Genomic DNA, 141,262 nt, shown 5'->3' with positions numbered 1-141,262 from the left:
GCCCCAGTCACATCAGCCACTTCTCTGTTCTTCCACAGACCAAGTTTCCTCACACCCCAGGGCTTTTATATGTGCAGCTCTTTCAGAATGTTCTAAACTCACATCCTCCCCCCTCTCCCTTGCTCCTTCCAAACTTGGCTTAAATGGCTCTCCTTCAGGAACCCTGGACGGGGGTATTTCAGGTCTCCTTAGAGCAGCAACAGGAATGCATTCTTCACAGCCCTCACCACATCTGTAGTTAATTACTTACTTGTACAATTGTACAATACGCATTGCCCCAGCCCAGCTGCAGCTGTCATGACAACAGGGCCTACCAGGACACATTCGCCAGCAGCCCTGTTCCCAAAGCCCCAAGGATGAGGCAAAGTTAGGAGTTTTTCTCTTTAGCAAACTCTAAGCAGTAAACAACCAATATATGTTCAATGTCGGGAAAAGAAACCCTGGACAAAATAATGAACAAAAAGGAAAACAATACTAAAAATCACCTGTATTGCCACTGCACAGAGTAATCGTTGTTAGCATTTTGTCACATATCCTTCCCAACCATTTTTCATGCAATGTCTGTTTTTTAAATGCAGTTAGACTGTTTTGTACACTGCCCTTCTCCCTTAAGAAACATATAATAAGCATATTTAAGAGTCAATAATACAAAATTACATCATCATTTTTAGTGACTGCCTAACATTTTGCTGTAAGGTAAACCATAATTTATTTAATGAACCAGTCTCCAACTGTTGGGCGTTTAGATATTTTTTAGTTTTTCATTGGTGTAAGCAACACTGCTACAAACATCTGAAAACTGGGTATCTTTGTGCCCTTGTCTGATTCTTTCTTTTTTTGCTGGCCACTTGGCATTTATTTTTTACTTGGTGCAAAGCACACAGAAGGCTTGGGGGTGGCTTGCATAGTAAAGAGGGAGGCTCTTTCAATTTCCTTTTTGATGTTTTGCTGTTATGATATTAAAGAACCCAACTGTTTCTGCTTGCTGCAGCCTGCCTAGTCTATGAGGCGGCTGGCATGGGCACTCAGGATGATGTTGGCTTTGCCAGGCTGCCTCCAGGCTGCTTCCTCATGGCTTCCCAAGCCAGGCAGGTCACAGGTGATCATGCTACTTGAGACCTGGGAGAGCTTTTGAGTGTTCTGGGTACTCCAATATCATGGCCATGAATGGGAGAGTAGACCTCCCGAAAAAGAAGTTCGCCCACCAGTGACCAGGGTCGGCCTCGGGGAGACCTGGGTAGGAGGGATGGCTTCCCTGGGATACTTGGCACTTCCACAGGAGCTGTTTCTGGAAGTGGAACCCAGTTAGTAGTCATGCATGACCACAGGGGAGCTGCTGGAAGAGATGGCTTCCATGCTTTTGCTTGTGGGCTGGTGGGAGCCTCACGGGAAACCTCTCGCCAGCCTTGGGGCAAGATCACAGGGGGCGGGGACCAGGTCACAGAGTCCATTTGCAGAGGAGACCACGGGAGTGCACTCCACTAAGATGCACGTAGGGCGATTTCTTTAAGAAGGATTCCTAGAAGTGGATTGCTAGGCTCATGATTATGCGTGTTTTTAAAGACTTCTGCTGCATAGTGCCAACTTGGCCTATAAAATAGAGGATCTTCCTCCAGGAGAAGGGAGCAGGGAGTGAAGAACAAGTTTCCGAAGAAATGACAACCAGTATGGAACAGCAGAGCTGGCAGCCACGGTCCCACCCAGGGGAGTTGATGCTACACTGCTGGGCAGGACCCTGGAGGCCGGAGGCTGCTTGACACAGCTAGACCTTGGGGCAGGTGTGGAGCTGCCCACTCCTCCAGGACTCTCTGCTCAGGTCTTCCCTTGTGCAACCTTGACTTTCTTTGGTTTTGAAGCAGCTGAGACCTTGCCCACCTTAGCGGGCCTTTTCGGGAGCCAATTGTAGTGGAGAGAAAATGTAGGGAATTCCCTCCATTCTTAGGAAATGATTTTCAAAACCAAGAGAGTTTTCAGGAAGCCTTGCTGCTGCTGCTGGGTGGCCACTGGAATCTATGAAGGTGGTTTGCCTTCTTGTGTCTGGTTGTGAAGTGGGGAAGGGTCAAGGCAAGGACCCTCTGACCTGGGCAGGAATGAACTGCTGCTGCTTTGTGGGTGCCCCCCAATCCCACTCTCCATGCCTTCCCCATCCTCAAATTGAATCAGCTTCTCAAGTTGCCAGGGAGTGGCCAGAGACACTCCCCATTCCAGGAGAAATTGTAAACATGAAATCAGGTCCTGGCATCATCCACTCTTGCTTTGGAGCAACCCACTTGGCTTCAAGTCTCTCCTCCCTCATTTACTGGCTGTGGGACCTGGGGCAAGTTAATTCACCTTACCGAGCCTCAGATTGCCCATGTGTAAAGCGGGGATAGTATTATACCTATCTGACAGGGTAACTGAGAGGATTAAGTAAAATAATATGCATCACACTTAGCATAATGTCTGGAGCATGGTAAGCACTTTTTAAAAATTATTATTATTATTATTATTACCCATACGACTGCTTTTCTGGCTGGAACCACCAGATTCTCTCTGAGCAGTCAAAGTCAGGGTCACTTCCTGTGGAGAGCACAACCCCCACATTCTCCTGTGGGCTTCCTGCTCCTATCAAGCCCTTTACTCTAAAGGCTGCTACAGGAAATAACTATTCATTTCCCCGCCTCCCTCCTGACATCACAGTCTTCAGAAAAAGAGAATCTGAATGTGGAAATCAAAACAAGAACAATCAGGCAGGGCAGCATGATGTAGTGTGAGCTGCCTTAGGCTGGGTCCGTGGAGTCACACGTGGGTACCGGTAAGAGTGTGTTTAATTGTGGGGGTTTGAGCGGAAGCTGGTGTTCAGGTTGTGGTTCAGGGGCGTGTCAGGAAGTTTCTGAACACTCTTAGCTTTACACTTTAACTGTAGCAAATGGCAATGGACTGGGGGCCTTCACAAGCTCCCCCCCCACACATGGCCCGACTGGGGCGTGACTCACCAGGGCCTTGTGGGGAGGGCTCTTCTTCCCTCCAGAGGAGTGAGGAAATACCCACCTCCCCCTGCTCACTCTAAGCTGCAGTTTGATGAAATGCCAGGGCTGGAGTGTTGTGGAGAACGCTTTGATTGTTTTTAATTCCTCATTTTCAGGCTGCACCCAGAGAGGCTGCCTTTGGTCACTGGGAGTCATTGCGCCCTTCTCTTCCTGTCATCTTCCAGAAACAGCCTTCGGTCTGGGAGTAGAAGGTAGGATCGGGAGCAGCCCAGTCACAGTCTGAGGCTGAGGTCCTGGGGACCCAGAGGTGGGTGACAGACTTCTGGCTGCCCTGCTCCCACCCCTTGAACTGCGGTTTTCAGGTTTGCTGACTAAGATCCTTTCTGGGGCAGATTTTGGGGAGAGGGAAGCCCAGTCCCCAAGGGTCCCTCGATGAGTGGTACCTCATAGGACACTTTCAGGTCTGGGTCTGGGACAATCGCTGCCTTCTTTCTTCACCGCACCTGTGGCCTCCCTGGAGTTGGGTGGGGTGTATATTTTTATGTGTGGGTACATGCACTTTTCCACCTGCTCTGTTCTCCACAAATCTCTCCTGGACTGGAGCTCTGAGGTGCTGTATGCCCAGTCTGTCCCCCAAATGTCTCCAAGACCATCCTCTGGGTGTGGCTGGGCATCAGGGACAGGGACAGCTAGAGGGGAGGGGCCCAGCCAGGACCTCAGTCCTGGAGTGATAGGAGAATGATAGGAGCATGGCCATGGATTTCTTGGTACCTACAGATGCCCCACTCCAGCCTACATCCATCCATCCCGCGACCTAGGGGTCTCAGGGCCAAGAAGGCAGCCTTTGTCCTGCTGAGTACCTGCCTGGCAGCCCTGTGGGAGTTGGGGGAGCCGGCAGACCACATTCTCAGGTGGCTGGTGCTCCACCTGGCCTCCGAGCAGCTGGGACTGCTGTTCAAGGGGCTCTGCACTCTGGCTGAGGAAATGTGCCACGTCCACTCCAGGTGACTCCCTGCAGTACCCAGGGTGATTAGTCCCTCAGCATGTTTCACTCCCTTGACCCCCAGCCTTGCCCCTTCTTGAATGGCCCTGGTTGAGCTGAGCTGGGACCTGGGGCTCGGCTGTCACCTGCAGGTACCAGGGCAGATACTGGAGGGCTGTTCAGGCCTGCCTGGGCTGCCCCATCCGCTGCGGGGTTCTGCTGCTGCTGTCCTGCTATTGCTACACCTTCCTCCCAAACACAGCTGGCCTGCCCTTCGCCTGGATGGTTGCCCTCCTGGGCCTCTCCCAGGCACTGAACATCCTCCTGGACCTCCAGGTATGACGGAGGGAAGTGGAGGGTGTGGTCAAGTGGACACTGTGGCTAGTGTGACCTGCTCTGAGCTTGGTATTAGGAGTGGGACTAGATTAGAGGTTGGTTCTTGGAGTGGAGCCTATAATGTCCTGGAACAGTGGGGTCAGCAATGGCAGAGAAGGAAGCAAATCAGCATCAGGTTGGGAAATATTCTTGGAAGAGGTCTCTGGTCCTTCCTGGAGGCTCCCCAACTCCACTCTGCTGTCCACAGGGCCTGGCCCCAGCTGTGGTCTCTACAGTCTGTGAACAAGGGAACTTCAACGTGGCCCATGGGCTGGCATGGTCATATTATATTGGGTACCTGCGGCTGATCCTGCCAGGTAGGCCATCTTCTATGTCCCATTTCTAGATCTACAAGACAGACCATAAAACACACAGCCTCTTGTGTCTGCAGAATTCACTACTCATATTTTTCAATGTATTTTCATGTCTAACAAATCATTTGATTTCCAAAGCAATCCTGTAGGCATGAAGAATGTTACTATTATGCCTAGTTGACAGGAAGAAATATTAAGTGACTTGTCCAAGGTCACCCATGAATTCTTTCAGTAAATATTGACTGCATGTTGTGTGCCCTTCTTGTTCATTTTCTCTTTTAATTCACACCCTATGAGAAAAAGATAATCATCATCCCTGCTTATGAGATGAGAAAATGGTGGCTCTGAGAGGTAAAGTGACTTGTCCAAAGTACAGCTTAGTGAGAGGAAACAGGATTTGAACCCAGGTCCGTCCAGAGCCTGGGCCCTTGACCGCTCCATTGTGAACCATTGTGTTGTGTCTCATTCTTCCGACTTGTTGGCCAAGGCTGGGGTTCACCCATATCTCATTGCTGCCTTCCCTTGACACTGTGGCTTATGCTAGGAAACAGCTCGAGCGGGAGGCCTGGCTCAGTGACTAGGGAATGCTGGGAATGTCACCTTCCAGGGTTCTGCCTGCCTCTCAGAGCCCTGAAAGCTGTGGTGGGAAGGAGGAGAGCTGAAAGAAATCTGGACCAAGAACAAATGAGGGGAGAAAGGGATGGTAGAGTAGGTAGAGGGATGGGGAGGGTTCCTGAAGTTCTGCCCCTCCTGCTCTCCTAGACAATGCGAGGGGACTGGACGCTTGGTTCTCTTGTAGCTACACACTGCGGGGACCAATGACCCAGGTGGGAGACAGGGTTAGTGGGAATGACTTCTTGGGCCTCTCCACCCCAGGGCTCCAGGCCCGGATCCGCACTTATAATCAGCGCCATAACAACACGGTACGGGGCACAGGGAGCCATAAACTGTACATCCTCTTCCCCTTGGACTGTGGGGTGCCTGATGACCTGAGTGTCGCCGACCCCAACATCCGCTTCCTCCATGAGCTACCCCAGCAAAGCGCTGACCGTGCTGGCATCAAGGGCCGCGTGTACACCAACAGTATCTATGAGATTCTGGAGAACGGGAAGCCGGTGAGTGTGCAGGGAGGTGGGCCCTGCTGGGGAGGGTCAGGCCCAGAGCCCCAGAACTTCAAACTCTGGCCAAGCACTGGTAAAACTTTGCTGCTCTTCTCTGAGCCTCAGTTTCCCCACTGGGTCCCAGGGCTGGGCAAGATGCAGTACTAAATGAGGACAACAATCAGTAACATTTATTGAGCACTTGCACGTGCCAGATGCTATTCTAGGTGCTTCATTTGACCACATCCATGAATCCTCACCGCCACCTTGTGGGGTAGGGAGTGTTATGACCTCTACTTTACAGATGAAGAAACTGAGACTCAGAGAAACGGAACAGGGAGAAGAAAGTGGATGATTTCAACCTGAGTATACCAGGCTCTTAACCATAAAGCTGCCCTAGATGAAGGCTGTGAGAACATCTGACAGATTTCACATGGGTTGGTGGGGGGAACCAGACCAGGGTTGAACCCAAAGCCCAGACCCCAGATGTGGTTTCCAACTGGAGCAGTTGACAGCCTAGCTCGGTAGGCCTTGCCCTGGGATTTTAGGAGGAGGAGCTGTGAAAGGTAAATTCAGTGCAGCCCTGGCCGTTTTGAGGCGTGGGGTGTCAGAGGCAAAGGCCAACCAGACAGCACAGACCCCATCAGGGTGGCACCTCCTAGCACTCCATCTCTACAAATTGAGGGAATGGGACCCCATGTTGGCACAGGGGGCCAGAGCCTGTCCGCCTGACCCCTGGTTTAATCTGGTTTTCCTCTCACCTCCTCCAGGTGGGCACCTGTGTCCTGGAGTATGCCACCCCCTTGCAGACGCTGTTTGCCATGTCACAGGATAGCCGAGCTGGCTTTAGCCGGGAGGAGAGACTTGAGCAGGCCAAACTCTTCTGCAAGACACTCGGGGACATCCTGGCAGATGCCCCTGAGTCTCAGAACTGTCGCCTCATTGTCTACCTGGGTAAGGGGTTAATAGTCTGGAGGCAGGAGTAGTCAGGGGTCCCAATGGTCTCTCAGGGGGTCAATAGGAGATATGGCAGCACCATGCCCTGGGCCTTCCCAAGTGGTCAGCGCATTCAAGCCTTGCCCTTTCCTCTCCTGAGACAGGTCCCACTTCCTCACCTTGGGACACTTGATTGCTCTGAGGTCTTTGGCTATGGTCCTGGGTGGAGCATGACGAGGTGGACTCCAGGGGTCCCTCACTTCATCTAGGGATGCCAGAGAAAGCAGAAGAGTCCCAGACCAGGAACTAAAAGACCAGGGCTGCAGCCTCAGCTCTGCCACTCCCTCACTGTGTGACCTTGGGTCCCTTTCTGAGCATTATGTGTAAAAGTGAGACAGTGGAATTCCACTGTCTGTAAAACCACTTCTCGCTCCATGAAACTAACTTCAGTGGCTGGGATGAGGATGGCGCCCAGGTAGGTAGGAGGGAGAGTTGGAGGATCTGCCCAGCGTTGGAGTGGGAATGTGTACGGTCCTCACCTAACTCCCTCCCTACCTCTCCCCCCCATTCCAGAAGCTGCAGAGGGAAGCAGCTTCTCCCTGTCACAGGAGATTCTCAAGCACCTGAAGCAGGAGGAAAAGGAGGAGGTGACTGTGGGTACTATGGCGCCCTCGGGGGTGCCGGAACATTCCACGCTAGACGAAGAGCCCCAGCTCCTCATCAGTGGCATGGATCAGCCTCTCCCACTCCGCACAGATGTCTTCTGAAGCCCAGGGTCACCTTGTCTGAACCTCCAGTGATCCCCAAGACTCTGGATTGAGGGCTTTCTTTAGCAGCTGGATGCCTAGCAGAGCCATTTCTCCTATAGGAGGACTCTGGTCTTGACATTTCAAGATGAGTCCTGTGATCTTGGGCAAGTTGTTTCATTTCTCAGAGCCTCATTGTCCTCGCCTATGAAATGGAGTCATATCATTGCCTTACCTATCTCACAAGGTTGTTGTGAAGACTATGACTGTCTGGAAATTTCCTGTAAACTCAAAATGCCAGGTAAACTTAAGGGACGTGCCCGGTGTCTCCCATTGGACCCTCCAGACCTACTCTCCACCCCTCTCTGCCTCCTCTGCCCTGGATGGCATCAATAAGCTCCCTTGTTCACTGGCTTCTGGTCATGTTTGGTCAGTGGGGAGACCCAGAGGGAGGATAGAGGGAGGGAAGAGGGTGAGGTTGGAGTATTTATTCCCCCATTGCTTCCCTGTGGTGTCAAGGTCATTGTTGGCTTTCTGCATCTCTTAACCAAACTCTCTCAGGAAGCCTGTCTCTCTCTAGGTTCCCTGAACTGCTTCTTTCCCTTCCCCTTTCAGGCCCAGCCGTGGTATTGGCTACCCACCGATGCTCACCCTAGAGTAGTAATTCTCACTTGCAGCTTCCTTACACCTGCCCTTTCTAAATGGTCCCCCTTTTAAACGTGCCTCAGATTACACACTTGAGTGTGCCATCTTTTTCCACCCGGACTCTGATACAGCATTTGGCATTTATCATCTTCGATGTCCAAATCGGCTTGCATAGACGTACTTTCTTGCACCCCCTCCTCATCCTAATACAGGGCAGTGGATGGATATCATTTCAATGTGGGCTGATGGGGGCAGAGAGCTGGGCAGCACCCCTCACTTCACTTGCCCTTTCAGTGCCCTGTCTCCAGTGGGAGGATTGAGGGCTGGGGAGGGGGCAGGGGCTGCCTAAGGGAGCGCCCAGATGCCATGAGGGGTACACAGCTGCCGCCTTGGCAAGGAGCTGCTCAAAGGTCACTGAATAAATGTCCCTGGATGAGAGAGCCTGAAGAGGGATAAGGGGGGAAAAGGGTTTGTGTGAGGAAGTAGGACATACCCTGGGGAACCTTGGACAACACAAGCCAGCCGCCTACCATACCTCACACCATTACTGTTAGAACTGAGCCACTGAAACAGCACTGTGGTGGCAAAATTGCCCCCATCTGGGAGGAGAGGCAGCCATTTCTACCAGTTCCACCCAGGACTTGCTCCCTGCCTTCCATCTTTGTTATCACAAATGCTCAATATGCGTTTCTGAGTACAACATGACTGTACTCAGAAAGGCAGAGAAAAGCTCCACACACAGACACACATTTGCCGGAAGGAAACTAAGAATGATGGAGCCAACAGAGTGAAGGGGGAAACAGTGCCCTCCTCTCCCCAGCTGTCCCAGCTCTTCCGTCCCCAAGGCCTGAGGACCTTCCATCACACCAGTCACTCCTATATCTAGAAACCAGCCCAGAATAAAGGGTCTCCCCAACATGACTTTCCCCACCTAGCCAGCCCCCAACATGGTGCTCAGACTGTGGAGTCTGACGGCCCCGGTTCATATTCTGCTCCCCACTTAGTACATGTGTCCACCTGGGTGTCTTGATATCCCCAACTCTAAAATGGGGGTCACAGTGGCTCCTCTTCCCAAGGTCTTGTGAGGAGTGAATGGTATACTATCTGCAGACCCACAGATGAACCCCATCCCACCATGGGAAGGCAAGGCAGAGTGTTGCCCCCAAGATAGTGGGGACCATTCCAAACAATTGGGGGAGCTATAATTGGCTCTGACAACCAAAGGGATGTCTGCCAATCAGTGAAGGGCAACAGATTTTCCTTCCTTTCCTGAGTCCCAGGGAAGACAGAACCCTGAGTTTTTTGCCTTGGTTCTTCCTGGTTGGCCTCAGAGGACCTGGGGGCCGTGGGGCCGCAACAGGGAGCCTCTGACATTCCTGCACGAGGGTAGGGTGCACGGTGAAATTTCCGAGATGAACTTACCTTGGCACCCAAAGGAGAGGAGATTAGGGGTAGAAAGAGGGGTAGGGACTCCAATGACGTTGTGTCAGGGGTCTGGTGGTCCCTGAAGAAGAGCGAGTAGCTTTCCAAGGGCGGTCTTGGGCCCTGGGAATGCTCACAGCAGCGTGTGTCTGGGCAGGGCCCTCAAGTTTCTTTTATTTCTCCTGTCCACCACAGGGCTTTCTCTATATTCTGTTGAGAGAGCAGCTCCAGCTTAGTCCATGCGCGCACTTCCAAAGCTCTGATACCCAGGCCCCAGTTTGCTTTTGTCCTAATTCTCTGTCCAGTTTCTTGTTTTGAGCCAGCTCAGGCCAATTCTCCAGAGTCTCTCTCTTAGAGATATGTGACTTCATCAATGCTGAGCCCAGGTCCATCTGGCACAAGACAGGAGCCAGGGACGGGAGGGCCCTGCTGGGTGTCTTCCTGACTGTCCTGAGGGCCCAGCACTCGCCATTGGATGAGGTAGATGCCGCCCTCCAGCTTTGGGGCTGGAGACTCTGCGGAGAGAGTGGCATGTCCCCGGTGTAGCCTTGGTCCAAAGTGGACTACCAATACAATACATACTGCCAGCAGGACAAAGACAGCTACGATGACGGAGAGCAGGGGCAGCCCAACCCCTGGAGGTGGGTCCCAGGCCCTGCCCAGCACCCTCCGGGCCTCCTGCTCCACGGAGCCGTTCACAGCTGGAGAAAGCCAGGGATAGTGGCCAGCCTGAGAGGGGAGTGGCAGAGAGAGAAGGTGACATGAGCATTTACACAGAAAAAAGACCAAAATAGAGAGAGATAGACACCCAAAGGGAACTGAAAGAGAGACAGAGAGTCTCAGAGGCAGAGAGGAGCAGAGACAAAGATAAAGACAGAGTAATAACATGGAGAGAGAAAGATAAACCCAGATAGATACACATAGCAACAGAGAAAAAGAACAGAAAAAGACAGACAGGGGGATACAGAGACAAAGAGAAAGAGAAAAAGGGGAAGAAAAGAGATAATGAGAAAACAGTGAAGAGAGATATGGAGAGACAGAGACAGAGAAAAAAGAAAAAGAGATAGGGAGGCAAAGTTGTTCAGAAAGGGACTTCCTTACAGTCTGGCCTATAGAGTTTGGCCTTGCAAATCCCCTCCTACCGCCCTCTCTTTCTAGGTCTTCATCAAAATTCCTAAACAGATCCTGTGTCCTGCGTCGGGACTCTTAGCACACTATGGGCCGCTGTCCCACATCCTGGGCAGTGGGCCGTGAGCAAGCAGCTGCCTCTTCAAGTCCTGGGAAAAGGGACTCATTGTGTTCAGCATCCTAGGTTCCCACTACTCACATGGAAGGCGGAGGGGTGGTACCCTGGGGGAGGAAGAGGAGACAGGAATCCCAGAAGCTTGGAGTGAGACGAGGGGGATACCTTATCTGTAACATCTCCCCAGGTCTCAGGATTAGGCTTGGGGGCTCGGAAGGGAGGGGATGCCCACTGTGGATCCCTGGCTTTGCCCAGGATGAATTGAGGAGACGCCATGGCAGCCTCTACCTCTTTCAGGGTCGTCCCAGTGCTCTTCTGCCTAAAACTGGAGGTCAGGATCCCTACCTCTGTCTGTCTCCACCCTGCTAAGAAGTGTGGGGTTAGAGGGGTTGCTGTGAAGGTAGCAAACCTCCAAACAATAAACCTCAGAGCTGGCAAGGTCATCACAGGCTCAGGAAACTTTTTCTCCCTAGCCTCATTGCACCCAGATGGACCATCAGAAGCAGACCTTCTGGGGTGGAGCCCTTCCTCTAACTCTAAGCCCTCAGCTTGGCCCTGCCTATACCTAGGCATTTGGGGTAGGAAAGGTTGCTGAGAACAAATCGACTTCCTTTAGTCTCTCAGTCACACTGTCCACCCCATCCCATGCTCAACACGTGTCCTTTCACATGTGGAAAGCCCATTACCCCTGCCACCTGACAAGTCTGAGGCTCTCTGGGACCCAGACCACAGACCTCGGGGGCAGGGAGTGGAGAAGCAGCTCCGGATGTGGAAGGGAAAAGGGAAGCAGAAGGTGGTGAAAGGTCAGGGGCCCCTGCAGGGAGTCAGGCCAGCTTGGCAGGAGGGGGTGAGTGAGACTCTACCTGGTGCATTGTCCCACGGGTGGCAGCGCAAGACTCCCTCAGGACTGGTGGCCAGCAGGGGCAAGGGAGAGCCTGCCGGCCCAGCTCGGCCCCTACCCGGAGCTGCCACGTCTGTGGAGCTCACAGGCACACACCCTCTGAACACACACCCTCATTACTCTCTCCCGCGCTTTCACTTCCTTGAACATCCACACTACCCTGGGGCCAACTCTGATAATAACTTGATCTTACTCCTTGGTACTTCCTTTCAGGCCCCCTGCCATCTTCCGCAGCCTGGGTCTGCCTGTCCACCCCTCCTTCACCTGGTTCCAGACATTTGGTCATTGTCCCCACCCTGGCCTGCCCCCCACCAGGACATGCTGACTCCCCACCCCAACTGATTTCCTGAAGTACAGTCCTTTGATTTTTTTTTTTTAAATGCAGTATCTCAAACATACTGTAAAGTGTAGAGTGTATATAATATACTAAATCTCTCTGGCCCAACTACCAGCTCTGTCCATTTTAATAGTCTGTCACATTTATTTCAAAAAATTTTAAAAACTAAAATATTACAGGGGCCAGCCCGGTGGCTCAGGTGGTTGGAGCTCCGTGCTCCTAACTCCGAAGGCTGCCGGTTCGATTCCCACATGGGCCAGTGGGCTCTCAACCACAAGGTTGCCAGTTCGATTCCTCGAGTCCCGCAAGGGATGGTGGGCTCCGCCCCCTGCAACTAAGATTGAACACGGCACCTTGGGCTGAGCTGCCCCTGAGCTCCCGGATGGCTCAGTTGGTTGGAGCGTGTCCTCTCAACCACAAGGTTGCCGGTTCAACTCCCGCAAGGGATGGTGGGCTGTGCCCCCTGCAACTAGCTACAGCAACTGGACCTGGAGCTGAGCTGCGCCCTCCACAACTAAGACTGAAAGGACAACAACTTGAAGCTGAACGGCACCCTCCACAACTAAGATGGAAAGGACAACAACTTGACTTGGAAAAAAGGCCTGGAAGTACACACTGTTCCCCAATAAAGTCCTGTTCCCCTTCCCCAATAAAATCTTAAAAAAAATAATAATAAAATAAAAAATAAATAAAAACTAAAATATTACAAATAAGATAGAAGCCCCATTTCTGATCTCTTCCCTCCTTCCCAACTCAGGGATAACCATCTTGTTGAATTTGATGTTTACCATTCCCATGCAAGGCATTCTTTTCTCTTTGGGATTGTTGTTCTTTGATTTTTACAAAAATGAATTCTGTATGTCTCTTACATTTGTCTGAATATAACTTCATTTGAGAATGTGTGTACTTTAATGTGTCCAAGTCACAAAAAGTGCTCACCAGTCTCTCCTCTTCCTGGAGACAATGTATAAAGGACAATTTTTGGTCCCAACTGATTCCATGGGACCAGCCATTCCCTCATTCTGTCCCTTGTTGTGCATGCATTACCCTCCATTCCAGTCTGGAGACCAGGAGACCTCCAGCAACTCCCTCTCCCAGTCTTGATCCTGATTCTTTTGCTCTCAGCCAAGCTGTTCCACACCCTGACATTCAGGAACCCCATTCAGACCTCCAAGTTCACTTAAATTAAGCCCAGGTCACTGGAGTGAGATAGTAGCTGCTGGCCTAGAAGCCAGCTTGGAGGCTGGGCCCTCCCAACGTGATCAAAGTGTCCGGTCATTCTCCACCTCCCACCTTGGACCAGTTAGACCTCAGCCAGAGGGAATCTGGATTCTGCCATAGTCCAGAGCTTCAGCCACTACTGCTTGCCTCCTGCCTCTTCAAGACACATGTCCCATTGCTCTCACAGACACCACCACTCGGGCTCCAGTTCCCGAGTCCAAAAACCCAGTTTGTGATCTTTCTGATGGTTAGTTCTTCCTTTTGCCTCCCTCATCAATCCTGGATCTATCTCCCAAAGGGCTTCAGAAAGGATAAGGGGGCGGAATTTCTGGGACCACACTATTGTCAGCCTTCTCTCACTTTCCCATCTCCATGCTCACTGTTGTGAACTGCCCTTCCCCCATTCCCACAATCTAAACATTAACCATCTTTTATGGCATAGTTTAAGCATCACTTCCTCCAGGAATGTTATTCTTTAGCCCTGAAATAGATTTAACACTGAAATAGATTTCTCTTTTCCTTATACTCTGTAGCAGTATGTTTCTTACCTCGCTCCTGACATTCGTCACACTTTGTCTTAAGTTACAGGTGTGTAGGGGCTCATTTTTCTTCCTAGCCTGTGAACCCCATCAGGGCATTCCTGTGTGTGTCCCAGAGTCTATCACAGTGCCTGGTACTAAATGCAGATGCTGGACAAGAGTTTGCTGAATAGAACCGGAACCTGGACAAGCCCCACCCTACTCTATGCTGTCCTTAGTCCTGCGGCAGGTAAGGAGAATCCTTCACCTGTGGGGAGGACACTTCTGAGCCATGGAGAAGCAGCTCCGGATGTGTGGAGGACTCACTTCCTCTGTCTCTTTTTGGCTTTTTGTTGTCATGGAGCCTCTTAGATGAGTTTGGGGGCTAAAATGATTAAGAACATGCTTTTCTTTCACAGAGAAGAAAAGTCTTGGCTTTCAAGCTTTGAGCACTAGGACCAAAGATGAAAAGACTGAAGTCCTCCCTACCATCATCCCTCCGAGTGGGAATCCACTGACTCTATTCTATACACTGGAATCACTTCTCTTTTCCAACTCCCCAGGGGAGGTGGAAGTGGACCTGTCAGCCAAAGTAGGGCAAGGAGCAGCCCTTCTTCCCTCACTCTGTCCCCACTGAAGGCAGCCAGGCTTAGGAGTCTGTCAAGGGAGCTGAAGGAGAAGGAGTTGTGGGGACATTCTGAACAGGTCAGCGGGAAGTCGCCATGATAGGGGAAGTCTGAGAGCTGGCTGACTTCTGGGGCTCATCTTTGGGTCACTGGAGTAAGCCCAGAGCAAGGGCTGCCCATCTCAGCCACACCCTATTTCCAGCCTTCTTATTACAAGCTATAGGTCTGTATGGGGTGTGCGTTATGCTTGTGGGGTAAGAAAATGTCCTAAAATTATTGTGGTGATGACTACACAAGTCTCTGAATATACTAAAAGCCCTTGAATTGTACACTTTTTAAAAAGATTTTTCTTTTTTAATTAGGGAAGGGGAACAGGACTTCATTGGGGAACAGTGTGTACTACTAGAACGTTTTTCCAAGTTAAGTTGTTGTCCTTTCAATCTTAGTTGTGGAGGGCACAACTCCAGATCCAGTTGCCTTTTCTAGTTGCAGGGGACACAGCCCACCATTCCTTGCGGGAGTCGAGGAGTTGAACCAGCAACCTTGTGGTTGAGAACCCACTGGCCCATGTGGGAATCGAACTGGCAGCCTTTGGAGTTAGGAGCATGGAGCTCTAACCGCCTGAGCCACCAGGGTGGCCCCAAATTGTACACTTTGTGTCTTAAATTGTACAGTATGTGTCTTAGTCTACTTGGGTTGCTATATTACTACCATAAACTGGGTGGCTTATAAACAACAGAAATTCATTTCTCACAGTTCTGGAGGCTGGGAAGTCCAGCATGAAGACACCAGCAGATCTGGTGTCTGATGAGAGCTCACTTCCTGGTTCACAGATAGTACCTCACATGTCCTCACTCACATGTTTCACTGTGTCCTCACATGGCAGAACGGACTAGCTAGCTCTCTGGCACCTCTTTTATAAGGGCACTAATCCCAATCATGAGGGCTTTGTCTTCATCACCTAATCACCTCCCAAACGCTCCACTTCCTAATACCATCACCTTGGGAGTTAGGATTTCAACATGTGCATTTTGAGGGGACACAAACCGTCAGCCTATAGCAGAGTATGAATTATATGTCAATGAAGCTGTTAAAAACAGCACGGGGTGGCCGGGTTTCCCAGTGGTTAGAGCACGGCGCTCATGACACCAGGGTCCCCAATTCAATTCCCACATTGGTCAGTGAGCTGCGCCCTCCACCACTAGATTGAAAACAGTGACTTGACATGAGGCTGATGGGTCCTGGGAAAACACACTGTTCCCCAATATTCCCCAATAATAATAAAAAGAAAAGCCACACACCTATTAGAATGGCTAAAACTACAATGTGATAAGCCTATAGCTATTCACGGCAGAATCAGTCATAAAAGGAAAAACTGGAAGCAGCTTAAATGTTCAAAACAGAAAGATGATTAAATAGACTACAAAATAGTGCATGAGCTGCCATGAAAAATGATCACTGTGGATCTGTGAGCCACCAGAAAATGCTTATGATTTTAAAGTAAGGAGGAAGGTTTCTTCTTCTCCTCCCTTTCCCTTCTGGAATAATTCGGTCCTAAAAGTAAGGCAGAACAAGGTAAGCAATGTGCCTGCGGGGTTGGGGGGAGCCACAGTGGCCGAAATGCTGGGGGTCGGAGCCCAAGTGAGGAGGGAGGAAGGCATCCATATGTTGGAGGGTGGCCCAGCATGGAGGGCCAGAGCCTGAGTGGGGGGTGGAAGGCATCTGTGAGGCGAGGGTGGCAGCAGAGATGGGAACTTGGTTACAAGGGGAGTGATTAAATAAGGACAATAGGAGCCAGATTTCAGAGAAGGGCCTTGGAGCAGCCACCCCCTTGTAGCAAGGAGCACACCCACTACTTAGACCTCAGTTTCTAAGTACTATTTGCCACTAAAAGGAACTAGGGGTCCTTGGAAAAATAGCTGATTCCAGGGCTGGAGCAGGTAAAGCACAAGATGAACCTGGAACATCTCGTTATGCCAGAAAGTAAGGAAGTGCTCAAAGAATAATGGAGACATGTCAAATGGACACAGAAGCCAGCCTGAAGGGGCTCCCCGTGACCAAAATGGGGGTGACTTGAGCATCAAAATAAAATGATTGTTACATGTAATATTCACATAGTTTCACAGCATCTCCCCACAAAATACTTATTAATTACAAAGGGAAAAAGAGTAACTATAAAATGGAAAAGGCTGGTTATAGTGGCTGAATGGTGGTCTCCAAAAAGATAGGTCGACATCTTAATCCTGAGAACCCGTGTGAATGTTACCTTACTTGGAAAAAGAGTCTTTGCTGATGTAACTAAGTTAAGGATCTTGGGATGAGGAGATCATCCTGGGTTATCCACCTGGGCACTAGATTCAATGACAAATGTCCTTGGAAGAGACACTCAGAGGAGCAGGAGATATGAAGAGAGACAGAGATTGAAGTGACACGGCTACAAGCTAAGGAAGCCAAGAAAAGCCCAACAGCCACCAGTAGCTGGAAGACGCAAGGCATGGCGGTTCCCCTAGCGCCTTCAGAGGGAGCATGCAGTACCTTGATTTTGACTTCTGGCCTCTAGAACTGTGAGAGAATACACCTCTGTTGTTTTACATCACCAGTTGATGGTAATTTGTATGCAGCCACAGGAAACGAATACATTAGCGTTCGTTTAAGCACGTGATCGAGTGAACGTCCTCAGCAATGGAACAAATCAAAATCATGTGCCAGTTGACGGAATGCAAAGAAAGGGACAGAGCATTGCTTATGTGACATTCCTGGAAAAGATGCATGACCTAAATCTAATCATAAGGAAATGTCTGACAAACCCAAATGGGGGAGACGCTACAAAATAACTGGGCTGTAACCTTTACAAATGTCAAGGTCATGAAAGTCAAGGAAAGACTGAGGAACTGTCCCAGATTGAAGAAGACTAAAGACACACACAGTGAGTAATTCTAGACTGGACCCTTTTGCTATAAAGGACGTTACTGGGACAATTGTCAAAATTTGAATGGAATTAGATGGTATTACTATATTAATATTAATTTTCTAATTTTGATGGCTGTTTTGTGATTAGGTAGGAGACTGTCCTTATTTGTAGGAAATACACACTAAAGTATTTGGGGGTGATGGGGCATTCTGTTGGCAATTTACTCTCAAATCGTTCAAGGAAAGAAAGTTCTGTGTAATGTACTTCCAAATTTTCTGTATATTTGTGATTGCTTCAAAATAAAATATTTATTAAAAAATAAAATCCGAGAAAAGGATACCAATCATAAAATGATTGCATATATATGTATATGTATATATATGCATATTATTACAGGGTGGAAGGAAATCTACAAGAATGATAATAATTATATTAAAGAGGATTGTGCGTAATATTTCTCTGTTCTTAAATCTTTTGAGTTTAGTTCAGTAAATATGTGCCGAGGACCTGCTATATGTCAAGTATCCCTAGGACCTTCAGGTCCTAGGGATACTGAAAAAGTGACAGTGCTGACCTGTGTCTGCAGGAGAGCGTACTGTGGGATAGGTGCTGCTGGAGCGTAAAGACTGCCTGACTCCAATGTTGGGGGATGGGAGGGATGCTTGGAATGTGGTCCTTTTGTTTTTCTATTAAGAATAACAATAATGTAAGATGCTGGGAGTCCCATTTGCATTGGGAGCCCTGAGGAGGAAGAGGAATGTGGAGAATTCAGAGCCTACGGAGCATGGGCGGCTGGTGGGCTGAGCTTTAGGGCTCAATTATGGTCTAAAACAGTATGGGGAGGGACTAGAGTTACAGTCCAGGAAAATCTCTGGGTGATGTGTGGAGGGACCTGATGGACCCTTTGGAGGGGAAGGGGCAGGGGCGAGGTTGCCATCAATGGTCTTAGTGCATAGGCCCTTAGTGGCCCAGCCATGTGGAGCCCCACCCCCCAACCCCAGCCCTGGGAGCAGTCGCTGATGTTTCAGCCTTACATCCTCATCTGGGCTGTCCGGCTGAGCAGGGCCCCTGGAGCCAGTCCCAATCTGTTTCCTTCTATTCTTTGACAGGAAGCTCCTGGAGAGCTAGACCCCACCCCCTCCCCGCCCTAGCACTCCCTCTCTCTTCTCCACTATGGACAGAGCCTTCACGGAGCAGCTGTCTGCCCGTCACAGACCCAGCTGACATGGGGACTGTGGGAGCGACGCAGCTGTGCGGGGCGATTCTCAGTTTCCTCCTACTCCAAGGTAAGAGGCACTGGCTATTCTCCTTCAGCAGTTCCTCTCCCCGACTGGCAGTCCTGGGCCTGTCCCTTCGGGACACACACCACATACGCTCTCCATTCAGGGCTGCGTCCAAGGGAAATTCCAGAGCCTTTCCATGAAGGGGATCAGTTGGATTGGGAGGTGGTCATCACCAGGCCAGGGTAAAATAGACTAAACTTTTCTTGTGGGAAAATTTCCCGGCTGAACTGGGGCTCCCATAGAGGCTGGCCTCCGGAAATGTGGAAAGTGACTGTCTTGGTAATAAGATTGAGTCCCGGAAGCTCCTTCCAGGGTGTTCTAGCACAAAATTGTCTGCACCTTGGGCTTCACAGGTGATCGTTTTTTCTTCTTTCACATGGGAGTAACAACCTGGGAATTCCAAAGACTGACATGAGGCTCAAATCACAGCAAGAGGGATTCAGGTTAGATACAAAGAGGATGTACACAGCATCCTTACCCAAGGGCCTAGAAGAGACGACTTCCAGAGGAGACACATGGAAACCACACCTCTCCGACTGGGCTGTGCTAGCTGAGAAGTTGAGAAGCAGCTCATAAGGGGTCCTCTAATTAGGGAACAGTTGCTGGGAACCATGAGAAATCCAGGAGATTCTGACTCACAGGGCAGCAACTTCCCTTCGATCATCCTTGCCCTGCCCCCAACTCACCCTCCTGGAGTCCTCTGTGGAAGATTCATGAACCTGTGGCTCAAAGCAGCACGAGAGAGTGCAAGAGTGCTCAGATCGGGAGGGAGGATGGCCCATTTTTGGTAGTGGGTGAGAGCGCCTGATTACCAGAAGTCTGTCTCCTGGAGGAGTCGGACATTTCTATAAAAGCCCATCCCACCCCCACCTCCCCTTTCCTGAGGATAGAGTCACACATTTGATCTGGGGTTGGGGGACTAGGCTGTTGCAGAAACTGAAGAAATGGCCGAGATTAAAGGTAAGACTCATGAGGTCACATTTTCAGGCCTAGGCTTCTCCCAGCTTCTTTACCCACTGTCATGTTCCAGACAAGTGCCAGGGCTGGTGATGACCTGTGTAAATTCTACCTAAGCCATGCACACTGCTTGAATTTCCTAACCCCTCATTCCAATATCTCAGAGCACTTACTATCTCCTTAATTTTGGTGGACTGAGGAATCCTTTTAAGGATATTTGCACCCACAAAGGGACCTGACTGCAGATACACAAAATCAGGGCAGACTTGAGACTTGGAAGATTTGAGAGAATGGGGCAAAATTATATAGCATTTATTGAGCATGGACTGTCTATCAGGCACTGCGTTTTCTTTTCCTCACAACCACGTACGTGGTACTAAAATCACTTGCATTTTAAAGAAGAGAAAACTAAGGCCCAGGTCAGTAAGTGATAGCGTCAGGACTTGAACTCAAGCCTATCAGACTCCAAAACCCATGATTTTAATTACTAAACTATACTGCCGAGGAAAACAAAGTGGTAGTGGTGTAGGGGGAGGAGAAAGAGGCTAGACGGAGATGAAGCAGGTAGGGATTAGGGAATGGAGACAGGAAAATAAGACATCCCAGTGGCTGTGTTCTTTGAATGTCTGCGTGTCCAGTGGTCAGACGCACCTGGTCTGTAGAAAACACATGCTCCCTGCATCCCTCCTCTACTCACAGAGAAATAGACTGGTGACAAAAAGTTCCGGTGGGGGCAGGGGGCAGGAGACAAAGAGCAGGCTAGTAGGACTTGAGCTTGTCACTTTGGAACTCCTTTCAAGACACTAGTTTACTAGTTTGGTTTCTAGATAAATGAGGGAAGGCAGTGCTGTGCCTTCCCACTAAAAATTGAAGTTATATAACCGGATAGAGTTTGACGGTATGTGGGATGTCCTCCATCGATGACTGACAGAAGTTTTCAGGATATAGCTTGAATTGAAAGGATCATTCCCTAGCTGGAAAGAGTTCTCTCTAACCTGGGGCCCCCTATAAATTTTAACTCCCCTTAACTCCACCCAACCAGGGAATGGGATTTTCCTGGAAAATCATGGTCCAGGGTTTGGGCAAGCTTGGGCTTGGAAACGATTAATTCCGTACTATCCAAGTGATAGCCCCATGGAGGAAGGCAGTGGCTAAGGAAAACAAACAGACCAGTTGGCTGCCACAGGCTGGGCGGGTGCCTGGCCCCCAGCCGCCTCTGTTTACCCAGACCTGGGCTTGGTGCTTCCCTGATGATGAGGGGCCCAGGGAGCAGGAGGACCAGAGCAGTGGCTGCAGTCCCCGCTAGAGTGGAGGGACGGGAACCCAGCTGGGCGGCTCCACTTCCCCGCCTTGTTTTCCTTCCACATTGTTCACAGGTTTCAAGAATGATTTCATTGTGGAAAATGAGCAAACACAACCTGACCTTTGAGGTCCCACACACACAGGGGACACATACAGTATATGGGCATAGAAATACACACACACATTTGCGTAGAGGCTGGTACGCATACACATGTACTTACAAAAAATCTAATGAGGGCTCCTCACTGAGGTCTTCTAGTAACTGACTTCTCCCTGGGTTTGGCCAACAATGAGCATTTCTGAGTAGCCTCTGCCTGTGAGAATAAATTGGTCACTCGTTCTAGAGCTTCCCTGCCTCCTGTATGTACCTCAGAACTCACTTATTGTGTAGGCCCCTATCTCCAGCTGGAGGAGGACGAGAAATAGCCCAGATGCCAACCCTGACCCCTAACTCCATCTTATTCACCATATCTTTCTACCGCATTCCCTTGGGGCAGGACCAGGATGACAATATTCACAGGGAAAAATGGATGGCTCAATGGTAGTGTGGTGACAACGTTAGCCAAGAGACCTGGAGTCCTTGTGTAGACTTGACAGGTCACTTGACAAGTTCTGTCCTTGGACATATCACTAGTTTGAAAGAACCTTCCCCTGTCCTTGTATCAGGTTGCTATAAAAGCCATGTGGGATGGAAAAAATAGGAAAGGACTCTGGGACACTGAATCATGAGGTGGTGCTGATGGTGCTATTCAGTCACAGTCTGAGAGGAAGTCAGCCCCTTGAGTTCTTTGTCGGCACAGGAGGCTTGGAAAACCACAAGGCTCAGGTTCTTCTGTCGCCTCTGTGCTGGGCAGTAGACTCACCGAGCTAGTCTGAGTGTTTCGCCTTCTCTTGCAGGCCACAACTGCCAGCCCACACCCCAGACCCCCAGCCCTCAAGGTAAGACCAAACACACAGGGCCCCCTCCAGTGTTTAGGTCTGGGAGCTAAAGGAGGGTAAGAGGAGCTTAGACTTGTTTTGTGCTGATCTCAGGTGATTAGGGCTGGGGCAGAGCTCTCAGGACATCTAAGGCTGAGCTCATCTAAGGACCTTTTTCAGCTTGGCCCAGTCTATCATGCCTTGAAAGAGGAGAGAAATGAATGGTTGAGGGTGGGGGGTGGGGTAGGCAGAAAGACTAGAAAACATCAGCTATAGGGAAGGAGAGGGAGACAAAGCAATAGGAGGCAGCGGACCCTCAGCTTCAGATGATATGTTTCAGGATCCTTCAGTCTAAGTCTCACCACAGAGCCAACTTCTCCCAACACAGGTGAGTAAGTGTGGTTGCCAAGGGGCCAGTCTCTGCCCGCCACCCAGCCCCCTGACCAGCACTTCAGATTTGCTAAGAGCCCAAGGGTTCTCATATGTGTGGGAAGTGTGGTGTCACCAAACCTGCCCCACCTCTAACTCCCCCTCTGTCTCTGTCCTTGCAGGAGACAGCCCTTCCTCAGAGCCAAGTAGCCCAAGCCCTCCATGTAGCACCAGGACCCCAGGTACTCTGCCACTCAGACTACAAATGCCATCCAGGGAGGGCCCAGTGAGGAAGCAGACACAGTTTCTGCTCGAAAGGAGAATACCGACAAGTAAATAGGACCTCACCTTGACAATTACAAAGCAGGGTGAGAGGGCTGTGATAGGCAGAAGCGTAACGTGCTGTGGGAGCTCAGACAAATGTCAGCCACTTCAGACTTGGGGACCAGGGAGGACATCCCAGAGTGAGTGAGATCCAAAGCTGAGGCCCCCACAAGGAGTTAACCAGATGAAAACTGTGGGGTGGATGGTGGTAGGATGTATTCCAAGCAGAGAGAACTGCACAGGTAAAGGCCCAGAGGTGAAAGAGAGGATGGTTTCTTCTGGAATGAAAAGTAGTAATGAAAAGGACAATTTTGGACTAAAAGAGCCCTCCCTTGTACATGCTGGCCGAGGCCCTAAGCAGGCTGACACATGCTTCCTAATCCATAGCTGTTCCAGAGAAGGCCTCACAGGTCCCCACAGTAGCCAGTAAACCCATGTCACCGAGGTCACGCGCCATGCATGATCACACCCCGCCCATGTTGGACCTGACGCAGTTCCAGGCACAACAGCACAATTCGGGACCCGGTGAGTACCTGGGCTGGCAGTGAAATACACTGCCTCATGTCTGGCTGGGTTCCTTCTTCTCCTCTTCAGGGGACCCAGGTCCTGTCCTTCTGTCATGCAGGGTGTCATGCGGGGTCTCTGGTCCCACTTTCCACATAAGAACGCAGGACATGGTGAGGCCAAAAAGGAACACCCACGGAGCCATAGGTAGGGGAGTCATACCACTATATTCTCAATGGCGGCTGGTTTGGAGACACAGGAAGCAGGAGCCACACGATCCGCAGCCTGCCGTCTGCTACTCTGCCAACCAACCTCACTTGCTAGCTGCAATCCTCCTCTCTGCAATACGCGGTCCACACAATCCATGCTTGCTAGCTCAGCCACAGCAGTTATATCAGGGGCTAATGGCTAACCGGTAACAGCTGATGGCCAACTAGTCACAGCTGATGACCATCTACTACCCGAGCCAGCACATTTCTATGTGAGGCCGAGAGCCTGGGAACTGCTCTCTGGGACTCTGTCCCCACACCTACAATGAGGGGTCTTACGGCCAGGATCCACATCAGCGCACCCTGGTTTGGGAGAGAATAAGAGGTTTAGTAGAGAGCAGAGACAGGGATTTGGGCCTGGTCACAATGAAGGTAGAGTCTCGACTCGGGACTGACAAAGGCATCAAACAGGAAAGGCAGGTTTAAGTAGAACCCAAAATGATGGAAAGGAAGGCAGAAAAGGTGGCGAAAGGGCTACACACTTCTCAGGACAGGCTGGCCTTCACCCAGCATCATGGGAGGAGAGCTGGGCAGGGGTGGATACCCGCATCTTGGCCCTGCTATTTCATGACACGGGCACAGGTGTCCCAAGCAGTGGCAGCAGCAGTGGCAGTGGCAGCACAGGAGGGGGAATGTCCTATCTTTGCTCACAACGAAGAACAACCTGACCCTTTCTCTCATCTTACCCCTTGGCTCTGAGATTTTTTTTACACTCCCAGACTTATTTGGGAAGAGCAGGGCAGGGGGGCCGTGAGGACAACAAAATGGAACATCACGCAAGCCTGTAGTACGAGCTGAAAAGGGGAAGAGATCGGTGACCATACCACTTTTTAAGAGGGCCAGAAACTTGTGTCCTTTAGCTGGCAGCCGGGCTCGTTAGATCAGTGACTGGGGACAAATATCCGGTGTCCTTCCTTCTCTCATTTAGATCCTTGGCAAAACACAGATGGCTCTACCTTGCTTAGTCTGGCTCCCTATCTCTGTACCCTAAGTTCCTTTCCTCTGGGCTCCAAGGGTTTGGTGGGAAGAGCATAATGAGGGCAGCATCCTAAACTTTCTGGAAAACTCTGGAACTAGTAGTAACATGAGCAACCAGCAATGTTAGCCACGTGATCCCACATTACCCACTTCCAACACCCATCCTCATGGGATCTGGTAGGAGAGGCAGGGGAGAAGCCTTTTCTGTAGGGCATGAGCTCTGTCTGCTGTCCTTTACCTGGGGAAGAAGGAGGGGAACTAGCTGTCTCTGATAGGCTGTGTCGGTTCCTTCATTGATGCACCCATCTCCACTCCATTTTAGACACCTCTCAAAATGTTACTCCCACATCAACCACCATGAGCCTGAGGACAAGAGAAGACTCAACCATCCTGCCCAGCCCCACATCAGAGACGGTGCTCACTGTGGCTGCATTTGGTAAGAGGGTGGAGAAGGTAGGGTATGGCCGTGGACCCCACCCCTGAACTGACTTGGGCTCTGGGTCCAGGAAAACAAATTCAAATCTCATCCCTTTGTTCTAGGAGGGATTCGCTGATGAAGAACACTGGTGGGAAAGAACTGACTCTCCAGTCAGTTCTTCCGGGCTCTGCTGGGTTCCATGTTCTCGTGGGAGGACTGGGCAGGGCTGTGAAGCCTACTCCGGCCAGGGCAGCAGGCTGAGAGCTCATTCATTCAGCAGAGAAGGGGAATTCACTTTGCTCTGGAGCCTGGGGACACAGCACTTAGCTGGGAGTAGAATTGGAACACCTCTTAGCCCCTTTTGTCCCCTCCTCTACCTCCCCTTCACTCCATCCTTTTCCCTGTTCAGGTGTCATCAGCTTCATCGTCATCCTGGTGGTCGTGGTGATTATTCTAGTCAGCGTGGTCAGCCTAAGGTTCAAGTGTCAGAAGAACAAGGAATCTGAAGGTACAGGCCTGAGCCCCGGGGTTCCCCTTTGCCCCTCTTTGCTGAGGGACCCAGAGCTAGATTCTAGGACTGACACAGCCTGGAGTTGAGGGAAGGAATGGTACATCAGCACCGCTAGATGAAATGGGAGGGTCCACTTGGGTGGGCTTTGAGGGGCAAGTTGAGCTTCTGAGTTACACCATGTGACTCCCAATCTGTGCCTTTGGAATTTTACAGATCCCCAGAAACCTGGGAGTTCAGGACTATCTGAAAGGTAAGACTGTCAGAAGTGTAAGTAGAAATCATCTATCTAACCTCTCAGTCCCCCACTCCGAGAGGGAACCAACACTTCATGCCTTCTACACACACACACACACACACACACACACACACACACACACACACACACAGAATCCTGACAGCCTCCACTGAGGCCATGGTTGTGAGCGGGCAGGACAGGGGCGGGCCTGAAAGAAAGCAATCAGGTGACCGGAAATGGACTGGAACTCTTCAGTCCCAATCCCTCATGAAAAGTGTAGGAATTCAGATTCTAATACACCCCTTAAATAAGAAGATACTTATTTAAGGAACCACTTATTGAATACCTTCTATGTGTCAAGCCCTGTGGTAGATATTTTACAATGTTATTTCAAATTCTTAGAGCAATTCTTCAAGGCAGATATTACTACATTTTATACATTTAAAAATTGAGACTTAAGAGATGTTGTAACCTGGTCAAGATCACACAAGTAGTAGGTAGTAAAATGAAGATTTAAATATAAGTCTTTTGGACCTCAAAGCACACTCCCATTTCATGATGGTCCACCACCAAAATATAAGTTTATTGAAACAAAGGTCTAAATTTCAACAATCCCTCCCCACAGTTCTTTAATTCTCCCCCCAATTGCCCTCTCACGCCTCCTCTCCATAACCCATGTTCCCTTCCTACTCCTAGCTGCTCCACAGCCAATGGAGAGAAAGACAGCATCACCCTCATCTCCATGAAGAATATCAACATGAATAACAGCAAAGGATGCCCTGCAGCAGAGAAGGTACATTTTTCCTGGTTTCTTCTTCCCTTTCTCCCTCCTCCTCCTCCCTTCAGGCTCCTTTTTGTTCGTTAACCAGAAAGGAGATACTCTCAAAGACCCAGGCACTTCTCTTCCCTGTTCTATCTACCATTCCCAAGAAGTTCACCCTTCCTCATTAAGTATTTATTTTGCAGGTTCTTTAAAAGCAACCTTGGATGAGTCCGAGGATGACACAGCTGCTCTGTGACTGTAAGGAGGAAGGCGACGGGATCAGTAGAGGCGATGGACCACATATAAATTATTTTATTGTTTCACATCTACTCCCAGATCTAAAGGACACTAGCATCCCTCCAGATCTGGGAGCAAAGTACCAGTATGAGAGATTCTTTCCCATATGGACAGCCACTCTAGAAACATGGCCTGCTCCTCCCACCTTCTCAAAGTCACAAGAAAGAGGAGTCTACAGAGCAAGAGTAAGGAAAATGACAAGGTGGATTGGTCCTTTCTACTTTGCATTAAAATATGGCAGTCTCATTTCCTTTAAGGTCTATGGTCCTATGTGCATTTCTTAACAGTGTTCTAGCAGCGTGGGGCCTCCTTTTGTAGGCAAGGCATGCATGCAAATTTCTGCCCCTTTTGGGGAGCTCTCTGAGAGACCTGGGAGGTGGGGAGGAATTTTTGTCAGGTCTGCCTTGGTTTACCTGATTCATTAAGTAGGGAATAGGTGACTGACTAACCACTCCAATAGAGGGGAGAGAAAAGGAGCTGTAAACAGTGACCAACTGTCACCAGTAAAGAAGTTTTAAATCTGGAGAGTGAGAACAGGAAGCACAATGCATTCTGATAGGAAACTCCAGTGGTGAGAGCTGAAGACTCTAAGGGCAAATGTCCTCTGCCTGCCCCAGGGTAGACATGCCTCACTGTTGTCCTAGCTGTGGGAATAACACTGGGAAGGTCTGGAGCGAGGATTGGTCTGTGACTTCATAAACCAAAAACCCACTCACTTTACCCCATGCAGGCATTATCTTTGCATCCTAGAAAAAGAATAAAGGATTACAAGTACTATTAGGTTGATGCAAAAGTAATTGCGGTTTAAAAGGTTAAAAATAATTGCAAAAACCGCAATTACCTTTGCACCAACCTAATATAAAGTCATTTGAAGAGAAGATGGAAAAGAAAGCAGTTATCTGTTTCTTAGTAATCTCTCCCATGACACTGGTTTGGAAATGAATCTTGGTTGGGGAGACTCAACAGAAGAGTCATCTGTGTATGTGCACGGAGTGTTTAACTTTATAAGCATCTGCTAGTGGGCAGTTTAGAACACAGATTACCCATTCTGACACACTATATGCTATTTTCTTCTGGATTTAGACTCTGCAAGGTGATATAGGAGTGAAAGCCTGGAACAAAAAGTTTCATTCTCTTAGCCCAGCCTCAGCTGAAAATGCACTGGGGGGCTCTGGGCAGCTCGACCCCCAGGAGGCTCGGCTAGTGGCCTGGAGCCCAAGGACCTCAATGACGGCTTAACCCTGGAGGCTGCTCATATGAACTATTAATTATGATTAAACACCATTTCCAGTAAAAAAAAAAAAATTTCATTCTCTCCTTGAATGGACTGAAGAATCCCACTGGATTCTAAAATCCTCTAGGGCAGGGCATATGACCTGCTCATATTTGTAGCTCGATGTGGTACATTGTACCCAGCACATCTGAGGCCATGAACACTGGCTCCTGAGTGCAGGAAATCTAGTCACAAGGCTGAGCTCTGCCACAGACTCGCAGCTTGATTTTGGTGAAATCACCCCCCACCTCCGAGCCTGTTTTCTTACTTTTAGAGAGGTGGCTGGACTACGTGCCTTCATTGTCTTTTCTGGATCTTATATTCTACAATTCCGTAAACTCTAGATGTAGGAAAAAAGAACACAATCTTTTAAGTAAAGATCGTTTTGGGTGGGAGCCAGAGACAAATCTTAGGTGACTCTGGGCAAGTCTTTTACATTCTCTGGACTTAGCTTTCCCTGTGTATTAATGTGAATACAGGGAAGGATGAGCCCTACCTGGCCCTGTCTACCTCACAGGCTACTTGGTAGGTAAAATGGTATAGTAAATGTGGAGATACTTGAGAAGTAAAAATGCTAGTTGACAATTATAGCAGAAAATGGGGAGTCCCACTTCAGGATCAAGGCACCTGTTTCCCAGCTGCTGGGAGTGTTGGCAGCTGAGGAGTCATAGCTGGTTGATGACTGGTTGGTGGGGTGGGGGTGGGGATGAAGATCTGGATGTCTTGCCTCAGTTTCTCCCTCTGCCCCAATCCTGCTTCCCTTTGCCTCACAGTTGTTATTCCCAGGAGCACTCACCAATAAAGCTTCAAATCTGAGTCTTAGAGTGTGTTTCCTGTAGTACCTAACCTATGGCAGCAATACCACAGCATTTTTAAAAAATAGTTCAGATATGTATTACTTAAGGCACGCTGCAAAAAGCACAGGACTTCCTAGCCAGTTCCCGTACAAAACGCCATCATTGGGATAGAACTGTCCAGGTGACATAACAATGTCTTGAAATACCGGATTCTGTTTCAGTTGTTATTCTGACTGCCAGGGGCACTTAGCTCAGCTGCTTATCAAACTGGACTAATTAGGTCAAGATATGAGTTTCATTCTAGACAACTCAGCTGGCGTCTCCATTATAAGGCCACAAACTTACCCTGACTCTGGACAATGTCCTGCAAATATGAGCTGTTGCTCATCGGTATTTATATGTGTGAGAGAGGGGGTAAACTGGGATTAATATGAAATCGAAAGGCTTTTACCCTGAAACTGACACTGCAGTCCCACATTCGCCATGTTCATTGCCCAGTTGCTGAATAACTGGCCTTTGGGAAGGGGTCCAGGATGAATTCACTTAATGTTAATTCTGCTCTCTAGCAAACTATATGAGAGGGAGTTCTGCTGGAGGATCCTACTACTTATGCAAATACCAGACTCCACCTGACAGGAAATCTGAGTGCAGCCTTCTCTCTTCCTTGATGTCTAGACAACAGGATAGTGGCCATTTACAAGACAGCTTCCTCCCTATTCTAACACAGGACTACATAGCTCCAAAGTAGGAACAGGTGGTGGGGTTAGGGTGGTTGCTGTAGTGTGTCCTCTCACTTCCCCCCCCCCCCCGTCTATGGGAGGGCAACCAGTAAACCAGTTCAGGTACAGAGGCCCAGTTGGACAAAGGGATCATTTACTCGGTGTATTTCTTCTAGGGCTGGATGGGGCAGCATCTCAGTCATATAGGGCACACAGCAAACCTCAGTACCATCAGCAAAAATTCACTACAGTTCAACAAGTATCTCTAAGGGTAAGTAGAGAAAACTCACAGAGATCTGAGGCTGGCTCTTGGTAAAGTGTTTAGTGAACAAAAGAATCATGGCAGGCCTCTTTGGCCTAGTTCCTGCACACAATTTCCCAGAGCCAAGCTAGTGCTACTTAATTCTATTTGAATCTGCTGGAAAACAGGCTTTGCTCAGTAGTGTCTCCACCTGGATTTGTGGATGTCCTTTCTCACTTCTTTGAACTTCTTTCTATGAACTTCTTTCTACACCTACCTCCTTACCTTTGAGAACTGCCTCAGAGATCCCAATTGCCCTTCCCTCATTTTCTTCCCAGTTGCTCTCTCACTCTTCCTGCTGGTTACTTTCTCCTGACACTGCCATCCTGAACCCTTTGAGCCCACACCTTCCTCTTTTACCAAACACAGAGATTGAATTTGACAGTAGTAATATTTTTGTTGAATGGTTGGTGTGCTTAAACAAAACCATGGCTTCTTCAAGAAGTGTTCTAAACGTTGAGGTTTGGAGTTCCAAATTAGTCCTGGTGCTAGTCATAGAAAAATTCATCCAGAAGTGTTAATGAGAGGAAAGTTACATTTGTATGGCAATATCTGAGAAGACTGCAATGCTGAATCTTTTTTTTTTTTTTTTTACTGATCTAGGAATAAATGAGTCATCTAGAAAAGAAACGGGAAGTGAGGTTTCAGAGGATGATGAGAAAGGTTGTTGAGGTACCAGACACTTCCAAAAGGTCCCAGTTTCTTAAATCTTGTCCAGTGTTCTTCACCCTGGACTCTATTGCTAAGTAGCCCCATAATTCATAGTACCCCTTTTCAATCCATTTACCTCCTACAGTGCTCTAGCACTCACACTCTCAACCTGATACCTCTAACTTCACAATACTATAACATCCCTGAGTATCTCCAGACCTTAGCCCTATGCCCTTGGACTGCAAGATGCACCCCACCTTTCCTTGTCTATCTTCCAGGGCAGTCTTTCTGGAGTGGATGTCCCTGATCAGGTCCCTCATCTGCAGAGCGCAAGTGGCTTCTTCAAGACCCAGCCTTCTTTTTTTTTTTTTTTTAAAGTGGGCGTTTTCTTTTCTTTTCTTTTCTTTTTTTTTACGGGGAATAGGACTTTATTGGGGAACAGTGTGTACTTCCAGGACTTTTTCCAAGTCAAATTGTTGTCCTTTCAATCATAGTTATGGAGGGTGCAGTTCAGCTCCAGGTCCAGTTGCTGTTGTTAGTTGCAGGGGGCGCAGCCCACCATCCCTTGCGGGAGTTGAGGAGTCGAACTGGCAACCTTGTGGTTGAGAGCCTGTGCTCCCGCTCCAACCAACTGAGCCATCTAACACTGGCCCATGTCAGAATCCAACCAGCAGCCTTCGGCGTTCGGAGCACTGAACTCCAACCGCCTGAGCCACCAGGCCGGCCCAAGACCCAGCCTTCTGTGAGATCATTTGTCCCAAGACCATGACTAAAGGGAAAGGATAGAACTGTACATCACAAAAGGCTTGTATCCTTTGAATTTGTGTCTAGGGCTGTACATCTCCCCATCCCAACTGCCTAAGTAGTTACTGGTTGATACCATAAATGACATAACTGATTCCTGGCTAAGAGTTCAATGAATTCCAGGTAAAGTTTTGTTTGGGGATGTACATGATCATTTTTCACTTTTGCAGACCTGGTCTTTGGCCATCTGAACTCACCTGCAGGCATGAGTCAGTAAGGACACTGTACCCATCCACCTCGGAAGAAGTGCTTTTATTCTTTGCTAAAAGGCTCCATGCAAATCTGAGCAGGAATATTTCATTTCCTTTTTACTAATCTCCGAAGTCCGGGTCCTTCAGAAAAGAAGGGAATGGGCCAAGGAAACGACGAGGGTAGAAGAGAGGAGAAAAGTCTCAGAGGGCTCTGGAGTAGGATAGGATGAAGGATAAGGAACAGCAAAGATAGAGGCTCTAATATCGGTTCCAATGTGTGCCTGCCTTTTTCTTCTTTCTCTACTCCTGATTTCTAATGGTCCTTCTAATTACTCTGTCCTGAAGAGCTAGGGCATATCCTGACTGTCCTCTAACTACATAAATCTACCACCCTTTTCTACTTTTGGTGGCTCTTAAGTTCCCAGGGTTGGATTTGGCATCCCCAAAACCTGTCTCTGAATCTTCAACAGGCCTTAGCGTATATTTTAAAACGACATCTTGAGGAGAAAAATAGTTACACTGTCACCTTCTAGCCCACACTTTGCAAAGCCTTTCCCAAGCAGGATCTCATCGCGCCTCCTTGAATGTCCCCCGTGTCCCCCGTGTCTCCCCATTCTACAGATGAGGAAAAGTGAGGCTCCCGGGGTCCACAGTTTCCTGCGGTGAGCCACTGGCCGCGGAGCAGTCAACTACCAATAACGCACCTCCACAGCCCTCGCTTTCAAGTGTCGAGCCCCTAACTCCGTGGCATCTCCGAGGGCCCCCCTCCGGGAGCCTGCCGGGAGTTGTAGTCCTACTGTCCCGCAGCTCCTATGGGTTTGACTACAATAACCAGCATGCCCCGCGCTTCTCGTCCCCATATCTTTCAGCCTCAGGCGAGGGGGAGTCTCGGCTGATCTGCTGACTAGCAACCGACCGATATGGCAGCAACTCTGGGCAGCGGGGAGCGCTGGACGGAAGGTATACCAGGTCCTGGCCAGAGGGTCGGAGAGGGCGAGGTTCGGGAGAGATCGGGAATAGGGCTCTTGAAGGTGCCCGAGGGCTGAGATCCTGGGCCGGAGGTGAAGGATGGAGGCCTATGAGAAGATGCTGAGCCTGAGTAGGTTTCCGGACGAGGTGGGGGACCACCCAGGGCAGGGGCCGGGATCCAGAAACCAGGAGCGCTGGCTTAAGCAGTGGAACCCTCCGAGAACCGAGTCATCCGTGACGACTTGTTGCCTCCGGCCCCCAGCCCCGCCCCGGCCCGTGCCCCGCCCAGGGCCCCCGCGGCAATCAGGCCCCGCCCGCGCCTGGGTGGCCCCGAGGGTCAGCGGGGTGATGCTCCGCTGCTCTCCCACAGCTTCCTTTCTCGGCCCTTATCCTCACCTCCAAACTGGGCCGCCTGGTCCTCGCTCTCGATTTGGTCTAATCCCTGCAGCCTGTACCAGGATGGATAGGCCGGCCTTTTCCATCCAACAGTCAGACAGAATATTGATCCAGTACCTGTTATGTACCCTGCATTATGCTGATCCTGCAGCAGGGATTTGACAGACGCGGGCCTCTGAGATCACAGAACTCTCAGTTCACTGAGGGAGTTTGACAGGTAAACAGACAATTACAAAACAGGGCCAGTAACGCCTGGGCTAAATACAGCAAGGTCATGGGTTTGGGAAGCACCCAACACAGTCTGGGCGTCAGAGGAGGCCGCATAGAGAACGGATTACGTTTGATGACATAAAGGGTGCACTGGAGTTAGGCTGACTTAGCGGACGAGTGTCCTAGGCAGAAGGAACAGCATTTGCAAAGGCACAGAGAAAAGAAACAGCATTGCTGATTTGAAAGGAGTTTGGTGTGGCTCAAGCATTCTTGTAGACTGCAAAAGAGCATGTGGTAAGAGATGAGGCTAGACAGGCAGCCTAGGTCCATGATAAGAAATCTGGACAAGTAGCAGTGGATAGTCACTTAGTGGTGTTAAGCAGAAGAAAGATGTTTTTACAGCCTTTTCCATACCCTCCAGATAGGGCATGAGTACTCTGCCTTCTTTGACTTGATTGCTATGGCCCTCTTTACATTTTGTAAGCATTATGATTAATTGAATCTTCTCCCTTTAAACTATAACCTCTTTGTGGTCAGGAGTAGGTCTTACCTGTACATCTCCTTGATCTAGTTAACCAAATGTCTTGTACATATTAGTTCTATTACTGTTAGTTAAAAGAATTGAATTCACCTCTACTTTCAACCTTAGTGGTGGGAGGCATTGCAACAAAAATATTATTTTATGAGCTATGTTACTTCTGACCATGGACCACAGAGAAGTAGGCTTCCCTACACTGCACTAAAGGCAAAATATTGGGCAGATGCCTCTTGAGCCCCTTTTCTGGTTCCAAGTCAAAATTATTTGCTGACTGAACAACCACTGCAGGTATGGTAGACATTATTATGCTTCATGTTTATGGCATTTTAAGTTGTTCGTGGTTGCCTCCATATTTTCTGAAGGAAGATGTTTGTTTAGTTTTGTATGGATGCTTAAAAGTCAGCATGAGGTCAGTAGTCTGGCCCTCACATTCACTGGCTCATGCCTATTAGCAGCCTCCGAGATAGCTAAGACAAGTAGCAAAGATGATTTGTAGGCAGACTGAGGCCTAATGGAGGGGCTGTTGCTTTCCAGCTTACATTGATGCAATTAGAAGAAACAAATACCCAGAAGACAGACCTCCTGAAAGTCATGACCCCTGTGGTTGCTGCAATTGCATGAAGGCGCAAAAGGAAAAGAAGTCTGAGAATGAGCGGAATCAGACCCGGCAGGGTGAGGGGAGTGCCACTTATACCGAGGAACAGCTGCTTGGGGTACAAAGGTGAGCTTGTGGTGGGATTAACTGAATGATTTTATGTAGGTGCCTGGCACAGACAATGTGCTACATAAGTATTGAGTACTTATTATTATTGTTGTTGAAGCACAATAGCTTCTTGGCCTCAGAGGCAAGACTAGGTGAAGTGGAGTATTAAGGTATAATCTCAGGTTAGCTGCCCTACTTCTACTGTAAGAGAGGCAAGAAAAATCAACTAAATATAACAGACATCTATATGACATTCTACTCCAAAACAGCAGAATACACATTCTCCACAAGTGTACATAGAATATTCTCGGATAGACCATATGTTAGGCCATAAAACAAACCTCAATAAATTTAAAACGATTAAAATCATACAGTGTATGTTCTTGGAAATCAGCAACAGAAGGAAATTTGTGAAATTCACAAATGTGAAAATTAAACAACATATTCCTAAATTAACAAATAGGTCACAAAAGAAATCACAAGGAACATTAGAAAATACTTTGAGATAAATGAAAATGAAAACAACATACTGAAATATATGGGATACAGCGAAAGCAATTCTTAAAAGGATATTTATAGCTGTAAGTGTTCATATATTTTTTAATAAGATCTCAAATCCATAATCTAATATTTCACCTTAACAAACTAGAAAAAGAAAAGCAAACTAAATCCAAACAAGCAGTATGAAGGAAATAATATAGAGTGGAAATAAATGAACTAGAATATAGAAAAGTAAGAGAAACTCAACAAAACACAAAATTGTTTTTTTGAAAATCAACAAAATTGATAAACCTTTACCTAGACTAACCAAGGAAAAAAGAATACTCAACTAAAATCAGGAATGAAAGTGGGGATATCACTACCAATTTTACAAGAATAATAAGGATTTTAAGAGAATACTATGAACAATTGTATGTCAACAAACTAGATAACCTAGATGAAATGGACAAATTCCTAGACAGATACAAACTACTGAAACTGATTCAAGAAGAAATAGAAAATCATATAGACCTACAACAAATAAAGAGATTGAATTAATAATCACAAAACTTCCCACAAAGAAAAGGCCAGGCCAGGATGGCTTCACGGTGAATTCTATTAAATATCTGATGAAGAATTAACCAATCCTTCACAATTAATTACAAAAAAATACAAGAGAAGGGAACACTTTCCAACTCATTCTATGAGGCCAGTGTTAACCCTGTAACCAAAACCAGACAAATATATCACAAGAATACTAAACTATCAATCAATATCCCTTATGGATATAGATGCTAGCAACATATAAAAAGGATTATATACCTTGACCAAGTGGGATTTATCCCAGGAATGCAAAGTTGTTTAACCAATGAAAAATCAATCAATGTAATCATATTAATAGAACAAAGGACAAAAGCCACACGATCAGTTTAATAGGTGCAAAAGAAGCATTTAACAAAATCCAATACTCTTTAATGGTAACACTCAACACAGTAGGAATAGAAGGGAACTTCCTCAACCTGATGAAATCTGTCTATAAAAATTCCACAGCTAACATACTTAATGGTGAACAATTACATGCTTTCCAAGATAGGAACAGGACACAGGACAAGAACAAGACAAGTATGTTCAGTCTCGCCACTTCTATTCAACATTGTACTAGAGGTTCAAGCCAGGGCAATTAGGTGAGAGAAAGAAATAGAAGCCATCCAGATTGGAAAGAGAAAGTAAAATTGTATTCACAAATGATATAATCTAGTGTAGAAAATCCTATGGAATACACACACACACACACACACACACACACACACACACACTATTAGAACTAATAAATGAGTTCATCAAAGATGCAAAATACAAGATCAATATACAAAAAGCATTATTTTTCTATATACTAGCAATGAACAACCCAAAAATGGAAAAGAAACATTTCACTTATTACACCATCAAAAAAGTTATTAAATGCTTGGAATAAAATGCTTAGTAATAAATTTGACAAAAATGTAAGGTTGTACATTGAAAACTACAAAACTTCCTCATAAATATATACAAATTAACCCAAAGACAATATAAGACCTAAATAAAAGAGCTAAAACTCTTGGGAGAGAACATAAATGTAAGTCTCTATGACATTGGATTAGGCAATGATTTCTTGATATGACACCCAAAGCACAAGCAACAAAATAAAAAATAGGTAAGTTACACTTCATCAAAATTTAAAACTTTGTACTTCAAAGATACCATCAAAAAAGTGAAAAATCACACCATAGTACAGGAGAAAATATTTAAAATTTTATATCTGATAAGGGACTTGTATCTAGAACATATAAAGTACTTACAACTCAACAATAAAAAGACAAATAATCTAATTAAAAAATGGGCACAGGATTTGAACAAGTATTCCTCTAAAGAAGATATACAAATGGCCAATAAGTACATGAAAAGTTGCTCAGTATCATTAGTCATTAGGAAATGTAAATCAAAACCACAATGAGATACCATACCACCTCACACCAACCCATTAGGATGGCTATAATAAAAAAGCTGGACAATAATAAGTATTGATGAAGACACAGAGAAATTGGAACCCTTGTATATTGCTTGTAGGAATGTAAAATGGTGCAGGAAGTTTGGAAAACAGTATGGCAGTTCCTCAGACAGCTAAAAGTAGCCTACGACCTAGCAATCCACTCCTAGGTATATACTAAAAGAAAGAAAAATATACTTCGACACAAAAGCTTGTACATGAATGTTCATATAGCTTTATTTATAATAGCCCAAAGATGGAAACAACCCAGAAATTCATTAACTGATGAATTGATAAACAAAATGGGGTCTGCATACAATGAATACTTTTCAATAATAAAAAGGAATAAATATTGATACATGCACATGAATGAGTCTTGAACATTACATTAATGAAAGAAGCCAGGCACAAAAGACCACATGTTGTATGATTCCTTTCATATGAAATGTCCAGAATAGATAAATTTATAGAAACAGAAAGTAGATTAGTGGTTGCCAGGGGCTGGAGAATGGGAGAATAGGAGTGTCTGCTAATGAGTATGGGGTTTCTTTTTGGGGTAATGAAATGTTCTGGAATAGTGATGATGGGTGCACAACCCTGTGAACATACTAAAAAACCACTGAGTTGTACATTTAAAAGAGAGAACTTTGTCATATGTGAATTAGAGCTCAATAAAGCCTGTTATTAAACAAGTACATTTATAAAAAAAAAAGAGAGGCAGAGGAGTACCTACCATGAAAGCAGGGATTGGAAACGGCTGGGGTCCAAAGGATCCCCATGGGCAGCTCTGGAGGAAGGGCCCTGACTGACATTCTAGACCCCGCATTATAGCCCAGCCGGTGTTCCTGACTAACTGTAAAATCTTCAACAAGACTCTGGGCTGCTGCCTGCCTAACGGAATTGTGTAGTAGCAGACTTGAGACATTGTAAATGCCCATCAGTAGGGGATGTATACACATCCATAAAATGCAACAATGTACAGCTTTATAATATTGTAATAATACTGTATAATATAAAACTGTATAACAGATGTATTATAATAGGCAATATTTATGTGATGTCAGATGCCATCAAGCTCTTGGATGAATACTTTATTTAATCCTAACAGCTCTATGTGGAGCACAGCATAGGGGATAGAGTCACTGGAACTGTAACAGCCATATACGATGTCAGAGGGCTGGTAGATTAGGGGAGGGGGGTTATCACTTTGTGAGGGGTGTAAATTTCTAACTATTACATTGTTTTGTACACCTGAAACTAATAAAAATAATCATAACAGCTCTGTGAGATATATTAGGTTGTAATTGCCGTTTTTGCAATTATTTTTAACCTTTTAAACCGCAGTTACTTTTGTACCAATCTGATAGTTATCATGATTAGCCCATTTCAGAAGACAGCACTGAGGCACAGAGATGTACACAGCAAGATCAGATCCCAACTAAGACATTTTGACCCCAGAGTTCATGTTCTAGTCCGGCAATTATCAAAGTGTGGTTTGGGAACCCTAAGGCCCTTTCAAGAATCTGCAAGTTTAAAACTATTTTCATAATAATATGAACACATCATTTGCCTTTTTTCACTCTCTTTCTCTCCTGAGTGAGTGTACAGTGGAGTTTTTGAGAGCCTACCCAATACGTAATTATCTCATCACTGTGTTTTAAATTTGTTTTTTCATTTTTAATATGGTAAATATTCACAGACATAACTCATATAAACAAAAACTCTTTGGGGGTCTTCAATAATTTTTAACAGTATAAAAAATTTCTGAAATCAAAAGTTTATAACTGTCACTCTAGTCTAAACTTTTGTCCTATACTTCTCATCTCTATATGCTATGGCTTAACCTCTGAGATAAATTGTTAGTTTTAAGAAAAAAAAAAGGCAAGATGTAGAATGGTGATTATAATTTAGAAAGGTGATTTTAATTACCAAAAAACTGCCATTTAGGTAATAAAAAAATAGAGAGCTCTCTGTACATATACCCACACTATACATAGGATTCACAGAAAACTAACAGCAGGAGACTGGGGACAGGCAATGTGGAAGCAGGAAGATTTTTCACTGTATGCAGTTTAGTACTGTTGGATATTTTTAATAATATACACATCTTATACTATGTGTACATTTAACTTTTAAAAACAAAGTTTAAAAAGATAGCCATAAGGAAGAGAGAGAGAGAGAACAAATAGGGTGGTTAGGTGTTTCTTCCAGCTTTACTATGGTTCAACTCCCAGGACCTTAGCCTGCACCTTGATGGTAAGGATTAGCATACTTGTTCTATCCACTTGCAGGGCTATAGAAAGAATAAAATATTCGATGTAAAAATACTTTGAAAGGCATTAAGCTCTCAGTGGGAGGAGGACATTGTTAATAACTTTGAATGTTTCATTAATGTGTTCAGCAATTTTCTTTGAGGTTTATTTTGGGGCTCACAGATTGGAGGAAGGATCGATCTACTATTTTGCAGTGAATTGAACAAAAGGGGCCTTTGTAAACATACGTATTTCTGATGTGTGTTTTTAGGATTAAGAAATGCAGAAATTACTATGAGATTCTGGGAGTTTCTCGAAATGCCAGTGATGAAGAGCTTAAGAAAGCTTACCGAAAACTCGCCCTGAAATTTCACCCTGACAAGAACTGTGCTCCTGGAGCGACAGAGGCTTTCAAAGGTCTGATCCTGAACTGATGCGTAATTCTGCCCTCCTTGTGATATTTGGTCATAAGTTTGCAGCCTCCCCTGTAATTGTGTCATAAGGCCACATGCAGGGTCTTTTTTTTTCCTGCCACACCTCTTCAGTAGTGATCACCCGCATAGCTCCCTCCTGTCTTCATTCACTTACCTTAATTTCTTTTGGAAAAAATATTTGGTTTCTCTGTAATACCTTTTGGAACCATTCATCCATTGATTCAGCAAATACTGATTGAAGATCTAGGTGCCAGGTGTTACCGTGAATAAAACAGACATGATTCTTCTTGTGGAACTTACAGGCTGGGGGCTGCTAACAAGTCGTGCCTAGACAGCATTCCCAAACTTCTTTGACCGTGGAACTCTTTGTTCGTGAAATCTCTGTGTATAAAAAGCATAAATACAGTTATAAATCAAATCTTTCTTCCATGAATTTCCATGATACTTTCAGAAATATATTTTTTAAATCATTTTGGATCCAATGCATAAATAAAAACCTTACTTAAGAGCTTCACCACCAGTGAAGTCAGTGATTCAGGCAAGGATTATCAATGGGTGCTAAAACCGTTGGGTGATAGGTTATTGTTGAATAGGATATTCATATGATGTCAAAGTATCACCCCCTAGGATATTTATTGATTACAAAGGGGGAAAATTCCTCTATAATGGAGATATCTAGCTGTCACCACTTTAACCAATTGATGCAACTGACCCTCCCCAAATATTGGAATAACCTAACCTTATGTGGTATAGCATCTATGTGGTATTCCTGCCAAAATGTTTGACTTGAATTTAATAATGAGGAAATGATCAAAATATGGGACATTCTACAAAGAACACTGACTTATTCTTCAAAAAATTCAATATAATGAAAAGGTGAGGAGACTGTTCTAGATTAAAAGAAACTAAAAGAACATAAAACCAAATAAAATACATGAACCTTGCATGGATTTACTGGGTAACAATGAATTGATGTTCATTTTCTTAGCTGCGATAATGGTATTGTGACCATGTACGAGAATGTCTTTCTTTTTAGGAGCTATATGCTGAAATATTTAGGGGTGAAGTGTCATTATATCTGCGGCCCACTTTCAAATGATTCAGCAAAAGAAACGTATATATATTATATACATGTTTGTATGTATGTACAGAGTTGAGGAAAGCAATATGGCAAAATGCTATATAGATTTGAAATTTTTCAAAACAAAAAGTAAAAATTGATAAATCTGAGAAATTTTAAAAAGCCAACATTTACCTCAGAGGACAATCTACTTTTGTTGATGTTCCATTGTGAATCTAGCTCCCCTACAGTTTCTACAAGGAAACAGATAACCCACATTCTCTTTATAGTTTCATGTAAGAGATCTCACAGACTAATGCCTTTTCTCTGATAAATCTGCCAGATTTCAAGGGATGTGAATGTTTGAGCAACTTTAAGTTTTTTTGTTTTTTTCTGCTTAGCTGTTTTATTGCTGTAAACTTTTAATACAATTCCCTAGGTGAAAGAATCGTAAAGAAATGCTCTTTCTGACTGTGTTTCTGATAGTGTTGACTGAGTCAGAGGTAGGGGGTGAGAATGTCTTAAAAGATTTTCTTTTGAAGTTTTTTTTGATTGCAGGTACATGTTGTATGTTTAAATGAAATTGGACCAATAGGGAGGAGCGGTCATGGTAAGCGTATATAATCTATTCAGTCTCTGATCTCTCATTGAGACATTGGAGATACATTTCTTAATCTCTACAAAGACCATTTTCTAAAGGAAGCTGAAATAAGATTGTGATGAGTGAGGGCTTTGCTTTTAGCCAAGCAATAATTTTACTGATTATTTTATTCAGGTGATTGTTTCTAGACTTCAAGTTAGACCACCACTATTTATGTATAAACTGTTTCCAACCATAAACTATTGCTCTCAAGTGAAATAAGAACACATATTTGATGAATGAGAGCAGTAGTTCTTAGTTCATCTTGAGTCCAGTGTTGTTTTTGGCTTTAAAAATTCGATCATGGAAAATTTCAAGGGCAAGCACTCTGATGAACTTTCTGGGCCCAGGCACCTCCCTTGGGCTCCTGTGAAGCTATCCAGCACTAATCAGCTCTGGGCTCTTCATTGCTGCTACCTGGAGCTATATAGCAAAGACAGTAATGTACTCAGATGCTTTTTGGTTTTGGTTGCAGCGATAGGAAATGCCTTTGCAGTCCTGAGCAATCCTGACAAGAGACTCCGCTATGATGAATATGGAGATGAACAGGTGACTTTCACTGCCCCTCGAGCCAGACCTGATAATTATTACAGGGACTTTGAAGCTGACATCACTCCAGAAGAGCTATTCAACGTCTTCTTTGGAGGACATTTTCCTACAGGTTAGTATTCGAAAATTATCATTTAAAAAATATATGTATCAGCAAGCTCCTTTTGAGGATTTGAATAGAGGGACATGGTATGGTGGAAACAGCAAGAATTTGGAATCAAGTACCTGGGGTTTGAGGCAAGTCTCTAGCCTCCAACTGTGCATGATTCTGACCAAATCACTTCGTGTCTCTTATTTTGTTTCCTCACGTGAAAAATGGGGATTATGATACCTACCTCACAGGGCTGCTGTGAAGATTAGATATTTTTAAGTGCTTTATAAATAAGTAACAAGATGCCTATTATTATCATTATTGCAAAATAGCAACTAAAGATAAAAATTTAAAAAGTACCCCCAGAGAGTTGAAGCTGGGGTAATTAAATGCTTAGAAAGTAAGTTGAATTTTATGAATTGCTATTAAAGATACTAGAGACATAATCTGATATTGGGCAAGGAAACAAACATGAGCATGTCACAGAGGACTCACGGCCCAAAAGCTTTCTTTACTAGCTTTTTGGGGTTCTCTCACTCACTGATTACAAAGGACTATTTAAATAAAGGCAGGAGAGCTAACACATTCTATGTCCAGCTAGTTCACTTGGCGTACCTACTGCTTTGATTTTTCTACGGGGTAAGATGGCACAATACTCTGCCCTCAGAGAAGGACCTTGGAAAAGGCAAGGAAAGAATGTCTGCCACATCACATACTAAGGGTTTTTCTTTCTTTTCCAGGAAATATTCATATGTTTTCAAATGTGACCGATGACACCCAATATTACCGCCAGCGGCACCGACATGAGAAGATGCAGACACGGAAGGAGGAAGAAGAAGAAAAACCTCAGGTGCCGGAAGGACAGAACTGCTGCTCATAGACACTTGTACTGAGTAGCCTTTATGGTGTCTGATCAGGTTTTAGAAGTTCAACGTTCAGAAATATGTTACTAAAATGAGCTTTAGTTAAGTTGAGGCAGTAGAAGAGCTGGGTAATGGGCCCAAATAGGCCAGAATGGTACCCCCGCTTCTTTGGTAGCTGTCTCAGTAAATCAGTTCCCCTGTGGGCTGTCTTGATCAAGGTTTCTTGACTGAATAAAAAAGGAACCTGCTTCAAAATATTCAGAACTAAAAGGGGGTTAAGGTAAGGGATCAGGGGGTCTCATGGAGCTCGAAGCAGGAAGTGCAGCTGGACCTCAGGGCAGATGAGAATCAGGAACAGGGGTGGTCAGGCACCCACACAGCTGTGCTCCCCATGACTAGTAGAGGCCAGATTGTCTCCAGTTTTCCCACTTCCCTGCAGTCTGGCTTGTTCTACTTCTCCTTGCAAATGGCCAGTCCGCAGGGCCTAAGAGTATGTGTCCTTTCTTCTAGTGACTGCCTAGCAGTGAACAGTGATGAATCTCAATTCCAAATTCCTAGCGGGGGAGAATGTGATTATTTCCTGCTAGGGTTAGATGTCTCTGAGTCTGTTCAGCTGTGATCAAAGCAACAAAGTTGCATAATACTAACATAGTCTCCTGAGAGTCCAAGAGGCTCATCCAGAGGCATCTGCTTCACTGGATGCAGGGGGTGGGGGGCTGCGGGAGAATTACTAGGTGTCAATCCTGGTTGTGGGCGGGCCTCCTTCAGCTTTCTCAGCAGAGAGAACAGAGTCGTTTGGTACTTCTCAGCAGAAAGTACAGCCTTTCAGAAAAGCCTGGGGCTTTGTGCACTGTATTGGTAATTTGTATTTTCGTTGGGAAAACAATCCTGTTTTCTATTTTAGTATGTGTGCCGCCGAAGCGAGCACAATCCTGTTTTCTATAAGCTTTATACTAATGAAGAACACTTACACCAAATACTTTTTTCTTTTTCAGACTACTTATTCTGCATTTATTCAGTTACTTCCAGTTCTTGTGATTGTGATTATATCTGTCATTACTCAGCTGCTAGCTGCTAACCCCCCGTATAGTCTATTCTACAAATCGTAAGTCAAATATTCATAAATCTTAACAATCTGAAGGGTGAAAGACTTTTGGGTTTTTCCCATACCTTACTAACATTTCATTTCACCTTTTGTTGTAGAAAACACTAATTTTGCGTTTAAAGGAACAGCTGGATAGTAATAGTGCAGACTCAAAACTAATGTGGGCAGTTTCCTGTGTCCTCAGGATACGAGTTGTTTTGTTCTACAGCGACAGCGACATCATCTGGTCAATTGCAGAGCGGCAACAACTAGTTGCTGCAGGATTAATAGAATAACCCCAGTTTCAGATTAAATCCTTATCACTCTACGTTAGAGTTAGAAAGGATCTTATTGAGCTTGTGATAGTATCGCTGGATTTCTGTAGGTCTGGGAACATAGTAACTGAGGTCCAGTGATTCTTTTCAATTTAAGAAATTGCAAGAAGAGGACATTTATTCATGATAAGGCTTCCTAGTCAACCCATAGTATCACATTTCTTTGCTTCAGCTGAAAATATAGAAATTCATTGTAATGTCTGTAGATTATGACCTCTGATGGGAATGTTTTTATTTCTTCAATTAATTCAGTTCTCAAAGTTTGGTCCCCAGACCAGCATCATCAGCATCAAATGGCAACATGTTAGAAATCGAATTCTTAGGCCTCGCTCCATATCTACTGAATCAGAAAGTCTGAGGATGAGAACCAGCAATTTGAGTTTTAACAAGCCCTCCAGATTATTCCGGTCCACACTCAACTTTAAGAATATTTATTTTTTAAATTAATAATGAGAAATTAGTCATTACTCTTTATTATGGTTTAGTAGCTAGAAACCTTACAAAATATGGAGTCCATGGGGCAATATATAACAGGAAGAATCTTTGTTGGTGATCACTGAAGACTCTCATTCTAGGTCAATATCTTTATTTTACAGAGAAGAAATCAGACTCAGAGAGAGGTTATTGCTATCAGTTCACACTGGCCTGATCCTCCTATTTCCTGATTTCCTAAGTTCTTCCATCTGCTCCCGCTACCTCCTTTCTTGTCAGGCCAGTGGTGGCAGTAAGGAACCTGCTAACAGCTTCCCAGAGGAAGGTGGGAGCAGTCATAGCCTGAGCTCTTAGAAATTCAGCAAGATCCTTAAGTCGAGAGATCAAAGGAGAAGCCTGGAAAGAGGTCAAGTGTAACTCATTTGAGATAGAATTTGTCCAGTTGGAATAAATCAGCTTGCATTTTGCACATTGCTGTCACATTGTTCTAACTTGAATTTGAGCTCCCTTCTATACTTCCCTATGGTTAGACTTTAGTTAACCCAGGCATGTTAATGTTTCTGAGCCACAGATACCACTGGATATCTTAGACCCACAGAGAATTAGCTAGGAAGCATCACTGAAATCTCTTGTCTGAGTTTTTTTGCAGTTCTCACTTAGCAGCTGTGTGTGAAGTACTTATTATTGTGTTTTAAGGATTGATGCTAGGTTGGTCATGTACAAAGCCTTCTGGTCATGTACAAATAGTTTACTGTGACAATCAGTTCATTCACCCAGCATTTACCAATAGCCTACTCTATGCCAGGTCCCACACAATATACAAATTGTTTTTTTAAGCATTAGCGTTCTACTTTTAGCGTAAAAAGCAGAGTAAGAGAGGTGAATCCTTTAGAGAATAAAGTAACTGTCCTGAGGCCGAATCCACAGTATGAATATGCTCAAAGAATAGCAATTATGACATTATACTTACTGCTTTGCTAGGGAAATAATAAATGTTAAGTGCATCAGAACATGATATCTTCATCTCCCCTATGTCAAGAGACCTGATTGTGATCATGACATATGTGAGGCCAATGTTAACATATGAGAAGCTTACCTGAGCCTCTCTCCTTGTTTCAGGGCCATGGGCTACACCATTTCTAGAGAAACCCAGAACCTGCAGGTGCCTTACTTTGTGGATAAAAACTTTGACAAGGCCTACAGGGGAGCATCTCTGCGTGACCTGGAGAAGACGATAGAGAAGGATTACATTGATTACATACAGACGAGTTGTTGGAAGGAGAAACAACAAAGTAAGACGCTGTAAAAGGGCTTTTAGCTGGTGGTCGTGCTTCCAACCTGGCGTACCCAGCTTCTCGATCCCTTGTCTCTCCTAGTTGGAGTTGCACATGTTTATGTGAACAGAGAGAGGACAGAGGCCCATTCAGGATACTACCAAAAAAAAGAAAAAGGAAAGTTTATTGACAGGACACATGTGGCCAGGACTTGGAAATCTTAGGAACTTAGGCAGGCAGCACTAATTGCCTGTCTATCTGTCTCTGAGTCTCTGCCTCTGTCTGCCAGCTGCCTTCCTTTGCTTCTTCAAGCTCTCCTCCTTCGTAACCTTATTTTCCATGGTTTGTTTTGGTTGCTACCTCATCCAACTTCCCCAACCCCACCAGTCATTGGCTCCCTTCCATATCACAAGCTTCCTCTGTAAGTGTTAATTGCTTGCTGGTTTGGTCCAATTTCCTAATTTCACATTTTCCTAGAGGGAAAGCTGATTGATCCAGTCTAACTTTTTGAGCCAGACCATAGGTTTGTAGGTTGTTGGTTTTGAGTCCTGTGTCCCTCCCTTCCTATCCAGTTGGTTTTGACCATACTGAACAAAAGTCACCCTCCCTGGTCTGCCCCTTCAGCACAGGTGGGTGTGAGCAGGCCTTCCACTCTGTTTCCTTCTCTGGAGACAATGAGGGTAACATTAAGGGGGGAACTGTAAGCCAAGTGTCTGCCACATGGCTTTCAGTTCCAGTGAGTGTTAATCGGGAGTCCTGGTAGCAACAGTAGCGCTGTCTCTCAGCCAATATGTTCACCTTTCATGCCACTGAATTCCACATACACACACACACACACACACACACACGCACACATATGCACACACACCATTAGTAACTGTATCTTATAAAACTTGGCTTTGGTAACTTTTAAAAAGCAAACTCTAATGCATTTTAAAAACCTTATTACTGGGTATTATTAAACATCTAAAAGTGTCTTATAAAATTAGCTCTTCAGTCACAGTGCTGCTAAGCCCTTGCTGACCCATCGCATATCCCAACCCCACCTCCAAGTTAATCTCGCCTTCCTGTGTGTTCCTAAAGCACTTTATTCACCAGCTAACACAGTAGTGCTCTCGCAGTGTCAGTGTTCTGTAGGTACGTGTCAGTCTCCGTGCTGGACTGTGGGCTCTCTGAGGAGAACAACCACGTCTGAGGACTTTTGTGTCCCAGGCACCTGGCATAGTCCTCGCCTCAGAACAGGTGGTCAACAGATCTTTTGAAGAGAGGATTCTCAGGACTGGGAAACAATGGAAATGCTGAGGAGTAGTCATCACATAGCAGGGTTAGTGTCCTAACCCGAGCCCTTAGCGACCTTCTCCCTGCTCTCTCCTTCTGTAGGGCAAAGCCCACCCGAACTCTTGGGTGCATTAGGAGCGTGGTGGGCAAGGGCTCTGGGGTGTAAAGGGAATTAAGCAGGAGGAGGAAGTCGCTTTTTTATTGGAAATACACTACCTCATGTTAAACTAGGTTTTGTAAGTTTGCAAAAATTAGGAAAGAATTTGGAGCAAGATAAAGGCCTTAGACTAAAAGGCAGTATATTCGTGGATTCAAATCAGGTAAAGGCCACAGTGTGTGTCCTAAAAGTCCCCCGTTGTTTTGGCCCCTGGGAGGGTTTTGAATTTGTTGCCTTCTACAAGAACTGTATGATCTGCACTTCACATTCTTCAGACACACACCCACCCACACACATACCCCAGCTGGCACTATGCAAAGAACTCATGGTAAGGATTGCACCTAATGTGGCTTATGTCCCATCCCCATGAGGCCTAGTTTCAGGGCTTCGGCACTCTCCAGGTATAAATAAAAATCCAGTGAGTAAACTTGGTGCATGTACCCACAAGTTCCAAATGGTGGGTTATCAGCACACACCCCTTAAAAGTCTATTTCTGGCATTTAAGGATGGTGGCTGTCCGGAGCCTCCACACAACCCAAGTGCCATTTGAGACCAAGCAGCATCTGCCCTCCGGATCCAACAGCAAGTGCAGCCAACAAGGTTAAATTTAGCACTTGGAGGTTGTAAAAATAAACCCACTGGAGAACAAAGTTCACTCTTGGCACAATACCGAATGGAAACTGATTTTAGCAAAGTTAGCCATTGTCTTTCAAAATCTTTTGTTCATTTCTTTTCCCTGCTCTTCCTTAGAAGGCTTATTGTGTGTGAGCTTCTGTGAGTGATCCCTTCTTATGAACACTAATTGCCCTGTTTTCGCCTTCCTAGCTACATCTAGATAATAAACCTGATGCCAAGGGAAGTGGCCATGCCACTGGGCTGGGCTGGAGAAAAGTAATGGGCAGGAACCGCCTCCTGGCCTGGCGAGCTGAGCTGGGATCCTCGCCCTGCCTGACAGAGGAGCACTTCTTTCCATGGCCTGGAGCAGGGTAGCAGAGTGGGTAGAAGCTTAAACTTTGAAATGGGGATAAATGCACTTCCTTCTAGAAGGGTTGTTGGATTATAGAAGACGGTATGGGTATAACGCTTAGCAAGGTGCCTGGCACACAGTCAGTGCCTAGTACCTGAGGAGTCCAGGCCTTGCTAGACCGGATGCAGCACTGTCTCGTGGGGCTGGATTGTATGGGTGCTGGGATCTGTTGGGGTTTTACAAATGTCAAGACTCTCAACCGGGCTTTTGTGCAGTGTTCCTGGGAGAGGCTCTGGGGCTCACTTCTCTTGACAATTTGCCTGAGTCAGTTTACCTTGAAAGCTCAATTCTCTGTCCACCTGTTACAGTGGAAATCAGGGCAAAAGAAACATTTTGCAAAGAAGAAAAGATGTTCTCTGGATCCTGCCCTCCCAAAGATTTTTTTTTTCTCTTAGAAGTTATTGAATATTAACAGAACTTGTCAAAAGTAACATTTTCATTGAGTTAACCTTTTGCTTTACTGAAGAGCAAAAGGATTCATTGGCAGTTGGGAAAGAAGTTTCTCTAAGCATGGACGTGGAGGTGTGGACCATGGTTCCTTGAAATAGTGACCTGTGCAAGGTCATTGCTCGGAAGCAGGGGTCTCAGTCTCTAGAGCATTGAAACCTCGTTTCAATGAACTTGATGAAAAGCAATGTTATGTTTTGAGAAAAGCATTAATATATGTGCTGTTATCTTTCATCAGCTTGTTACAGTGGTCTTCAATGTAGAACATAGTAAGAATCACTATCCTTAATGTTTTCTGGAATGAGATTTCAGTCAATGAGGCATTAAGATAAGCTTGGTAAGCAAAAAAAAAAACACCTAAAGAAATAAAAAAAAATAATAAAAGAACGAGAACGAAAAAAAAAACAACAACCCTAAAGAAGTCATTTCAAGGAAAAGCAAAGCCACAGAATCTGATCCTTAACTATGATTCCAGAGGACCAAAGGGATAGGCTGATTTTGTAGACGCCTCTTGCACAGCTTTCTCACATGCCAAAGGGGCCAGAGAAATGGAGTTAGTGGGACACTAGGTAGGACACAGGAGCAGAGGGCTTTCACTGGGGTGTGGCACATGATCCTCCATGAAGTCCTGTCACCTGCAAGGATGACCGTGCCAAGGCCAGCTCTGGCTAGCAGGCACTGCAGGCACCCATGCCAAGAGAAGAGAGCACATTGTTCTGGAGCCTAGGAGACGTGCTGCTTGCCAAGCAACTGCTGGGCTGGGGCCCAGGCTCTGAGCCCCCATTGTAGAGGGAGAGTTTTCATGCATACCCACCCCTCACCCTCCAGTCCAGCACTTAATCTGCACTTTGGGCCTTACTTGGTGTAAATAGAATCATTGTGAGCAGAAATGCCAGACAGTGTTTTGTGTTGACAGAAATGTATTCAGAAACCCATGCCCATTGTTCCCCGTTTTAATTCCTATTTGCAGGCAGTTTGCTGATTAATCTGACAGGTGCCTCTCATTCCACCAAGAGAAACAAAATCTGTCAGCAAGATGATTAAGAATGAGCAGACACATTTCTAAATGATTAAAATAGCATTTTCACAAGTATGGTCCTTTAAACAACGAGTTGCTGCGGGCTGTCGGAGGCTTTCAGAAGCCACACAGCCCATCCAAGCATGCCATCATGTTAATACACAACACATCTCTGGAGGTGCCTTTCAGGCCTTCCCTCCTAAAACTGTCCCTGAAACTTTACAGGAGAATAAAAAATAGAGGCAGCCAACCGGCGTTGAGTCGGGGAAGACAGCAGAGATTACACTCTGGTTAAAAATAGAATGATCGTCTCCACCATGAAGAGAGAATGAAATTCATTTAGTCAAGGAGACAAAGGTCACCGGGTCCAGATTAAGCACTTTTAAAAGAGCCCAGCTACCTTTGGCCTTTGAGTTAAGAACCCCACATGTGGGGAGGGAATGAAGAAAGCCGCCAGCAACTCGGCCTTCTGCAGAAGGCATACCCACCGGAAGTAGGCTCTGTGTCACTTAGCACGTACGAGCTATGATCCAGCAACACGGGAAAGAAGGAAGCAGCTGTCTTTGTTTCGGATGACGGGAACAGGCGATTGGACTCCATTCTCTCCTGACTGCTATCTGAATACCATTCGTAGGAAGACTGTGGAACAGTCTCCTCTTACTGCACATGTGCGGGCTTCCTAAGTCTGGTGCCAAATGTTCTATTGATAAGAACTAAGTAAGGCTGGTGCTTTTAGAATAGAGCGCAGATAGTGTAGGACCCCAGGACCACAGGTGTCCTTTAATCCTTAGCACCTGGTGTAGCTGCCTGATACATGTTTCTTGAATAAATGAGTTCCTTAAATTTAATTGAAAGAAAAAGCATTAAATAAAGGAGTTTTGAGTCTAGGAATGTTGAAATGAAGCAAAGGAGCTCAACTCTTGATTCATTGGTTACCTCTTTTATCTTTCAGAGTCGGAGTTAACAAATTTGGCGGGATTATACAGAGATGAACGACTGAAACAGAAAGCAGAGTCGCTGAAACTTGAAAACTGTGAAAAACTTTCCAAACTTATTGGCCTACGCAGAGGTGGCTGAGAGGATGATAGTCCTACACAGGGTTGGGGTTTTGCTACTTATTACTATTTATGTTCCTAATTCCATTTTATAATACAATATTAGGAAATGAACATTTTACAATTTGCTAACTTTGTTTGATGGGCAGCGTTGAAGGCGCTTGAGCATGGAGCCAGCCAGACTTGTCATCACAGACTCCTTCCTGGGCATCGGCTCCAGGGGGCAGGAACAGCTCATCTAAGTTGAATTAATGGCAAAGCGTTGGATTCAACCCCCTTGCTCCATGCCTGCCCTGCCTCTAGGAATGTAGGCCCTCCCAGAGCACATCCATGTTTTCTTTCTTCCCTTCTGTACGTAAGTCTCAATACCCCGTCATTCCTAGGCGTAGCCAAAGCAGCTTAATACTCGTTGTTTACGACATGCACCAAGAATTATACCTCTCCCTTCATGAGAGTTGTCACCTCCCCTAGGATTCTGCCTTTGGAACATGTCCCTACTCCTAGTTCCATGTTCTAAGGGGAATGTGGAGAAATGTAAACTATTATAGAAACTAAATAGTTTTCTATTTGCCTGATCTTTATTCTGAGTTACTAGCATTAGCAAACTGTCTGATTTCAGTTTCTTTTACTTCCTCTCTCCCTTGCAGAGGGTCCAGAAATTAAAAGCTATTGAGTGAAACAGTTCAATGGACAATTTAGAAGAAGGAAGCAGGGGCCAGGGCTGAAGGTAAAATGTAATAATTAGTGCAAGTTCACCAGTCCATCAGAGAACCCAGAGAATGTTCTTTTTGTCATTTCCCTTTTCAGCTGCCCACTTTAGCTGGTCCCTACACCCCACAGAGGTACAGCGGTCAGACCTAAGAAGAGGTACTGCCAGCCAACCGGGCTATGAGGGTCTGGGGTTGGCCCCAGCAGTCACTGTCTAACCCGGCGCCCTGTAGTTTGTGATATGAGATGCTTTTCCATGTAGTCAACATTTATTGAGTGCCTAGCATGAAGCAGGGGCTCTCACATATATGTTCTTAAGTTAGCCTCCTCCCAGCTCTGTGAAGTAGACATCTTATCCCTGCTTCTATGAATGAGAACATGCACCCAGATAGATGAATGGTTGACCTGGGTCACACACTGGTAATGGCAGAGCTAGATGCTAGGCTGATTATCAGGTAGAAAGTGTGAGATCATCCCCATTTCTCAGACGATTCTGGCCAGGTTGGTAAAGCAGAATATTTCCCGAGGATACCCCTGTCCCCCCGGCCCTGTGACCCTGTATCCTTTCTATGGCAGTCCTGCATCCACTCAGGACACTTTCCTGGTCTTTAGAAAGCAAGCCCCTCCCTACACCAATTCTGTATACAAAACATGAGGTCCCTCAAAGACAGGCAGCCCTTCCCACTGTTGACAAGAAAGGGCATAAGTTGTTACCTGGGCCATGTAGTTCTGGGCCTTCCTGCAAAGACGAGCTACCAGGATTGAGTGGCCCAGATTGTCATGAAGCCGAACCTGGAAGGAGAGTCATCTACTGGTGACTGTAGTCTACACTCCATATTTTTCTCAGAATGGAAGTAAAGTTCCTGTTGGAAGGAGAATCTACATGAAAACTGATTTCCAAAGTAGAATTTCTCCTTTGGATGGATAGCCATGATTCAGGCAGATGTGTCTAGCATGATTCAACATGTGGGCATTCCACAGGTCAGGATATGCGTCCAGAGGGAAAGAGTGGGGCTTTGGTGCTGGCAGGGGACAACTACTCAGCTATGAAGCGGGGGAGCAGCTCCAGAGATAGCCAGATTTGCTGCCCACCCATGTCTATCCTCCAGGGTTTTGGGGGCTTCCTTGATCCTCTCTGAGTGACTGAGGGGATTTACATGGTAAAATGTGCCTGTAAGCCAGACAGACTGATGGAAGATTTTCCTGTGTACATAAAAATCAAAGCTTTCCTCTCCCCAGCCCCTGCTAGAAAATGGGCCATAATTAAACTGACTTGACAAGTTAAAAGACCTGTTCTAGCTGCCCATGAATAGTGTAGTCACATATTTTATGGATTTCATGGCAGACATGAGTTATCTGTGATGATACTAAATAGAGGCAATACTAACTAACTCCAATAAATGTCAGGTCTATTGTCTGTTTTTATAGCACTGATGGTACTGTTTTATTTATTACCTAATAGACCACAACATTCACATCTTGTTTTCCTCAAGGGAAAGGTATTTGCATTCAGTTGAAGGATAGTTTAATCTATTTGGTATGGACCAGAATATTGTTAAACTATAATTTCCTGGGTTATATTTTAGATGGGTTGTCTGCATGGTGGTAAAAAATAAGCGTCTTCCTCTTGCCTACATCCTTTGGAAGGTTTCCTGGTCATATATAAACTCTTGTGGTAATGCTTTTTCTTGCTGTCAGAAATTGGCTGCAGCTCTAGACCATATCTATGAGCATCAGTACAAATTGGAGACGTGGTATCGGAGTGGAGCTGAGAAATGGGGCTTGAGGCTCAAGTGGAAACTGAAGCTCTCAGTGGTTAGAATGAAAGTGCTTTCTGCACTGCAGGATCAGCAGTGAGGAGGGAAGCATGAAAAGCCTCACCACAAAGAACACTGCAGCTTGAAGGAATCCGTGCCCCCAGATTAGCAATTTGAGATGGGGTTCATCTCAAACCAGAAAACTTCTGAACTTCTTTGATCACCTCCAGCTTGGAAGAAGTGACCCGAGGGAAAATGCCATTGCTATGCTTCCTGTTGGTAACTATTAGAAATTACACTGAGCTCCAAACCTCACTGGAACAGGGCGTCCAGCAGCCTGGCCAAGCTATGTGGTCTTCTCATTTCCATCCTCACACTCAGGACTGGTTCTGAAAGGAGGCACTGCCAGGATTCCAGAAGGTTTCTGTTCCAACTGGCCAACATATGCAAGTAGTCTCTGCATGCACTGTTCCTCACAGGAGCTAGCACTTAATTCGTATTTATTTTAGATTCATTTAGGTGTAAGCTTATTGTCCTGATATATTTGTTTTGGGAAAGGGCCAAGTTACTATACATATTTTTTGAGCCTGCATTGTTAATACCTCGTGCAGTGACCACCAAGTAACTATATATCCATGTGTTAGATATTGATTACATCATTTGCATCCCACTCAGTATTTGGAATTAAAGATGTGAATGTTCTGTGACCAGAGCCAGGTTTGACATAGGTGGAATCAGCTCTGGGTGGAGTCTGAATCCTGAAAAATCTGGTCACTTGATCTACTGCATCTGGACTGAGTGTATTTTAACAGAGAAAGCAATTAAATGACTTTATATAAAAAAACTGCTTTATGTTTTTCCTTTGTTCTTTTACCTTTGCCCATAGCATCCTTTTGGAACCACACATGAACCTCTTCAGCATTCATTCTGCTTTAGTCCAAGTTAGCTTTGTTTAGCCTGAGAGAACTATAACTCACCTGCATTCTTTCCCCCAGATCCCCCTACTGCACATATACCGTAGATCCACTCTTTTTAAGCATTAAGCCTTTAGGACTTTAGGTTCTGGTCAGTGTCAAACTCATGATCAAGACAACAATAACCAAACCTCAAATTAGAATAAGGTTTTAGTTGAATAACGATAACGTGTTGGCCTCAGTTATGTTCTAGCTCCAGACTCACGACCATGGATCGCATCCCCTGGAGAGCAGACTAAACAAGGCCATGACTGACACCAGGACCTGAAGCCATGATCAATTGCTCCCTGCCGTAGCCCCGACCAATCAGTAGAGCCCACAACGCCAACTCCCATAGTAACCACGATTAGTAATTTTTCTCTTTTATAACTTGGCTACTAGAAGCCATCAGAGAGTCAGGTTTTTGAGAGCACAGGCTCGCCTGTGTCTCTGGGATTGGTGCCTGTGGACCCCGCACCCCAGCCCAGAGTGATAATCACTCACCGGACAAAATCACCAACGACCCTCTGTGGACTCACCCGATGGGCGATGAACACAGATGCCAACTCCCTAAATGAACCTTTACTTTCTTTCTTGCAAACTCCTGCTTGTGTCTTTTATTTTTTTTTCGGATTTGATGCCCGCAGGCAAGCCGACTCTGAGTCTATGGTAACCCTGGGCACTGCGTACTGCCTGACGCCCTGGGAGCCACTGAAGACTAGAGAAGCTGTCGACCTCGGTGCCAGTCTTCCCTCATCCATCAGTGGAATTACTGGTGTTTAGAACAATAAATAGCATTGGTGGCATCACCAATTCTGCATTTGTTTTCTAGCAGATAACTGCAACTACAGCATACTATATCCAGTGTACGGATCAAAACTACTGAGCATCTGAAATCAGGTGTTATCCCAGTTCTTTGCTGGCTTTGTTCCCAATGGCCCACATTTAGGAAAACGGGTTTAAAAATAGTTCATTGTCACCCCAATAAATTTAATTTAAAAAAAATAGTTCAGTTGGGTCCTCCAGAGCCCAACTAGTCATAATAAACCCTCTCATTTGGAAAAAGATTGCGATGAGATTCAATTCAACAAAGATGGAGAATTCACTATGTCCCAGGTGAGCTGAGTTTTCGGGATGGGGGTCAGGAACATGTGAGACCCATCACCAAGATTCCTGGAGATCAAATCTTATGGGGAACCCATATTTAGACAATGTTCCCAAATGGGATGCTTGTCAAAGGGGAGACGAAGGGGAACTTGGGAATATATAACAAAGGAATTTTATCCAGTACGAGGGATCAGTTAAAGCAACTGATGAAGAGATCTGAAATACAATCACCCTTCCTAGAGTACAGTGATTTTTTTTTAATGGAGGAGATGGAAGCAACACTAAGTACTCCTATTTCTATGAATAGAAGCACCATCCATCCAAGTACAAAAGTCAGAAACCCAGGAAACTGTGCGGTAGACTTGATTTGGAGTCCTCCAATGGACCACACCTAACATTCATGCCCTTGAGTAGTCCCCCTTTCTGATCTGGGCTGGCCTTTGACCTATAATCCATAGTATGTGGCAAAACTAGAAGCTTCCAGTTTAGCCAGGTGTCATATTATACCAACTAACCTGAAACCACTAAGCTAGCCACATAAAGAAGGTATGCAGAGGAGAACCAAGCTGGCAGAAGGAACTGAGAATCCAGACACGAGCTGTTTATGCAAGTTGATGGACGGAGCAGAAATGAGCTGCCCCACCAAGCTTTCTTCAAGTTGCAAAATCATGAGCAAATAGTAAAATGGTTGCTGTTTTAAGCCATTAATTACATTGTGTGGTAGTTTGTTTGCAGCAGTACACAACCAAAACACCTCGGCTCCCGTTTTCCCACATCCCCCCCATCATTGTTAAGTCGGAACAGTTTTACCTCCAGAACATCCTAAATCCATCTACTCTATCAACTCTGACACCATCTGATTCCCAAACTACCATCCACTTCCTTTGATAAAAAAACTACCGCAGTAGCCTCACAAGTATAAGTAGTCTCTCCAATCTGCCCACCTTGCTACAACCAGAGAGATCTTTTCAAAGCAAAATATCATGTCACCCTCTTGTTTAAAATGTTTCAATAACTTCATTTGCCCCCAGAATAAAAATCACCAAAGTCCTTAGCATGGCCTAAAGCTTAACAAGACTCTACCTCTGTTTGCCTGGTAAATCTTTTTTCTTTTCTGCCATACTATCCTTTAAATTACTACACTTTGCCAACCCCTTTGGCCCCAGGGACTTTGTATACTGCTCCCCCTTTCTGGAACTTTTTCCCATTCACCTGGCCCATCCCCATTTGCTAAGTGCCTACTAGGTTTCAGCTCACACATGACTTCCTCACAGAAATTTTCCCTGACACCCCAGACTGAGTTAAGTCTCCCTTTAAAATACTCATTCCTTTCTTCCTGATCACCTGTCATGGAGATAATGCTATTTGAATAGACTTAATTTGAGATTTACTTGTGTTTATTTGGTTATGGTCTGTCTCCCCCACTCGACTGAGTTCCAGTCTGGTTTTATCTGAGCTGAACCCTGAAGGGAATGACATGACATCTGTCAGGACTTCCTCTGGAATTACAGCCCAAATTCTTTGAAACTACTCCCATCAAAATGTGGGATGTGGGGCCGGCAGGTTGGCTCAGTGGGTTAGAACACAGTACTCTTACCAACAAGGTTGCTGGTTCGAACCTCCCATGGGCCACTGTGAGCTGCGCCCTCCACAACTAGATTGAAACAGCTACTTGACTTGGAGCTGATGGGTCCTGGAAAAACACACGTAAAAAAAAAAAAAAAAAAAGTTTGACTCCCGCATGGAATGGTGGGCTGAGCCTCCCTCAACTAGATTGAATATGGTGACTGAACTTGGAGCTGAGCTGCGCCTTCCACAACTAAGATTGAATGACAACAACTTGACTTGGAGCTGATAGGTCCTGGGAAAAACACACTGTTCCCCAATAAAGTCCTGGAAATATACACTATGTGCGGACAGAGCCCCAGAGAGCAGTTTCCAGGCTCTCGGCCTCACATGGAGGGGTGCTGGCTCAGGTGTAGATGGCCATCAGCTGTGGCTAGTTGGCTGTAAGCTGTAATCAATGAGCCATTGACACGAATATAACTGCCGTGGCTACGCCAGCAGAAAATGGGGGCTAGCAAGAAGATGGGGGCTGGCAAGCACGGATTACAGTTAGCACAGCGGATTGCAGCTAGGGAGGAGAGTCCAGGAGAGTGGAGGAGAGTCGGTCGGTTGGCTGGCTGCAAAGCGGACAGGAGGTCGCATGTCGTGTGAACCCAGCTGCCAGCGAGAGTATAGTGGTATGACTCTCCAACCTATGGCTCCGTGGGTGTTCCTTTTTGGCCTCACCATGTCCTGTGTTCTTATGTGGGGAGCTGGACTAGAGACCCCGCAGGCCGCCCTGCATGACACACTATTTCCCCTTTCCCAATAAAATCTTAAAAAAAAAAAAAAAAAAAGTGGGATGCGTACCCTCTCCTTGAAGCTGGACTCTGACTCCTTGACCAGTAGAATAAGCAGAAATGAGACTATGCTGCTTTTTAGGCCCAGGCCTTAAAACACTGGCATCGTCTCTTTCCTATCACTTTGGATACTTTCTCTTGAACCCAGTCACCATGCTATGAGAAAGCCCGAGCAGTCCATGGAGAAGAACAAGACCTTTGGTCCTCAGCTTCAGATGAGTTCCTACCTGACAGCATCAACTTACCTTTTACGTGACTGAGTCATCTTGGTAGTGGAACTTCTAGCCTTTCCTCCCCCACCAATCATCCCAGCTGATACTACATGGAGCAGAGATAAGCTTTCACTCTTGAACCCTGCCCAAATTGAAGTTTCCTGAGCAAAACAAAAAAATTTTTTTAAGCTGTAAAATTTGGGTGGTGTGTTATACAGCAATAGATGACCAGGACGACAACTCGGCAGAAAAGCGGTGTTCCTGGGGCAGGATCACAGAGCTACTGTGATGTCCTGTCATCTCGAGCCCCACTGTCATCTGAGCCCTGACTGGCCAGAAACCCATAGTGTTTGTTGACAGAGAGAGTAGAAATCTGTGGCAGCCCCTTATGTCCATGCTGGTATGCAGGGTGAGGACCAAGACCCAGGGTTCTCTCTTGCTCATGACTTCCCATCCCCAGGGAACTGGGTTCTGCCTGAAATGAACAAGGCAGCCTATTCTAGTGAATGTCGCGTGGCAAGGGATATTGAGCAGCACCTCACAAAACCTTAGAGAGGGGATACAGTTCTAGGCGAAGATTCAGGGATCGATGCCCCAGAGAAATGTGCAGCTTTGTCCACGGTGATTCAGGTGAACATTCACACTTGACAGACCAAGTTCCAAGAAGGCTTGGTGCTGAGGCACACAGCTGATACATATAGCATCCTCCAGGCCCACACTGTCCAATACTGCAGCCACTAGCCACATAAGGCTATTTAAATGCAAATTGTAACTAATCAAAATTTGTAAAAATTTAAAAAGCAAGTTATTAGTCACATGAGCAGCATTTCAAGTGCTGAGTAGCCCAGCTGTGGCCAGTGGCTGTGGTGCTGGACAGTGTAGGTGTAGAGCATTTCCATCACAGAAGTCCTACTGACCTGTACTGTTCTGGACCCTTTAAGATTAGCCAACAGAAATGGCCTTGCCCTCCAGGACATGAGAACAGACACAAGAAACAAGGAAAGGGGTGGCCAGTTGGCTCAGTGGTTAGAGCGCAGAGCTCATAACACCAAGGTCGCCAGTTCGATTCCCACATGGGCCAGTGAGCTGCACCCTCCACAACTAGATTGAAAACAACGACTTGACATGGAGCTGATGGGTCCTGGAAAAACACACTGTTCCCAATAAAATAAAGAAATTTAAAAAAACAAGGAAAAATAAAACAAGGGCTACCATCGGGAGACCCACAGGAATAGCCACTTGTCAGACCACAACATCCCGCTGAAAAACAAGCCCCGAGGGAGGGAGCTATGGGGAGCAGCCTGAGTGGCTTACCTAATCTTTCAGCTTCCCTTCCTGGTCACTAATAACATGTTTTGGCTAACTCCTTAATATAGTCATTACCTGCTTGCGGGTATCAACTTCCATAACTTTAAGTATCTATTATGGTAAACAAAAATGTTCCTGGTTAAGAACATGGACTCTGGAATCAAACTGCCCACGTCAAAACCCTGTTTGGAGGCTTAGTAGCTTGGGTGACCTTGGGCAAGTTATTCACTCCCATAGAACCTGCATTTCCTCATCTGTAAAATGGGGATATTAAATCCTACTTCCCGAGGTTATTATGAGGATCACGTGAAATAATACTAATATGGCATAATGTTGTCACGAAATAGTGAATACTTGATCATTATTAGCTCTGATAGTTCCCAAACTTATATTCTTTGGGTTTCAAAAAAACCCTCAATGGGGATTTGGTGAAGATGTGTGATCACCTTATCCTTCCCAATCTCCTTTTTAGAAGTCTCCTTCAGGTCCCACTTCAGTTCTCCTAATCTCTTCAGGCTCTTCAGGGCCCTCCAGCACCCTGACCTGGTCACACTTTGGCTCCAGTGTAGCTGCCCAGAGCTTAATACCAGTGTATGAGGACTGTTATCTTGGGTGAGATCACTCTCCTTTTCTATTCTTGAGCCTCTCTTCATTGCTTAGGCTCAGGTCCCCTAAGTATTAAGTTTGTTCTTGAAGAAAGAGAGATCACAAGAGGCTGGACTCGCATACCCTGAAGGAAATCTAGAGCTTAGGGAGGAAGGAAGAGGCAAGTGAAGCTAAAGATGCAGGTGATGCCTTAGAAGGCACTTGCTTCACTGTCTTACAGCCCTGGGAGAAGGCTGAGGGCGGGTGCCTGCGTGTTGCCTGTTCGCTGGCCCTTAAAAAAAAGTATGGGCCGGGAACTGCCTGCTCCTCAGGACTGCGTGAGAAACACAAGATAAAATCGATGTCTAAATTCTCTATAAACTTAAATTCCTAAGGGTTGTTAAATTCCCCGGACGGCTCCTTTAAGAGGGCCCCATCTCTGCTAACAAAGGAAGTCTCCGCCCCCGGTTGCCAGGGTGCTCTGTGGCGTCGCATTCTCATTGGCGACGTGGTGAGCCACCCAGCGGCAGCCATTTCCAACGAGCTGGCGGGAGCGAAAGATGGCGACGCCCGTCGGGTGTTCGCAGGGGGGGTCAGGGTCGGTGTGTCTCGCCTTCGATCAACTGCGGGACGTGATTGAGTCTCAGGAGGATCTGATCCACCAACTGAGGAACGTGGTACGCAGCCAGAAGAGCTGGGGTTGAAATCGAACTGGACGCTTAAATGGGCGGGGCGTGCAGAGAGCACATTGCCAATGGCGCGATCAGAAGGCGGGGCCTCGTGTTATGGCTGGAGGTGGAACCAAAAAAGGGGCAGGGTCTCATGAATATTTACCAGGGAATTTTAATCAAAATCAAATTGTTCTCTAGTCGGCCTGGTTGTGCAGAGCCTGGTAGATATAGCCCCATCTACTCACTGCGCCTCAGTTTCCCCGTTTCTAATTGGAGATGACTTCATTGACTTTCCAAGGCCCTTGCATGGGGGCGGAGAAATTATAACATCTTTTCTATTATGGACATTCCCTCCCCAGTGCCTAATGCAGTGCCGCGCTGAGTGCAGTGAGCACAGATTTGGACTTTGCATTCCACAACTTAAGGGCTTTTTATGTCCCTTTGCTTTTGCTTTCTGCTTTCTCAATCAAACCCCAGTTCATGGGTGCAAAGCAGTGGAGCCACAGATTATCTGGACAGGTATGGTAAAATCCTGGCCAGGTGGAGTTCATGGTTTTTCTGGTTTTGTTTTCTATCTTGATTAGAAAGCCAGGAGATACCTCCATCTCAGAAATAAGACTTCACATTTCTTTCTCACTCTAATAGCTGTATGCATGCAGCTCTAGGCATTGAATTACCTTCAATTCCCTGAAGGTAACCAGCTCTACCTTTTGACTACTTTAAGAGGCAGGCTCCATCTCTGGCCTTTTTCTCACTGTCTAGAACACTTCTCTCCACCCCTTTTTTGGCCCACCCCTATATAGCAATCAGGTCTCAGGTCTGATCTGATGTCCCATCTTCAGAAGCAGTTCTGACCTTTCCCTAGGCTGGGTCAGGGCCCCCCCTCTGGACATCACTTTGTACTTCTCCATTATAGCACACACCGTGTTAGAAATGCTGACTATGGGCTATCTCCTCCATGAGACTGGTTGCTCCTTGAGGGCAGGACCTAGAGTTGAGCCTCAGTGAGTCTCGTGGAACCGAATTCTCCCTTCCCAGGGCCCCAATCTTATCCTAGGTTCCTGAGCATCATCCCATTATCCATCCTTGCTCCTGGTTCCTAGAGGACACCCTTCCCACCGCAGTCCCAAACCCTCCCTGAGCCAGGCTCTGTTACAGATGGTTCTCCAGGATGAAAATTTTGTCAGTAAAGAAGAGTTCCAGGCAGTGGAGAAGCAGCTGGTGGTAAGTAATGGCCTATACAGGCTCCTAATCTTACCCTATTTCCCAGCATCCCTGTGTTTGAGCAGAGTCCTTGAGTATTGGCCTCTGAGAGCCTCCAGCCCCAGTAGCGAGGACAGAATCTTCCTGTGCCCTGGCTTCTGTGTGGCCCTCTGAGCATGGGGCTGATTAAGGGAGCCTAGGAAACCCAAGGTGGCTTGGGGTAATGAGGTCACTGCTGCTGCTCCTACAGGAAGAGAAAGCTGCTCATGCTAAGACCAAGGTCCTCCTGGCCAAGGAAGAGGAGAAATTGCAGTTTGCCCTTGGAGAGGTGGAGGTGCTATCTAAACAACTGGAGAAAGAGAAGATGGCCTTTGAAAAGGCGTGAGTGAGCCTCAGTATGGAGGGAAGGATTGGGGGTCCTGTCTGCCTGTCAGCCTTCCCACTCTTTCTCATCTTCTCCACCCAGGCTCTCCACTGTCAAGAGCAGAGCCCTACAAGAATCCAGCAAGAAGGACCAGCTCATCACCAAATGCAATGGTAGGCGGGAGGCCCGTGCTCCTTCCCACGCTTACATACATGGGTTCTTCCCTAACAGCCCAGTGCCCATGTGCAGGGCAGGGTTTCACCCCAACTTCTGTCCCCGGCTGAGGATGCAGGCAGGCCCAGGTGGGCCACACCTTCGCAAAGGCCTTCAGGGACCAGGCAGGCCACGGAAATGAGGGAAGCAGTTTGATGTACAATATTCTTCATGGCCATAAAGGAACGGGCTCGCTCCCATTTTTCTTGAAACATACAATCTTCTTAGTCCACCTTTTGTTATCCCACTTTTGATGGATATTAGAAATAGTGTGCTTTACTCATAACTCTGTTACAAGAGGAATAACATGGCAAGCACAGTCCTATTTGGAACTGACCCTTATTCTCCAGGTGTGGGATCCAGTAGGGAGGAGTGCGGACGGTGGTGATGTGGAGAGCCATGCCCCGCTCTCAAGGGCTTAGCGACTCTGCTGTGGGAATGGGGGTCCCCTGTTGTCAGATCTTTAAAAAAGAAACTGGAAACCAGGTTTTAATGGAAGTTTTTCTGACTTTTTAGTGTTGGCAACTAATTTAGAAATTTAAAAATTATTGTATGGCCAAGTAAAATATGTCTGTGGGCCATTCATTTTCAACTCGGCTCCATGAAGATTGCTGTGTCCCTTTGTTGGCTCACTTGGTGCTGTGAGTTGCGGGGCTCTTTCAGTCAGCTACCCAGTATCCCTAGACCTCAGGAACCCCTTGCACTTCCCCAGAATTCTAAACTCCCCATAGTTTAAGAAGTGGCTATGAATTCCACATGCAACCTCTGCTTCACTCACTGCTATAGATTTTGAGTAGGCCAGAGCTCAAAGCTCAAGCCCAAAAGAGGTTCAGGGTATTTCCTGATGCCCCTCCCCCCCAAGCCTTGGGCACCCGCTGCTCTCCAACCTAGGCTTCTCTCCCTTGCTGAGTACTCTCACTGGTAAGTTGCCAGCAGGCTGCCATCTTGATCTGTCCAGGTGGGCTGACAGGCCTCATGGTTGTTTGATCAAGAGCTCCCATGAGGGTCTCCTGGGGTCCAACAGGCTGTCACTTCCTCCGTACCCAAGGATGCTAGTCCCTAGTTCTTCCTTTCTCTCTGGACATTCCCCCCATTTCCCTAAAAAGAACCTAGGGTTCTTTCCTCGTGGTGCTAGGAAAAGACATTCTTCCTTTAGGGCAAAGGTGTCCAAACTTTTTCAAGGTTTTTCACCAAGGGCCATATGCGGTAAAATACACAAACAGCCGGGCCACTCACTCGAGGTGAAGTACATATTGCCTCACCTGGTTTATTTAAGTAAACTAAATATATTTTTGGAATTTGCTGCGGGCCAGTTAACGATGGCCCGCGGGCCGCAGTTTGGACACCCCTGCGTTAGGGCATTTCCTAGAGATCAGCCAAGGCCACAGAGCGCTGCATCTGCCTGTGCAAGGTATGTGTAAGTCAGGGGACAGAGCCTGGCTGCCTCCCCCCAAAATGTCCTGAACCCCTTCAGTAGGACACAAGCCCTCACCTGAGCAAATCTGATAACCTGAAACTCCCCCCAGCCTCCCCCGCGCCACCTCCCCTTGTGTGGTTTCAGTTTGGTTTTACTTACATAGTTCCTTAATCTTTTCAAGGGGCTTTCTAACTATTCTCTCATTAGTCGCCATTTATTTTAACTTTATCTCTTTTGTTTTAAAATATTTCCACAAATTTCTGATGTTTTTTTCCCAAGAGAACTTCACAATTAGTCTAGATTAGCTGATTGACCTGAGGAAGGAGTTTTGATTGTCCTGGTCCTATGACCCAGTGAGCTCATGTGTTCCTTCTCTTCTTTCACCTATGTCTCCTCTTTCCCATGCTGTGTCTTAACTTTTTACCAGATTGTCTCTTCTGAAACCTTAAATTCTCCAGCAGTTTTGCAATTTCAGAGCTGGTATTCTAGTTCATCTTTGTCCAACCTTTAAAGGCAGTGGGATTTTCTTTCTGTGAGGATCAGAATTTTCCAGAGCTCCCTGAGAGGGATAGTTATGTAAATGAAGCATCCCAGATTCCTACAGACTTATTGGATTCTGACCCAAGTCACAGAAATCATCCTGATATCTAATGAGCAACTTAATTAGGGGATAAGTTTTGCTACCACAAATTTCCCTAGGTATTTCCCACCCCCTTGTGGAATAGGGACTGTCTTTGTCCCCATCTTACAGGTGAGGAAACAGGTCTGAAAAAGGAGGCAACTTGCCCAAAGTGGTAATACTGTCTCACCAATATTAACTTCATGGAATGTCACCTTGCTCTGTTCTCTCATCAGTTCCTGAATCTTAACTCTCCTTTCAGGAGCTGACTCCTTGCGGGCAGGGACCCTACACAGGGCTGGGCATCCAGTTGGCCCTCAGTAGGTCTGGTTGGATTGAGATGACTGACTAGGTGATGTTTCTAAGTCCTGAACCCCCCAGGGGACATCCTGTTCATTCATTCCACAAATAAATTTATTGCGCAGCTACTATATGTCAGGTACTATTTTATGCCTTAGGGTTAAAACAGTGGATAAAATAAAAATCCTGTCCTTACACCCTAGTAGAAGAGAAGACAAATAAGTAAAATATATGGTATGTTATTATAGTTCTAAGTGCCAAGGAGGAAAATGAAGCAGGGAAAAGGGATAGGAAGTATTGGGAAGGGTTGTAATTTTAGACTAGAAAGGGTCTCACCCAAGAGATGATATGTATAAAGACCTGCAGGAGTTGAGGCCAGAAGCCGTTCATCCTCCTGCCTTTGGGTAGGGCTGCCCACCTCTCGCCAAGGGCCTTTGCCTGCTCTCATGTGAGTCATCTAGTCCAGAATAGAGTTGTGAAGTCACTGACACATTCATCAGACATTGTGGCCTCACCACCCCATCAAGACTCCACAACAAACTCATTCTTACTAAGGTATTAGCAACTACTCATGAAGAACCCCTGGGTGGGGGGAACCAAGTTTTGAAAAGACCCATGAGGGAATGCCTTAACTCAGGAAGGAGCCCTTGGGATGGAAACACCTCCTCCCTACCTCTCTCCCCCACAGAAATTGAGTCTCACATTATAAAGCAAGAAGATATACTTAATGGCAAAGAGAATGAGATTAAGGAATTGCAGCAAGTTATCAGCCAGCAGAAACAGATCTTCAGGTGAGGGGTCCGGGCCAGGCTGGGGGATGTTGATGGAAGTGGGGAGCCAGACCTCTGGCCCTACCTTGGGCTGTCCCTAGCCTATGCCCAGCCGGCTCCGTTGCAGGAATCACATGTCCGACTTCCGGATCCAGAAGCAGCAGGAGAACTACATGGCCCAGGTGCTGGACCAGAAGAATAAGAAAGCCTCGGGCACGCGTCAGGCCCGGAGCCACCAGCGTCCCAGAGAAAAATAAAATGGTTACCGCCTTTCTGTTCTCTGGCTGTAATGCATGACCTCTGCCTTCTCTGCTGTGGGGGTCCTCATCCCGATCCTTCTTATGCCTATGGGTACCCCCTCAGGCCTCACCAGTGGCCTGACTCCTAAAGAAGGGGCAGGGTAAAGTAGAAGGCACTCCTTCCTTCCTCCCCACCTGCTTCCTGGGTCTGGTGATCTAAGTGAGGATCAAATGACCAGGGACTGGGTGGGGGACAGACCGTGGACCACCACCTGCCAGGCCACTTCTGGGCTTGGAAGTGGATGCTGCTCAAGTTGCCAGCCCCTGCTACTTCCCTCCCTCCCTTGGTTAGTAGTGGGGTCCATGAGGGTATAGGGGTTGTGGCTCAGGGGAAGACTATTTTGTTGTCTAGTAGGCTCTGTCCCTTCTTATTATCTCAATATTTAATCCCTGCCTATATAGAAAGCTGTTTGTGTGAGAGAGAGAGAGGCCCTTATCAAAGACTTCAAAGACAGTGGGTTCTGGGACCACAATAAATTTGGAAAATCAGTTTCCATCACAAAGCAAGAATGTTATACCTGTGAATCACATGTGTACCCTCTTAAACTTCCCCCCAAACATAAGCTCATTAGTATTCACCAGTGGGAGGAAGGGAAAAGGGACAATGCCATGTCTATTTTTAAGGTGGGAAAACTGTGTGCCGGGCTATGACTTGCTGAAGTTGCACTAATATTAGGGGTAGATATGATGGATAGGCTTCGTCCTCTCAGAAGTCATCACTGATGGGTAGGTGATCATGGGGACACACTCGGGAGGCTGAGTCAGATTTGTCAAGTCCAGCCTTCCCTGGGTCAGTGTGAAGGTTTGAGTGCACAGGAGGGGCCTGTGCTCTTGCGCCAAGGCCAACTGGGGCCTGAGTCATAGCAAGACCTTGAAGTCAGAAGTTTAAGGGCAAATGATACCCATTGTCGTTATCCCAGGACAATGACAGGTGGTGACTGCTTCTACTTCTGCACCAGTGCCTGTCCCCAGGGCTAGTACTGAGATGGTGGTGGGGACTGGAATGAGTGCCCTGTGAGTGCCTGAGGGGGCACAGGACGATTCTGCTTCAGAGGGACTTTAAAGAGGGGACCACTGCTACCCCAGAGGTTCCTAAAAGACCCCACATCAGCATCCAGGGCTTGTTCTGGTTGCCAAGGCAGCCTGTAAAAGAGTTGCCTACTGCAGCCCCTTCCAATAGGTTCCCACTACAGGTAATGGGTCCAGCCAGAGACAGCAACTTTCTGAGGCCCCAGCACAACTCTGGAGTAGGGGGAGCCCTCCAAGCTATGCTGCTTTATCAAAGATGGTGGCATGACGGTTTAGGAAAATGGGTGCCCTCTTGTGAGCTCCAGCTGGGATGGGATGACAGGGCCAGGGAGGAAGGGTGCCCTTCGGTGGTGGAAAGGAAAGGTGCTGAGGGCTGAGAAGGAAATGAAACTGCTAACGAGACCTGAGCTCCTTGGCCTGAAGGTCTGATTCCCCAGCTCACTCTGATCCACACGCCATAGTGCTTGACCTCAGGTCCCCACGCAACCTTAGTTTCCTCACCTGTGATGAGAAGGAGAGTTGGGTGGGCCTAGCTCCTGGCTCCAAGTTGGACACCTGTCTTCCCCTCACCTTCCTGTCAGCCAAAGCCTGAGTACCCAGGCTCTCCAGCCAGCTCCTGAGAAGGGGCTTGGGAGGGTAAGGCCCAGGACCCAGGTCTCTCCTGGTAACGCCGCTGGCTCGGGAGTAGACGCGGCCGCTTTAAGGAGCGGTGATCCCACGGCATCCGCGGACGGGGCGGGGACAGTGCGGGCGCCCGCGGCATCGGCGGAGGCGAATGCGAGGGAGGTAGTGCGCGGCGTCCGGGCCCACCATGCTGAACGCGCTCGCCCCGCCAGCCCTCCCCGGGCTCTCAGCTCTGGGGCCCACGGCCCCCGCGCGGCGCCAGGACTCCTCCAGTTCGTCAGGCTCCTACCACACAGCTCCGGGTTCTCCAGAGCCCCCAGACATTGGGCCGGTCGTAGAGGGCCGGGCGAATTGGCCCCGGGTGGCCTCTGCGCTGGGGGCGGGCGCACAGCCTTGCCTGTCCGTCAGCGCCCAGAATAGCCGCCAGCAGCTCGGGCCCGGCTCGGGTTTCCCGCGAGGCGCGGGCTCGCGCCCACCCCAGCCCCAGCTGCGCATGCTGCCGTTGGGGGAGATGGAAGTCATCTTCGGCGCCGGGGCCCTGTTCAGCCCCTCGGACTCGGCGGATGGTGAGGTGCAACAGCTCACCGCGAGGACTTTCCATCGCTTCTCTCCGCCTCGGCCCGCGTCGCCCGCCCCCGCCGCACCGCAGCCCCAGGCCACAGACGGTGGCTCCCGCTGGGCCACTTACCTGGAGCTGCGGCCCCGTGGTCCGAGTCCAGCGCAGTTCGAGTGTGTGGAGGTGACACTGGAGGAGCGTGCCGCGCCCGCCAGGCCTCGGACGGTGCCCAAGCGTCAGATCCAGCTGCGCCCCCGGCACCGGAGTCCCCCACGGGAGGCCGGCGCGCCGCGCCCCCCACTGCTCCTGCGCACCGGCTCCCTGGATGAGTCTCTGGGCCGCCTGCAGGCCGCCGCAGGCCTCGTGCAGACGGCACTGGCCAGAAAACTGAGCCCCGCGGCCCCTGCCCCAAGCAGCGTCACCTCCGAGCTCACGGAGCGGCCAGAGCCTGAGACCCGGAAAACAGCTCTCAGTACCCGAATGATCCAGGAAGATACCCGGTCTCGGCCACCTCGCGTGCATTATAGTTCAGCCCCCGCTAGGGCCCCACGACCGTGGCCCAGCCTCCGCGAACGCGCGATTCGGCGCGACAAGCCCGCGCCCGGGACTGAGCCGCTGGGTCCGGTTAGTTCCAGCATCTTCCTGCAGTCCGGGGAGAAGACCCAGGAGACGCACAATAAGGAACTCAAGACTAGGTTCCCGGGAGAAACTCCGGGTCAAACCGTCCTGAGGCCACAGAGTCCGCCTTTCGAGTCCAGGGACTCCTGGGAAGCTCTGAGGAAGGCCGTGAAGCCAAGGAACCCGTCTCCGCCGTGGCAAGCTCCAAATGGGACGGTACGAGGTTTTCACTGCCCGTCCCCCCAGAACCTGTCCCTGTGGAATCGGGCTATTCCAAGGACGGGTAGTAGCCCGTCCTTCCCCGAGGCGTCCTCCGCATGGGAAAATCAGGAGCCCACCGTCGAGGAATCTGTCAGCAGAAGCAGCCCTTCCCCTCCGACCCTTTCCCAGTGGAATCTGGGTGTTGCCAAGGCAAGAAGCCCATCCCCCGAAGCTCCTTCCCAGTGGGACGTTCCGCATCCGGTAGTCGGGGATACGATACAGGGGAGTAGGAGCCCATCCCCTCTGGCCTTGTCCTCTTGGGAGGCTCCACATCGTCCTATTGAGACGTGGAGCCCATCGCCCCAAGAGACGTGGGATCCCACAATACCCGGCTCATCGATAGTCTCTACGCGGGAAGCTCTGAATGGTCTAGGCCCGGAGAAGCTGACGCCGCCCACGCCACCTGCACCCCGGAATCCAGAGGGTCAGGGTCAGTCTACGAGAGAGATGCCGGATCTTACCTTCCGAGGCAGTCAGCCGTCGCCAGATGTGCTTGCACCCGAGCTGCCCCTCAGTCGCCTCGTGGGCCCGGTGGACGCCAGTGCGCCGCTCCCGGAAGCTGTGGGCCCTGGAGAAGCGGCCTCAGGACGCCTGCGCGTGGCGATTCCGCGGCCCCGCGACGTGCGCAAGATGGTGAAGACCACCTACGCGCCGAGCTTCCCTGCGGGAACCCCAGGCTCAGGGCCTGCGCCTCTTGAGGACCCCCGCCGGGAGGAGGGCGGCGCATCTGAGACGCTAGAGCTCCAGGCGCTAGGGACCCCCGCCCCGGCTCACTACACTTCCGTTTATCTCAAGGACTTTCTGCCCGTCGTGTCGCACCCCTACGAGCCCCCAGAGCCGTCCCCCAAAACAGTCCCCCGGGACGCTTCGCAGCCCAACGGGGTCCTGCGGCGGAGGGCCGAGAACAGCACGGCGAAACCCTTCGCGCGCACTGAGATCCGCCTGCCTGGTGCCCTGGCCTTGGGACGCCAGCCGGAGGGAATCCGACGAGTCCTGGGGCGCGGTCCCGGAGGAGAGAACAGGGTAGCGGAGGCCCAGTGCCTTGTCCCCGACGGCGGGGGTCGGACCAGTCCTCTAGGTGGCGCTCGCACCTTACCCCAGCTGTCGCCCATAGGGCCAGCAGGCGCCCAACCACCCGGATCATCCCGCCCCAGCTCCCCTCGGGAGCACCCTAGCTCGAGTCCTGGGATAGCACCCAAGTGGGAGACGCCCCCATCGGCTCCCGAGCCTGCGACTGCAGTCCAGTCTCCTGTCCCGCGGGAGTCCCAGGCGTTGGCGAGCAGAACCGCCCCGCCCCAGCCCCGCGCTGCTTCAGCGCCTCCTATGGACCGGTCCCCGGAAGGCCCCTCCCAGGGGGTGCGCAGGCCGCCCGGGGCCGCGCACCCGGGGAAGGTCCTGGTGGACCCCGAGAGCGGCCGCTACTACTTTGTGGAAGCGCCGCGGCAGCCTCGGCTAAGGCTGCTCTTCGACCCGGAGAGCGGGCAGTACGTGGAGGTGCTGCTGCCGCCGTCGCCCCTGGGGCCACCCCGACGAGTCTACACCTCGCTGGCCTTGGGCCCCAGCCTCTTCCCGCCCTCCTATGGGCCTATCCCTGGCCTCTCACTGCCTCCATCCCCGGGCCCGCCGGCCTTCAGCGGCACCCAGCTACCCTCTGAGGCAGGGCCCCTGGACGGGATGTATTACTTGCCTGTGAGTGGGATCCCCAGTCCCGCACCTCCTCTGCTTCTCTGTGCTCCACCCACAAGCTCGGGTCCTACCCAGCCCTGCAAGGGCTCCTTGTTCCCTGTGTGAGGCCTCAGGACCTGATCCCCATAGTCTTGGGGCCTGTTCATGGCCTTGAAGGTTCTGGCATCCAGTCCCCTGCCCTTCTTTCCTTCTGTCACCTTTTACTTTTACTCATCTTATCCAGTCTTCAGAACGGAAGTTACCTTAAGAGAATGTATCAGCGAACCCCAGGGCTGATGGAGCTGGAGCTCAGGAAGTGGCTGCATACTTCCTTCCCCAGGAAAATTGTATACCCCTTTCCCAAGCATTCCCAGGGTGAAGTGTGGTGTGTTTGTCTGTGTGTGCGTGTATATGTGTGTGTATGTAAAAGTGAGATGTCTCAGGACTTTCGCCAGGAGCTGACCTGAGGGGGTATTGGGGCAGCAGAAATTGGGAGCAGCAGGGGACAGGTCTCCCCTCAGGTAGTGAGTTGTCTGTCCCTCCCTGAAGGTGGGCCCAGCTGAGGTGGAGCAGGCTAGTGAGCGCCAAGCGCCAGCAGGATGGCGGGAGAAGGACTGGCTATCAAATCTGTTATTCTTTAGAAGAGGATCTGAGCCTTGATCTGGCAGGCTGTGGGGGGAAGTGGCTAGTGCAGCCAGGCCAGGCTGAGTCTGAGAAGGATCTGTAGGACAGCAGGTGGAGATGGAGCAGGGAAGTAATACGGGAGGGGCTGTGGAGAGTCAGCCTGGGGTTAGTGGTAAGAGTGCTGGGGGGAGGTGGCTACAGTCCTCAGCCAGGAGCCTCACCCATTCTTCTCCCCTTAACCTCAGCCTCTGACTTGGCTTCTCAAAGTCCTCAAAGCTGAGCTGGCTCATCCTGGGACCAGGAGTGGGGGCTTCAGCCATTCCCACCCATTGTGGGGGGCAGATGAAGTGAGGCATCAGGAAGGACTTATGAGCAGTGGGAATTGAGCTTTTGTCCCAGAGGAGCCTCTTGACCCCTCTGGGTGGGGTGGAGGGTGGGTCTGGGCTGGCAATAGAAAGGATGCCCCTGTGTGGGGAAAGCCAGAGACTTGGAGCCCTCAGCTGACTCCACTTCCCTAGTAACAGATGTGGCAACCATGCCAAGAGGTGCTGGTTCTGCAGGCTGGTCACAGCATAGGAAAGGACAAGACCCAGAGCCTGTGTTCCAGTTGCCCTGAGATTCCAGGAACTTCTGAGGGCAGAGGGAGATGCATGGGGTGGGAGGTATTCTGCCTGTGAGTCGTTCTAAGCTTGAAGTATGTAGGCCTTGCTGGACAGATATGTGATATGATGAGTTTGGGGAAGAAGAAGCAGTATTAGGGATGGAGATTGATGCCTTCCTTAAGTTCCAGGCCCCTGGGAGTCCCTGGGGGGCCCAGGTCCCTTGGAGTTCCTGTCCCACTGTCTTCAACCGGAAGCTGACTGGGAGAACAATGAGTTAGAAAAACCTGGACATCTTCTTGTGTGACCTGATGACATTGAGGGCCCTAGGCCCCTCACCTCATCCTGGTATGCAATAAATCACTGACCTAATGAGCTATGATGGATGGAACAACTGGTGTAAGGTGTCTGATTTACTGCCATTGCCCCTTAACAACCCACAATCAATATCCTTTCATGCCTGGGTACAACCTGGGGGGGAAGGGGACCCTAGGGCTCAGGGGAGGAGATTATGTGTGTCTTTTATACACCGGGTTGTCTCTGCCTCAGTGAATTTGCTTCTCAGGGAGGGAGCCTTAGGCTAGTAACCATGCCTGTGGCCTCATTCCTCCTGGTGGCCACTGGCCAGTGGGCTTTGGGGTCAATCAGGCTTGGGTTCCAATTTCAGCAAGGCCCCTCAAGCTGTGTGGCCTTGGATTTGTCACCTCTCTTCAAGACTTTGTGTCCTCAGGGGTAGAATAAATATGACAGTTACCAACCACCTCCTCCCCTAAGGTGCCTGCCATGTGGCCTGATCCCAGGATGTGGGAGGTATCAGCCCACATGTGTCCTTGCCAGGATCAGGCCCTCTCCTTGCCTCATTGTTCTCTATCTGTGAAATGGAGCTGAGTTGGCTGGCGCCACAGTCCCACTAGAGGAGGTGCACACGTGGCATTTCCTGGGGGAAGGGAAAAGATGAGGGGTGAAGTGTCGGTTCCCCATTGGTCTGGGTCAGGTGTTCTGGGACATCCCCCGCTGCACTCATGCATACACCTGCATCCCAGCCACAGCCCATGCTCACTGAGCTGCTCCACGGACCATGAGGCTGTCACTGCCGCTGCTACTGCTGTTGCTGGGAGCCTGGGCTATCCCAGGAGGCCTGGGGGACAATGCCCCGCTCACAGCCACTGCCCCAGAGCTGGACGATGAGGAGAAGTATTCGGCTCATATGCCAGCTCATCTGCGTTGTGATGCCTGCAAGGCGGTCTCCTACCAGGTGAGTTTCTCCCCCAGCAGTTCCCCTGCCCAGGTGCCTCCTCAAGCCAGACCCCTCCATCTACCTCAGATAGTACCACTGGCCTTTGAGCCCCAAAGCCCCACCCCCAGTCATCCAGCTAGACTCAGACTTCCATGATATTGGCATCTTCACCTCACCAGAACCTCCATGCCTCAGTTGACCCATCTGTCTGCCCAAAGAGACCAAGCAATCTGCGACAACCCACAGTACCTTGAGACCCCAGGGAGTCACCAGACTCCTTTTCCAGGCCCATCCTCAGGTCTGGACTCCTTCCTGAAACCTGACTGAGGAGCACTGGAGTATGTGCATGTGTGCCAAGCTCCTGTATATGAGTGTGTGTGTGTCTGAGCTCACAAACAGACCTATCAAGCGTGCCTGATTGTGTCGGTGGGAGGGAAGGGGCCTATGAGTACACGTGTCATTGAAGATGGGTATATATATTTTTTCTTTCCTTATTCTTGTGGTTTAAAATAGCATGCACTGATGGGCACTTATAAACCGGGGGAGAGGCCCCAGTGCCCAGGCCTAACCTTCCACCTCAGCATTTCCCATCCACCTACACCACCCCAGGAAAGTGAATCCTGCCTCAGCTGGCTCAGTCCCAGCTTTGGAACCTGGGAGAGGGTCATGAAGCCTGCCTCACAGGTGCTTCCTGCTCAAAAGGCTTCCTTGTCACCTCATTCTCCCCCAGAGACCCTGGCTCCTATCCTCCCCTCCCCCACGCCGAGCAGTCCCAAAGCCCTGGCTCTTAGCCCCTCCTTGTTCCAGATGTGGCAACATCTGGCAAAGGCAGAGGCCAAGCTTCATACCCCAGACTCTGGGGGGCGTCGGGAGCTGAGTGAATCAGAATACACAGACGTCCTGGACCGGAGCTGCTCCCAGACCTGGCAGGAGTGAGTTGAAAATCTGGTCCCTACCTCCTTCCTCCAGGGGCAGGGCTGTCGGGTGGAGGTTCCCACTCTTGCACTCACACTCCACACACACACTCCACTAGGGCTCTGGTGCAAGGTAGGGGACTGGCTGGGACCAACTCTGAGCTTTGGAGCTGGGAGCAACTAGAAGAGTAGGTGGCCAGGGGACAGGTCATTGTGTGATTGTGGGCCCGGAGCTTCCCCTCTCTGGTCCTCAGTTTTCCATAAGGAAGATCAGAATCTGGGCACTACATTCAGCAAATGCCCAGTGTGCACAGCTTCATATGGAAATGAGTCCCCTGCTGGCAGAGGTCTCACTAATGCTGTGTTGCTCTCCTCCCCACTGCCTCCAGCTATGGAGTCCGAGAAGTGAACCAGGTAAAACGTCTCACGGGCCCAGGACTTAGCTATGGGTAGGAGCCAAGCATCAGTGTGATGATCACAGGGGGCCCCTGGCCCACGAGGTACGACAGGAGGGTGGGAGTGGGATGGAGCCCTTGGAGCCTTAGGCTGCCTCCTGTAGGCTGGCCAGATCTGAGGCTCCTGCTGGGCTCCTCTAGGCTCTCCGTGATGTGTTTGCACTACCTGGGGGAGTTTGGAGAAGACCAGATCTATGAAGCCCACCAACAAGGCCAAGGGGCTCTGAAGGCATTGCTGTGTGAAGGCTTCCATGGGCCCTGCTCAGAAGAGGCACCAGTCACAAGGACAGAGCTCTAGTCTAACTCCTCCTTCCCCTTTGTGGTCGCCCCTGAAGAGGGGAGAAGGATGGGCTTCTGGATTTGCCCCATTCCTTTCTGCAGGCTGCCCCAGGGCAGAGAGGCCTTGCTCTTCTGTGTTGTCACTCTCCCTCCCTTCTCCAGCTCTAGGAGGGTGGAGGCCCTCCCCACAGGACTCAAATAAAACCCAATAACCTCCATTCCTTCTCTGCAAAAGGTGCTTGGCGGTTGAAAGGACAGACATTGGTGTTTCTGCTAATGTCGCTCCTAGAGAGCCAAATACACACTCTCACAATTTTCCAGAGGTAAATGAGATCTGTCATGGTTGGAAATGTCAACGAGCAGTCAAAGACATATGGATCCAGTTATGAGAACGGTGAAACCACAGATCTGTCAGGAGAGAAAAAAAACCCATGGAAACCTCCATAAGCAGGCCACCTTGTGGACACACCTACTGGACCACATGGTGGTATTGGTACACCTCCCAAAACACTAGTCTCACTGGGTCTATGCCCAGAGGCTGCTCACTTTCTAGATTCTGCATCTGACCCCAACTGGCATAGTTGAGCTCTACATGCCCATCTGGGGCAGGATGGGGCAGGGTTCTTGGAAAAGGCTCGATTCAGCCTCTTGGCTCTAAGTTCTACTCCCTCCAGAAATTCTTTTGTCCTGGGGCTCTTCCTTTAGCAATAGAGAAAAGGGCCCTATCTGGGGCCCACTTGGGTCTGGGAACCTGGAGTCAGGTGGTATTACAACTTGCAGTTTCCTTTATGAGTATCTCTCTGATTCCCCGAAGCCCTGGGAGGTGGACAGAACAGATACTCTAATCCCCAGATGACACACACAGAAACCAAGGCTTAGACAACAAAGAAGGCTCAGCACAAGTCCCAGGCTGAGTAATGGTAGGGCTGGGAGGGGATTCAGATGTTGAGGTGGGGGAAGGTCATTGCTGGAGGAATGAGGGTATCCCAGACATGCCCTGACCGCCCAGCCTCCCACATTCCATCACCTGTTCCGGATCTGCTCGGTGCCCCTCCTCCCTTGCCCCGGCCCCAGTCCCCAGGAGAGAACCCAGAGGTTCTCTCCTGGAGGGGAGCCAGTGCTCAAGGAACTGCTCAGCCAGTGGCGGTTTGGCAGTTTCAGGTGCAGAGCTGGGAGAACATAATGTGGCCCTGTGTTTATGTAGAGTGATTTAGAGAGACTCTGTATCTGTGTCTGCGTGTTGTGGGTCCTTTGTGTGACTATACCTGAGACCATGTGCAACCTTGTCTCTGTGTATAGTGAGTGATTTGGGTTGAATTGAATGTCCAGGGGAGTGGAAGGGGTGGGGCTTCACCTGAGGAGTGCTGGGGAGGAGAGGGTGGAGAGGAAAGTGCTGAGAAGCAGCTCTACAGCCTCGAACTGGTCAGACAACTTTGGGGACCTGGAAGCAGAAGCCAAGAAGGGAGAGGAAAGGACAGGCAGACAGAGGAACAGGCTGGAGGCTGGACAGGCTGATGGATTCAAGGCTGTGGCATGAAGCTCCTGCCCAGCTGGACAGTGGTGCTGCCTGTGGGCCCTCTGAGCAGGGCCTGGCCCTGGGCAGAGCAACCCAGAGTAGGTGGGCCCTAGGGGGGCTGGGGCTGGGGCAGCACTGAGGGGAGCAGAACCGGAGACCGACCGCAGGTGCAGCCCGCACCAGCTGAAGAGCCTCAGCTCCTGGGCACCTCCCAGGCCCTCTCAGTCAGCTCCAGGCCCCATGGCTAGGCTGGACTGGACCTGCCAGGAGGGAAAGAGGCTGGGCACTGGGGCTCAGTGCTTAGAAAGACTCCACATTCGGTTTCATGCTCTGCTGTTGCTGTCTTAAAATTTATCATCCTTTTGTAACAGGAGCCCTGCATTCTTATTTTGCACTGGGTCCCACAGGTTACGTAGCCTGTCCTGGCTAGGACGGGAAAGCAATCCTCGTCCTGACATGAGGGACGTGCAAGGCTGAGCCAGCCTTCACAGCTTCTTCTCCAGCAGCTCATCTGTTGTGTGCCTCGGGGACCCTGAGGGGTGAGCTGCGGTGGTGGGGACGGCAGTGCCTCATCACATGTGATACATGATTTACAGCATGAAGGTGGGAATTCAACCTGAATTTTAGGAACAGTTTTCTACAACCTTGCTGCCTGTGTGAACTTGGTCCCATCACATCTAATCTGTTTCCTCAGCTGTAAAAGAGGTTGACAGCGCCCAGCACCTGGGATTAAATATGATAATGCATATATTGCCTGGCATGCAGTCATCTCTCGATAATGAGAGTAGTTATGATGATGACAATGATTAACTTGTTATTAATCAGTGCGGAAAAGCCTCATTCAGAGGGTGACATAGTAAGTGCCTGTTTCTACTCCTCATCCAGGGCTTGGTAAACTTCCAAGGCTGTTTACACTTCACCTCCTACTATGGCCCTTTCTTGGAAGACAAGAACAGGTCCCATGTGCAAGCTGAGGTGTGTGCCGGAGGTGTACCTGGCAGAGGCTTTGGCGGCCTTTTACCACTCCACTACGGCCAGAGTTAATACATTACCTCCACCCAGGATCCTGTTTTCGCAATCGCGATTGGAGCTGGGGATCTGGTTACAGATTTACTTCGAACAGTATCTGATATGTGGAGTAAAGTCCTCCTTTGCCTTCGTATAGCCATCCCCTCTTCTCCTCAGGAACTGCTGACACCTATGCCCCAACGATGAGGGCCCAAGAGGAACCCGAGGGCCAGACACAGGTGCTGGGGATGGGTGGGAACTGGGTGGCGGCAGGCAGGGTGGGGGCTGGAGGGACTGCATAGACCTTCTCCCTGGGAGGGCAGAGACAAAGCTTCTGATGAACTTGATCAAGACTGAGCGTCTCAGGCTGAATGCGGCAATTGGGGGATAGGATAGGGGCGGCAGTGGGGGTGAAGAAGACTTCAGCTTGAGGACCAACTGACTCCAGCTTGGGCCAGTAGGCGCCCAAACTACCCCTTCCCCACAGTAACACCCCAAGGACTTCCAGAGGGCAGAGGTGGGACCAGAGTGGTCCCAAGAGGGTGTGTCCAGTCTCCAGCCCTCTTGGTCCCCTCTCCTGGTGTCCCCCTAGGCCTCCTGACTTAGGGGCCCATTCCTTTGGCTAGAATGCCCAGGTCCTGAGGACTCCAGAGGCCAGCACAGTGAACTCACCCCTGCACAGAGCAGTGTGAAGTGGGAGCGAGGTATAGCCTGGCCAAGGGCCAGCTGGGTAGATGAACCGTGAGGAAGGTGAGGACCCCAGAATCAGACATCATTCTGAGGAGCTGACAGGCCACTCAGGCACCTGATTGATTCTGGGGCAGAATCGACTTTACCACTGTCTACACTTCACCCTAAGTTACTGTTCTCTGCTGCCCCCAGCGTGTGGCCCTGGGCTTAGCAGGGACCTCCACAAGGGACCCGCCGGTGGCCCTGCCCACAGAGCCAAAGTCTGACATGTTGTACAAGATCGAAGATGTGCCACCCTGGTACCTGTGCATTCTGCTGGGCTTCCAGGTGGGCTTCCCCCAGGGACTCCCCACCACCTGTAGGCTCCCTGCGATCCCAGCCCCCTCCTTGGCCACCAAGGTTATCTTGGGTAACAGGAAGAGAAACCTAAGTTCAGCTACAGTGACTGTCACCAAACGGGTGGGGAAGAGGCTGTATGGGACCTGAGAGAGAATTAACTGCCCTGGGAGCAAGTATCACCTGCTTGGCAGAGTGACAGTGACAGGGAAGAGGGCCCATTCCACAGATGATGCAGGAATTATTTGGGGGCAGATTAGTAATCACCAGAGAGGTGAGCAGTAGACTTCTGGAATCCCCTATGGGAGAGTCAGTCCTGGGTGGGTACATTGCTAAGGGTGGCATGGACACAGGCCCACTGAGGCAGGCATGAGAACTGTTTGGGGCCCTGTTTCCCTCTGAGCTCCGTGGGCCATGCCTCATGCACTCCCCCCCCCCTTCTAGCATTACCTGACATGCTTCAGTGGCACCATCGCTGTGCCCTTCCTCCTGGCTGAGGCGCTGTGTGTGGGCCGTGACCAACACATGGTCAGCCAGCTCATTGGTACCATCTTCACGTGCGTAGGCATCACCACCCTCATCCAGACCACACTGGGCATCCGGTGAGCTGCCCTGCCTCCCCTGTCCCTCCCCCTCTCCCCACAGCAGTCCACACAGCAGAACAGGCAGTCTCTCTCAGAGGACTCATGGGACAAAAAGAGCTGCTATCCGCCCCCACCTGTTGCTTCTTTTCCCAAGCCAGCCTTAGAGCCACGCAGCTAGGATCCTACCCTGGGCCCCTGGTGCTCCTCAAAGATGAGCAGTCTGTGGGGTTAAGGGACCGTGACCCTCATTAAGCCCTACTTGGGGTAATCAGGACCACCTGCTTCCCTGCTTCCAGCGCCTGTGTGGGCCTCTTCAATGGTCCATCCTCCTGGGGACCCCCTGTCCTGTGTACACAGCCCTAGGCCATGGTGGCCAAAACATGGTTATTTATGTGGTGAGAGGAGGGAGGAAGTTTGTGAGTGGAGCTTGGATGCAAGAATGGAGCTGTCCACTTCCGTGTATGTGGCCTCTCACAGTGCAGGAGCTGGTGTTGAGAAGGAAAGGGGCAGGTTGTGGGGCTAGGCTCTCCGCATTGGTTTTCTTCCTCGGTCCCCCAAAATGTTAGACTCCTGCCTGTGACCTCAATGCCTTCCCTCTGCTGTGCCTCTGCCCTTGCTCCTCTGTGTGTCTGTACCTGTGAGAGGTTCTCTGTCTCTCCCTATGCCCCTCCCCCTTTCCCCACTTTTTGCCCCTGCCCGACACCCTGCTGCTCTGTGCTTCTCCTTCCAGGTTGCCGCTGTTCCAAGCTAGTGCCTTTGCATTTCTGGTTCCAGCCAAAGCCATCCTGGCCCTGGAGAGATGGAAATGCCCCCCAGAAGGTGGGCACACTTCTGGGGTCTGTGGTGGGGAGGAGGGCCCAGGAGCCTGGAGTCTGGGCGACTTTTCCAGACACCAGGGTGCATTCATGACAGCGTCTTCTCTCCCTCTGTCTCTGTTCCCTGTTCATATGTGTGTGTGTGTCCCTATCTCTGCCCCCAGAGGAGATCTACGGAAACTGGAGTCTGCCCCTGAACACCTCTCATATCTGGCACCCACGGATACGAGAGGTGGGTTTGCACATGGGGTAGAAGAGACCTGTACCTGAGGAGGGAGCTAGATGGGAGTGAGAGCCACTGCTGAATTGGGGTATGTGAGGGGATGGTCCAAGAGCGTTTTTTTTATGTAGAGATCATAGCTTCTACATTGATCTTGGCTCTTCCAGGTCCAGGGTGCAATCATGGTGTCCAGCACAGTGGAAGTGGTGATCGGGCTGATGGGGCTGCCTGGGGCACTGCTCAGCTACATTGGGCCTCTCACAGTCACCCCCACTGTCTCTCTTATTGGTCTCTCTGTCTTCCAAGCTGCTGGTGACAGAGCTGGTTCCCACTGGGGCATCTCAGCTTGGTGAGTGGGTACCAGGACTGATCATTGCCCAGCCCCAGCCCCCTTACCTCCTCCATGTGCTTCCCCCTTAGTCCTGGCTCCTGCTCCCAGCCCAGCCTACCAGCCATCTCTCGCATGTGCCTCTGCCCCCAGCTCCATTCTCCTGATCGTCCTCTTCTCCCAGTACCTGCGCAACCTCACCTTCCTGCTGCCTGTCTACCGCTGGGGCAAGGGCCTCACTCTTTTCCGCATCCAGATTTTCAAGATGTTTCCGGTGAGTTGCTGACAGGCAGCTGGGGCTGGGGCTAGGGCAGGGGTTGGACCTGTGTCTGGGGGTCAAGGTGGGGGCGAAGGCTGGAACAGCAGGGGCGCTACTGGTAGAACCAGAGTAGAGACGAGGTCCCAGCCAGGGGCTGGAGCAGGCGTTGCGGTTGGGATCTAGGCCTGGGGCAAAGGCTGGAGCTGGGGCTGGAGATAAGGTAGGGGCTGGTTAGCTGGGAACAAGACCTCCAGCGCCCTTGGTGTGTCCCTCACCCCTCCCCACTTCAGATTGTGCTGGCCATCATGACCGTGTGGCTGCTCTGCTATGTCCTGACCCTGACGGACGTGCTGCCCACAGACCCTACAGCCTATGGCTTCCAGGCAAGAACAGATGCCCGAGGGGACATCATGGCTATTGCACCCTGGATCCGAATCCCCTACCCATGTGAGTGACCTTACCTGGGCCCCTCTGCCTCTAACTGAGACCATCTATGAGGCCCCTGCTGATCCCAATTTAGCTGATGATAAAACTAGCATTAGCTGCCCTTGTATTGTGTGCTGTACACACAATTTGTACACTCAGACAAAGCCTCACTCCAGCTTCTTGACTCTGAGTGATGCCAAATAAGCTCCCACAACTGTACAGCTCCCACCCTAGCTTGAGACCCCCTTATCCACACCCACCCACCCCCAAACTGCCTAGTCCACTCCCCAGCTCACCCAGGGGCCCGGCATCCATCCTCCTGTCTGCCCCACCCCCACCCAGGTCAGTGGGGCCTGCCCACAGTGACTGCCGCTGCTGTCCTGGGAATGTTCAGTGCCACTCTGGCAGGCATCATTGAGTCCATTGGAGATTACTATGCTTGTGCCCGCCTGGCTGGTGCGCCACCCCCTCCAGTACATGCTATCAACAGGTATGCCCATCTGCTCTCCCCAGTGTCTGATCCTCTCTGGGGCCACTCAGGAAGCAAATGTAGGGACAAGGTTGAGTCCCAAAGTGTGGACTAAGGCAAGTCACTATGCTCTCCAGACCTCGTTCTCCTTACTTATGAAATGGGGATATTCTCATCACTGTGTTGGGACTAGCTGAGGAGATTATGAAGTCTGAGGGAAACTACCGCGATCACTGACAACCTTCCACGTGCCTACTCCTCAGTATGCATTCTCTTATGCAATCCACTAATGACTCTGTGAGACAGGTAGGTACCCTTATTCCCATTTTACAGATGACGAAATTGAAGCCCAGAATTGCCTAAGGGAGTAAGTGGCACTGGGACTAGTGCTCAGACCTGGGCTCCTGGTTTCCAGACCTACCTCTGGCCTGGAGTGGGCGGTACTGCAGACAGATAGTTGCAGCTTTCATAGCCCCCAGAAGGCAAGCAGCCAGGCCAGGGTGATGAGAGGACACAAGCCAGGGCTGAGGTTATACCAAAGCCCCACCCCCACCCCTCACACTCCCTTTCTTCACAGGGGCATCTTCACCGAAGGCATCTGCTGCATTATCGCAGGGCTGTTGGGCACAGGCAACGGGTCCACCTCGTCCAGCCCCAACATTGGCGTCCTGGGAATAACCAAGGTGCCACGCCGAGCCCGAGCAGCACAGAACCCCACCCCCATTCCTGTGCCGCACGCCCCACCCCAAGCCAGTGCCCAGTTTGGCCCAGTTTCACCCTCTTTGAGAGGCCCTGCCTTGCATCAAGCCCTGGCTCATTTGCGTCTCGCTCTGGTCCCAAGCCCCACCCGCCCCTGGAACTCACCCTTCTCGACCCCGCCCCCTGGCTCTAGCCCCGCCCCCTGGCTCTAGCCCCGCCCCCTGGCTCCCTGGCAGGTCGGCAGCCGGCGAGTAGTGCAGTACGGTGCTGGCATCATGCTGGTCCTGGGCACCATTGGCAAATTCACGGCCCTCTTCGCTTCGCTCCCTGACCCCATCTTGGGGGGCATGTTCTGCACCCTATTCGGTGAGTGCCGCGCGCGAGCGCCGGGTCCCAGCGCTGTCGCAGAGTAGTGGAGCCCGCCCGGCCCGCGCAGCGCCTCCAGCGGTCTCCTGCGCCCTCAGGCATGATTACCGCCGTGGGGCTGTCGAATCTGCAGTTCGTGGACATGAACTCCTCCCGCAACCTCTTCGTGCTCGGATTTTCCATGTTCTTCGGGCTCACGCTGCCAAATTACCTGGAGTCCAACCCCGGCGCCATCAACACAGGTGCCCCCATCTGTCTGACTGTCACCAGGGGTGGGGGAGGTATGGTGGGCCCGACTCTGAACACAGCCACCTCCCTCAAAGGCTCCATACAGCGAGAACCACAATTCCTGCCCAGCTCTGGATGTTAATCAGCAGCTGAGAGGCTAATTAATTAGCAAGGTGTCCTTTCTGTGAACAGGTATTGGGCTTTACATGTGCTCATTTAATTTTCACAACAGCTTCCCGAGACAGATACCATTATCAACTCCATGTCGTAGATGAGGTAAGTGAGGCTTAAATGATTTGTCCCAAGACAAGGAGCAACTGGCAAAACTGGATTTGAATCCAAGGGTAGGAGAGACAGAGGTGCAGACAGGCTTGAAAGTCGAGGTCTGTACCATGCCAGCTCCATACCTGCTCAAGGAAGTCAGCAAGCTCCACAAGTAGGGAGAATGTCCCTGCGCTCTGCTCTCCGAATGGGGCCATGACACCCATTGGCCCTTGGCCTATTCCACAGGCATCCCTGAAATGGACCAGATTCTGACTGTGCTGCTGACCACGGAGATGTTTGTGGGTGGGTGCCTTGCTTTCGTATTGGACAACACAGTGCCAGGTACGGACCAGACCTGTGAGGTAACCGGTAACTAGGCTGGGCTCCTCTGCACTCCAACACATGGCCCCTGAACCAGAGCTGTGGCCAGGTCTGATGTGATGCAGGCCCTGCAGGAAGGGAGAAGCAGGAACAGATGGGCTGGTGGGGTGCCCACTGGCTGGAGGGAGTCCACTGGCCAGAGACACAGACATACCTCACAGGTCTGGAAGAGGGTGGGGTTAGGGGTCATTGTGGGCCCTGTGAGTTGTTTCCTCTCCATTTCTTGAAAGCCACTGAGGTGAGGGGTGCCTTTGCTTTCTTCGAGTAGGACAGATACTAATGTAGGATCAGTTTGTTGGCAAAACCCTCTCCTAATATGCACTGGCTACTGGTAGAGCCCCTAATATTTCTCTTTGCAATTAGGGCTTTTTGCAGGAATTATGGAGGATATTTTGTGAGGGTCCCTAAGAACGTTCCCTCCTGGACCACATTTATGTGCCCAGTAAACATATACAAACTAAATGTTACCAGATGCTCTAACTAGTATCAAGCGTAAGTAACATTTACCAAACAGCTATGGGTCAGGCATACAGTTGAATATCTCATTTCATTCTCAGAAACTATCCTGTGAGGCGGAGACTATCAATACAATTTTATATGAGGAAACAGAGTCAGAGAAATTAAGTGATTCACTGAAGATCGTATTTGCAAATTTAAAACGTTGCAAATCTGGGATTTTAACAAAGTCCATCTGATGCAGTCTATGGCCTGTGTCCCAGCACTGCACACTGCCTGGCGCTGCTGGCAGATTTCAGGGTAACTGGAAGATCAGGGAGAGCTCCGTGGAGACAGGGGCTAAAGACTGCATCAGTCCAGGGAGATGAGGGATGGGAGTAACAGGACAATGGCCCTCCATTCCCCACCACTTACCAGCCTGAACATAGCTGTAGACCCCACTTGCTTCCCTCTGAAGATACAAGTGTCTATTCAGAGCACAGGAGTAAAAAGAGGCTGGCTGTGCACAGCTGGTGGGTTGGAGTGTGGGCGGGGAAGGGCCAGGGATCCCCGGCACTTTTAGGGATTTTAGACAGTGGCAGATGATAAGGAAGCTCTTGGTAGCAGCTACCCCTTGAACAGATGGGTGGTACCCCATCATGGTACCCACCTCTCCCCATTTAGAGGAAGCTGGGCTGGGGGCTAGAACAGCCCATCTTGTGGACCTGAGACAGAAAATTGGCAGCCTCAATGCCAAAGGAATCTGGGGAGATGGAGGGTATCAGGTGGGCAGCTATAAACTGAGGGGCTTCTCTGTGATTTGAGTAGTTGGATTAAGCTAATGAGATAGTGTTAACAGTCTCGGACTCAAGAGTTCCTCATATCCCCATCCTTCAACCCAACTGCCCACAGGAACCATCCCTGCCAAGGATCTTATGTTATACCACATAATCTTCAACAGTCCTTTAGAGTACATTGATGAGGAATCTGACGCTGAATGGTTAAATCACTTGCTTAAGGTCACACAACCTGTACCCAAACCCAGGTCTGGCTGGCTCAGAACTCAGTCCTTAACCATGGACTCACACAACTGATGGGCACACTTTGCTGACATACCACTTTGCATTTACTCTTTCCCTTTACCCATCCACAGTCAATTTAGTTCCCCAAATGCTACAGTAACTTACCAACTTGGCCCTGGGTTAGACACTGAAAGGGACGAACAACAACAAAGTGTTAAGTCACTGTTTTGAGGAGATGCTAGCATAAGACAGGAAATACAACTGGGTTAAAAGCAATTTTGCCTGGGCTGCCAACATGTGGAACTCTCATTCTCGCCACTAGATTTACACTGTGCCAGTCTTGTTAACCCCAGCCCTCTTGTGAAAACCTCACAAATATGCACTCCTCCTTTACTCCCTAAGGTCGAATTCCCCAAGCTGTAAAAAATCTCTTGTGTATTCCTACCACCACCAAAGACTACGTAGCTTAATTATTTGTATTATAAAAACAAGAATTTATTTTCAAACTATGGAATCATAATAGTACTGATTAGTAGTGTTTTACTATTTGGTGCCCATCAGTCCAGCACAGACTAGTCCCATGTAAGATGACAATTACTTAACCTTTCTGCCTGTTTCTTCATCATAAAATTTTGTATAATAGTGCCTTTACACCTACCTCTTAAAGGTGTATTTTTTCTTTTTTTTTTTTAAGGAGGGCACAGCTCATACTGGCCCATGCAGGGATCGAACAAGCAACCTTGGTGTTATTAGCACCTTGCTCTAACCAATTGAGCTAACCAGCAACCCCATTAAAGGTGTCTTTTGAAGAAATGAGATAAAATTAAAGCACTTAGTATAGAGCCTGCAGATATGCAATAAATACTAATTATAACCAGTATCCTCTAGGCCAGGGGTGTCCAAACTGCAGCCCACTGCCAACTGTGGCCCACAATCCATTTTTTATTGGCCCGCAGCAAATTCCAAAAATATATTTAGTTTACTTAAATAAACCAGGTGAGGCAATAGTACTTCACCTCCAGTGAGTGGCCCGGCTATTTGTGTATTTTACTGCATATGGCCCTTGGTGAAAAACGTTGAAAAAAGTTTGGACACCCCTGCTCTAGGGTTCCCTAGAGCTCTGGCCAAGTTAGGAGCTGAGAAATCATGGATTTAACAACTTTTTAGAACCAGAAGATATCTGATAATCAAAACATTCGATGGGGCTGGCTCGGTGGCCCAGGTGGTTGGAGCACTGTGTTCCTAATGCGGAGGTCGCTGGCTCAATTCCCACATGGGCCAGTGAGCTGCGCCCTCTACAGCTAAGATTGTGAACAACAGCTCTCCCTGGAGCTGGGCTGAGAGGCTGGAGGTTGCCGTGGGCTGCCGGGTACTGCCATGGGCTACTGTGTACCACCGTGAGTGGCCGGCAGCCAGCAAGAGCTGGCGGAAGAAGGGGGGAGAAAAAAAAAAGACACTCGATTCCAGAAGTCTGCCTCTGGACTAGGTAATGGGAAGGGGAAGTAACAGAGGGTGGCTGGACCTGCTAAGTGACACCACTATCCTCTTGCAGGGAGCCCAGAAGAACGAGGTCTGATCCAGTGGAAAGCCGGAGCCCACGCCAACAGTGAGATGTCTACCGGCCTCAAGAGCTATGACTTCCCTATTGGGATGAACGTGGTAAAAAGGATTGCCTTTCTGAAATACATTCCTATCTGCCCAGTCTTCAAAGGATTTTCTTCAAGGTCAAAAGACCAGCTTCCAGTTCCAGAAGATACTCCAGAAAGTAGAGAAACTGGGCCTGCGAGCACCAAAGTCTAAAAAATTACTTCTAGGAAAGGTAGGATATGTTAGTCTATGGCTCTTGTGGGAAGGCTGAAAAAAATTACAAATTCTTATGCATTAACCAAAGAAAAAGCAAACTACTCAGTTTCCATTTTTGTGACCTATTTGAGTGTCTTCAAAATAGAAGGTAGACTGGGTAAAAAGTCAATATATGGATTTTGAGTAGAACTCCTTAGCTATTTTATAGTGAGAGAACTTCCCAACAAGTGTGGGCCACTGAGAGGTGACAAGTATGCTGACATATGATCCCTTCAGCCTTCTGGGTATCTGGGCAGAAGCTGGATCAATTGGAGCCCATGAGCCACAAACTCTAGCCACAGACAGCCAACTTCACCTCTGTACTCCAGTATGCTAAACAAATAACATTTTATGACATGGAAAAGGTTGACAAATACTGACATAGCACAAGAACAGGAAAAATCCTCTCATATACCTTGTTTCAATAATGGTCATAACATGAAAACAGAATGACTTCAGTTACCCTAACACTATGTCATACAGACCCTGATGGGGGGTGGGGGGGTGATCATTTATCCCAAGGACTTCAAAATGGAGTTAGCGATTCTCTGAAACTTTCCATTTCTACCTGTAATGCAGAAGCCTGGCTCTCTAGCCAAACATCAAAGTAGTTTTAATGTGCATGTTCCCTAAGACAGACAAGAAAAGTTCCAACAAAATGCGAGTTTAGCCCAGATGACTCCTTAACAGCAATAACAACAATCACTTAAATAGAACTTTCTATGTGCCAGGGACTATCTTAAGCGTTTAATGTACATTAATTACACAATCCTGAAATAGATACTGTTATTACATTTTAAAGAGGTGGAAACTAAGTCACAGAAAGGTTAAGTGACTTCCTCAGGATCACTGAATTCCCATCCAGGAAGTCTGGTTAGTCTTTGCTCTTAATCATTAGGTTACAATGCCTAAGTTTATAATCTCCAATTATACTGCACTATGGTAATTTGGCAGTATGTAGAAATGAACTTATTTGCCCCCATCTGAGTTCAGAAAGGATCTGTTAGCCTCATGTATTTGGCAGCCTGCTGTGCCACTTGTGATACTGGGCTGTCAAGAGAACAAAGGGGACTGGTTGTATCATGGCTCCAAAAAAAACGAGAACCAAGCAGGATCATCTCTGCTTCAGAGTTTCTTAAAAAACCTGTTTATTAGGGGCCGGCCGGGTGGCACAGGCGGTTAGAGCTCCCTGCTCCTAACTCCGAAGGCTGCCGGTTCGATTCCCACATGGGCCAGTGGGCTCTCAAAAACAAAAAAAAAAAACAAAAAAAAAACAAACCTGTTTATTAGTTTGTTGCAGTAGCTATTAAAAACCACTGGGACACAGGTGCCCCCCCCCCCCCACACACACACTCCAGAGAGAAGGTGAGCAAGAACTGATTACAAGGCTTTCTTAATCTTGAGCCCAATAAGCTCAATAAAAGCACAGAGGGCATTATCAACAACTGAGTAGGGCTATGAGGCCAAATTGTGTGGAACCAGGAAATTGCTTGTTGACCCACAGCCTATCCCAAATAAAGATTAGTCATAAACATATTATAACTAAGCTTGTGAGGGGGAAAAGGGGAAGATCCAGATGAATGAAAATAGCAAACCAGTCCAATTAGACCAGCAATGTGAGGGGTAGAAGCCAATCAAGGTTACAGTAGTAAAATTACCACTATATTGGTCAGCCAAAGTTTCTTAACATGGATATCTACAATTGTCCTCACATTGTATTCTGAGGTGATCAACATGGGTTATGGAAGGAGCTATGGGGTTTATTTGACTGCTGTATTTTGGACAGATACTTGCATAACAACATACTTGACAAAATGGGATCTAATAAAGTCTGCTCGCTCAGCAAATCTTGCCAGCAGGCTTGTCCTGAGGCACTGAGCCCACACTGGAGTATCACCGCTGGAGAGTCTGCATTCAGCACCAATAAACACAACCATCAGCTCGGTTCTACTATTATTTATTTTTTTAAATATTTTTGAAAAAATATAATTTTTTTACAATATTTTCAACTTAAACACTATTCACACTGAACACGTATGGCAGCTTAATCTACCCAAATATGAAGTTTAAGAAGCCAAAACTGTTCTAGCTTTGTTAAAAGAAAAGTTGTGCTGCAGACTATTGTAGTGATGGTTAAAGCAAGGAAAAGCACCACTCAAATCACATGTTACAATTTCTTAATTCAATTGGATTATGGATTGGTCAAATGGTAGACTTCACACAGGCATAGCTATGATGCACTGACTCCTCAGGAAGATGCAATTCTCAAATCACATACTTGCTCAGATGTAACATTAGGAGAATTCAGTATTTCTCACATGATAGCATACCATAGAAGCCAGGACTAGTTCTAATCGGATCACTACTTTGTAACCTCAGGAACCAGACATACTTGTCTACAATGTATTATTTCAAATTAACAAAGAAGCCTTCCTCAGAAGATTCTTTTTGATGGGGACAAATGCAAATTTAAGTCTGAACTGAGAAATTTGCTTAACAACCAGAATTTAATTTAAATTTACTCATTTAAAAAAAGTTTAGGCATTAACAAGTGTTAATTAACCCTAAGGGACCAGTTCAGCCTTACAAAAGAAAAGTCACTAAGATTTAAAGGTCTCTTAATTTGGTGCTTTGTCACAACTTGACTGGTGCTTCTTTCCTCGCTGTCTTCACATACAAGCCATGGGGCCAATTCTATTTTCAGTAAATGTTTGACAGCTTTTTACATAATAACAGTCCCAGCACTTTTATTAAGCATGCAAGACTAACAAAACTTTGGCAATGCATAAGTGTAACACAGTGACAAGAGAGAGCTTTTACAATTAAGTCTTCTAATACTGCCTTCACAGTGTGGAAATTGTGCTACATCCACCAAAAGAGGGCCCCGTCTACTCAAATATTTTAGTACTTCACCCCAGGAACAAACTCCTTTGCATTTGGATTCAGATTGCTCTTGACCTGGAAAATAAGTACATAAAAAAAAAAAAAAAAAGCAAGTTCATTAATAGATGGCTTCAGATACTCAGAAGCATTCAACCCAGACCAACATGCAAAAACATCTTCCAAAAAATAAAAAAGCAAGAACTCAGATTGTTAAACTTAACCCTAAAAAATCTATGGCAGGGAAAGCAGAAACCGGATGTAACCTATTTGTATGGTATCAAATGTTATTAACTTTCTAAAGAGAAAGTAGGAATTAAGTTTACTTAAGTGTAACTAAAAACCCATTAACTTCACATGAACTAAAACAGGTGTCACAGAACAAAGAATTCTGTTCATTTAACTATGATACTTGACTTTCTTTAAAGTCTCATAGTATGCAAAAATATTAAACAAGGAATTGTTTATGGATTAATTTTACTTTATGATCCTCACTGAAAACACAAAGTCGTCTTTCTACAATTGCTGTATTCTAATTCCCACAGGAAGCATGGTGTATAATAGGAAAAGAAAACTACATGGGGAGTCAGAAGACCTAAGTTGGAACCCCAGTTCTGCTCCTAACTTCCTAAGTGAGCCTGGCAAAGTCACTTTCTCTGAGACTCCATTTTTGCATCAGTTAGGGGAAGTATGGGCTAAAGTCTCTAAGAGTCTTAGAGACTTGTACCACGATTATTCTGTATCTCTAAATCTTTACTTTCGTAAACAGACATGTCAGCATATAGGGAATAACTGAAGATTTTCCTCTACCGCATCTTGGAATGCAAGTTGAAAAAGACAAAAAGAAACCAGGATGGATTCCAGGGCCGGAGATGTAGGCATGCTGGCAGGTTTTTAGACTGATTCTGAGTCCCCTATGTCACTTACTTTAAGACCAAAGCACATTAAACAACATATTGGAGCAATACTTTAATCTTAATTTCATAATCTATACACACCATTTATTCGTACAGGACAGTCTCCCTTCTCTCAAGGGAAAGATATATTATAAACTTTAAAAGTGTGAGGTTTTTTTAAAATTTTAAAAAATTTTTTTATTAGTTTCAAGTGCACAAGACAAAGTAATACTTAAGACATTTATCATTTATATCCCTCACACTGTGTCAACCCCCTCCCAAAAGTGTGAGGTTTAAATTAAAAAAGCAGTGTTCCTGAATGTACAATCTTTGGCAGCTACAAAATAATGAGAATGAATTAAAGTAATCTCAAATAGACCAAGTTGAACAAACCAGTTTCTAGACAATGGATTTATACTGGTTCCAGATTTAAGCTATACATTATACCTAGCAAAAGGCTTTACTCATCAGAGCAACCAGGATTTGTGGAGTGACTTATGTAGCCATAAGAAGCAAGCATATCCCAACAGACTATTCAGATGACAAATCTGCTCTATGGGTTACTGTCATTCACTGCAACACACACTATAGCACGATGTAAATATACAGTCCTTTAGAAGAACAGTTTCCAAATGCCTAATAGGGCAGGCTGGCAGTATCCTCCGGGAGTACTTTCTAAAAATAAACTTGCCTCAACGATTGATTCTGTAGGTCTGAGATGTAGCTAAGGAACTTTTTTTCTTATTAATGCTACATAGGTAATTATGATGCACGGCCAGGTTAGGAAATTACTGAACAGTGAATAGAAGACAACTGCAAAAAGTACTTCTGAGTTTAAGGGGTAAATTCCAGAGACCTTGTAGAAGCAACTAGACTGTCAATATGGACAGGTTAACATTCTGACTTTAAATTATTTTATCTTAAATTTAGTGAAGGAACTCATTAGTTTCTACTCTAGTGCTGATGCTAAGTTATCAGAATTCCTAAGAAAACTTTTTACTACAAATATACCATTAGCAACGAGACACTCAGATAATTAAAAGTGAAAATAGGTTTTTATCCTTTTCTGCAAAGAGCTTGTAAAAGTCCTTATTAAATCTTAGTTCCAAAAGGAGTTAATGAAAATCCTGAATTCAGGAAAAAAGAATCTCCAAAATTTTACCTATCAGATAAAATTTTGCAAATTTCACCAAATGTGTAATACAAAATTGAAGAACAACACCTTTCCATCAAGCTACTTTAGTATAGGCAAGTCACACAGACATACTGTGTACGTCTTTTGGCTCAATACTTTAAGACATTTACATATCCTAGGGCAACATAGTTATGAAACCTAAAAGCAGTGAAAAGAAGTCGGTTAGTCTCAGACTACTCCAGAGTGTGGCCAGAAGTCACTCCATGTCATAAGTGAGACTGGGAGGCTCTGCTTCCACAGTAAAAAGCAGTACAATTTCTGAAGGAGAAAGAGATGTAGAACTCTTCTTAAACAGATGGTTGCTGGCTTTTCCACTTATGGGAAAGATGAGCTAGGTTTAAAAAAGATGAAAAATAACTTTTTACCACAAGATCTTCCAGAGAAGAGCCGTCACTGATGACAAGGTCATTAAACTGGTCTTGGATTTGGTCCATAGTTTGCGGGAGATCTCGTGCTGGAATGAACCATTCATGTTCTTCTTCCTCTTCCAGCATTTCCTGGAAACAGCGTTCAATAAATTCTTCTTCCCATAACTCCTCTTCTATCTAGATTTATAATAAATAAATGATAATTTATAGCATACTTGGTAAGACAGCACTAGGAACAGCTTAAATTATCTTGAACCATTTAAAAAACTACTGTTGTATTTCCTCTTCTGCTTGTGTCCTAAGGAAAGAAAATATTTACCATAAGACCTGAGAAGATCTGTTTAGGGTTTTGCTAAGTCTTTACTTGTCTTAGCAGAATATACTTCCATTGAGGGTAGAGGGGAAGAAGTAACACATAATCGAGTGCTCTCATTGAGGAATGCATGCCAGAATTACTTGTGATACTTTAACACTGTAAAACCCTAAGCCTACCAAAAATGACTGAAAAATATTTTTAGAGGGTCGGTCAGGATACAGGTAATTAAAAAACAAAGAAACAAAAACCCACTGACTCACTGAAATAAGACTTCACTGTTTTACCCTCGACTATTCTTGACTAGCATGGTAAAATCAAGCTGGCTACTTATTACCAAAGCCATAATCAGGGAGGAACTGATGGAAGATGGGAACAGATGCCAGAAATATGGGAATAAAAGACAACATTTATCAATGTAGGAGAATTCTCTAAAGAGAATAGCGAGATCAGATTTTTGAGGCTGGTTAGATTGAGAAAATCTAATGTGAAAAACAGAACAATTCTGCACCCTAGCGCTTGTGCCCATCTGCTCTTGATTCTTATTGTGACTTTCACTGCAACAGAGCAGTATGACTGGTGTTAGGGCAGTAGTTTCCACACCTGAATTGCTCACTGGAACCATCTGGGAACTTTTAAAAAACAAGTTTCAGGGGCTCTGCCTAGTCCTCCTGAATCTCGGGGGTGGAACCATGAAAATAGCTCCCTAACCTGGTAGTAATCAGCATCCAGGTGAAACAGAAGTGGTGGCACATACATTCATATATTTCAAAGACAGAAATTGCCAAAAAAATGTATACACATTTTAAGAAAGGAAAAAAACTATTAAACTTGTAATACTCAATATATACCGATAACAAAAGATGGTTACGAGTCACATTTGACTTCTGCAGTTACAAGAGGTGCTCAAAGTGTTTACCATTAGTGTAATCTTAATACAGTTTTTCCTTTCTTAAAATGTGCATACATTTTTTTGGCACCCTCTGTATAAGGAACCAGATAAAAAACACATTTCGGGACAAGTATGTTATTTGAGGGCTCTCATGGGGTACGAAAAAGAACATGTCTGGGGCGGCCAGATGGCTCAGTTGGTTTGAGTGTGAGCTCTGAACAACAGGGTTGCTGGTTCAATTCCCACATGGGCCAGTGAGCTGCACCTTCCACAACTAGATTGAAGGACAGCAACTTGGAGTTGATGGGCCCTGGAGAAACACACTGTTCCCTAATATTCCCCAATAAAATACAAAAAAAAAATTCAATTAAAAAAAAAAAAAGAACATGTCTGTACAGAAAACTAACTTGTCTGTTGAATTCCTCTTCATTTTCCATCCACATGTACTCTGCAAATGGATTGTCATCTTCGTGAGAATGACCGTTAATAATCACATCTTCATTGATGATGCTTGGGCTAGTACTGCTGCGACTTGGATCTTTCATGGCTGGCGTTAGTTGTAGTTTTTAACCTTTAAAACAACAATTAATCAGTTAATCAGTCATTCTCTCTTGGTGCGCAACTATTACTATGTACATGATACACTGAACAATCAGAAATCTCCGTTTCCCCCCCCAAATGATTCTAATGTTTAATAAACAGAGTGGGGCAAGGGGGAGGCGGAAGAGAATGTTTAATAAACAGAGTGGGGCAGGAGGGAGGCGGAAGGGGGGGAAAAAAACTAAAAAACAGCTGAGGACAGCTGGATGGCTCAGTTGGTTAGAGTGCAGGCTCTCAACAAGGTTGCCGGTTCAATTCCCGTATGAGATGGTGGGCCGCGCCCCCTGCAACAAAGATTGAAAACAGCGACTGGACTTGGAGCTGAGCTGCGCCCTCCACAACTAGATTGAAGGACAACGACTTGGAGCTGATGGGCCCTGGAGAAACACACTGTTCCCCAATAAAACAAACAAACAAACAAAAACAGCTGAGAACAGCTTAGATTCATCTAATGTTTTCAGATAACAGTGAAGGTAATTAATTGCTTAAATGGATGGTCTGCAAGACTTAAGTGATTTTACAAAAAGCAAATTGTTTTAAGAAAATATTAAAAAGCCCAAAGTGAAAACAAATTTTTAATAACCGCTTAGTTCCTCAGTCTTTCCACTTTGTAGCCCATTCCATGTATAGTTGACTGTTGAACAACATGGGTTCAAACTTATACAGATTTTTCAATTGACTGCAGTTCAACTGGCCAACGCAGTTCAAACCTCCATTGTTCAAGGGTCAACTCTGCGACTGAGAATCTATGTATGCAGAGGGCTGACTGTAGTTATAGTGTGGAAGGAAGGTGGGCGCCTCTAAACCGTGTTGCTCAAAGGTCACTGTGTTTGCTTATCTCTAAGTCCATGTCAAGCTCCTTCATTGTCTGAATTTACCCCTTGTACAATGAATTTTCTTTTTCAGTACATTCATCATGTTGTACAACCACCTCTGTATCACCTAACCTCTTTTTATGTGAGTAAAAGTAGCATCTAATACAGTACGTCTGATTTCTTACACTCTACTCAATACAGGCATACCTCGTTTTATTGAGCTTCACAGATGCTGTTTTTTTACAAATTGAAGGCAAGACCCTCCACCAGCAAAAAGTTTATGACTGGCACTATTTTGAGACGTGCTTTTATTGTGGTCTGGAAATGAAATTTCAATATCTTCGAGGTATGCCTGTTGGTGATAACATGATCTAACCTAACTGATATATTGCCAGCTAAAAGTTCAAAGCATGAAGTTTAAGATTCTACAATAGTCTTCCAATTCATTATGCCTGCAACTGCTGAAAATGGGTTTACAACATAAGTTACTTGTACATAAATTCAAACAGTAGTGTGACTTGTGCTAAAGGAAGAAAACAGCATACCTAAATGAGGATAAAGTGGAAAAAAAGAAAGAAAAAAAAGAAAACCTCTTCAGGCTTTCTTACTCTGAAGTTATCAAAATCAAGCAAAACACAGAAACTAGTCTCCTACTAGAAATAGTATTTTCCTTGGGTTAAGGTTCAGGGAGAGATTTGCTCTCTGGGAGTTGCCTGGCCCTTTAAATTCATTTTATGGACTTACCCTTAAGGGGAAACAGTATAATAAAAATTCAGAGCTGTTTATATAATATGAATTTAGTGACTAAACTGCAGGTAGGGGTCCTATTATGACATACATCTGTTTTCTCAAATACTGAATGCTTCTGACAATAGCATCTGGTGGTGACATTTTTAGTTGTTAAGAGGTCCTCAAACTAAAAATTACTGAGCACTTCTGCCCTACTTATTGCTGTATACATACGAAAGAAGCAGAGACAGACTCTGAAATTTATGTGCTAGGGTGTGGATAGAAAGAAAACATGATTTGGGTTAGGAATTTGAGGCACTGTGAAAACAGACGAAGACAGAAGACAGATAATAGGTATCTTTGATATTTCTATTTATCATTAATCTTGGATGAAATAAACCCTTTATTTTGATAACAAGTTCTGACTAAAGAGCAATCAGTTCCTCTAAAGAAAATTACTCATTTTTATGTCAAGCTATCAAACATTTATATGCTCATCTTTAAACGAATGACATTTTAGATAAGCCCAATACTAAGAAAAGCAGGGAAAAATCCTGCTTTGCCATCAGATGGAACTTTGTTTTACTCAGTGTATGAAACAATCATTAAACTATGTTCAACGACACTCCAATTTATAACAGCTTTTCATTATTATTTTCCCAACATGCATCCTATGCCAATTTGTACCCATTAAATCCTACCTTTCAGAAGACCACGATATTATCAAGTGACGTACACTCAGTTAAAAACAGAAAAAATCGTATTTAGTAGAGTATAGGATATTCAACATTCAAATGCAATTGAAAAGTAGTAGCAACTCTTTATGTGAGACATGTCCACCTAGAAACACTTCTAACTTAAAAAAAAATTGTTTATTAGTTTCAGGTGTACAAAACAACGTAATGATTAGATATTTACACCCTTCTCAAAGTGATTAACTCCCCCAAGTCTACAAACCCCTGACATTGTGCGTAGCTGTTACAATATCATTGACTATAATACTTCCAACTTGTTTTTAATATGCTTTCAATAGATCAATATATAAATGCAATTTTTTAATTTTTTTTATTTTTAAAATTAATTAATTAAAGGAGGGCACAAGCTCACAGTGGCCCATGTGGGGATCGAACTGGCAACCTTGGTGTTATCAGCACCATGTTCTAACCAACTGAGCTAACCAGCCACTCCAAGCAATTTTTGTTTTTTTAAAAAGTGGTTCCCACACATTTTATGAGCACAAGCTTGTGTAAAACAACGAAAAATCTGCTTCAGCAAATTCTATAGTCTGGGAATCCCAAGGGACTCCCTCCTTGTTTGATGCTAACAAGTAATAAAATATACACTGCTAAGCAAACAGGGCCCAAACCCTGCATTTGACAAGGCCCTAGAAGCAAAAAAACCCACTTTTTTGCCAGTTATCATGTCATCAAACAACCTGTGGATGTGGCATAAATCCTAGTGAAAGTCTATGAAGGACAGTAAATGAAATTACTTTGTCAAGCAATATTTGGGAAACAAATCATAACTGAAGCAAAAAAGAATGAACTGGAGCCCCGGCACTAATCTCATACAGCTAAGGAAAGGAACAACTGCTGACCAGATTTCTGGCTACAGCCAGTCAAGTGAAAGCTAGACGGGTAAGGATCATTTACTTTTAGAACGTTGACAAATTAAAAATTATTGAACACAAGGTGTTCTAATATAAAGTATTGGATTTAAAATTTTTCCTATGGCCTGTTCTTGAAACTTCTTGGAACACACTATTTATAGTGTTTCCTTTGTGTGTTTGCCATTTTTAAAATTGAATACCAAACCAGTTCAAGCACTATAAAGTTTACGATTTAAAGTGTTTGATTGGCGTATGTTGAAAACAGAGGCAAATGTAATAGCCAATATTGCCTAGGGCCAAAAAATAAGAGTTTGGAGCAAACAACAGAAAAACAGAAAGCCTAGGAGGAAAGGCTGGTAAAGAGGTGCTTTGGGAATAAGGGCTTTGAAAAGCTCCTGCATATTCTAGGAAACCTTCACCATGCCTATATGCTCAGTGCTGGGAGTGCCCTCAGAAAAGACCTGAGAAGACCCTATGCTCTTGCTTCCCACTGACCGTCAGGCTCTGCACAAAAAGGGAAGGCTAAGAAATAAGAAAGAGTTGTAAACTGCCTGAGTGTTGAAGGTGTGCCTCAGCATACACAAGAGCCCATCTGCAAAGACTGGAAAAGTTTTGTTTTTTATTTACAGGTATTTAAGGAAATCTCTTAAATAACTAGCTGACCACTAAGATAATGGAACAGACTTCAATGGCCACACACACAAAAATTTACAAAGTTTTACAAAATTAGTTTAGAAAAGCCATAAACTACAACAAGCAGAACAACAACCGGGGGTAGAGGGGAGAATCTGATTTCCAGAGCTGCCACATTATAATATTCAAAATGTCCAGTTTTCAATAAAAATTATGAGGCGTGCAAAGAAATAGGAAAGTATGACCTATACACAGGAAAAAAAATTAGAAACTGTCACTGAGGAAGCCCAGACATTGGACTTATTAAACAAAGACTTTAAATCAGGTACTTTAAATCTGTTCAAAGAGCTAAAAGAAACCATGATTAAAGAACTAAAGGAAACCATAAGGATGATATTTCATCAAATAGAGAATGTCAATAGAGATAAACTATAAAAAAGAAACCAAATAGGAATTCTGGAGTTGAAAACTACAATAACTAAAATGAGAAGTTACTAGAGGGTTTACAGTAGCCTGTCAGTAAGTTTTAATATCTAGTAGCACAATTCCCTTCTCCGTCTTTCTTTGGGAGCTAAAAGCTTGAATATTTATTCTTCATATGAACTTTAGAATCATTTTGTCCATAATAATCTGACTAGAATTTTATTAAATTTTGCAACTTGATCAGGATTGATATTTTTACATTAAGCCCTCTGGCCAGGAAGACAGTATATCTATTTACTTGGAATTGTTTTAATTCCTAAAACCAAATATATCAGGACTTCTTTTTACCAATAATGGGGGCTATATTATTTGGACCAGTATTTCTATTGAAAACTAAAAGTGTTGGAGGGACATATTTTATCAGAAATCCTTAAAAACACTAAAGTGTTGACAAAAAGTAAGTGGGAATTCAGAGAGTAAAGTGGAACTTTTAAATACTGAGGCTGCCTTTGAGCTGAGGGCTTTTGACCATTAGGCTTCTTTGCGTTGACTCCTTGGATGTGTTATGGGGCAAGAGGCACAGAACTCAAAATAGAAAAATGAATAGAAAATACTCCCCATTCTAAGCTGGGACCCTATTATGGGCTATTATGTCCAAGGTAAGGGTAAACTAAAAGTAACCCCCACTCTTCATCAAGCAAATCAAGAGGAAAAGGTGGGAGGGAACACAAACCAAGTGACTACGGCTGGTCCCACTGTGGACAGGAGGAATAGTCTCATCATCTGGGAGGTCCAGAACACCCCAACTCACAAACTGAGTATGAAGTGGTCAGGAACTGGTAGTGTCCCTAGTGCTGGTACCTGGTAAAAGCAAATGTCAAACTCCTTGGGAGGAAGGCATCTTCATTCTAGGCCTTAGGGACCTCCACAAATAATTTTTCAGGGGCAATGAACAGTAAATGATTAAAGAGAACAAAACCCAGAAGGAGAAAATAAGATACAATGAGCAAGAAACAGCACAATTTACAGAAAGCATAATCAGACACATACCAGGCTTCATCAAATATTGGGATTATGTAACATAGACGATAAACAAAACAAATGATTACTACATATTAAGCTTGAATATATCTTTGGAGCAAAGTATAAAAAGTGCATAGCACTAAAAGAGACAAAATTTCTAGATATATATAAAAATCACAACACAAATAAAAATGTAATAGGTTTTCAAGCAGATTAGATACAACAGAAGAAATGGAAGATAAAGATTATCTAGAAAACGTCAAAGACAAGAAGATAGAACATACAAAAAAGGGTTCAAGTAATGTAAGGGGCAAAGTGAGAACTACTTTCCAGAAGTAAAAAAATGGGGCAGAGGCAGGATCTGAATATTCCAGATCTGATGAAAGATATCAACCAACACGTTTAAGAAGCCTAAGAATCTCAAAGTATGATAAATTGATAGAAACCAAGAAACATTATTGTCGAACCACAGAATATCAAAGAATTCTTAAAAGCAAAAAAGCAAAAAAAAAAAAAATCCAACAAAAAGATATTTTTTAACAAGTGACAAGAAAAAGCAGCTGCTTTTCAACAATAATGAAAAGCAAAGAAAATAACTGCAACCCCAGCAAGCTAGACTCCTGGAGATAATAGCTTTCAAACAAATAAACTAGAAAATTTCCATCCTTACATTCAGGAATAGTTTGAATTACAAGAACTAGGTGATTCCTGAAGGTAAATTAATCTAATTTATACCAGGCTTGGTACTATTTAAACCAGTACATCTATAATAAGCTTTAATTTTGATTTTCTTGTTATGATTGGTCTGTTCAGGTTTTCTACGTCTTTTGTTAATTATGGTAATTTATTTCACTAAAATTTTTTCTCCAGAATTTCAATTTTGTTATAAAATGACAAAGAATGTAATTTGCACATTATATAACTATTCTAATCTCTTCTTTTTCTTGATTAGGCCTACCAGGAATTTATCTTAGGAAAAAAAAATTGAGCTTTGCAATTTGCAGAACAGTGAGTGTAATGAATTCATAGATGTAAAAAAGGGGATCTGTGTGTGTTCACAATTTACAAAGCATAATATCTCTGAAAAGATATAAAAGAAACTAAAAAACAAATCATATCTGATTAGAGACTGTGTCTAGAATATATAAAGAACTATTACAACTCAATAATAAAAACAAATAACCCAATTTAAAAATGGGCAAAGGACCTGAATGAATAGACAGTTCTCCAAAGGACAGATGAGGTGTGATTGAAAAATATGGTGAATGTTTAGATAAAAAGTTTATTACAGGGGCCGGCCTGGTGGCTCAGGCGGTTAGAGCTCCATGCTCCTAACTCCGAAGGCTGCTGGTTTGATTCCCACATGGGCCAGTGGGCTCTCAACCACAAGGTTGTCGGTTCAACTCCTCGAGTCCTGAAAGGGATGGTGGGCTCCGCCCCCTGCAACTAAAACTGAACATGGCACCTTGAGCTGACCTGCCTCCTGGATGGCTCAGTTGGTTGGAGTGCAGGCTCTCAATCACCAAGTCACCGGTTCAGTGGCCTGTGCCCTCTGCAACTAGAAAAACGGCAACTGGACCTGGAGCTGAGCTGCGCCCTCCACAACTAAGATTGAAAGGATAACAACTTGACTTGGAAAAAAGGCCTGGAAGTACACACTGTTCCCCAATAAAGTCATGTTCCCCTTCCCCAATAAAATCTTTTAAAAAATTATTACAATAAAAGACACATTGCCATTAATCCCCCTCAAAATAATTCCCCTTACTTTGAACACACTTATCCCATCGTTCTTGCCACTTTCTGAAGCAGTTCTAGAAGTCCTCTTTCGTGTCTTTACTTCATCTTCCACATCATGACAATGCTTCTGGTATGGCAATTTCAGTCAAATAAAAACATTACAGTATGTCCTCATCCACCTTATTCACTAGATCTGGCACTGTGCTTCTGGCTCTTCTCCAAAGTCAAAACGACCGTGAAAGGAAAAAGTTTTAAATCGATTCAGGACATCAAGGCAGCCATAGCAGTGCAACTGAAGACTCTCAACGAAAAGAGGACTTCCAGAACTGCTTCAGAAAGTGGCAAGAACAATGGGATAAGTGTGTTCGAAGCAAGGGGGCGGGTATTTTGAGGGAAATTAATGGCAATGTGTCTTTTACTGCAATACATTTTTTAATTAAACATTCACCATGTTTTTGGGTCACGCCTCGTACTAATGGCCAATAACCACAGCAAGAGATGTTCATCATCATTAACTACCAGAGAAATGTACATCAAAACCACAATGAGACACTACAATAGAATGGCTAGAAAATATTTATCTACACAAAAACTTATACACACTGTTCATAGCAGTATTATTTTAATAGCCAAAAGGTGAATACAACCCAAAGGTCCCCCAGCTGACAAATGGAAAAATACACTGTGGTATGTCTATACAGTGGAATATTACACGACAATGAAAAATACTCAGTAGTATGTTATAATTGATGAATAATAAAAACATTTTGTTAAGTGAAAGAAATCAGTCACAAAAGACCACATATGGCACGACAACAAAAGGGTACGTGGTGTCTTTTTATGGGTAATGAAAATGTTCTAAAATTGACTGCAGTGATGGATGTACAACTGTGAATATACTAAAAAATACTCTACAGTACACTTTACATGGGTAAATTGCATGGTTTGTGAATTATAGTTCAAAAAGAGCTATTAAAAAAATCTGAAATAAAAAACTGAGAACACTGGTTACCCACAGAGAGAACTAGGTGGCTGGAGATATTTTTGTCGTATCTGTTGAGTTTTGAATGGATTACCTGTTAAAAATTTCAACTTTAATAAACAAAACCCTTGCATTGTTTTATTGATCTTTTCTACTTATTAATTTCAGTTTTCACTTTATTTTCCTTTTCTCTTTAATTTCAGCCTATTTGTTGCTTTGTTTTTCAAGTTGACAAACATGTTTATTTTCAACCTTTGACTTAATAAAAATTTTGTACCTATAAATTTTCCCTAGAAAGTACACTTTACAAGGGTAAATTGCATGGTTTGTGAATTATAGTTCAAAAGACGCTTTTATATAAAATATAGTTCTTATCAACTGTAGGTAATTACAAATTATTTAATTTATAATGAGCTACAGACTTGGAAGAATATTTTTCTTAATTTCCAAGTGGTTAAAGTTCTTTGGCTTACCTTTGATGCCCTGATTTCTACTTTTATTGTGCTATAAAATGCCAGAAAAAAACTTCACTTTTTGGGATTTATTAGAGTTTTGTAGCAGACATCTATAACTGATTTTTACAAAAGTTCTTTGAGCCTAAAGGGAAAAAAGTGTTACTTCTATTTCTACGTACAAAAATGAATTCTGAAAGTGATATATTCAAGTCCTCTACTATTAGTTAAATTATTTGACACAACCTCTCATAGGGAATTAACATTTTTGATAACTGATGTTTGATTTTATGTCTTCCATTATAATTTCATGTTTAGTTTCTTTTTACATTCTATTTCTGTAGGGTTTATTTTCCTATTTTAAATGGATTTTTAAAAATACTTGATTTATTTTCTGTGACTTACAAACCATTGAGAATTGCAGTCCCCACCTCCAGTTTGAGATATAATTGACATCAGCACTGTGTAAGTTTAAGGTGTAAGCATAATGATTTGATTTACATCTATTGTGAAGTTAGATTTAAACACTTTCCTGTCAATTAAAAATATACTCTGTACACCCCTAGCCAATGCAGGACGTTCAAAACACTTTTCCTTCTTTAGTATACCCAACTCAGTCCTTGCTCTCAGACAAGGCAAGGCCTTTAGAATGATTTGATTACCAGCTTCCTCCCCCACACCATCTCCTGAGTTTTGTGGAAATAACTTAGCATAGTTGGACCTACACTATTTGGTTTTCCCTTACAGTATGTATGTATGTATGTATGTATGTGTATATATATATATATATATATATATATATATATATATATATATCTTTTTAAAGAATTTAAAAATTGAACACTTAATTCACATTATCATCTGTTTTCCAAGATTTATTGCTCATTATTGTTTCTTTTATTCATCATCTTCCCCTAACTTGACAACTCTGTTTTGGTTTAATAGTTCTCCTATAGGTTACCTGAGAATATGTTTCTAAGCCAATGCATATATATTAAATGTCTTTTGCCTTTATATTTGAATAATTAAGTTGGACGGATTTAGACTTCTGTCAATTATCTACAAATACTTCAGCTTTCACTGTTGTAGAAAATGAATTTTCTTTTTTTTTTTTTTTTGTAAACATCCTATTCAGCTGAAAGTCTAATATGAGAGCTTAACACTTAAATTCAGAAATTTCACCAGATTTTGGTTAGGTGAGAGCAGTTTTTTTACTATTAATGTTGCCTGGCACTTTCAAATCTGTTTTTCCCCCTCCTGAAATGCCTCTTACACATACTGGTTTCCAGCAGTGTACATTCTTTTATATTCTCTATGAAATTTTAAAATATGGAACTCTTTTAAGTTTTAGAAACTTTCCCCTAGTTTCACCTCTTAAGAAGTCTCATTAAAATTCAAATAAAGTTTTCTTCTGTCGCTTTCATTAATCTGACTCCAAAGACACCATCTTTTCTTACTCCACTGGATTCTTCTTTGAACTGTGACTCATTAACCTTATTAGCATATATATGTACATTTTAGCGGACTAGCTGTCTCTTTAGCAATTAGTGAGAAAAGATAAAGACAGTTTATTTTCCACTCATAAGTTTGTCAGCAGCACTGAATTTTTTGTTTTAATGTTTGACAGTATAAAATAATGATTAAAAGCACGAGCTCTGGATCTCATGGGCAAGTTGTTTAACTCCTGTGTCTCAGGTTCTCCATCTGTAAAACGGATAATAATACCTGGGCAGAGAGCCTGACATATAATAGTATTAACTATCTCAGTGCTTATTAAACATTTAGAGCAATTAAAACGTTGTTAAAGCAAGGTATTAGGTAAAAAAAATCACATGTCCAAAAACCTATAGGAGTAAAATGACGTCACAGAAAAATCCCAAAGACTATATACCCTAATCTCGGCTACTGTAACAAGGGTGATCAAGTGAGAGTAAGGATGGCTCCCCACTGCCTATCATCACTTCTGATAAAAACCCAAAGCCCATCAGAAACACCATCCTTATTTATAAAAACTGATACAAAATATAAGCAGCAGGAGCAATTTAAACTTCTAAACCATACCATCCAATGTAACCACTAGCTACATGCGACTATTTAACTTTAAATGAATTAAAATTCAATAGAATTAAAAATTTAGTTCTTCAGTTGCACCTGCCACATTCCAAGTGTTCAATAGATACAGTTGCTTAGTAGCTATCTTATCAGGCAGCAACTGCTCTAAACAATGAGAAAATTAAGGGGAAAAAAGATTGATTACTAGAGCTGAACCTTAGGCTGTATCAAATGAAAACTATTAAGGCACCTGGGCAACGGTGGTCTAGATCACAAAGGCAGTAACTTGGGTAACTTTAATCTCGGACTGGGTTCAAATCCTAGATACGCTACTAACCACCTACAGGCTCCTGGGTATGTCACTAAATCACAGGCAGCACAGTACAATGGTTAAGAGCGCATAATCTCTGGACTACATGGAATTGAGTTCCAGCTCTTAACTAGCTGTGTATCACTGGGCAAGTTACTTCACATCTCTCATTTGTTGTCTTCAGTAGGTAGTACTTACCACTGAGACAGATTAAATACTTGTCGAAGATTAAATACTTGTAAAAGGACTTAGAACAATACCTGGCATTTTTAAGTGCTACAGAAGTATGTGCCTAATAAAAGAAAAATCATCTCAAGCTTCTATTTCCTCAATTTCAAAACGGGCAAGATAAAACCTGCTCTGCCTATTTCAAGGTTGTTATGATAATGGATGTGAAAATAGTTTGTAAGTTATAAGAATATGTACAAGCACAAAAGGAAAGGGGCAGGGGCTTTATTTTCCATCGTCTTTCATCTTGCACAATATCCACGAAGTTGCTGTGCAAACAACTAATGGGCATTTTATAAATGTTTATATTTCCTATTAAAACTGGAACATCACTCTCTAGAGTCATAAAGGGGTAAACCGAATAAGGTGCAGAATGCTTGGGGGGGGGAGTCTACTATAAACTCATTCTGTCCCAAATAGGGTAGAGATTACCTACCTCAATTTGCGCTCTTAAGGAACAACATGCAACATACTATAATAAAAACGGCCAAGCTTCCAAGCCTTTAACCATTAGTGAGTCTCCATCGCCCAATTCCCATCCCTTAAAGAAACAGATAAATGCGCTATAACTTTTGTAAAGTTACCTATTTTTCTGATACATTTATTTGTGGAATAAAGTTATGTTCAAGTTTACAATTAACAAGATGCACAGACAGACTAATATGCCCTCAAATATCCTTTTTCATAACCGGAAACACAAGCACAAAACAGCAAACGCTGGGAGTCGCATTAAAAATCATTTTCTTATTTGCGGTCATAAATTGCAGCAGATGAAATTTCAAAGGCTATTTAAAGAAAACTCAAACCAATACCTGACCAACTGCTCAAATGCAATTTGTGAAAAATCCTGCCGCCAAGGTACAAAAACAAAATTAGCACTCGCAAAATGGGAATTTGTCTTGTTAAAATAAATGCCAAAAGCTGTCAGCTGTTCGACCTTCTCCCATAGCACAAACGAACGCCACATTCTTTCTCGAGTTTGCGGTGATGGGGCGGCAACAGCAGGGACAACAAAAATAAGCACAGAAGGTTTCTTTTTTAAGAGTCACTAAAAAACACTACTGCTGACTGCTTCAACGAAGGTTTTGAGAAACAACCATCACCACGGACCATATATTTTTGGTGGTGGGGAGAGGAGTAAGCACAAAGAGAGAAATTAAAAGTAAGGTGACCAGAATCAAACAATGTGAATTGGTTGGACCCTTCAAGTTCATCTGGCTCAAAACCCTCCTGAGAAGTAGGGATTCCCGGTAACCCAAAGGCTCTCCTATCCGGAGCATGGCATGCAATATAACTAAAAAAGGGGGGGGGCGGTATCGGAAAGTGAAGAAACGGGAGAAAGGGAATCAGAAAGGTACAGGCCCCTGGTCGGTTGCAGAAAGCTCCCCTAGTTCGCTCCCTCCGCCAGTCCCTCCGCCCCTTTCTCTTCCCCCCATCCCAGCTTCGGGAGGAGCGCGCAAGCGCAGCAAGCAGGAGCTGCGCGTGGCGACGCGCAAGCGTAAAGTGGGGAGAAACAATGAGCTTTGTTGCCGAGGCAGCAGTAGGGGGCAAGGGAAAAGGGTACCGGAGGGGTGTGTGTGAGGGACAGGAGGGAGGGGGTGACGCGAGAAAGTGCCATCCCGGCAACCCTCGCGCGCCACCGAGGACCCGGATAAAGTGCTGCGAGATCCAAATCATAAATAATAATGACAATGAGAAAAAAAAGACGGCCATTTCTCAGAGAATAAAGAAACAAAATCGGTCCAAGCTCATCTCTCAGACTTGGCTGAAAGAGGCAGGGAATAAAGGCCTCACGGGGCTAGATGGCCAGCAACCCGGGGGACCCTCTAGGCCCCTCAGCCGTCGAGGTGCTGTCTCTCGACCGCCTGGTCCGTAGCACCCTTCTCGCCGCTCCGCCCGAGGTAACCCCTCACCCAGTGCACGTTAGCGGGGACGGCAGCCAACGAATCCTGGTCGTCCTCCGCGGATCTCCACAGGCAGCGCCGCTCCCCCGCTCGACGCGCGCTTCACCCGCCGCCTCCCTTCTCCAGTCCAAACAAACACCCCAGGCCGGAAGTGACTTCACTTCCACCGTCGGCCCCGCCCCCTCGTTCAGACGCGCTGCTGTCCGAGGCCACTAGAGAGCGCGCGACCTCAAAGTGCTCGTCTGCCAGGTGGCAAAAGTGTGCATGCGTAACGGCCCTTTCAGTGTACCCTGGCGGCCGCGGGTTATACTGGGAATCCTGTCGCATTCTCTCTGGGAGGCCAGCGTGGGGCTGGGCCAGTGTCCCTACACCCGCTCATCTTTCAAGAATGATGGGAAGCTGGGCACCAAAGAAGTCCCTGACAAGATACACGGACTCGGACCCACAGACAGCAATGGTTAAGGACAGCGCACTCAAACACCCAGACAGACACACCAAATGTGACACACGGTGTTACATGAACAGTGACACGCACCGAATCACATCCAGAGATCGGGACACAGAAACAACCAGTACAAATTCACAGAGACGTACTAACCGATCTACAAGCACTTGCACTCAAGCAACTGCAGGCATACACACTTTTTGAAGCTAGACCTTTACACAGACGCAAATTGTGAATATATGGATCCCAGGTAGACTGTGGAACATGCTTGGGGGCTAAGAGACAAAATACCCTGGCGAGACCTCAGGGTCCAAGAATTACCTAATCCGTGATCCTGGATGCAGATCGCCATACGTTATTCAACCCACACTTCCTTGCTATCATTATTGGCAAGCATATATATATATATATATATATATATATATATATATATATATATATATATATATATATATATATATATATATTTTAGATACTACTCAAGGTACAGTGTATATAGTATGTGTAAAAGATATTGGATGTTTGAATACATGTACGTTGTATTTGAAAGGACAAAAACTAATGTCTTCCCTTTAAGAAAAATGAGGGACTTTTACCTTTTCCTTCTTTAAAATTTGATTTTTTAAAAAACTTATTTAATTGCGTTTTTCCAGGACCCATCAGCTCCAAGTCAAGTAGTTGTGGAGGGCACAGCTCACAGTGGCCCATGTGGCTCGAACTAGCAACCTGTCGTTAAGAGCACCATGATCCAACCACCTGAGCTAACTGGCCGCCCCTAAAATTTGAATTATTTAAAAAAAAACAAATTTTGGGGCGTCTGGATGGCTTTTGGTGAGAGCACGAGCTCTGAACAATAGGGTTGCAGGTTTGATTCCCACATGGGCCAGAGAGCTGCACCCTCCACAACTAGGTTGAAGACAAGCTGCCGAGCTGCCTCAGCTTCCAGAGGGGCAGCCAGATGGCTCCGTTGGTTGGAGCAGGAAGTCTCAATAAGGTTGCTGGTTTAATTTCCACATGGGATGGTGAGCTGTGCCCTCTGCAACTAAAGATTGAAATGGCAATTGGACTTAGAGCTGAGCTGCTCCCTCCACAACTAGATTGGAGGACTTGGAGCTGATGGACCCTGGAGAAACAGTTCGCCAATTAAAAAATAAATACAAAATAAAATAAGGCCGGGCCTGTGACTCAGGTGGTTGGAGCGCCGTGCTTCTAAGGTCGAGGTCGCTCACTCAATTCCCACATGGGCCAGTGAGCTGCGCCCTCCACAGCTAAGATTGTGAACAACGGCTCTCTCTGGAGCTGGGCTGCCGTGAGCAGCCAGAGGTTGTCGTGAGCTGCCTCACCAGCTGCTGTGTGCTGCCACCCGCTGCTGTGAGCTACTGTGTGCCACCATGAGCAGCCAGCCGGCAGCCAGCATGAGTGGCCAGCAGCCAGCATGAGCTGCTGTGTGCTGTCATGGGCTGCTGTGTGCTACCGTGTGCTGCCATGAGTAGCCGGTGGCCAGCATGAGTGGCTGGCAGCCATCGGGAGCTGCTGTGTGCTGCCATGAGAGGTCGGCAGCCAGGGTGAGCAGCCGGCAACTGGTGAAAGCTGCCGTGAGCGACCGACCGTCCACTGGTGACCAACTGCCTCAGCGGGGGTGGGGGGATGGGCACACCTCAAAATACCATCATAGGCCAGGGAGCTTTGTCTTACCCAACTAGACTAAGAAACAACAGCTTGAACCGGAGAGGGGGAGGGGGAGGCGAAAAGAGGGGAGGGATATAACCCCCAAAAACCCCCCCACCAAATTTGGCATTTACAAAAAAGAAAAAAAAGCAAAGAAAAAGAAAAAAATTTTCTCCATGGGAAGGCTTGAATCTAAGAGGGCTAATCCCCTTTAGGGCCATTTCATTCATTGAAAGTCTGCTTTGGTTCAGTCGACTCAATGAACATAGTTGTGCTGCCATAGCCCCTCCGTCTACTACTTTAGCCACGTTCGCAAATCTGTACCCTCAACTGGGAGGGTCTGGCTTTGCTGCCTGCTGAAAAAATAGCTCTGGGAGGAAGGAGATGGTGCTGTTTTACAGGTCTGTGGAGTTTATGATTCATCCGAGGAACCTGGAGGATGTTATGCTGGAAGATGCATGAAAAGGAGGGAGAAAACAAAAACTGGGGTTTTAAATAATCTGTACTTGACCCACTCTTAGAAGCTAATCATGATTAATTGAACTTGTTACTTAGTAACACAAACCACTTGGTTATATTGGTAATATTGGACAATGTTTGATATCAATCTTAATCTGAATCATTTGATGGATTTTTTCTTCTCACACAAAGGGATTATCTCAGATCCCAGCTCAGTTAAGTTCACCATTATGGATGAGGTTTGATGCGCTCAGAGTACTTCTTTAGTATCCCCTGGATATCCTTCCAAGGACCCTCTCTGTTCACTTGCAAAATGGGGTTCATTATATACCTGAATGATGGTGGTGATGGTCTATAAATGGAAAACACTGTCAGAAGTGCAAAGGCTAAAAAGTTTGCGAATAAGGACACTGCAGCGGGCCATTTATAAGATACTGCAGAAATTCGTATTTGGTTTAGGTAGTAATAACCCTAACTTGAGATGGAGGTTGAAGCAGGAATCAGAAGAGGATGGTAATGAAGGATGGCTGTGAATAGGCTCCCAACTCTAAACTACCACCTTCCTGCAGATCTGAGTCTTAGAGCTGATTGTCCAGCTAGGTCTTATTTTCGGGGAAACACGGTATTATTCAGCCTATTTTAAGGAGGGAATTCTGCGACATGCTACATCACAGATGAAATGAGTACATTAAGTGAAATAAGCAAGTTATAAAAGACAAATACTGTAGATTCCAATTATATGAGGTATTCAAAAATCATAAAGACAAATTATAATGATGGTTGTGAGGGGCTGAAGAGAATGGGGTTACTGTTTAATGGGTTTGGTTTGTTTTACAAGATGAAGTTATGGGGATGGGTGATGGTTGCACATGATCGCATTACCACTAAAATGTACATTAAAAATAAATTAGGTGTCATTAGTTTCACCATCTGTTACACCAATAATCATTTAAACCGCATGCCCTTTCCACAGGCTCTCATGACACTAAATTAGAATGTACACAGAGAACATATTTTCCATGGGCTCCAGTTTCTATGAGAAAACAAAATGGCACCCAAGTTCATAAAAAAATTAGATACCCTGCTACTGGGGGACATGTTTATTAACTTTTGTCTACTACACCCAACAGATTACCCCTTCCCTTTTCACATTTTCTATTGTATATCTGAGATTTACAGAGCTCTTAAATTGTGTGGAAATTATAAAACTTTCTAAGGCTAGAACTGTAAGTTGAAGCAAAGTCCAGGGCAATAAAAAATTAAGATAAATCCTTTAACATATTGTCTTTTAAAAATTAATCATATTACCTTCTCACCCAGAAATTTTCAACTTAATTTTAATTTGATCTTTTTATATCTTCATTTACCTAGTGAGTAGCACTTTGAGCTGTAGTTATTATCAAGTATAAAGTTTATTGATCACCAAGTTAGATAGATGTACTCGAACAATGAGAAGTAGCTATTTTAATTTTGCTGTTCATTTTAAAATCAGCAAACTAGCCATCATCAAACCTTTTGATTAGTTTCTATGTTGCAATTAACAATGGTACAGTAAAAAAAAAAAAAGAAGAAAAAAAAAAAGGAAAAAAACCTCTGGCCAGGCAAAATAGTGAATTCTGAAGACTTCATGTTGCTGTCCCACTAACCTTCCTTTGAAATGTCTGACTGCAGTAGGTCCTCAGAAAATTACAAGACTTTTAAATGTTCTGAGCAAAAAATAAAGGATAGACTTGGGAAAACAGCATCTAGGTTTCTGAAATAGGGTGCCTCACTTTTTAAAAAAAATTATTTGCACAGGCCCGCAAATGGTGATTATTTTCCAGTATTACCCTTAGTTTTACGTTTGGAACAGCAGCAAAACCAGTATTTCAAGCAATAGTTATCTAAACCAGGCATTTGATTACAATTGTCTAGCAAAAACACTTCAGCTGTAGGCAGAAATCTTCCTCAAAAGTGTGGTCTCTAGCCTTGACATCACAAACACCAATAACTTGTTACAAATACACAGACCCACCTGAAACTTCCCACATCAGAAATTCTAGGAGCAGGGCCCAGCAATGTTCCAATTAAGTCTTCGGGTAATTTTGAGGCATGCTAACATTTGTCAAAAAGTATCTCGGCCGGACTCCTGACTTTCATAAAGTTGCTTGCATCAGAGTGAAGTGGCACTTCAACCTCAGTTCAACATATAGTTAAGGATCCTTGCCAGGGACTAAAATCTCACTCATTACCATTCAACATTTGAACTTTCAAGCAATAAGCCATACTCTATAGAGACCAATAGAGAGGAGTATAGAGAGCTGCTCCAAGCACTAGTGCAAATTACCTTAAATAGCCTAGAGATTCTACCAATTTTGTTACTAATCTGACTTTTGAAAATGTTCTGCAGTGTTCCTGCAGATTTCTCCTACACACCATGAGCCTCTCATTGCTACTTTCACTCATGGTAATGTTGCATTTTACTGTTCAAAGACACCAGAAATTCATTGTGAACAAAGCCACGCAAAAAATAAGTTCTCTTAATACGTGCCATAATACTTAATAGTGTGTATTTCCTTTTGTCCCCATTGCCCTAAAAAAGGGGGGTGAGAGCTCTCCCTCTTAGAAGGAATTCACAGGTAATTTATAAAGTTCCTTAGATTATATCACTCAAATCTTTAAAGGAGACAATGGTATACTCTATGGCTAGTAATTTACCTACCTCATTAATAAAATTTATTTTAAACGAAATTATATTTAGGATAATCAATACTACAGCTCAACCAGTATCATGCTCTTATCCTAAATTTATTAGCAATGGTTTAAAAAATATTGCAAAACAAACTCAAGGTGTTTCTAAGTTTCCCTCCCACAGGATTAACTAAGAGTAAAGGCTAAAATGGAGGGGGGGGGGAATGTTCTTAAACTTTACAGCAAGTTTTAAGTAGAAACATTCTTACTTAATAAAGGTTTGCCATAATCTAGGAAATAGCTGTTACAGGTTTATTTATCACTAGTTTGAGAATTTCTGCTTTTTAAATGCTATCAAATTAAGCTGTTAAACATTCTTTTCCACAACTTGGTACATCCAACAAAGTAGGACTTATGGGAAAAAGCTATCACTGACAGGAAACAATTAGGAATTCCACTGTACACGTAATGCATCGTGTAGTTGCTGTTAGTTAAAAGTTGGAATTAAACAAAAGTGGGGAATTAGTAAAGACCAAAATTAAACTGCAGAAGGAAATTGGCAAGGATTTTTTGTTCATGTTACATTAAAAAATACTACCTGACCTTCAGAGGTAAACCATAAAATTTTATCCAACTATTTGATATATATTTTAATACACTTGGACCTAAGAGTTTCGAAAAGAATTCCTATAAGTTTATTTTTTCAATTAAAAAAAATTGATAACATAATCTCTTGTATCAAGAATCCCAACATATTTTGAAAGGCTTCTAGAATTCTTGCTATTCCGTGTTATTTCCAATTCTACTGTTAACTACGTAGATATGCCTAAATATTAGCGTTTGCTATTTCTTTGCCCTTAGCATTTTAAACTCCCAAGATGTTGAAAAATAATGCAGACATTGTTTTTGTTATGTAACAGGAACAAAAAAATCCACCAGCACCCAAAACTTTAAAACTCAAATCTTTAGTAGCGGTCTTTAGAACACTCTAGATTAAAAATGTAAAAATTGGTTAAAACATGCAAAAATGTGTAATAGTGAATAAAAACCACAACTGACAAATATATTGGTTAACATTCCAAACATGTGTAACCAATGAACATGGCCTAGGTTCTTTTTTATTGGTATTCACTTCAGAAACTTGAATCCACAGATATAAGCAGTTTATAACCAGAAAGTTACAAGTAAACACAGATTATACATGCAAATTTCTGTTCACAAAGGTCACATGTGCAGGTATATATGAATTAGAAGCGTGCGTCTAGATTATGGCCAAACTGTTTTTAAAAATGCAGAAATGTAAAATTACATCTTGAAAATATGAAGAGATGGTCTACACACTTCAAAAATCAAATGTTGCTTATACCAGATGTATGACAGCTACAGGATTCAAGTGACAAGCAATAAAGTCTCAAGAAATTAATACTGGTCAAAGAGAACGGGAATATTTTTACATTTCACTGAAAATACATTGACTACTAGAATACGAAATCTAGCAGGAACTTAGGGAAAAAAATTACAAAATCTAAAGCCAATTACTTAATATTTCTTATTACCTAAACAACAGCATAACATTAAAAGAAACCTGCACCCGCATTTTAATTGCTAATCTCACATTAATGAAGTTCTCCAAAAATGAAATGCAACCAAAAGCGCTTCAAACTCCAAATTAAAGTCTGCAAGGCTCAGATTAAAATGTGGAATGTTTCAGATGAAAGTAATAAAAATACAATTGCTTTTGTTCTTTATTGAATGGAATTAAAAGTTTTGACATTTCTTTGAAGCTTAGAACTACTAAATTTCATTTCTTTGAATAGTTCTATGCATCTTTTTCTTAGTGGTGCAAGTTGTCTTAAGTAGCTTACAAAGTCAGTCTCTACTAAGTACTCCTGTCTGTTACCATTCTGATAAAACAAAAACAATTTTTCATTAACTTAACCGTGTATGTATTTTTGCTATAACACTTAACACATGAACAGACATCTATTATTTTTCCACTAAAACAAAAGAGTACAATAGTTTTCTTCTAACTACCAGTATTGTATTTAAAAAAGGTTAACATTAAAAACAAAGAACCACTATTTTCTTTGAAATCATTAAGCTTCTTGCACATCTTAAGCTTCCTTCTTCTGCCTGCGTTCTTCTGCCAGTTTATTCAGAAATTTCTGAAGAAAAAAAAAAGGGATTAAATAAGTTATTTAAGAGGAACATAAATGGGTTAATTCCAAAATAAAATATTCTATCCAAATTTGGGGGTTTGGTGTAATTAAACTATATAACCGTATCATTATTTTAAAGATTCAGTTATTCCTATTAGTTAGTGAACAAAACTGGTTTAGAACAGCACAATAAGACATGGGGGAAAATGGTAAAATATGAAAAATGGTTCAAGGTGCAATTAACACCAACTTGTAGAGATGGGAAAACAAAACATAGTCAAAACTGCTGCTACTCCAAGAACACGTATTAGTTAAAATGACATGCATTTATTCAATGCCCCTTCCACTAAAACAAGTGGGCAAATTTTTCTTAAAGGGCCAGTAGTAGTAAATATTTTAGGTTTGTGGGCCATTCAGTCTTTATTTCAACTACCCTTTTCTGCTGTTATAGCAATAAAAGCAGCCACGGACAGTACTTAAATGAGTGATCATGGCTGTGTTCCAAGAAAACTTTATTTACAAAAGGCAGCGGCTGGGTTGAAAGTGTAGCCTGCTGACCCTTGTATTAGATCTGTAACTTCTAGAGCTCATGGACACAAGAGATCTGTCAAGACATTAATGAAAGTACAAAAAAGAAAAAAAAATCTAATCTGAAACATCAAAACATGATATTCTTTATAAAGTATCAAGCAACCCAGAGAACACTGTAATATTTATATATACCTAGGTAATACATATAGTTTTTGCCCCCAAACAGCTTAATATCAAATCAGGTAAAATTTGTTAAGATTGCTCCTAGCATTGAAAATAACCTTTTCATATCCATGATGGAAAGATATGTATAAGCAGCAAGGAACACTTGTATTTAAAACAAGTGATTCAGCCAAGAACTGGATTTCCTAAATTCAATGCTATCTTTCATTTTCTTCCTTTTTTTTTTTTTTAAAAAAACCATTTTATTTATTTAAGCGTGTTTTTCCAGGACCCATCAGCTCCAAGTCAAGTAGTTGTTTCAATCTAGTTGTGGAGGAAGCAGCTCACAGTGGCTCATGTGGGGATCGAACCCGCAACCTTGTTAAGAGCACTGCGCTCTAACCAAGCTAACTGGCTGCCCCCAATTCAATGCTATCTTTATCTATTTAGTCAACACACAGAACATGTTTGATGACTGAATACTTTTGCAGTTTTATGTTATACAGCAGTGTGAAAAACCAAGTTATCTACGAGTTCTTTAACTCCTACTTTCAAGTTTCCCCCCATTATTTGTTTCAGTGCTTAGTCCTTAAAGAGGCCACTAAAATACCAAATTTAAAAATATCCAAATAGGAATTTGTATTACAAATTTGTTGGAGGCAGCTGGTTGGAGTGTGTTGCTCTTAACAACAAGGTTGCCGGTTTGATCTCCACATGGGCCACTGTGAGCTGCGCCCTCCACAACTAGATTGAGAGCAGCTACTTGACTTGGAGCTGATGGGTCCTGGAAAAAATACACTTAAAATAAAAATGTTATCTGGGTCCCCAGAAGGTATTATATACATTTTATTTTCTATAAACTTACATGATTTGTTAGTTTTCACTAAAGAACTCTTAAGATTTAGCCTTACCTTTAATTTCTGATAATGAGGAAGGCTGCTGCAATGAGTATTCTTTGCAACTTCTTCATTTGTATAAAAGAGTGAACACAGCTTACAGTAAAACCCTGTTTTAGGTATCACATAGTCTATACCTAGAACACAAACATACATTCTTACAAATTCAGTAAACTGAGTATTTTATTTAGTGTTCTCAAATCCAATATGGCCTAAGCTAAAACAAAATTAAACAACAAAAAAAATGACATTAGTTAATAACTGAGTTGTATTTAATTGATGTGTAAGGTCCCACCTATTTATACTCTTAAAAAGGCAGAAATATAACAGGTAAACAAAACAAAAAACGATGTGAAATTCTCAGAAACCTTGATGAGAAGAGAACATTGCATAATGGTAACAAAAGATACAAAATCAGGAGACTCAGTTAAGAAAAAGGAGAATATACCAATTAAGATTTACAAATTGTTTGTACAGAAATAAATTTAAATACTGTCAGAGCTTATTTAAAAATCAATTTAAAGACAGACCAATTAAAAAAATCTTATTTAGTAAGAGTTTGGGGAGGCTGGGAGGGGAAGAACAAAGCCTTAAATCTCACCAACAGGAACATTGGGCTGATATGGTCCAATTCTATACTCATCTGGGATTGTACAGTCCTCCTTGTTTTCATCACTTTGGCCATCTGCGTTTTCACTTGTATCTTTGTTAGCATCATCAGCATTCTCAGCAGATTCAGCACCTGGTTCTGTGTTTTCCTCATTTTTAATTCCATTTTCCAACGCTGCTTCGTTTTCTTGATCAAGTTCCTCGACCTTGTCCACCTTAATTTCAACCAAACCATCATCATTTTTGTCAGCAGATTTAAATGCCATGCCCGATTTACGAAGTTTCTGAAGTTCCGAATCTTCCTCATCACCAACCTCATCTAGAGTGACAAAACCTTCCATACTCCCTGGGAAACGACGCTGTTAAGAAAGACAAATTTACTCTGCAACAATTATCCTGCAGCATCCCTTCCATTTGTTTTACTTGAAGGGAAAGGGATAGCGTCTTTGTCTTTACTCATTCTCTCAAAATACTGACTTTTTTCTTTTCCCCCAAAATCACTAATTTTTAAAAAACAACTTAGCTTGTTTTAAAACTAAATAATCGAAGGCTTGCCTCACACAAAATGAAGAAAATAAATAATATGAGGACACTCATACCCTATACTTTCTGACACTTCTTTGCTTCTAGGGACTGAATCAAAGAATTGATTTGATAGAAGTAATTGAATAACGTCCTTTGGAAGACAGCATCTTACGATACAACTTTTACAGAATACGCAGTCTAAAACTGTAGTGGTTTTTTTTTTTTTTAAATCAAACTCCGCAGCATGACTGCCTAGCTTTAAATTTATTGAACTTCTCCATACCCCAATTTCCTCATTCATGAAATGGTGATAGCAAAGGTATCTACCACAGATGGTTGTGAGGATTAAGTTAATTAGCACACACAAAGAGCTTAGAAAAATTTACAGCAATTATAGGCTCTTTAGAGTATAAACATATTACACAATCATCATCCACTTCAGCCAAAAAAATAATCTTAAGACTAAGTTATTTGACCAAGCCATCAAAACCTAGGTGTAGGGCTGGCCTAATGGTTCAGGTGGTTGGAGCCATCAGGTGGAGGCCAATGGACTGATTCCCACATGGGCCAGTGAGCTGCGCCCTCTACAGCTAAGATTGCGAACAATGGCTCTCCTTGTAGCTGCGCTGCCGTGAGCAGCCAATGTGAGTGACCAGCAGCCAGCGTTGAGTGAGATGGCAAGAGCTGCAATGAGCTGAGGACCAAGGACAGACTGCCTCAGCAGGGAAGGGGGAAAGCCCAAGGCTAATAATACCAGTAAGGGCCAAGGAGCTGTGTCCTACACAACTAGACTGAGAAACAATGGCTTGAACCAGAGTGTTGGGGGGCAAGGGGAAACAAACAAACAAACAAAACAACCTAGGGGTAAAAATTAGCTTTCTAATAGTTGAATGTTACTTAAAAGAAAATAGAATAAAATCACAAAAATTTCATTCCAAGAGCCATTAGTCAGTGAACCATGGGTCTTTTGTTTTACTAATCTTTATACCATGTATGTATTTTTATATTCATATGCATCTGATATGCTTTAATGCCTTTATTAACCTGATATGCTTACTAATAACATATTCTAAGAAAAATGTTTTAAAATCTAATAAAGTATCTGATCAAGCTCATGTTTCTCAATAGGAAAATTCTTCAAGTTCAATAATTGACTGAGTGGCAAAATGTTTTACATATCTTTGGTCAATTAACTTATTGAAAACTCATCCCCCATGTTTTTAAAAACAAGCTAAAGTATACAGCTGCCTATGAGTACTTACTACCACTACAATATAGAAATATACATAGTTTTAAGTTTTTCTCCTTCACTACTAAAGTTTTTTGTGAGCTGACATTTTTTTTGGCAACTATAATAGGAGGTCCTATTTAAGCTATTTATTTATTGCAGAGTTTAGTCTTAAATGTTTGTATTGTGGTTCATATCTGATTTTTTCTAATTCTCTTTAATCTGACCCTACTAAGGTAAATAAGTTGAAACATTTATTTGATCTAGTTTTCTATCAAAATAGGTCAATATACAATCTTCCTTTACCTTTTTAAGTTTTTTCTTTGCAGCTGCTGAAGCACTTGTATCTTTTTTCACAGCTTTGTCTGAAGGTTCCTTTTTCCCATCAGAAGTCACATCACCTAAATTAGCAAGATCTGTCTCATCTCCCACTGAACTGCCACTTTCTAGCAGTGCTGCTGCTTCCTCTTCATCTACAAGTAGTTCATCTTCAGATTCAAGAAGCATGCTAGGTTCTTGTTCTGTCTGGTCATCTTTTGTATCCTTTTCACCATCTTCACCTGACTTTTCTTCTTGTTCTTTACCTTCATTTGTACTTTCAGTCTTCTGGGAACCATCAGTTTTGGATTTCTTATCACTTGGAGATTCTTTGCCATCTGGAGAGTAAGATCTTTTTCTGAAATAAAAGATACACCTCAATTAATTCCCCTGAGCTTAACGAACTAGTGTTTATACAACACACACAAAGAATGAATTACCGTGATTTATCTTTTTTCAGTAAGTCAATTCCTCTGTTGGGAATCTAAAAGACAAAATTTTCCATTAGTCACATAAATGTATTATTTATTTAATAATTTATTAAACAAACATTCATTTGCAGAATAATATAATTATCCAATTAACTAATATTACCACCCTTTAATCATCTAAGTTTTTGCAATCCTTGTAACCATAACTAAGAATTTAAGCTACCTAAGTCAGGAAGTTCATTACAATCAACATTTCAATAGAGCAGTGGATAATCAAGATTTTGGTAGAACTTTGTTCAAATAAAAGCTAAAATACAATAGACAAAAGCAATAAAGGTGCTTTTATAGAATACCAGATAAAAATCTGCTACTGAGGAAAACCAGAAAGAGAGAAAAGGTTGCTCTTTCAACAACTAAAACCTGTATTCTTAGCGTATTAAAATGTTTATAAGACTGCTGTGGCTTGAAATATGTGGAAACAAGCTTTATAATGATGATGCACCAAGTACTACATACCCTCAGTACCAATTTTTTATATTTTTCAGACAGGTCAACTTTCACACATCTCCCCTGAAACCACAGGGCCTTTTTCAAACAATGGTCAACCATTGCCATTGCATCCTCTCTGGTTTCCATCTCAATAAAGGCCTTAAAAAAAGAAAAGAAAAATTAGAAAGGGCATTATTTTTCTGAAAATTGTATAGAACTCTAGTGCTTATTATTTTTTCTAACCACTTGGTAGGAAAAATTAATCTTTAGCAGAGACACAGATAAGAGTTAAGTCACCCAATAAAATAAGGGCAACTTGTCAGATTTACAAAGTAGCACCAAATATTAAATGACTATATGCAGGCTTTCTGCCAAAAATGAAAAGTAATACTTAGAAGATATTACTCAAATACTGTAAATGAGGAAAATGAATTTAAAAAAAAGAATCATGTATAATATGGAAAGCAACAATATAATCCCAGTTGAAGTACGAAAAAAACAGAACACCAATCATCATCTACATGTATATTACCTGACTTTTCAACCTCATGAGTATATAATTCTTTATTTTCCCATAAGGCTCAGCAAGCTTAAGGACAGCACTGTCAGAATAGCCAGAATGGGGTAAATTGCTGAGATGTATCACACGTCCAAGCTCTTGCTTTTGATCAAACTTCTGGTCTGGCTTCCCTTCAGGTTTCTTTCATTCAATAAACAGAAAAACCAAAGAAAAAACAGGCAAGTTAACATTATCCTAGTTATTAGCAGCAATTTTAAATAGCTAAAGTTAATATTAAAACAATGTATTAAATAACTGGTAATACAAATCTTAAAAAAATATTACCTTTATTCTTTTATACTTCTGGGATAAATGGACTCTGACTGGCTTGCCAAACACTAATGCTGGTGTGGTTGTATAATAATCCACTGCAGCCTGAGCGTCTTCTGTGGTTGCCATTTCAATGAATGCCTGAAATTGCGCACACACACACGGGCGCACACAATCACAAATAAACAAACATTGCTCAAAGTCTTTTCAGATATATTCAATCATTAAATATAAAGTACTTTCAAGAATCTAAAAGCAGAACAAAAAACCCAACATTGCTAACTCACTAAGCAATTTTATTAAAGGTCATCTCAGATTTTATTATCTTCATGCTACTAAAACTATCACTTATGCCCACTGTATCCAAAATAATGATTTGGCACCAATTTGGTAGAAGTTTGAAATGATTACAATTTACTGCTTAAGAACTACAATTTATAAAGTTACTAATTATCCATCAGTACTAGAATTTAGCTTTACAGCACGTCCTTGAATAACATCATTTCATTATAATAATGAGATGCCATAGGAACTTAACTCTTGCTTACATTAGTTAGCCTGTGGTAAAAATGCTTTAATTTTGTCATTTCACTAAAGAACGTTTTAATGACATTAAGTGAAGACTTACTATATACAGGGGGTGCCAAAAAAAGGTATACACATGACTCTTATTCATCTTTTGTTATCGGTATATGCTGAGCATCACATTTTAATACAGGTTTTTCCTTTCTTAAAATGTGTATACATTTTTTTTGGCACCCTCTGAATTATCGATTATTGGCTTTTTTCCTTTACTTCATTCCATATTGATGATTTAAGATTACATTGAGTTGTTTTTCTAATACAAAACCATGTAATCCCTTTAAGAAATACATTAGTAATGAATAAATATTACACATTTTTCAACTCATACCTCATTAATTTTATTTAAAATCAGATGATTTGAAATGACTCCGAATGGTTCCACCAGCTGTAATAATTGATATCTCAAGTTTTTCCCTCTCTGAAAATCCATGATGTGAACAACTCGGCTAGTTTCCTATACATTAGAGAAAAAAATCAAGTCAGTAAGTCTCTTTAAACGCAACATGAAACAGGTTATGCATTAGAACTTTTAGAGTCTAATGTTAACCAGAACAGATTATATTTAAAGTAACAACTCATAACATTCTAGAGAATTTAAAAGCTATACAGGAAATCAAATGTTAGTATGGTTGGACAGATCTCAAAGTTTCAGAAAAAAGTCTGCTCTGATATTTAAATTGAATACTGTGTATATTATTGGATAACAAGGTGCAACCTCTATAGACCACAGGCATATGAAAATTAAAGTTTTAACTTTTATCAAACCCACAGTAAATCCTGATGGCTTTCAAACTATACCAGTCTTCCTATAGTAAGAACTATGACACAGATTCAATTAGCAAGGATTTATTTAAATCAAATCACATTCTCAAAACAGCAAATAGAGTGAAACCAAGAGCTTTATTACTGACCACTCTGCCTTTTTGCATGTGTCTTGGTCCTTGCAGGTTTCCATTTCCAGCACCTTTATGGGGGAAAATATACTTTTTCAGTCTTCTAATATACTTGCTATAACAGGCTACTTCAATTGAAAAACAAACATCTTTCAAACATGAATAAAAGGACATATTACAAAATCACAAGTACCATGTCTTTTCATGAATATTATTTTTGAATAACATTTTATTAAGCGTTCTTTTGCCTATCATCACTGCGTTTTATTTTTATCGTAAAAGCTTAGGGAAAAGTAACATGAATTTTATAATCACCCAGATTTCCTCTTGGTCCAACTGCTGGTCCCCCAAGATGAAATGAGGGGGGTGGAGGTCCCAGAATTCCTGGTGCTGGGTTTGTAGACTGCTGCAACATGAACGGATCTCCCCTAGTAAAGTGAAGACATAATAAAATATAATAAGCACGATAAAGGTATCCATCAGAAATAATTAAGACTTATTATTAAAGCACCTCTTGGATAACTATGATTCCAATCTTTAGGGGCATTTATGTGCGAATTAGGAAAAATCTATAATAGCAATAAAATAAAAAGTACTATGTAAAATAAGTTTCTAAAAATTCTGTCACCCAGTCAATAAAAAATAATTCAGAAAATATTTTATGAAATGTTGAAAGTTTAACCTGAATTCCTTATATTGATCTCCTTTACAAACCATAGCTTAAAAATATTTAACTTACATTGTGTGTCCTGTATCATTGTCAGGATTCCATTCTGGGTAGCTTTAAAAAGACCAGAAAATTAACTTTAAAATAAAACTATCCTTTTCACAAAGTAGCCTTGTTTGGCCTCTAAAATAGAGATTATTTATTAGTAAAGTATGAGAATATAAGTGTTAGAAATATTACAATTTAAATTGTCATATAGATATTTCCAAAGAAAAATTTCAGAACTCTAAATTAATCTACACGAATGAAAATAAACATGTTCTGTACTATTTGAAAATGTAGGTAATGCACGATGAAATTAAATTTTTTTCAGTATTTAAGTCATAAGTAGAGAACATGATGCATGAGCAACTGGAAATATGGGCTACGTAGGGAAACAGGGACCTGTAATCACAGGTTTTCCTTCTCCAATATTAAATACTAAGTGCACAGTTGAATTGTATCACTAGAAAGAAAGAACAGCCCCAACAGAGCTAGGCATGTGTGAAAATTGCCATTCCCGTGAACAATGGGTATTGTGTGTGCTGCTTAGGCAGGGAGATTCTTCAGGAATTCAATTTCATTCTAGCAGCTTAAATTCAGAACCAAAGGTATCTCAAAAGTAAAAAATACATCCTGAAGGATTCTGCTTGACAGCTTAACTTCTAACGATTCCCCACCCTTTTCTGTGTATTCAATATTTTTAGAGCATGTATTACTGTTATTGAGAATGTTCTTATGAATCTATGTTATATAGCAAAAGCTATCTTTAAGTATATTAAAAATTTTTTCAATTTGTATAAAGCACTAATGTTTATTTACCCTAGAAATAATATCAAATAATAAAGTGCCACTATCGCTGCATATAATATTCCATTAAGATTTCAGATGTAAACATTTTGTTTGTAATTAGTATTGCCTGGACAGTATCAACTATGCAGGAATAACAATGTGGATATTACAAGTAAATGATGAATTCCCGAAAACCAATCAATGGCTGTTTCTGATTCATGGTAAGGATGCTTTAAAGGTATTTCAAACTCCTACATTTCAAGAAGAAGCTGGCATCGACGACTGTGACTCGCTCCATTGATATGTTGACTCCACTCCTGCAGCAAAGTAAATTAGTAGAATTAACAAAAATATTTTAATTTGAACCATTCAGACTCTAGGATGTTAATCTATATGCAACATCATAGGCTATACAAACACCTGCCCATTCACTAATCACAGATTTAACTTAAAGCGATTTTTCTGAATCCTTGTAGCTTGATCCTGCCCTCAAATACGCCATGCACATTCTTGGAAAAACTGGGTAACTTGGTTAACACACTAACAGACCTTACAGGAAAAAGATATAGAGTTAATAAAGATCAAGAATAGTAACTGACCTTGAGATCAGCTAGACATATTAATTTCTGCTGTAGATCAAACTAAATTATTCATGTTATATTAGAATTGTTTTTTTATATTACTCTAAATATGACAAAATATCCATGCTTGTATCTACTCTTCTAAAAAAATATGCTATAAATGTGAACAATTAGTTAAAAATAGAATGTTTAATTTCATCCAGCCTTTTGAGGTATGTTCCAAATATACTACAGACATTAGAAGCTAAGTTGATTTAACAGGAATGGCTTTTCTAGAAAATGCTTCCCATTTAATAAAAAACTAAGCTCATATTTCCCAGAATTAAAGAAGCAAATTTCAGGAATGCCTGTTTCCAACTTTTAGGGAGGAAAACATTACATTCAGCCAATATTTGCTCCTTTGTGGTTATTTTAAATTTGAAGGGATTAACTTTTGTCCTATTTTATGCAAATAAATTTTCACTTCTTTAGTTAAAAATCCACATATGAATGATTAATGTTTTAGGTAATAAGAGTTAGGAAAAGTAGGTTCTGCTGCCATTGCTTGGGTTCCATTCCCAAGGTGCCACTTGCTAGACATGAATCCCTAGTACAAAATATGTAAATTCAATATTCTCCTAGGGTTCTGTGAAAAGTAAATGAATTAATAAAGGTAACTAACTGCTTATCAAAACATTGCCAGGCACATAGGAAGTGCTCAAAAAGTGATTATTACACTGTTTATAAAGCTATCTTGTTTTACAATTCCTGCTTTACATGTGTTATTGTTTAACAAATTCCCACAAAATGAACCAAATTTTCTAACACCCACACTACCTAATACAATTATATTTGGAATATAGAACATGGTGGTCAGGCAATGTTTTTAAAAAGGGCCTCACTTGGAGCTGAACTAAAACAAGAAACCAAATTACAAGATACCTTTTTGAAAAGCTTTAGAATTGTATTTTATAAATGGGATCCTAATTTTTAAAAACTGACTTATATTACAAGTTTACATACATTCCTATGCCATAATAGAATTAACTAAAACCCTGTGAGAGAACTAAGATGGAACACATTAAAAAAGAATGTCACTTCTCAAACTTGAAGAGCTATCTCTCAAAGCTAGACTGTCTTTTGGAAATAATGGCTAATAGCTAAGGAACTCAAAGAGATCTCTGTAGTTGGCTCTACAACCAGATATTTGGGACATGAAAAGGTTTTACTTGCAAAGCAACAGACCACTGACTTGAAAGCTACTTTTAAAATTGCTAGAAGCAAGAGGCGCCATGAGTAAAGTTTGCAAAATTCAGAAGAGGAATTAAACAATTAACTTAGAATTTTCTGAATGAAAAATATTCTCAGATTTTATATATAAAATATCCTTGAGAAGTAATGTGTTAGGAAAGGAGTAAGTTTAGCCTATCAGGCATGCTTCTAATTCATAGAAGATGGAAAGGGTATCTAGTTGAACAGAAATTATTTATATCCAATCCCCATGCCCTATGAAAGTTCAAATTTATGGTAAAAGTGACTGATCTTTCAACGTACTAGAAGGAAGGTCAAGATCAAAGACTCAGTTACAAACCTCCCAAGCTCACTCATTACTAACCTGTCCTACCACACTTTTACTGTTTGGTTTAAGGTGAGGATTAAGAATAAAAAGGATTTTTTAAAAAACCTGTATCCTTGGATTCTACATTGAGGTAACTCTCCCATCAGATTTCTAAAGAACAAGGATTCATTTTTGGAATTCAGAAATTCTGTAGGAAAACTACATTCACCTTGATGTCTTTGAGATACCTAAATGATATGAAGAAAGGATAATTTGGAGAAATACTCCTGGAATGGTAGAATAAAGAATAACTTAAGGGCTTCTAGAATAATACTAAAAGGAAAAATATGAACGCAAGTGACAAGACAGCGAAAGGGCAGTTTTCTTTAAGTGAAAGGAATTTGAGGTTGTACAGAAAAGCCACTTCACATTCTCAAATGACCTAGAAAGAAAAGCAACACCATCACTGAAAGTCACTTAAAATATCAAAAACGATGACAAATTAGATGATGTTTTTCAACTAAAAGTTTCTTACTTCACATTAAGAAGTTTTGATCAGGTAGGTTATTTAACATTACCAGTAGGTAAAAAGAACAGATTTTCCAAGTTATGCAGCAATACCAGAGAGCAGGATTAAATGTTTAAAAAATGTTCATAATCTTTCACCACAGGAATTTTTCTCTAAAGTCATTGTTTCTACATCAACTCTAAAATGAGTCAAGACCACTACTAAATGTGAATATTTAATTACTTTTTCAATAATGCAGATACCCAGAAAACGTGAGCTTTAAGGAAACTAGAATACACTGAAAATCCAGGTATTTAAACTTCTTAAAATCGGTCCTATTTACAAATATAAATTTTGTAAATCAAACAATCAAAGGGCCTCTAAAATAGTTCTTAAAATGTTTCCAATATTTTGATAGAATAACGGCCTAAGCATTTTTACAGGTTAAAAGTACCTCTTGCGCTAGGTAGGGTATCTTACTCTCGAATCCACGGTTTCAAATATTTTTAAACTGTTCTTTTAATTTAGGTCCATTTACTATCATTATTTATTAATATTGTTCAGGAACTAGAAGATAACAAAATTTGGTGAAAAAAATAATCATATATACAAAATAGAAACTTCTCTGATTAAAGTCCTCTCATGGCTTCCTTTTGTGTTCCTTTACTCAATTGTTTTTCTATGTGCAAGCAACAAGGTTCAATAACTGCTCAAAGTCAGGATAAGCAGACTTCCAACAACAGGTTTTGATTTCAATGACTTCAGAACAAAGAATTTTAAGTCCCTTACAATTACTTTAATTTGAGACAATATAACTAGTGATTTTCCTTGGAATTTAGAGATTGCCATTATTGCAAATAGGCAAGAAGTAACAGAAAAAAATTTGAGTCACCCAAGTTTAATGGACCTTTTCATTAAATCAACTCCCACCAGACCTAGAACTCGAAGTTTAGTACTGAACAAAAACTAAATTCCATGATATACTTAGTATATCCAACAAATTTGAAAACAGACAACACCAAAAACACCAACCAGACAGAATGTCCTAATTTCTATGAGTTTGGGGTTCTGTGTCTTGCATGAAAATTTATTTATGAATTTAAATTTAGCATTTGGTATTAATTTTTGGTATAAAGATTAAAATATCCCTTGTTTGTGTATTTAAACTATTTATATATCAATTCAAAAGATTTTTGTATTATAGAAATACATATTTAGCTAAGAATTACTTTTTAAAGACTTTTTCAAAGTACTCCAAATTCAAATATAAGAAGTCTTTTCTCTTAATTGTGAGACAAAAATACTGCGATCCAAACAGGTTAAAAACAAAATCTCTAATGATCTATATGATTTAGTTTACTCAAAACTCACTAAAAAATGCATTTAAAAGGGATAGATGTGAAAAGAAAACCTTTCCAGATGTTACTGTAAATAAAAAAACCCTAAACAGTAACCATCAAATAGATTTCATAGTAGCAGTATGTTCCAGTTAAAATAGAATTAACTATACAGCACATCAGGAAAAATGGATGGTCAGATTATAGATCAAGCTTGTCAAGTGCTATAATGTTGACTTTAAGTCAACGGCACTGCATATTGACAAAAAATCAGAGGAAGTAAAATTGAAACATTGAAAGAGAAAGGACAACATATTTAAAAGGGCTTTTTGAAAAAGTTCCCATTTTGCCAGATGTGATAATTAAAGCAAAGGAGAATTCGCTATATCTTTTTTTTTCCTCAAATGACTATACCAGAAGTCTGAGCCTAAATCAGAAAAAGAATATGCTTATGAGGAAACACAGAGCAGGATACTGCAATAGTGGATTTTTCCAAGTCTCTAAAGGGATAGATGTAATATGGGATAATAAAAAGTGAGTTCTGAAGTATGTTTAAGAAAGTTGTGGAAAAGGAGAAAAAAAATGATGAAAAATTTCAGTCATAGTATGAGAATTTACATTAAAGGGAAATTAAAAAAGGAAGAATGAACTAATCTAAAATATGAAACATAAACAAACACCAGGGCTCTACATTAACTCTTTCCCTGTAGCCACAGATAAGGAAAAAAAGAGAATTGTTCAAGAATCCATCTTTACTACATACAAATCGGCAATCAAGACAGATGGAGAGCTGAAATCTAGCATCCTGAATGGCAGAGCACATTGACTGCAAAAAAATAAAAATAAAAATACTCAAAACAATTCAACAAAGCAGACAAAAAACTGCTTAAATATGATTAAGAAGAACATATTGATGCCAAAAACCAACAAGATAATCCCAGTGGATGACAGCTTTGTGGCCAGAAGTAATCTAGGCAGATTGTATTAATGTAAAGCCCTGGTTAAAAATGCTCAAAAAACAATTACCTTCCAAATAAAGTATTCTCAAAAGTATAAAAATTCTTGATCAACTTAGTGTCATCAGACTACAGAATTAGAGTAAAAGATATAGGTAAATACAGAATAGACACTACAATGTAAAAGAAATTAGAAGTATCTGTTGCATTAACTCACCTTATTAGAATGAACTGGCAAATCACATATAGAGCACAGATGGGGATAACCCTTCGGTAAGAGTCCATGGAAGTCTTCAATATTGCTACTTGGAGGAGCGCCCCTCTTTTTCTCAAAGAGAGATCTCTCTTGTAAGGGGCCAGGACCACGTCCCATTCTCTCATACTCACTGTCAAATTTATGATAGTTATGCGAGGTCTCACCAAAAAAAGAATCATCCCTACACCTTTCTCCATCTCTTAATCTGTCATCTTCATAATCCATTCTGTCATAATAACCAGATTCTTGAGAACGACTTCCATGGTCATAATCAAGCACTGGGTTGAGACTAGGACCACGATCATCAAAACTATCTCTTCTAAAGTGCCTTTTTTCTTCCCAATCATCCCTAGGTACTCTGTATGGCGGCTCCCGGGTAGCAGATCTGCCATCTCTACCATAACTCAATGTAGGGCCTTCTTCAGTTCTCCTCCTTTTAAGCTGTAGAAGGATTTGGGGCAAATTCTCAGGAGTAATCTTGTCCTCTGGATAACGACTCAGTTCATCTAAGTCTCTAGCAGACAGACCAAAGCTGGCCAAAATGTTACTGGCCTGGTCTGCGTCTCCACGGTGTTGAGAAGACAAAGGGAGTGGACCTCTACTTCCAATGTTAAATATAGACTGCAAATTATGGGAAGAAGTACTAGCAGAAGACAGTGCACTATGAGCTCCTTGTTGATTCAATGAAGAACTCATTCCAAGATTCATTAAACTAGCAAGGCGTGCAGTACCCTGGTTCATCCTTCCAAGAGATGCTGGCATACTTAAAGACTGGGTAGCAGCAGCAAGAAGGCCTATTCCTGCTGCAGACAGGTCACGCCCATGACCCTGCGAGTCCCTACCGAGAGATGACTGCTGGAATGACTTGGACATTGTAGAACTATCTCTTGTCTAGTTTAGATTACAAAAAAATTTTTTTAAGATGGCCAAAAAGAAAGCTCAAACTAGAAAACTAGGTTAACTTTGCTTCAAAAAATGGTAACGCCAAGAAAAAGGATCAATAAGGACTGTAGAATCTTCTTCAAGCTGAGAACCAGCAGACAACTCTGTAGAAAAATAAGCAATTTTAGTCATAAATCCCTTTAAGTAGATGCCGTTTTTTTAAAGAAAAAAAACTTATGCATCATGTTGATTAAAAAAAAAAAACATTTAAGATCTCAAACTTACAAGGAATTTATTATATATCTTAAACAGATTCCAGATGTATGCAGAGCCTGCATATATTTAAAAAGTAGTCTTTCATGCTAACATTTAACTATTAAAGGGAATTTCATTCTAAATTTAAAAACATTTCAATTGAAGGGTTAGATGTCTCGAGTACATCAAAATTTCAGTAAAAATATAGATGGGTCTCTTCTTTCAGAAGAATAAAAATACACCCTATAGTATGATGCTTAAGTTCCAGAAGACTAAAAACAAAAACAAAAAAAAATCAATGTCAGCAAGTCAAAGATGAATCAGTTGTATTCTGCTTTAGAAAATGAGACCTATTATAACTATCAGAAAGAACCAAGTAAAAATCACAAGTAAATGAAGTTTAGGTGATAAGTACCTAGTATAAGATCTAAGACCAAACATAGTAACTGAGACCTTTATGCAGCAAAATCAATTTGAGGTGAAGACAGATGTGAAGAAAACTAAGTGACTTCCTACAGTTTAAGGATTTCAGCACAAATTTAAGCCATATAGCTAACTGTCTTCTTATTGTCCATCCTGTATCAGGCAGTACTTACTTCATTTCTAATCCTACAAGGTAAGGAGAACTAAGTATGGTCAGTACAGAAATAAGAGACCTCCCAAGAAAAAACCCAGGTGCAGGAAGTTTAGGTGATTTAAAGAAGTGAAACTCCCCAGGTTAGCATCCACCAACACTCATTTAATGCTCAGGGCTTCAGAACCTCTAGAGCTCCAAACAGCTATAAAAATGAAAATGAGATCTTGCTTGCATAGATTTCTGTAAACTTTTCACAAGAACAGCCACAATCACCTGGAAATTTTAAATTCTGAATACAATCACCCAAAACGTGTTTGTAGATGAATTTCCATTTTTTTCTTAAATTGTTTTTTACCTCAGAAATTATTATGCAAGAATTTGCAAAGCATTTATGTGTGATTCTCATAAAATATTAAATGTACGTTAAAAAATGTCCTTGATGAAACAGCTTTTTATAATCACCACTACACACAGAAGTTAAATCTTAAGTATTTTGCTACAGAATTCTATCTGGAGGTTTTGTTAAATTTTATACATCTGATCACCCATAAACCTAAGCTCTGATAGTTCAAAATATTAAACTTTATTACAGTAAAAACCAGGCAATATTCAATAGTTACAAGTCTATTATGGGGCCAATCTCACCAATGATAGAATCAAGCAAGGAAACACTGGATAGTGGCAGAAGAAGTATAAAAAAAGTTACAGGCAGGACTAGATTTTACAAAAAGATGTAACAAAGTTAAAGACACAGAAATGCTATCAGAGGTGACTGGAATTACAGATGTTTTGCACACCAAGAAAGATGAATTTGAGAAGACACCAAAGAAACTAATTTTGGATGCTATGTAAACTTAGGCTTTAAGATAGGACTAATAAAATAAAGACAAGAGTTAAGTGGATTTCTTTGGATGAAAGTTTTTTTGATTATGTCTTACAAGTGCCATACAGAATGGCAGTTGATATACTGTGTAAAAACATTGGTAGAACCCTCTAAATTTTCACATATACTTTATTTTCAAAGATCAAAACTTTTAGAGGGTTTTTTAAAATCAGTATTTCAAAGCACCAAGGTTATTATTAATTGCAGTTTTGCCCTTCATGTCATAGCCAAAGCTTTGTATTATTGAAAAGCCAGTTTTTTGAAAAGAATTATTCTTTTCCCTCAGGGAAATTATACAATACTATAATGATCATGTGTAAAATTTTTTCATTCATCATATTTTAAGGAAATGATTGTCGGATTGCAGAGAACTCACTTTTCTTTGTAATATACAATGAAAATGGTGTATCTGCAAAAAGAAAGGTTAAGAGAAGGTAAAAGATAAAACAGAAAATGGATGTCAGAAAAACTCAGAAAAAGGGCAAGACAAACAATGTGTATATCCCATGACAACTTGTAATTTCATTAAGAATAACCTTAATATTTTGGACTCAGAGTTTCAACTTATATGCAGCCCCACACAAAAACATGAGATGGTATTCCTAAAAAGGAACTTAAAATTTAAAAGTCAGACCTTTGACTGAAACACAAATAACCAAATGAAATTCTTAAACTTTTTTCATTAGAATGAAGAAATTGAGAGAAATCAGACATGTCAACATTGTTTAAGAGCATTTATGAAAACAATTCCTTTAGTATCTTTGGTCAATGACAAACATAAGACAAACAAGCCATTTTAAAAGGCTGATTTAAGCAAGACCTATTAAAGTCAGTACAATACTGAGATGTTTACTAAATTAGTAAATATTTTTAAAAAGATTACCTTCTTTTTTTTTGATTACCTTCTTTTACTCTTTTATTTCCACAATTGTAAAATTTCCTTTTCACAGTACATTATACTAGAGATTAATAAAGTTTGAAGTTCCTTTGAGATTAATGTAATGTCAAAATCTCATTTACCCATTTATAATCTTTATGTAATAAATTTTAAATGTGCATCAATGCAGAACCTTTCACTTCCCAAACAGAAAGTACCTCCACCCCAAATCAGAAAAAGAATGCCTAACTTCATAATTAGGCTTCACAAATGCTGTTTACTATAATCTAATACTCAAATTCTTAATGAACAAGCTTAAAACTCATTTTTACAGACAATTCTACTAAATAATTAACCAAGAACTTAAAGCTAGTTCATGACCTAAAAATTGTAAATGCTACTAAATATGTTAGCTTCATGTCCAATATCTGAACAAATACCTGTTTACGTATGGTTAAGAAATAAGTTTCGGTTAATAATATTCAACCCCTCTCACTCCATAAATTACCTATCTGATATTCTTTACTGGATATATTTTCATCTGCAATTAAAGAACTGGAATACAAAAATATTTCAGAAAACAAAGCTTAACATAGAAAGTTCATGGAGAACAGAAAGAAACAAATCGTTCTAGATTTTCTCCTATGTAAAATAAAGATTACCTATTAGTCCTATTGATCATTCTTTCAGAGGGTTATTTATTTAGCAGGATTACTAAAATGAGCATAAAGCAGGCTTTAGTTCTTTAAAAGATACAGGAAAAAAATCTTCAGCTTCTAAATCCAAAATTTAAAAATTCCACGTTTTAAAGGTGCCTTCTAACTACCACAGGTATCTTTAGCTATGTTCTCAATTGTGTGACTTACTTGTTTGAAACAACTGATTTTAAGATGATAGAACCATAAAATCCTTGTAGATAGATATTCAGGAAGAAATTCATGTTGACATTATTTTAACCCTTCATCTCACATAAAAAACAAGCAACAGCTAGAAAACTATAGTTTTTTACAGTATTTTCCCCTTCTGAATTAAAACCACAAAGAGTACAAGAAATTTTCAGATTTTCCCCATGTTCCATCAGAGTCAAACTTGCGATCTGCTAACTTATTCATTTGAAAATATCCCAAGTATGTTTAAGGTAATAACCAACAATACCAATACAGTAAATTCTAATCGTGTCACCAATATATGGCAGGGATAGCTGTTAGTGATATCAAAGAAGCATCATTTGGAAAGGTAGGTGCTTAATTTTTTTCATCAATCACACAAAAGCACTGATTCCTGTGGTCAGAACTTTTAAATCAAGTGACAACCCATTTCCAATTAAAATACAGGGTTAGGTTAATTATTCCTTATTTAAAATGTTCACTTAATTTTATAATGGTTTTCTAAATAACTTATCATTTTAAAGCAAACTAACAGTAACATTTACCACTATTCCATTTTATCTTTTCTCAGTATTTTATAACTTGTATTTCATTTAAAGGTTTGATTTTTTAAACGAACTATTCAATTTTTTATATAGAGCTTGAGCCACTTTAAAACCTTGTACTTTAATGTGCATTCCTTAGTGTCATAATCTAATCTCACTGTGGTATACCTATGAGTGACTTAAAAGGTTTTTAAAAATAAAATTAATTTAAATAGTAAACCCCTTAGGAAATAAAACCCTAGAGCTCTATTAATTTCAGTTTTGTACAAAGCAATACATGCAATATGTGCCTCATCACACAATAGGAAAAGATGAAACATTATAAAACATAGTGCCAAGTAGGCTGAAAAATAGGTATTCATATTTTAAAATGCTTTAAAATTCATATTGCTCTTCATGTCATAGACCTGGACTCAATCTCTCGCCCACTTCTTGATTCTTAGGCTAATGATAAAAGTGTTGCAGAGAGCCTTCAGCTGCTAAAATAGAAAACATGTTAATATCAGTAGAAGGGATTTCTATTCAGTCTTGGAATATTTTCCTTCTTCCTGGCTTTAAAAATACTTCCTAGTATCTTTGAATTAGATATTAAATAATTTTCAGATTAAAACAACGAAGGAAACTGATTTATAAACCCATACTACAGGATAGAAAGTCACTCCAATTGCCTGACATTTCTGACTGTTGATTTCAATTTACTGATACTAACTTGGCTTAACTCTTTATTTAAAAGAATTAGTGGTTTTCATCAAGGAACCATTCTGCACCTTTAAGATTCTCCTCTCCACTCACTTTACGTTCTACTCTCCCGGTTTCCACAAACACTCGTACAACTCTTTGACTTGATATATACTGAGATTTCTGGAGCCCAAACATCTTGATCTGAATACAGGTTCTGTTACAAAACAGCTGCGTGACCTTGGGCAAATTACTTAACCTGAGTTTGTTTTCTCATATGTAAAATGGGAATAAAAATAATACCTATTTCATAAGGCTGTAAAGATTTAATAAATTAGTTCACATAAAACAGAATGGTGTCTGGCACATGTAAGCACACACAGTAACCACCTTTTATGTAATCTGATCTTCACAATCAATATGTAATCTGATAAAATGACTGACCCAGCGGCACACAAAGAGCTTATAAACCTTTCACTTGTACTGTACTCCCTTATTTTATATATCAACCTCAATGTCCTATCCATTTCTACTTAAAGCCAGTACTCATGTTTCAACTGTTACTGAACTAGAAGTCAGATTTTAAAAGACCAGATTTAAAGATTGGTAGTAACCCAGACAAATAAGATTAAAGAACAAAAGTGAATTCTAGTGCAAGTGGACAAATTAAACCTTTCTTCATTCTCTACTGCCAATCTACCTTTAAGTTCCCTTCTCATCCTCCAAATCAAGTCCGTATCTGTTTCCTCCACCATAATCTTACTGGAGATGGTCAGTACTCCTGCCTTTCGCCCAGCCTCCTTGCACCCATGTTCACAGCTTCCAATATAACGTCCTAAAACACCACTCATTACCTTCCTTATACTGTACTGCTCAAAAACATACCGCTCCCTATTACTTACCACATGAAGTCCACACTACGGCTTTCAATGCCTTTCATATACTGGTTGCATCCTAACTTATCCAAACCCACTTTCCACTATATGCCAACACCTTATGAGAGGTCATTTTATGAGAAGACTGCCCAGTACTCATGCAGATATAATTAGCTGGAATGTGTTTCTCTTCTCTTCATTTAATACTAGTAATTCTCACCCTCACTTTATATAATGTATTACACAAACCACTGTGTATACAAACATTCAAATTTAGAAAAAATATTAACAAGACCTTAGATACCTCTTACCTACCAATTTCCAATGCATTCCTCCTTCCCTTCCGTAATCCGTTTTTTGTTTTACCACTTACTATATATTCTTAAAAAACATGTTAGTTTTGCATTTCTAGTTATTTTTTTACAAACTGACTAAATATGTATGTATTGTTACTTGCTTAAAAAAAACTGATTTATTCACTAATTAAACCTACACTTTCCCTGCGATGTAGATACCATTATGGCACACGTACTTATCTATTGTGCAGATGATGAACATTTAGGCTGTTTCCAATTTCTTGCCTTACCAAGAATGCTGCTATGAATATTTCTTGGTGTCTCCTGATGCTTAAGTGTAAAAATTCCTCCACAATGGTGTTTCCCAGAATACCATAGCCCATACAAGGGCACACAGTTAAGTATTAAAATTGTTCTGATGTCTCAAACCTCACAGCAAGAATATTTTAAGTACAAATGTTTGTATTTCTTTGATATTGCTGTTCCTTTCCCACCTGATTATTCCATGAATCAGGTGTTCAAATGCTTCACTTGAAAAGTTCACATTTGGTATAGATTCTTTTATGGGTTACTATACCAAAGGAAGATGTTTAGTATCCCAGTAATCCCCACAAAGGGGGCGTGTGGGAAACCCATACAAATCACCTTGAAAAATTAGAAAGTTCTGTACCTTCATTAGCAAACTATGATACTGCAAATCAAAGGTCCTATTTAGACCCTAATATCAATTGCCTGCTTTCCATATTTGATGCATTTTACTGCCTGCCCACTATGACATGTACCACAGATTTTTTTTTTTTTTTTTTTTTTTTTTTATCCAACAGCAGTCGCTGGGAAGAACTACACCCCATCTCCCCATTGGTATACCTTCTTTGTTTTCTTGCTAACCTAATTCTGCCTTAAGGTATGTACCAACAATCAATCACAGGCTAGTGTAACTCTCGATCAAAGAGAATGTCAGAGACATGCCATCGTCAAATTTTTCCAGGAAAAAAGCAAGTATTCTGTATCAATTAGCTTCTAACCTTTAGAATAGCTTTTTAAATTTTTAACCAATGAGAATTCCCATTACATAGCTGAGAATTATAAATTTCAACGCTTTATTTCCAGGACAGTGTTGACCTTGGAATAACCTTGCACACACCGCAAAACTAGTCCACAACCCTTCCAACCTACCCAACCAACTCTGTATTGTCTATCCCAAAGTTAAGTCACCTGCACCCAGAAACTGTTGCCACAAGTGTGGGATACTTTTTTAAGCAATTCTAACTAAACGATATATAAAAACAAAGTACTTTTAACTAAAAAATGTTCTAAGAACACATAATAAACAGTTATCCAATTCTTTAGTTTTGCTTATTCTTAAAGTAGTTAATGGCTGCAGTTCACATTGTAATCTAATTAGCATTAATCACAATGAAAACATTTTTATGTAAGAATGTCTTCCATTTCTATGTTACAATAATAACCACAACTTTTTGTCACTTGAAAACTCTGCAGTTCAGACTTCAAGAAGCTGGCTCACTTCTATCTGAATTCCCTTCAAAAATACAAGAGATCCTAAAATACAAAACAACATGAGATTCTGGTATTAAGCAGTTCTTTACAAAAAATGTCCCCTCCCATTACAAAAGTATAGTTTCTTGTGGAAATCTTGGAAAAATCACCCATAATGCCAACATCCAGAGCTAATATTATGGGGGTATACTTCTCTTTTTATGCTTATTTACATGTCCTTTAAACAACAATATATTAAATTTGGCAGCAGCTGAGTTTTAGTACATTTTTCTTTCCAATTAATACCACATTCCATTATCATTTTCCCATCATTATTCTCCTCCTTGTTTCAAATAGCTTTATAGATTTCCATTTGATGGCCACACTACAATTAGATCTCTAAATGTTGACTCTTTTAGATTTTTAATATGCTTGGTAACTGAGATTAACATTTATGCACATAAATCTTAACAGACTATTTCCCTAGGTTACATTCCTGTAAGAGTAGTCCTTTCATTTTTAATCCTATTTAGTAAGACATAAAGAGTCTGACTCAAGTATCCAATCAGGACGCAAGCATTCCAGGGGGCACTAGCAGCACTGCCACTGCCTCCTTGGGCTTTAATCTTTTCTATAAAATTAGGGATTTAAATTAATTTTATTTATAAAATTATGTAAAACATTTTCTTTGCATTCCTCAGTTGTTAAAATTTGTTTAGTTATCATTAACTGACTTGTATTATTATTTAGCATTTACACTTCCCTGAAATTAGTATATTTAAAGAAGCCCTTATGATAAACAATGTTCCTATCAAGGGTGGTTAAATCCTTCCGAATTAGTTCAAAATGGTACATAAAAGCAACTCCACTTACATATAGTGAAAACGGAGACATGAAAAGATGATAAAGTGAAAACTTCCTTTTTGGGTAAAGTATATACTAATGTTATAAGCATATAATGTTAAATGTAAAGGAAAAATTGTAAATTTAAAGCACTTAAGCACGAACACCGTCTGGCTCAAGATCGCTTTTCCAAATCTTACATAACCAACCAAAAAAATCTTCATGTAGTACTTCAATTGTGTTTAATTTCAAGTTTGCCAAAACATTCTAGTTAAGTGGAAAGGCATACCACAGAGCGTTTTTCCAACAAGACCTGTTTTCCCCGCCTTCTTGATTACTAGAACAATACTAATGTTGAAAAATTACGTCGCTAGGCTGCGTAGATGACCGAACCACTGAATTTTTTAAAAGGAAATTTCATTTTGAATATTTAAGCCTAAGGTATTATTTTTCCCGCAGACAATTATTGTTTAAATTTACCTGGGAGAAAACTGTGCGTTACTGTTTAAAAATATAAAACCAAGCTCTCTGTTCAATCACCAAAACGCAGCATCAATACAAAAACCTCATGACTACCATCTGGGAAATCAACGACTCATTATTCCAGACTAGAAATTTCGGAATCGCCATAACCATTCTAGAAATATCTGGCTGGAAAACCGTAACTGACCCAACAGGAATATTCCACCAGATAGGGCCACAAAGCAATATAAACACCTAGGAGATATTCCTCCACGGTAAATGGGAAAAGTCTCCGTGGAACACAGAACATGGCACAACGCATGAAAAGAACAACGATGCGACTACACCACGGTACTCCAAACCCTTTGTCTGGAAACCGGAAGGTCCCACACCACACGATTCTCTCTGGAGAAATCTAGACTGATAGTATTTTAATAAAGGGAAAAGGACTGTGAGGTGATTCTCTGAACAAGTACAAATCTCGTGCCTCGCAGCGTACTGCAGAAGGCTTTCTCCAAGACGCAATACAAAAAACAAGCGTTAACGTTTCATTTTTTCGGCCATTTTTAAGCGATGGGGGGTGGGGAGGAATTGTTTCTGAGGTCCGGCTAAAATCGCGCGCGCATGTGTGGGCGGACAGGGGCGTCTTAGGGGGCGCTATGAAGCGATGGGCAAGGAGCAGAGCGGAGGCCGTGACTCCAAAAACGCTGCTCAAGCGGCTAAGCTTCTCAGACTGCGAAATCCTCCATTTTGGGGCACATTTTCAGGCGCAAAGGGGGAAAAAGCAAACACGTATATGCGACTGGCGCTATCCAAGAGCCTCGCTATCTTAACTATCCTCCCCCAAACAGCACCCTATGGACAGTGGGTCCCTCAGGCTTCCAGCGCTCCTCCCTTCTCCTCAGCGCGGCAGCTCGCGTGTAACGGGCTCGTTGTCCCGCCCCCGCCCACAGTAAACCCAAGACGCGGGAAGCTCAGCCGATCGGCTGCCCTCGGTGCCCCCGACTATTCCGCCACACCCTGGGCCTTTGGCTGACCGCGTGTATCCCTCCGGGACTGCTCACCTCCGCCGCCCGAGGAGGCTGGTTGCGCCGCCACTGCGCTCCTAACATGGCGGCCGCCGATTAGGCGGCTCACATACGCAGCGCGGAGGGAGGCAGAGCGGGCGGGCGGGAGCGAGCAAGAAAGGCGCGCCGCCGGCTCCCCGCAGCCTCTGTCGCCATCGCTGCCTCCTCCCGGCGGACGCGGAGAGCCCCCTGCCACCCCACCCCGATTCTTACCCGCTTCACGCCTACCTTAAGGAAAGGGAGAGGGAAAAAGGAGAGGTACCTCTCTCCCAGCGAGCGGGACGCGGAGGATCCCACAATCCCCCGCAGCAACGGCGCTGGTAAGAGGTGGCAGCGGCGGCTGCGGACCAAGAGCAAACCCACTCTCGCGAGAGAGCTTGCCCCCACCCACCTCGGGTCTCCTGTCTGCGCGCGCCAGGCCCCTCCCCCTACCGATGGCAAGCGCTTCACTGGCGCTCTTGGAGGCGGTCGTTGTTCTCTAATCCCGGAGGCCGCCTGTGGCGGGAAGTGGGACAGCCACAGCCCATAAGTTCGAGTCCCATTTCCCCAAAAAGCTTTTCCCCACCCCCTAAATTGCCTGGTGTAAAATTTAAATAGGGTATGTGTTAGAAGCCAGTCGCAGGAATCCCTGGCTTAGACCCGATTGCTATTCTGATTATTTGCCGAGTGGTAAGTAGCACAAGGAAGGGGGAATAGATACCAATTTGGCTGATCTCAGGTATTCTGTGGAGGGTCATTGAGGCGCAAGACAGCGAACCCATCCCACGGAAAAGACCGCCGCCGCCATTTGGTGAAATTGACTGAATGTAAAACACTCGAGACTGATACACGTTCTGTATGAGGGAAAGAATAACACGTGTGGGAAAACGTGAGGCGGACTCGGATAAATTGCATAGTTAAGGCTGAAGTCAATGGGCATTTCCCTGGAGTTTAAAATACAAATGCAAAGGGACAGTCACCTGAAGTCTGAAGTAAATTAGTGAATGCAAGTCCTGATTAATAACACGCAGATTTTTAAAATCTTGTGTGTTGAATCAGATTCGCGTCTTTGAAAAAATATTCTGGGTCCTCTGTGAAGACAGTGGAGGGCAAAGATAGACTAGGGACAGTAGAAAATTGAAGCAGTCATTTAAGACAAAAAAGCAAGTCCTGTTAATTTTATTGGATATAGAAGATTGAGAGAGGTGTCATAGATGAATGACAACTGTTAGCAGTGCTATTAAGGAGCCCTGGAACATACTTCAGCTGAGATAAGGCAAGTTCTGGTTGGCATCAGTTTTAAAGAAGTGGTACCGTATTTATGGGTTTTAGGTCAGGGGGAAAGGGTGTGTTAGGGCAAATATGAGCTGCTATAAATGAAGCAATGGGAGTATTGTGAATAGAGGCCTTAGGACCAATCCTTGAGCAACTTAATCAGGTAGAGCTGAATGGCAAAGGAGACCAAGTATGGAGCCGGGGAGTGGGGGCGGGGGGAAGGTTGGGGGTATATTACGGGAGGGAGGTCAGCAGGAACAAAAGATATGGGGAAAGGGACAGGCATAGAAAGTACGCTGTCTTGACAGCCAACATACTCAAAGGACAAACTGATCACAGGGTCAAATGCTATCAAGGTTAAGACGAGGCGTAAAACCATCTACAAAAGATTCAGCAACGTGGGCATTAACGTTGAGTTGCTTCTGGCAAAGTGGGAGAAGAAATCAGATCAGAGGTGCTGAATATTTGGAAAGCAGGAAATTTGGCTGTAAGAGACTGGAGAAAGCAGGGTTGAGGGAGATTTTTTGTTTTACTATGGGAAGAGTTTTGAGCACAATTATGTTGGTAGGATGGTTATCTTAGGAAAGCATTGGTTGAAAAAAACAGGCAATTCTCTCTTCCCTGTTTTTTAACTCATAATGGATGCTCCTAAAAAGAATGGGATCAGAGGAAGGAAGACGTGCTTTTGCTGTAACTGGAGGTATGGGGAGGATGGTGCTGTTTTCATTGTTTGAAGGCATGGGAATTATAGTTAGGTGACTTCAATTTTGTGACTAAGTCACCTGTTCAGAGTTGTACCAGGGTAAAATTTTAAGTAGCCATTGTGAAGAGTGGAACTGCAACCCTACATTTCCATTTCCAGGTATGCTGTGATTTTCCACAGGTTTTGAGAAAGCATTTAGTAGAATTCAAGGCCTGGGGCTCCCCTGACTAAGTGATGTTTAAGCCCACTATATCGTTAACTTTGGAATGAAATTTTGAGATCCTACTTCTTCAGTAAATCTTGGGTCTTCTTTCCATTCAAAGCTATATCTATCTGCCTTCTACTCTGTGAGCCTTTGATTCCAACTGATCTTGGCTAAGACTTCCCTTTATGTTATTCCCAGATCTTAGATGACACATGCGGCTCTGCTTCTCTGGAGACAAAAACATGAATGCATCTTAGTTCAGATATGCACTTACCCTGGCTTTGTACAAGACTGTAATGCCATCTGGTGATCACACAGAAAAGTAAAACTTTTTAATTGAGTTATTTATTGAGGATCTGCTCAGTGGCTCATCAGCAAAAATATACATTGGAAACCAAAGTTAATACAAGATTCCAGTCATCAAATGTCTATTTCATGAAGGACAATGTAGAAGTGTGTGGGGGGGTGAGATGGGGAAACATCAGGATAGTCTGGATTTGAGGGGATAATGAAGACCATTTGCAATTTTGAGCACGGAAGGCACATGAAGAAACATATATTTTGACACCACACAATCAATAAGCAGCTGTATATCATTATTTAAAGGTAAAGTGCCATTATTCCTGTTTTACGGAAGAGATTAAAAGCTTGCCTATGGGCATGAAGCTCAATGGTGACAAAGCCAGGATTCGAACCCAGTTCTATATATACACATTATACTGTACTGCCTTCAGCAGAGCTGTGATCTCAGAATCTCCTGGCAGTACATAATCCAGTTGTTTTTAAATCAGATTTAA

At 43.9% G+C, this 141,262-nt stretch overlaps 10 protein-coding genes across 25 annotated transcripts; 7 read left to right on the top strand and 3 right to left on the bottom strand.

Annotated features, from left to right (window-relative positions):
• Positions 1–2,668: 2,668 nt before the first annotated feature.
• Positions 2,669–8,292, top strand: STING1 (stimulator of interferon response cGAMP interactor 1). 6 transcript variants are annotated; one of them, XM_081035218.1, is made up of 8 exons: positions 2,669–2,794; positions 3,125–3,220; positions 3,747–3,973; positions 4,104–4,287; positions 4,535–4,643; positions 5,517–5,755; positions 6,511–6,694; positions 7,250–8,292. In XM_081035218.1, exons 3-8 carry the CDS (start codon positions 3,747–3,749, stop codon positions 7,441–7,443), a joined length of 1,137 nt encoding a protein of 378 aa, XP_080891344.1. In that variant the 5' UTR covers positions 2,669–2,794; positions 3,125–3,220; the 3' UTR covers positions 7,444–8,292. The 6 variants fall into 6 exon arrangements, 4 of the variants coding, with proteins under 4 accessions (XP_080891344.1, XP_080891345.1, XP_080891346.1 ...); XM_081035219.1 differs by having other exon boundaries at positions 3,125–3,331; positions 7,250–8,226; XR_013992362.1 differs by lacking the exon at positions 2,669–2,794 and having other exon boundaries at positions 2,879–3,220; positions 7,250–7,723; positions 8,038–8,157.
• On the bottom strand, positions 8,292–11,008 carry SMIM33 (small integral membrane protein 33; the record flags this gene model as incomplete). Its single annotated transcript, XM_081036211.1, is given in 3 exon segments — positions 8,292–10,268; positions 10,271–10,307; positions 10,898–11,008. Coding segments are annotated over 3 exon segments (576 nt in total). The 3' UTR covers positions 8,292–9,840.
• A 7,403-nt stretch (positions 11,009–18,411) lies between these two features.
• On the top strand, positions 18,412–28,466 carry ECSCR (endothelial cell surface expressed chemotaxis and apoptosis regulator). Of its 2 annotated transcripts, XM_081035807.1 has the most exons (10): positions 18,412–18,532; positions 21,686–21,727; positions 22,047–22,094; positions 22,258–22,317; positions 22,787–22,924; positions 24,473–24,586; positions 24,978–25,076; positions 25,293–25,329; positions 26,011–26,107; positions 26,281–28,466. In XM_081035807.1, the coding sequence occupies exons 1-10, from the start codon at positions 18,472–18,474 to the stop codon at positions 26,287–26,289; spliced, it is 705 nt and encodes a 234-aa protein (XP_080891933.1). In that variant the 5' UTR covers positions 18,412–18,471; the 3' UTR covers positions 26,290–28,466. The 2 variants fall into 2 exon arrangements, with proteins under 2 accessions (XP_080891933.1, XP_080891932.1); XM_081035806.1 differs by lacking the exon at positions 22,047–22,094.
• Positions 28,467–31,950: 3,484 nt separating this feature from the next.
• Positions 31,951–53,730, top strand: DNAJC18 (DnaJ heat shock protein family (Hsp40) member C18). Its single transcript, XM_081034950.1, has 8 exons — positions 31,951–32,070; positions 33,758–33,944; positions 38,956–39,101; positions 41,294–41,479; positions 42,199–42,308; positions 43,317–43,426; positions 45,292–45,464; positions 50,326–53,730. Exons 1-8 carry the CDS (start codon positions 32,031–32,033, stop codon positions 50,448–50,450), a joined length of 1,077 nt encoding a protein of 358 aa, XP_080891076.1. The 5' UTR covers positions 31,951–32,030; the 3' UTR covers positions 50,451–53,730.
• Positions 53,731–59,962: 6,232 nt separating this feature from the next.
• Positions 59,963–65,308, top strand: SPATA24 (spermatogenesis associated 24). The gene is made up of 6 exons (XM_081035729.1): positions 59,963–60,140; positions 61,293–61,358; positions 61,588–61,718; positions 61,804–61,874; positions 64,939–65,041; positions 65,148–65,308. The coding sequence occupies exons 1-6, from the start codon at positions 60,024–60,026 to the stop codon at positions 65,275–65,277; spliced, it is 618 nt and encodes a 205-aa protein (XP_080891855.1). The 5' UTR covers positions 59,963–60,023; the 3' UTR covers positions 65,278–65,308.
• Positions 65,309–67,147: 1,839 nt separating this feature from the next.
• Positions 67,148–71,678, top strand: PROB1 (proline rich basic protein 1). Its single transcript, XM_081034949.1, has one exon. It carries the CDS (start codon positions 67,160–67,162, stop codon positions 70,196–70,198), a length of 3,039 nt encoding a protein of 1,012 aa, XP_080891075.1. The 5' UTR covers positions 67,148–67,159; the 3' UTR covers positions 70,199–71,678.
• Positions 71,679–72,347: 669 nt separating this feature from the next.
• On the top strand, positions 72,348–74,199 carry MZB1 (marginal zone B and B1 cell specific protein; the record flags this gene model as incomplete). The annotated part of the gene is given in 5 exon segments (XM_081035566.1): positions 72,348–72,550; positions 73,340–73,464; positions 73,836–73,896; positions 73,900–73,946; positions 74,043–74,199. Coding segments are annotated over 5 exon segments (567 nt in total). The 5' UTR covers positions 72,348–72,373.
• Positions 74,200–75,636: 1,437 nt separating this feature from the next.
• On the top strand, positions 75,637–89,911 carry SLC23A1 (solute carrier family 23 member 1; the record flags this gene model as incomplete). 3 transcript variants are annotated; one of them, XM_081036085.1, is made up of 16 exons in its annotated part: positions 75,637–75,794; positions 76,882–76,943; positions 77,587–77,721; positions 78,175–78,332; positions 79,045–79,133; positions 79,294–79,361; positions 79,517–79,698; positions 79,831–79,951; positions 80,227–80,383; positions 80,705–80,852; positions 81,409–81,514; positions 81,767–81,896; positions 81,995–82,138; positions 82,635–82,730; positions 85,779–86,045; positions 89,494–89,911. In XM_081036085.1, the coding sequence occupies 15 exons, from the start codon at positions 75,695–75,697 to the stop codon at positions 86,024–86,026; spliced, it is 1,944 nt and encodes a 647-aa protein (XP_080892211.1). In that variant the 3' UTR covers positions 86,027–86,045; positions 89,494–89,911. The 3 variants fall into 3 exon arrangements, with proteins under 3 accessions (XP_080892211.1, XP_080892210.1, XP_080892212.1); XM_081036084.1 differs by lacking the exon at positions 89,494–89,911 and adding an exon at positions 87,855–88,023; XM_081036086.1 differs by lacking the exon at positions 89,494–89,911 and having other exon boundaries at positions 75,714–75,798; positions 85,779–87,591.
• On the bottom strand, positions 88,010–106,249 carry PAIP2 (poly(A) binding protein interacting protein 2). Its single transcript, XM_081036087.1, has 4 exons — positions 106,119–106,249; positions 93,020–93,183; positions 91,405–91,584; positions 88,010–89,026 (listed from the first exon to the last, which is right to left on the bottom strand). The coding sequence occupies exons 2-4, from the start codon at positions 93,155–93,157 to the stop codon at positions 88,970–88,972; spliced, it is 375 nt and encodes a 124-aa protein (XP_080892213.1). The 5' UTR covers positions 93,158–93,183; positions 106,119–106,249; the 3' UTR covers positions 88,010–88,969.
• Positions 106,250–112,417: 6,168 nt separating this feature from the next.
• Positions 112,418–138,726, bottom strand: MATR3 (matrin 3). 8 transcript variants are annotated; one of them, XM_081035994.1, is made up of 15 exons: positions 138,566–138,726; positions 127,641–128,725; positions 122,760–122,821; positions 121,746–121,787; positions 121,322–121,434; positions 121,025–121,077; positions 120,442–120,567; positions 119,544–119,669; positions 119,232–119,399; positions 118,727–118,858; positions 118,220–118,263; positions 117,768–118,137; positions 115,701–116,067; positions 115,115–115,236; positions 112,418–113,516 (listed from the first exon to the last, which is right to left on the bottom strand). In XM_081035994.1, exons 2-15 carry the CDS (start codon positions 128,550–128,552, stop codon positions 113,466–113,468), a joined length of 2,688 nt encoding a protein of 895 aa, XP_080892120.1. In that variant the 5' UTR covers positions 128,553–128,725; positions 138,566–138,726; the 3' UTR covers positions 112,418–113,465. The 8 variants fall into 8 exon arrangements, with proteins under 8 accessions (XP_080892120.1, XP_080892123.1, XP_080892118.1 ...); XM_081035997.1 differs by having other exon boundaries at positions 115,701–115,923; XM_081035992.1 differs by having other exon boundaries at positions 138,532–138,719.
• Between the last annotated feature and the right edge of the window lie 2,536 nt (positions 138,727–141,262).

Source organism: Rhinolophus hipposideros, assembly GCF_964194185.1.
Source record: "Rhinolophus hipposideros genome assembly, chromosome: 23".
NCBI classification, from domain to species: Eukaryota; Metazoa; Chordata; class Mammalia; order Chiroptera; family Rhinolophidae; genus Rhinolophus; species Rhinolophus hipposideros.
The sequence above is the reverse complement of the archived record's forward strand: the minus strand, read 5'-3'. Positions and strand labels throughout refer to the sequence as shown.

Coding starts and splice junctions, on each gene's coding strand:
- STING1 (XM_081035217.1), top strand. CDS start 3,708: ATGATAGGAGCATGGCCATGGATTTCTTGGTACCTACAGATGCCCCAC. Junction 4,288..4,534: donor ACATCCTCCTGGACCTCCAG/GTATGACGGAGG, acceptor TGCTGTCCACAG/GGCCTGGCCCCAGCTGTGGT. Junction 4,644..5,516: donor CCTGCGGCTGATCCTGCCAG/GTAGGCCATCTT, acceptor TCTCCACCCCAG/GGCTCCAGGCCCGGATCCGC.
- ECSCR (XM_081035807.1), top strand. CDS start 18,472: ATGGGGACTGTGGGAGCGACGCAGCTGTGCGGGGCGATTCTCAGTTTC. Junction 22,095..22,257: donor GCCAACTTCTCCCAACACAG/GTGAGTAAGTGT, acceptor CTGTCCTTGCAG/GAGACAGCCCTTCCTCAGAG. Junction 25,077..25,292: donor GAAGAACAAGGAATCTGAAG/GTACAGGCCTGA, acceptor GGAATTTTACAG/ATCCCCAGAAACCTGGGAGT.
- DNAJC18 (XM_081034950.1), top strand. CDS start 32,031: ATGGCAGCAACTCTGGGCAGCGGGGAGCGCTGGACGGAAG. Junction 33,945..38,955: donor CAGCTGCTTGGGGTACAAAG/GTGAGCTTGTGG, acceptor GTGTGTTTTTAG/GATTAAGAAATGCAGAAATT. Junction 41,480..42,198: donor TGGAGGACATTTTCCTACAG/GTTAGTATTCGA, acceptor TTTCTTTTCCAG/GAAATATTCATATGTTTTCA.
- SPATA24 (XM_081035729.1), top strand. CDS start 60,024: ATGGCGACGCCCGTCGGGTGTTCGCAGGGGGGGTCAGGGTCGGTGTGT. Junction 61,359..61,587: donor CAGTGGAGAAGCAGCTGGTG/GTAAGTAATGGC, acceptor CTGCTCCTACAG/GAAGAGAAAGCTGCTCATGC. Junction 65,042..65,147: donor CAGCAGAAACAGATCTTCAG/GTGAGGGGTCCG, acceptor GCTCCGTTGCAG/GAATCACATGTCCGACTTCC.
- PROB1 (XM_081034949.1), top strand. CDS start 67,160: ATGCTGAACGCGCTCGCCCCGCCAGCCCTCCCCGGGCTCTCAGCTCTG.
- PAIP2 (XM_081036087.1), bottom strand. CDS start 93,157: ATGAAAGATCCAAGTCGCAGCAGTACTAGCCCAAGCATCATCAATGAA. Junction 91,585..93,019: donor AAGAGGAATTCAACAGACAA/GTTAGTTTTCTG, acceptor TTATAAATCTAG/ATAGAAGAGGAGTTATGGGA. Junction 89,027..91,404: donor CTTCTCTGGAAGATCTTGTG/GTAAAAAGTTAT, acceptor CTTATTTTCCAG/GTCAAGAGCAATCTGAATCC.
- MATR3 (XM_081035994.1), bottom strand. CDS start 128,552: ATGTCCAAGTCATTCCAGCAGTCATCTCTCGGTAGGGACTCGCAGGGT. Junction 121,788..122,759: donor TGCCAGCTTCTTCTTGAAAT/GTAGGAGTTTGA, acceptor GTCTTTTTAAAG/CTACCCAGAATGGAATCCTG. Junction 119,400..119,543: donor AGAAGTATAAAAGAATAAAG/GTAATATTTTTT, acceptor ATTGAATGAAAG/AAACCTGAAGGGAAGCCAGA.